Here is a 121,896-nt window from a genome sequence, read left to right as displayed (position 1 = left end):
AAAGTTAGAAGCACTTTAATGAGGGAACAGCAACTCTCGCTGATCCTATTGACAAAAGTCTGCAGTACGACGTCATCAAACATGCTTCATGTACTAACAGGGATGTTGCTCCTCGATCTGTAAGTCTAAATAAGAGGAATGATCCGCCTCCTCTCGAGGTGGATCAACTTCTGAGCACCTTAGTCTACAAGATAACCGGTGAGGCATGGCAGTTGAAGTGGTTGGCATCCACCAAGTGGAAACAACCACCAGACATGTTCAGTATTATAAAAAAAAACACATTTATTGCGTGTATATATTTTAATAACAATATTGTATTTATTTCTTTTTTTTCATACAAAAAATATCGGAATAAAAAAAGTTATTAATATACAATCAACACCATCTTTGAATTCTTTCTGGTGACATAATTTTTATTGATTTAAAGACTGTACAATAGATGGCAACGTCGGTCCATATTTTTAATACCATAAAACTAAATAATTCATCAAATTTGATTGCATCTCTTATGTTTATTTTTTACATTATTAACATCTAAATTTCAAAGCATTATATGTAGGTATTTAGAAAAGGCACAATAGGTGCAAAGTCATGAAAAAAATATTATATTCAAGCATACAAATAAAGGTTTTGTATATCTGATAATAGTAATGAAAAATAAAATATAATCTGCTACGTACACAAACTTTATGAAGTATACTTATACCAGCTAACTATTCAATTAGTATAATTATTAACTGATTGATATACACATCATTTTCAGTACAAGAAAATAACAGTTGGATGACATTTCACCAATGACATTAATATGGACGAAGCATCTGGAAAATAAAATGACACTCACTTTGTGTCGGGTCTGCCGGATGGCGAAATTCATATTTTAATATCGGTATCCTACGCTCAAATGAACATTCTGCTTGCAAGCGGTCTAGCGACACCGCTGGGTCTGCCCATACAAAATTTCTGACTGTCAGGTTTCGACTCCGCCGTTATTATTGTGTTACAAAATGCCAATGTGCCTAGTTAAAAATTGTAAAAAAAATCTACTAAACACTCCAAGAAAGATGGGATAACACTTTTCATGTGTTAGTATTATTTATTATTGATAAAATACCATTTTAAGATACATATTGATGAATGTTTATTCAATGCATTTTAATGACAGAAACCATTGGACAGACGCCTGTGATGCGCTGGGCTCACTTGCGTCTAATCTCCGAGAAGTCGTAAGTAACCTAGAATCTGTTTCTAACGTAATGAGTAATGACACTAATGCGCCATTACAATAAAGGTTATATTACTATAAATTCTCGAAGCTTGTATCGCATAATGGAAATGGATACGTCATATGGTCACGTGACGTCTACCTATACATCTGTGAATGACTTTCATGCACAATTTCTCGTGCGCACCGATATGAAGCGAGATGTCCATTTAATATTGCATTGCATTTCACCATAATATGGCCCTCTTGAAATAAATAATCCCATCTCCATAATGAAGATTAAGAGATAAATAGCTTTAAAGTTTAATAATATATTGATAAAGTGAAAGATGGAGCAAGACATAATACATAGTACTTCATATAATTTAACATTTTCTATGGCTCACGATATTATGGCAATATCTGACAGACCGCAAATTTTAATGACACACATTGAACGTAAAGCGAAGCTCTTACTAAAATCGCTGTAATACCAATAATTAGTGTCTTAGTATTTCATAATTATTCAAACAGATGTCACTGTGTTTAATTTTTTACATTATGCAAATCAATCGGCAGTGGCTAGTAATTTGAGTTTAAAGTCGGACGAGATAACTCGCGTAATTTGTATATGCGGCCTGTCCAATCACGGCATATCATAGAGCAAGAACACTCGCTGAAGGCATAGAACCGGTTAACAATGGTCAGAATCGGCATAAGTTTAGAAGGACATGAATGTTATGTGTCCTGATCATACCTAGTATAAATATTTTTGGTAACCAGCATTGATGGTAAAATTATAAGAAACAAACAAGTCAATTTTGACAAGAAATGTAAATTAAGGCTGTTTATTTAATGAGGCCAATATTATTGACCAATTAGTGTCAGTTTTAAAAATTGTGATTTCAATGAAACATTTAAGCAATCTATGTAATGGCATTTGGATATTATATTAATTGATTGATGTATATATTATGCGATCCAATTACGTATCGATATTCATAATATAAAATGACTATTAATTATGATTTTCGATTAAGCAGAAATATTTTCTGCAAATGGCGTTATATTTTATGGTTGCATTTACTACTTAGATACCATCTTCGATACGGTGCCAGCGTTGAAAATTTCAATCCAATAGCCGTCAGGGTCCTTGATGAAAGCCAGCCCTTTCATCTTACCATCTTGAGGCTTCTTCACGAATTCCACACCAAACTTTTCAAATCTAAAATGAAAATGGTAACATTAAATAAACTGCTTGCATAGAACATAAATACTTATGATGAATTTTGTATTGGGATGTTTACAGCTGTATGTTTTCATTGTGCATTTATAGGTATCAATGGTGATGACATGATACCAAACGATTATATCACATCAGGGCTCGAAATTACCAGAGCGCGCCGTTCTGGTTCGTGGAATCCTCAAAATTATCGCTCCGTCCAGTGAAAAAAATAATTTGAACGTCTGAGGTAGATAGGACAAATAAAAATCTAGCACACTTCTTTTTTACAATATAAATTAGGATATATAACCTAAACATTAAGCACACGTGTCCCATCGATGTGAAATTTATTTTAATATGATTTGCAAGAGTGAATTTTCATAATTATTTTGGGAAACTCGGGAACATTTAGGTACTGAGTCGCACAAACTGATGCATATTAAGGAATTAGAGACATTTCGGAATTAACCACTTCCCAGTTATATTTTGGTGAGAAAGAGTGTCTAAAAATTGTCAGATATTTTTTTAAACAATTTATTAAAAATTTTATTTTTACGTTTGTTTTACTTTTTTTCACATTAAATTAACACTTTTTTACAATATTTAAAATTTTATGAAAAATGTCAAATTTTTTGAATGTTTTTCTACATTTTATCACAACAGATATGTAGGTTTATGTTTTAAATTTTACGGAAATTTTTGGTATGGTAAATTTTTAAAAATTCAATACACAACCCTACATCACAATCTCGTCTCCTTCCGTATTCGTTTGTCGTTTTCATTCATATGGGAGCAGCATACTTTGCACGTCTAGTAGGCCTTTCTTTATTCGCCGTAGATGGTATTGGTTGGTAACTAAAATGAAGCTAATAAGTATAAATAATATATACTTATTTTTTACGAACTTACTTCTAAAATGTGCTCAAAAATAACAAAAGTAACTAAATTCAAATAACAATAACATGCGACATACCTAACACAAAAATAACTATGAATGAACAATGAAGTCATTGACTAATCAGGCACGCTCTGCCCAGCAGTAAATAAAGCTTTTATTATGTCATATGGCTCATATATCACTCAAATACCAGTCAAAACAAATAATAAACTGTGTGACAAGTTGAAATACGATCTTCCCAAATGTAGCTCGTGATAAACATTCCTGTCAAGTTGATAAAAAAAACGTCCGACTGAGACTCAAGCTAGTCAATGTGCGAAGTAAACGCGTGCCCGAGTCACACTCGGGATAAACAGTCAAGTGGTTAAGTAAATACCCGGGACTGCAAAGCCTGGTGCCTATTAGCTGAAATCGGCACTTGGAACTGTGGTGTGACTATACCTACCGTTAATGTAGAATGCAATACATAATATGTAGAAGTAATGTTTAAATTGACTGGGTATCTTCTTAAAATACTTAAGGAGGTTTAAACATAACTATTAATTGTCAAACAAGAACTTCTTGTCCACATGTTAAAATTGTGAATTAACAATCCCCTTCAGTGCAGCTGATCATACTTCCGTTTTCAATGAGAAATGCCCCCAAATTTATCATTACATTTTACACTCCCGTGGTGTACGGATCTATCAATTTATTTAATTTGAAGCTTTTTATAATAAAAATATGTCTAAAACGATCAGGAGTGATGTTAGAATTATTATTAGTAAACTTTTGGTTTATTGCGAAGAAGAAAAGGAGTCCCATCAAAAAAGAGAGCCGATCCATTATTTAAATACGCCTCCTGTGCGCGCGTTGCTGCCTTGACAGGTACGTCACTAAGAAGTCGTCTATATGCGACTACAGCAACTCACCGATTTCTTGTTGTCGGACTATATGTGGTTGAATTTCACTGTCATGTAAGTCCTGCTTCATTTATTCAAAAGATATATTAAATAATCGTCAAGATGTATGACTGTTTAATAAAAATATAATAGGTACCTACCTATCACAAGCTGCTTGTACGTCGGGCACCATTAAACCAATATGGCCGAATCCTCTTGGGTCAGAATTACCAGTGTGGTAAGTAGTGTCATCATTCTCCGTGCCCCAATTACTGAAAAAGTATTACCTTAGTAAGTCGATTTTTTTAACAATATAACTTCATTTTTTATCAAAATTATATTAAGATGGATCGTTCACCCCATGAATATTATTTTCCTTTCACTATTTCCACTTTCTAATCTTAAAATTTCTTACAATATAGAAACATTGAACTGATATTTGGTGCTCTATTTAATATCTATAATACCATGAAGAAGGTGGAATTCTTGGAATGGAGGAGGGCATGCCATTAATCACTGTGCGCTTATATCAAGCACCTCTTCTCTTGATATCGGAATCACTAAACACAAATAATACCTGAAGGGCCATTCTAAATAGTTAATATGGTAACACATTTCCATTATTTTTCTTGTTCCAAAATAACATGGATATCACTCAGAGCAATTCGGTACAATAATTATTGACAATTGGTAACACAGTGATAAGTGGGCCAAGATACATGGCACTGCAATTCGAGCTCGTCGGCGCAAGTATTTCTTGATGCATTTGGAATCAAGTATGACGTCTTTAAAAAATATATTGCACTACTCAACAACTCAACAGCTCGCGGTAACTATATGTTGAGGCGGCTTGCGGGCCGTGATGCTAGTGTCAGAATGTTATTATTAATTTTCAAAATCGCTGCATCTCAATTCACGATATGTAATTGTAGTACCCTAAAACAGTTAGCACGGTCAATTTTTTAAATTGATTTTTGAGTTAAGTGTTATTTTAGAATAGATCTCCTGCAGACACGGTACCTGACACATTTCCGTTATTTTATACTCGGAGCAATTCCATAAATAATGGATGGATAATAAAAAGTCCAATTGGAGATTCTAATTGGGAATTTGGAATCAAGAAGACGTGTTAACTGTGTTACTCAACGGCATGTCAGCTCGCGGTTAACGAAGTCATGGGCGGCCGTGTTAAAAAATATCACGCCTGACAGTTCAACTTCCCGGGATAATTAACTGCCTGAATAAAACATAACATGTTTATCAATATATTGGTATAGCCTTGCTAACATACATAACAGTGTTATTCAGTGGCGCACCCAGGATTTAATATTGGGGGGGGCCCAAGGAGGAGACTATAAATTAGTCCCTCTTTTTCATCTTCACAGCCTAATTTCTCATTTATCGGTCTTTTGTCTGTTGCACTCGGTGTACCTACACCATGGTCCCCACATCCTGAAACGGGCCCTCAGACTAGGATATTTGGCGGGCCCCCTACATACCACTAAGATTAAAGGCAGTGTGAAACACTACATTAACGTTTTTCAAATTGTGTTTTAGTTCAAATTAAGGGTACTTATACAGTGAATTATTGGCGATTTTTAATACATCTACTTTAATAATGGAGCTGTTGAGTATCGACACATAATAATCAAAAAATATATTGCACAATTATGTAATTGAAAATGTTCATGGCCATGAAGTGTAATAGCACTATTAAAGCTAATTTATGATGTGTGTTTATCCCACTTATCTGGTCAACCTGACACGCCGAGCCCCCAGGCTAGAACCCTGTCAGCCCTCCCCAGCCATGACCGACGCCACTCCGGAATTCGGGTGGACACCTAGATTTTTTTGACAGTTCCATTAGCGATTGGGTTTCTAAAAAAACCTGACATTAGTGTTTGTGTTAGAAATTAAAATCTAAGAAATTTTTCTAAAAAGGGTGCTGGAGAATTACAAATCATTTTTTTGCTGTGTTTTTATTTGTCTAAGCCCAAAGGTATAGTTTATTGGCTTTCAGTTTCAATGTTTAAAATCATTCTGATAATTTTCATGTTTGGGGGGTGCCAGGGCCCATGCCCCCCCCCCCCCCATGGGTGCGCTACTGGTGTTATTTAAATGTGGGACTTTCGAAAATACTATGTACCTATGACACCAGCTCCAACAATTTTAAAACGTTAATAAAGAAATAATGTGTATGCATGTATTTACTAGCATTCTTTTGAAAGATTTTGTTGACCTGTGATTCTATTGATGTTAGCCGCTTGCTCAACCTATTACATCCATACTGTAGGTCTAAGCCAGAGAACAGATTAATAAATAGAATTCCGATAGGCTATACCCCAATACACTACATTTTGACACAGGGTTTTGAATGTGTGAGTGTTCTACGAAAATGTAACATATTATAGACGTGCAATAGTGTGTTGCAACCTTCAAATACACTGATAACAGATGAAGGTCTCCCACAAGAGACCACCTCAAAGGGCGGACTGAACTATCAACTTTCCCAAAACACCATAGCCTACGTCCACTCTTCGCACCCCCACTGAAATTTCCCACTTTAAAATTCGTCTGCACCCCGCCAAAATTCAAACAGACTGACACAAGCTACCGAAAACGGCCGCTCGAAACAGCACCGCCACGAGACAAAGAGGTTCGCGACCGACAATCCACAACAGCGCCATGACACCGCGTATCCCACACTTTGATGCGCGCGGAATGCTCTCTCTCGCCTCGGACGTCGAACAGCCAGCACTCCAGCCAGAAAAAAAACCGCATCGGCAGCCCACCAAGCCGCAAGCATTTTCAGCCAGAAAAACCGCGTCTACAACCCGCCTAAACGACAATACCCTGCATAACGACAATATAATAAACTCCTGCCAATCGACAACGTGCGTTTCTCTCAATTCCACCCCGCTTTTGGCCTGCTAGTGATACGGTCTTCACCATTCTCTTTGACAGAGAAAGGCCGGTATCAACACCAATATTGAATGAGCGTCAGTGAATAAACCGAGAGCAGTTGTCAGAACGAAGGACAAGCGTATTCTCGACACGTGTTTAAGTTTATCCCAAATTCTTCCACACTCGAGATCGATTGTCCGTTACTCTACACCCGTTAGATATTTCAGTTCTCATTATTTCCATGGTGCACACATTCAAAAACATGTGAAAATTTCACCAGACCCAGAATTCGAATCTGGGACCGACGACATTACAGGCCGACACGTGATCAGTTTGGCTAATGTAGGTGTTTAAATTAGTTAATTCATGGCTGTTGTTAAATACACCATAGCCAAACACTTGCAATAATTTCACATAATATTATGAAATTATAGTGGTACTTTTGCCTGTAGGCAAATAGTCAATAATATGTTGGACTTCACTACAATCATTATTCTGCGAAAAACTAATTTAATTAACCATTGAAAGAATCTGCAATGAATGCGGCCGACTTATCTGCCGCTCTATCACCGTCACAATCAGCAATCACTATCAGCAAAAACAGTTTTGAGATAATAAAATACTCTTTAAAAATTTAGAGACGTATGAAAAATCAAGTTTTTGAGATGTTTATTCTGCAATTGGTTGGGTTCAGTATTTTGTTCGATTTAGTGACCTTGGCCAGTATATTACACTACGTATCTTGAGCATTCTGACAACGTGAGGTTATTAGTTTCAATGTCATTAACCTCCATATTCCGCCATTTTGAGATAATCGCAAAAAATAGCCAAGGACATTTAGAATTGCAAACAAAATAGTTTCTTTTTGCGAACATATTAGTAAACAACTGGAAAAAGCCAAAATACCAAAATAAATGTCGTTAAGGTCATTAAAATTAATAAAGAAATCTAGTAAAAAAAGTTAATTGTAGAATATATGAGATGATGGAATCGCTGGAGAAACATTCAACTCGATACGGAGTGTCTGGGAGTCAACTATGACTATACACGGCTAAAACCAAATGCCGCCTCCCTTGGATTCTGTCAGTACTGCTTTACGATAATGAGTCATGGCACTTTACGAAGGCTCAGAGCAACCATATACTGAGCTTCGAGAACAGATGTTTGCGATGAATACTGCGGTGTGCGGTGGTGGTATGGTTTGAAATAAGCAGCCTCCCATCACACTGAGAAGAATCAATTTCTAACCTGAAGAGAATTTCAACCTGGCTTGTCTGTTCAAGCCAACCGGCCAATAAATACCATCTACAGCAGGCGTTGGTTTGGGGGGGCACAATTTGGAAAAAAAATTGTTTCAGGTGACGCATTGAAATATTAAAGCAAACATTGGATGTCTCAGATAGTTGCACCAATTTAAGAGTGCCACGGGTCTTCCAGTCACCACAGGTCTCGCGTGTCGTAGAATGCCGAAAAGAGTGGGACCACCACTTTGAGAAGACTGTTAAACAGCCAAATCATCCGGGTCACAATCCTCAGTCATGAGGTCCTGACAGAGATTTAACAGAAGTAATATTCCATTTACCTAAATAATTTGTATTCCAATTTTAATAAAAAAAATTCTGGGGGGGGTCCAGACCCAAAAACCCCACCCTTGTTTGTGCACCTGATCTACAGAGTATATACAGCGGAGCTACGGTATACTGGCATAACCTGGAATGACGCAAGACTGACAAGCGACGGATTCTTGAAAGTGTCATGTGGTGCGTATATGCACCAACTAAGGGGTGGATATGTTAAAGAAGAAAAGGATGAATATAAATGACTTTGTAATTAAACTTCGGTTTAAATCTATTTAATTAACAAACAGAGCTGGATTTGATATTTTATGAATACACCGATTCAAGAAAAATATTAAATCAATGTTACCGATTTTCAAACTAGTTTTTTTTTTAAACCACGTCCGATCATAATAAGATCATATGGGCTGAGCAGCTTAAGTGTCGTCCTATAACGTCATGGGTCCCATGTTCGAATCCTGGGTCTGACAAATACACATTTTTTTCAATTTGTGTTTGAGTCAAAGTACGGACCTAATAGGTTGAGCAAGTGGTCAACATCCATTTCTCGTAAATCAGAAACTAATAGCCTTGTAATAATATGTCCTATTTAATATTTTTGCCAATATAATATTGTATCTAACATTACTTAGTAGCACCTCTATTATCCGATTAATTGAGGATGAAGATAGTTTGGATAATGAAAAATCGAAGGAAAAAAACTAATGCTTACTAACAATATATTTGAAATTATACCTTTACCTTATAACGGTACGATGCTAATAATCTTAAAGAAATCCGGATCATTGAGGCCCAGGTAACTGAGGTTGTATTGAATATAGCAAATAAAAGGTATGTTTTAGTTGCTCAATAGTATCCCTACAAGCAAAAGTCACCGCACACCACTGTACAGATGTTATATGAAGAATCAAGATCATAAAATATTTATTACTGTGTCAATTCCAAAGTGGCTTTCCTACTCATTGCCCAGGAGGTCCGCTCCTGCTCATCAGTTGGTATATCTTTGGCGTCCTCGAATCCCATGAAATACAGAGAGAAGTTCATCTCGGGGAAGTCTAGCTTTTTTAAGAGGCGCATGCCCAGCACCTCCGTGTAAAATGGAAGGCTCTTCCTTGGATCTTTTATGCGGTACATTGTTTGTTGAAAGATGAAATCCTGCACATGGAAACAAACACTTAACACAATGCATGATATTCCTTCGTACATGATAATAAAATTCTGTTTAGATACCACCACGATCCATAATATTCTCCATTTTGGGTGAATCAAATCAAATCAAATTTATTTATTTTACATATAATGAACATAACAAATTTATTATAAATTCAAAGCGTTCACGACATGACATAAAATAAGTGTTAATACTTTTTAAAAATAAAAATACAGAGAAATGTGAGTTAATAATACAATACGTAATAAAATAAGAAAAGAAATAAAATAAAATAACAAAAATAAAAGTAGATGGAAGCACAGAGTGAACTTTGATAGACCCTATCTTAAAAACTTATAAAACAACGTCCACTTAAATTCACCCTCACGTAAGTGGAATATATCAATATCCGAAGCGATTTCATTAAACATGGTTATTGCCCTCCCAATTGGCATTACCAATGGCAGGTTAGTTCTGCACCTTGGGAGAACAAACAACGTGAAGCAACATTCAACTTGATGCGGAGCGTCTGGGACTCACAACTGTATCGGTCTATTCGACGCTTGCGTTCTGACTGTGTTGCTTTACAGTAGCAAGTCATGATACCTTATGAACCGTATACTGAGCTTCGAGAACAGATGTTAGTGAAAAATACTGTGTGAGATAAGAGAGCGGAAAAAGCAGCCTCTCATCACGCTGAGACTGAAGAAGCAACGTTGGACCTGACTCGGCTACGCGCTGCAGATTCCTAAAGATAATTACAACTGGCTTGCCTATTCTTCATGCCATCCGGATTCTGGCGTCCTGGAAGGCAGTTAAAGACTAACTACAGAGTGTATACGGCGGAGCTACGGGATGCAGGCATGACCTAGAATGACGCAAGAAGACTGACGAGCGAAAGGGATTCTTGGAAGCTCCGTGTGATGTCTATATCGTCGGCCTACTATGTCTGTTTTATGTAAATGTTCAGGAGAGAGTTAAAACATATTATTTAATACATTTCTTTTATAAATAAAAAAGTTTTAAATTTATGATACGAGGGTGGGTCAATAATTCCTTAGAAAAAAGCATTAAAACAGTTTTTATTTTTGTATTTTTTTTTTATTTCTCAACATAATCTCCTTGGAGCTCAATACACTTGGTTAGACGTTTCTCAATTTTTTTTAAACCGTCAGAAAAATAAGTTTTCGGAAGGTCCTCAAAATAAGCATTTGTCCGATCGATGACTTCTTCATTTGAAAAAAAACGTTGTCCACTTAGCCATTTTTTTAAGTTTGGGAAAAGGAAAAAGTCCTAAATCTGGCGAATACGGTGGGTGGTCGACCAATTCGAACTTCAATTCTTCAATTTTAGCCATTGATCGTAAATATGTGTGAATACGGGCATTGTCCTGATGAAAGAGGATTTTTTTCCTGTTTAAATGAGGCCGTTTTTCTTCAATTTTGTTTTTTAGCTGGTCCAATAAAGATGCATAATAATCCCCTGTTATTGTTTTTCCTTTTTCCAAATAGTCAACGAAAATAATTTCACGTGCATCCCAAAATACAGTAGCCATAACCTTACCAGCTGATTTTACGGTTTTTGCCTTCTTTGGACATGGTTCGCCTTTCGTAATCCACTGCTTTGACTGTTCTTTCGTCTCAGGAGTATAGTGGTGTATCCATGTTTCATCTACAGTCACAAAGCGACGAAAAAATTCATCCGGATTGCGTTGCATGAGCGACAACAGGGCTTTAGAGGCCACCACCCTATTGCGTTTATTGTCGACTGTGAGCAAACGCGGCACCCATCTTGTAGAAATATTTTTCATGCCCAATTTGTCATGTAAAATAGAAATGACGCTACCTTTTGAGATCCCTGTAACCTCAATTATCTCACTCAACTTTAATCTTCGGTCACTTAACACCATATCGTGGATTTGATTGATCATTTCTGGTGTAGTCACCTCTACAGGACGTCCTGAGCGTGGTTCATCCTTTGTTGATGTACGACCACGTTTAAATTCATTTAACCAGTTATAAATAGTTGCAAGTGAAGGAGCAGATATGCCGTGAACTAAATCCAACTCATTTTTTATTTCCTTTGCTGTTAACTCTTTTATATTAAAATGTTTAATAACAGCTCTAAACTCAATTTTCTCCATTTTCCATTTTTCCATTTTCCACAAGCAAATTTTTTTTTTAAATGTACGAGAAACACAACAACCCGACCAATCTGATTAAAACTTCGCAGCATACTGAATCGGTAGTGCCGCTGCATGAAAACAAACCGCTTACAGTACTAGTCGCGCCACCTGTCGGCTTTTCTAAGAACTTATTGACCCACCCTCGTAACATATCAAAAAAGAGTGAACTTTAAATAATATCGTAGAAAAAACTTTTTTATTTATAAAAGAAATGTATTAAATAATACATTTCAACTCTCTCCTGAACATTTACATAAAACAGACATAGAAGGTTTGCATAGTAAGACAACGATATGCTCCAACTGAGGGGCGGAGATGGCTAAAGAAGTAGATACATGATAATCATGTAGCCTTCACACAGCACAAGTATACATGAACGATGTCGGTCAATACTTGAACCATGTTTTTGAAATATGTGACTGGGTCACACTTGCACAAGTCCCTGGCACAAGTTTGGGTCGAAATCCCGAATGCTGAAATCCCGAAAAATAAAAAAATACAAACATCAATAATTGCGCAATTTTTACAGGAGAGACAAAAACCCATTTTTTGTGGAAAATTGGTTTTTGTCTCTTGTAAAATTTGCGCAATTCAAGATAAGTGTCAAGATTGCGCAATTTTTTTAGGAGAGACAAAAACCCATTTGTTCTACAAAAAATGGTTTTTTGTCTCTCTTGTAAAAATTGCGCAATTATTTGTGTTTGTATTTTTTTATTTTTCGGGATTTCGGCCTTCGGGATTTCGGCTTTCGGTCGGGATTTCGGCCATTCGGGATTTCGGCCGGCACCCCCCTGGCACACACATCCAATTATACCCACCCCACGCAAGTATGCACAAACATGTTTTTTTTTTGCCCGACCATGTCCAATCTAATAAGATCATAATATGGGCCTCCACAGTGTGGAGGTTTGTATCAACAGATTTTGTTTTACAAGACATGGATGTCAGCCACTTGCTCAACCTATTAGGTCCATACTCTGACTCATACACAAATTGAAAAACAATATGTGTACTTGCCAGACCCAGGATTTAAACCACGTGGACAACTCGTCGCAAACCAGACGTCGCTATAATCGAAGTGCGGTTAAAATGGGAGGAGCTTGTTAATTCACAGTTTTAACACGTAGCCAAGATCTTGTCGTACAGTACTAGCGCACAAAAAGTGTGCAAGAATTAATACCACTCAAGTGTGCAGTTGTCTGCTGCTGACTTTAGCTTAGCTGTGCCTGGGACAACTGCAGATATCTGTGAAGAAGACGAAAGCTCCATTTAAACTCTAGCGCCAATCAGTGTTGCCAACCGTACTATAATTATAATACAATACTATAATTTTGAATCGTGAAAAATGTAAAATACTATAATTTTAGCCATTATACCAAAAATACTATTATTTTGAAGGATTCGAGACGAAAAATGTTCCTGTACTATAGTTTTTTTCAGAAATACTATAATTTTTACCCTTTGGTACTATAATCAACATAGAAAAAGATGGCAACACTGGCGCCAATTAAGAAGATGATTTTAGTAGGTACTAAAGATTTATTATATTTCAAAAGCTTTTAATGTTAGGTTAATATATAAAAGAGATGAAAATGTGGTGTTGTAAGTTGATTATTTTATTTAAGCCAAGAAATTATTTGTGATGCAATTATTGATTTTATTATTTAATACCTTTGTGGATCCATCGGACTCTTTGCAGAGGGACTTAATATCTTTATCGGACAAGGCAGCCATATTTCTGAAACTGATAACAGCAATAAATAATGAGTCGCTGATTTAAATCTAAATTACCATTTACCATACAACAGACCAATTAACAACACAATACAGGATCTTTTTAAGAGATTCAACATTTACTTAGTTGTTATTGATAATAATAAACTCATAAAATGAAATCACTTTGTATTCAGTACATTATATAAAGATTTATTTACAGTACATGTTTCACTCAAATGGAGTAAGGTAAACGTACCAGTAGTTGACCATTTAAGAAAAAAATTCAACAAAAATAACGATTAACGTTTAGCATTACACCGAATGTTGGCAAAGCAAGTCTACTCATAATGGATCAAATGATTTAATTAATATGACAAGACAAAAATTAAGAAAGGGTCTGTTACAAAAAAATTGTGTTCAATTTTTCAAAACCATGTTTTTGTTCCAGTAGTTGACCATCCAAAAAATTGAAAGTTCCAGTAGTTGACCACTATATGTTTCAGTAGTTGACCATGTCTAATCAGGGGTTCCAGTAGTTGACCACTATATTTTTTAGTAGTTGACCATGTCTAATCAGAAGGCTTTATGGCAAATCTGTCATCAGAGTTGCCTCAGGGCTTCCTGTCAGACCACTCTAGCATATAGCTACTTGAATCAACTTGGTAGCAATGGGCGGTTCAGTAACAAGTTACATAGGAGAGGATTTTGTTTGACAGCCAATTATCAGCTTTGTTCGGGTAGCAAAAGGTGCAAAATTAGTTACTTCAAACTAAAAATACAAAAATATATTTATTTTAGCAACTAAGTACATACATACTACATAGTAACGCATAGGCTCAGTACTTACCAAAATAAAACTTAACATAAAAATTCTTAGATATTCCAAATAAAGTCCAATTCCGGAACTAAATAAACATTACGAGTTTTGCTTACTTGTGTCGGGTCATTTATGTGGGATACTACCGCCTTCCATTCATGGCTTAGTACATCGGGTCGCTCTGGACATTTCCATAGTCTCCGGCACTTTTGCATCGATGAAATAGTAGCTTTTACTTTAGAAATATGGACGATTTTCCCCGGGAAGTATTATAATATAATGTTCATTAATGACTTTCATAACGGGCAGCTATCGAGTTTTAGGCTTAAAGCTTTCATCACTAGACTTATGCCATTCACTCTCCGCTGAGTCTGAAATTTCAACACTTGGGTTAGAAGACTCAGAAGAAAAATGCATTTTCTTCTTGACTGCTTTCAATTCCCCCATTTTTTTTCTTCCTTTGCTTGCTTATTTAGTTCTTTCTTTCTTTGCCTCTCTGCAGCTCGTTCTTTTTTCAACCGTTCCATTTCTTTTTTCTTCCTCTTTTTGTTTAGGAAATACTCCTGGCAAGTGGGGTGGGGGTTTTTTCCCTTTTTTGCTTTCTTCTTGAATTTTTCTTCCCCTTCACCGGGGAAGAAAAAATGTCTCTTGAATGGACTACGAATATTTGATGGACCAGCCACGGGTTCACTGGCGATTGGAGACGAAGTATCATTACAAATCCTTATACCAGCCTTAGGTGCACTGGCGATTGGAGACGAATCACCATCACAAGTCGTTAGACCAGCCACAGGTGCCCTAGCGATTGGAGATGAAACATCATAATAATTCATAGTATTCCAGGCGGCCAAAGACATCATATTCCTCTTCTTGCAATGCCTCATCGATGAGTCTGACCGGGTCAGGTGGAGTGATATTTTCCAACTCATTTTTTACTTTTCATCACAGTGCGAACAGTGACTTATCATCTTTATCAGGTTCATTGTTTTTGCGGAATGATTCAAGATTTTCCTCATCAATGTTTTTACTCAGGAACTCTCTCTAAATACCGCTTGGGTTCCTCTGATGTAACCATTGAAGGCACACTTTACGATTCTCCTGGTACTGTTACAGCTTAAGGGCTCCATGGACAAAGTCCATATTTTCGGAAATGTCTTGAGGAATTCTTTTGTACTTGTAGAGGACTGTCGTTGGTGTGACAGCCCCACCGACACTCCCTGTTACTAAGACGGTTATGCATTCTTTATCGTCGGCATTTACCTGCTGGTACACTGTCTCGATTCATTTTTTGGCTAAGACCCTGCTCCCCTAGGGGTGGCAGGTTATATGAAAGTATGGTGAAGCAGGCAGGTTATATAAAAAAGTATGGTGAGGTAGGCTGATAAACAATTTGCGGCAAAACTAACGTTAACATTATTAATTATATGGGTACGTTATAATGACCAAAGTAAATCCTCCGTGATCCCCTGCATTTTTTTTATCGCGTCGCTATTTCTCGTAAGTTGGCTATAATTCAAGAAATTTTTGTTTTCCGAAGAAAAAATACACAAACCAAAAAAAAAAAATTGACGCCTAGGTCATCTACTGGACAGAACCACCCTAGACACTTCTAATTGATAAATAATCATCGTTCCATACTTATGAATGTAAAAATTGTTCAAAACTAAGTGAAATAATTTAATTTAATTTATCTAGTAGTTGACCACCCTGGTCAACTACTGAAAAAGTATTAAAAAAAGTTTGAGTAGTTGACCCCCCCCACAAACTTGCTTCCTTGTAAATATAACTTAAAAATTACAAATGATATTGATACTTCAATATTATGACTGCCCGTAATGCATTAACTTGATATTATGAAGTCAAAAACATTAAATTGCCATATGCTTACATCCACTGATATCCTTAACAATTTACTTAAGAAATTAAAAATAAAATGCTTACGGCGTGATGTGTTGTTTTCAAATAGCTGCTATGACGCTCCTATGACATATGGTGATGTGTTAGTTCCTCAATCCGACCACAGATGGCTTCACTTGTCTCAACTTTACAATTTAGAGCAATCCCGTGTCTACGTTTCTTATTTTGGGCATTTTATTGAAAAAAGGTCAACTACTGGTACATGGTCAACTACTGGTACATTTAACTTATTGCTGACAATATGAAATTTTTGTATGAAATTCAAATTCAAATTCAAAAAGTAGGGTTACTGCCAAAAGTTGGTAAGTCTCGAAATCATGTTATGGTTGAAGTTTGACATGCCCTCTAAAATCAGGCATACTGTCAACTTCATTGTGTTTTATGTGCATGTTCTATAATATCGGATGACCTTGTTTTTTCTTTCTAGCATACATATTTATATATAGACACATAATCCGTTAACTCTAAATACCTAAATTATCGACATAAAAACATATGGCAGCAACCCCATATATATTATTATAGTGAACATGACAAATTACAAATTCAAAGCATACACAACACGAATTAAAGATATGTGTTAAAAATATTTAAATAAAAGATTAAAATGATAAAATAGTACATCTAATGATACAGCGTGAACTGACCCTATTCAAAAATATATAAAACAACGTCAACCTAATGTCATCTCACATAAGTGGAATATGTAAATCAACATAGGAAGCGGTTTGAGTGAACAGAGTTATTATCTATTTCCCTATAAATAGACAGAGCGGGTTCTAGCGGTTCGATTGGAGCATGTGCACGTCCAGTGTCAGGTAATATTTGTAATATGTGATATTACAGCAAAATTCTTGGCCACTTTTATCCGCCTTGCAATATTTTTTTGTACTGCATCTCCCAAAATGCCGATGTGCTATCTCAATGTTTTACAATAAAATATTTGATTCAAAAGTTTTGGTTTCATTTTTCTTTCTTCATTCACCTAGTCACCTAAGGCTACGAATCCCCGTAGGGCCTGATTGGGCCTAATCGATACAACAGTCCTAAAATCAGGTCTGTAATTGGTTCCGTTGTCATGTGGTGTGACTTTCAATCGCAGTTTTAATGCATGCCGGCAGATGATATGACGTGTAAATATATATTTTTTTAGTTTTATTTATATTTAACCATGTCGATCGTAATAAGATCAAATTTTATTAACATTTCTGTTAATACGTACGTATTAACATACTTGTTTTTATGAGAAATGGATGTTGGCCACTTGCTCAGCCTATTAGGTCTATAATACTCTTGATTCCAAACACAAATTGAAAAACAATGTGTATTTGCCAGACCCAGGATTCGAACCTGGCACCCACGACATTATAAGCCGAGACGCATACAAAGTTATATTACTGCAAAGATTATAAGTACCTACCTGTTACTTTTATTTTATGTAGAAAAATAATTCGGTTCTTGTCGTTTTAATGAAAGGCAGCGGCAAATTTTGAAAATAGCCGATATACTGGATTATTGAAATATATAAAAATATTTGATTATATGAAATTTAGCGCGGTTCCCGCCTGGCTTTCCGTAAACTGACTTGTACCAATAATTCTGTTTAGTTTGTTAATAAAATGTTTTCATATTTTATATTGTTTTGTTTTTCAAACCCGTTGATAGCGATATTTCGCTTATAGCGGCTGTGTTCAAAACGTATCCCCCCATGGTCAACGGGGGGGTTTACCTGTACCTACTTATAAGCTGGAAAAAATATAAACTTTTTATGTCTATTACAAAAATTAAAAAAAATAATATGAAAATAGTTTCAATAATGCATACTTTTTATTTTATTATTAGGTATGTGACATACAACACACATATCTACATAATAATATAACCTATTCACAATATTATGCCGTACACTGGTGTGGGTGTAATATCGTAAAAGTTATAATAACATCATTATAATATAGGTGCCCATATTATAAAAAAATTAGCAAGCACTATAGATAGGTATGTACCTACCTAATTTAAATTAATATTTCTAGAAAAGTCTAATTTTAGCTTATTTTGTTAATACTCAAACGTTTATCGTACCGTTTCCTTATCGGGTAACAGAAGACAATGAATGTCGCTTTCAAAATAATAAATTATACTAAATAATAAAGAATAAATTGTACGAAAAAAAGTACAATGTACCAATACCGGTCCCAAGTACTTTCAATAACAGCTCATCACACGTGTTCATAAAATGACCATTATTTGGGAAACGTCAGAATAAAATATTTATGAAGCCCCGTCGACACAGGCTAGTATACCTGATCAAGTAATAGAATGGGATTGTGAATTCAATACGGTAATGTTTTTTGAGAAGGCATTTAAAATATAGGCAAACTAAATCTAACTTTATTATCGATAGGTACTGTTGATATATTCTATGAATATCACGATTTTTATCAGTGAACACTAAAATGGTAATGTGTCCGTGATTAGTCGTCATTAGCCGTAAATCAAAGCTAACTTCAAAGTTGTGGCCTATGGCGACTGACTTTCGAATTTCTGCCTGATTAATCTGTTCTGTGATAATATGTGTGGCGTTTACAGTGTTGTTCGATTTATTGCTCATGTGTTTGAAACCTTAGTCGCATTTTTATTCAAAAGTATAGCGTTTTAAATCAAAATGTGCAAGATTAACCTGTTATGTAGCGAAAAACAGTCGTTTATTTGCGGAATGTTCATTCTATCTATATGAGTGACAGCACAGTAATAATACGTTACATAGAAAGATGACTAGATAATTATAATATAATAAAAAAAAAACAATTTTACTTGGCCTCCGCACGGCGATTAATAATAATTTATAGTTATATTATTATAATATATTAGCAAGAGCCTTATTATGTCTGGTGTAATCAAAGACCTCTTTGGGTTTTATACATTTGATCGTGTTCCTTCTGTAAACAATATGAAGCCAATAAAAAACATGATCAATAATTATTTTATTTACAACTTTACTAGGTACCTAGCTTGTACTAGCAGGTATGTAAGATATTTTGCGCAAGACCGGTATAAACGCTACTGAAGCTATTTTTCGATTAAATATTTTTCTGATTTTGATAATAGAGAATACATTTTTTTTGAATTTGTGTTATTTGACACTGAAATAATTTTTATCTTAGCTGTTGAATAGTACAGAAAATAATGTCTAAAAATATATTAATAAAAACTCATGGATTTTATTACCTCTGTAATATGTAAAAATTGGAATTATCATTATGTTATTTGACAACACTGATTACGTTTTCCTCGGATAGTGTTCGTAAAAGCAATCATATACGAGAACGCGCAGAACAAACATTACAGGCTTGTTCATAACAGTTCATACGTTGGCGATAGAGATTTGTTACGCCGACACTCTTTGGCGCGAGCGGATTTTTAGGACTGTTTTGATATCAAAATTCTACAAAAACACCATTTTAAGTTTATTAAACAATAGCATTTTGACAAGGTAAGCGATTTACAACCATTCGCATCAATATTCACTGACGAACAATGGCAATTGCGACGTTGAATCGCCCCGCTGAAGGGGCCATCGAAGTGCATAAAGCATTTTGTCATTTCAAACAACATAACCTCACACGCTGGCAGTGTTTGTCACCCAAAAGCCGCTTTCAGTTTTCCCGCTCATAAAACCTTACAAGTTTAAAGCCTTCCAGTGCCCTAGCAGGGCTTGAAATAGCGATAATAATTGGATCAGCTACCCTGCAATCTGTTAATATTGCACCGATTCGCAGTTTGTCAACTGCATTCGCTGACATTTGTGTTGTGCTAGTGATAAAAACAAGTTAACTCAACTACTTATTATAGAAAAAAGGGTGAGTTCACAGTAAATCAGGGACTACACTGGTTGTATACAGCTCGCAAATCACACGAAAAATCATGTAATATACTTTAAGTTGCAAATATTTCTGATTATAAAATTGTCATATATTAAGGTATTGTATGAAACTACAGGGTTTTAAACTATCTCGAGTAGGTAATAACACTTTTTTAAAAATCAGTATGTTCATTTTTTCAGGTTGTCAAAAGATAGAACCAATTATTAGACAAAATTTTAACTACAATAAGGTATATTTTATACACATATGGGTCTTTTGGAAACATTTTTGGATTAATAATTATATGCTTTAATGTAAATTGTTGACATTTAGCTAGTAGATATAGCGTAGGTCCGTGAATTGAGTCCAGTAGTGGCTATCACAAACTGTACTAAACTGACTCATTTAAATGTAATGTTTTAAATTTGTAAACAATATGCCATGATAATGAAATTACTGTCAAATAATGTGACATGAGAATAGAGCGTGTTATTAATAATGTTTTATTTTTAGAATAAAATGCCGGCGGCGAGGGGTTTAAAACGCACTGCTTCCAAAGCTGAAAGCAAGCCGACTGCGGGGGCATCCAAGATCAAGAAGAAACCTGGTAAATATATAAAAACTAGACATTTTTACAACAACTTTACCACTGAGAAGTGTGCAGATGCGATTTCTCCCTTTGACCCGAAAGTAGGCGGGGCGGGGCTAATGTGTTTATTGTCTATGATCGTTCTCGACGACTCTGTTTAGCTCATACCGTGCTCATACCGTGCTATTGCCTTGTCATTCCTATCATTTTGTTATCCTCATGATTCAATATGTTAATAATACTGATTATGGTAAAACTAAATGGTTTAATTGGACACATTAAAACTGAGCACTCGACTGCGAATTTGCTGCCTATTATAACTAGAGAGCGGATTTATATGCAACAAAAAACATGATTATATGCACATAAAATCATTAAAATATGCACTAAAACCAAAGAAATATGCAGTTAAAAGTTTACATTTTTTATGGAAAAAATTGGAAATACCCACTTTACCCAATATTACTGATAAAAAATCGAATAACAAATTAACAATCATAATCAATATAATACTATAACAAAAAAACACAATTAATCAATTACAATTTTTAAAATGGGTAGTTTGTTTACAAGTACAAATAATTGAATAAGAAATGCAATGTAAACTATACACAACTTTAAAAAACAAAAACGACACACTTAACTATTCGTAAATACTATTTAAGTACTGTTTTTTTCGTCCGAAAAAAGGTTACAATATTTTTTTTTTCAATATTGTGCTCTGGCATTAAATTTTTCCGCATATCTGTCAGTATCTGTTGTTTATATGCGGAAAACGACCTCTCAAAGTCCACAAAGGTGATTGTGCAAAATTTAAATAACTTTTTCACTTTTTCTGATAAATCCACAGTTAGGGGATGCCATTAAAAATACAAGTGCATCTAAACTATCCTTCTACCTAATTTAGTTATATTTCGATAAAATAATTTAAAAAAACTAAAATTATATAAATAATGCATAATGCCTAAAATATGCATTTATTTATGAAATATGCACCAATGTCTCAAATATGCTCTAACGTCTGAAATATGCGTTTATATGCACAATAAAATTTTATTTTTGGATTCTGCGTCTTTCAAAACGGATTTCTGTGCAACTCTCATAGCTGTGCATACACCCTAACAAAACATGCACTAGCATATAAATCCGGTGCCTAGTTATAACCCCTCCATCACCCTAGCAACCTAACAAAAGGAGTAAATTGATTGACACTTTAACTATGTCTTCTATAAATTGTGAGTCAATTTTTCGTTGAGTAGAGCTCCTAGCACCAAACCCCTCCGGAATTACATTGTGGGGTCCAACCTGCATACGCTGTACTGCCCTGCTAAGTAAAAAGACGGTTAAATAGACACGTCTGTTTAGAGATTATCTCAAAATAATTCAATAGTTTTACATAATATAAGAGAAAATGTAGTTTAAAAATTGAGTTCTCTGACTTCTCTACAACCAAAACACCGTCTTTTTACTTAGCAGGTCAGTGTAGACTGACATGCATAAATGAGGATTAAAGACTTGTGAGTGGAAAAATCACTGAACATTATTTTATGCCATCTACCGAAGGCGTGTGTTGCTATTTATGCCTCTAGTGAAATATTTAAAAACTTTTTAATATTCAGCTGTGAACATAATCATATTATTATATTTTTTAGTTTATCATGATTTTATATTTACCTTCGTGTGTGTTTTGAATTTTAGCAACTCCAGTGGTGGTGGAAGAACTTACCGCCCTTACTAAGTTGGGACAAGTTTTTACTTGCGGCTCGGGGGATGTCGGCCAATTGGGATTGGGCGAAGACTTCCCTGAGAAATGCAGGTCAGGAAAACTAATTTTCACTTGTTAAAGCCGCATTTAGACCAAGCAAGAGAATGTTCGTTCTTCCCCCACTCCAGGGAAATTCTCTTGACGTGAACGCTTTTTGTTGAGCGAGCATAAGAATATCACTGGAGTGCGGGAAGAACAAACATTCGCTCACTTGGTATAAATGTGGCTCAACATTCAAGTATACTGAAAATTTTATCAAACTGTATGTAAAATGGTCGTTTGATATATGAGGCGTCTAATTCCAAAAAGTGATTAGTCCACATTTGGTCAAAATCGAGAAAAAAATACGCACATATTCTTTGTATAATTTTACACAATATGTATTGATCTATAAATTCCAAAACGCGACAAAACCCTACGAAAAAAAATATTTTATGTCTCGATTTATTACAAAAAGTGCTAAGTCCATGTTTCATACTATTTAAAGCTTAGTTGATTTCGCGCGTGTTTAAGTCAACCAATAAGGGAACGTTCAATATTGAAAAGGCCGTCTCCCATGCTGTAGCATCTGATAAACTCATGACAGTGCCACGGAAATATGTGCCTTATGCGGAATAAATTAAAAAGTGAGGTACAAGTAGCGCCACGTCCAATTTTATTTGGCCTATATTTATTATATTTAAGAGTTTATTGGCTGAAACAAATTGCCATTTGGTTCTAATTTCGACATAGAATACAACGGAAAAAATAATCTCACGTTAAAACAAATAATTGAAGCTTGAAACATAAAAACGTTGTTTCCCGAAAATATTGAATTGTGGACTTATCGCTTTTCGTAATTAGACGCCTCATATCGTAATCGGGATAGGTTGCCAGTATTTGACTAAATATAGTACAAACAACTAGAAGAAGAATCTTGATTTATAACATACCAGAGGTCAGGTGTTGTATCTGACAAACTTCGGTTTATGTGCGTTTCAGCATCAGGTTTATAATTTTGTCGAATGGTTTAATAGAATTATAAAAGTAATTAATAATATGGATAACTCATGTTTACTGTCATTTCTTTACAACGGCTTTATAGGCTTAACGGTGTATTTGATAATGGTTGTTTTCTTCCAATAACCTATTGGATGATTTCTACAATTTATTTGATAATTATATGTTTAATTACACGATAAAAACAATTTGCATGCTGCCAGTTTGATACGCCTTACTGAACATGTTATAAGGCCAAGGTGCGTAGAATGTTAAGTTACATTGAACCAAATTATGTCAAAATGCTATAAATACATAAATCAATTTAGAATGACTGCTGTGAAAGTAGTGAGTAGTAAGTGTATGTAATTTTAGTTGCTTTTTTTAAATTTCAATTGCCCGATAATTATTAAAAATGTCTTAATTGTCTTGCAATGATAAACAATTATATTGAGTCAGTGGCTAATATCGAGTTCTCAAAAAAAAAACCATCCTGCAGGCCTATTCTAACATATCACTTAACATAAAAAAGATCTAATTGTGATAAATATATCACATCTATCACTTTACGTATTCCGGCGGTTAATTATGTAATAAAGTTAAGGCGATGTCTTCGGCCTAAATAACACATATAATGTGACTTTTACGCCATCTATTTATATTTAAAGGCATCTACCATGAATTTCTAAAAATCTGTTACTAAAAACTTTGGTCAGTTTCAATCAGATGGCAGTGAGTTACCATAACTAATTTTAAAAGTAAATTAAAGTTGCCAATGGAATGGAATTCTAGATGAATAAAATTGCTAGACAAAAATTCATTTACATATTATTATTTAAGAATATAATAATATATTCTAATATAACCACTTGAGACCCGAGGGAGAACCAGCCATCAAAAAAAATATTTCTTTGATTTTATGGAAGAGAAGTATTAGTCTATTGACAAAAAATTTTTTTTTACGTTTTTTTTATTTTGTAAAGTAAAATATACTATATGCACATACCAGGTAACACTGCAGATGAATATTACCTACTCTATAAACTTAGGGAAGGTAAAGAAAACAACTTGTCATAGGAATGGTCAATTTTAATAGAACATTACACAATAAAAACAATACAAAAACATTATAAATAGGATAATTAAATATATTTACACTTAAAATTAGTTAAAATTATGAAATAAAACCCTAAATATCGTCGTTGAAACTAGAAAATTGTGTAACTCCGTTTTAATCGAAAATTGACTTTGAATGCCATCTAGTGGCCGTTGATAATATCTATCCGTCTTGCAAATTTTGTAATTCCAGAAAAATTGTATCATTGTTAAATCATGGATGATTTCACTCCAAAACCATACATTTGTATAGGAAACCATAATGTTTTTTGTCTCTCCTGTAAAGTAGTGTTTTTGGAGTTACACAATTTTCTAGTTTCAACGACGATATGTACTTTAAAATTGCTTTGAGCTGCATCCTATACTGTGTGATACAGCTCAAAGCAAAATTTTGTGCACACGTATATATTGCATTTTATGCAAATATACCTGGTGCGGGACTTGCATCCAGGGTATCTGCACACGGATGCTGAATGGTGGCCAACGCTGTCCAAACGTACCTCAGCGATCGGTTGGGGGAAAACCGTTCTCCTGCGAGCTGGTGGCTCTGTGTCTACCTGCGATGTCGACATGTTTCTTGGCCGACCTCGTGCTGGCAGTGTTAAAATGTTGGCTACCCGATCTTCATACCGAATCATAGCTTTCGCTAATCTGATTCAGTATGACAACAGTCTCATAATATCCTTTCGGGGTACATTTTCTAGTTTTCAATTCCGCATATACATTAGCCAACAGTTTACTACCGCCAAGTCCACAAAGTGGTTAAAAACCCTCACAGGCCATTTGCATGTCTTCATCGCAGTCCTGTAATAAGCAATTATCCGATCGCCGACATGCCCTCTCGCCAACAAATCTTCCTCCAATTCCGGACCAGCATTCGGCATACTGAAACAATAGGAAAAAAATATTATTACAAAATCCATATTTCCTCATTAATTCAAGTATTTAGCAGTAAAAATACAAATAATGATGGGTAATAATATGTTTTGATTGAAGTTTACTATTCAAACCATCAACTCCTCATTCGAGACAATCGCTACATCATGTGTACAAGATGTAATGAATTCTTGTTTTTATGCCAAGCATGTAATGAAAATGAATCTAGTGTATGACCGGATGGTATATAAAACCAATAAATATATTAAGAAAATTGTAAACCTACCATTTTGTGAGCCAGGGAAGCACCCTGGATTGTGATGTCGAAGGTTGTAAATGTCGAATGTAAATGTCGTCGCTGTTGTCGGACTCGTAACCGTCGCCGACTTCGCAGTCTGTCGTCCAATATTTCGTCGAGTTCATCAGTATTAAAAGATTTATCTATATGTAAACAAAAAAACATAACCTAATTACATTCATATACTCGTGTCAAACTTATCACTGTAGCATTGTGAATAATTATAATGATGATTATGCGATACATTTTCGAGACAAGTTTCAGTAATTTTGAATGAAATTAAAATTTTATTTTATTAAATTCGGTTCTACAATCATAATATGCGAATGAAAGAAATTCACTATCTATTAGATAATTTACAAAACGTACAAGATGGGCTCGATGACATTTGTCATAAACATAACCTCAAACTAACGTAAAGTATTTATAATTTTACGAAAACGATGAGTCTACGCCTAAAATAATATATATTGATGATAAATGCATGATGGTGATTGAAAATACAGTATATGTAACTCTTTTCAATAATTTTTGAATGTTTGTTTGACAATCAAAACTGCGTGACATAGTTTGTCATTTTGATGTACGATAATAATATTATTTATTATACACTGAAAAGTTTACTTACTTGACAAAAATGTTACTGATGAGTCGATTCCTTCCTGTTTTCAAACAATATACCTAATAATGGCCAAATAAAAAAGAATTGTCATAAATCCGATATTAGATCGAGAGCACGAATGCTACCATAGACTAATGCTACCATATGTTAAAATGCGAGATTTGTTTATTTTGTTGATTATTTTTATCATAAATAATGATAAAAAAACAGTTGTAATTTAAGCAAATACTAATTGCAAATAATTCGCAGTTTCAAATTTTGAATATAGGCAGGTTTATACGTAAATTAAGTTAATATTGTAATTTCAATTATTAAGTTATTTTTATTCATATGGCAATTTCGCCTCAAACTGATAAACTGATTTTTGTCAAAATGCAGAGAAATGTTATTTTGTCTTGTCTATGTGTGAGTTTCATTTTCAACGTCATGTTATGGTATGTGTGTTTTGTATGGAGATATTTTGTTTCCAAATAATTCCACAACGGCAGCACCATACAGACAAACATGTTGCCAATTTGAGCAATTATTATGGTTTCGATTTCTATCGATTCGTTAATATACAAAAATACAAGATTAAATTTAAATAACTGCCGTAAAAATTAATAAATAATATTTTTAATAGAAACGCTAAGCGTTATTCGCGATAAATTGCGTGTAAGCCGAGATTTTTCGATTTTAATTGCGTGCTTTCTAACCTCTAAATCGATGTTTTTTAAATTTGAAAAAAGAGATATAAGGATATAATAAATTCCAATTTTCGCTTAGCGTTTCCCTGGGTAATAGATTTACGTACATTTTTATCGTAATTTTGATAATAAATCTTATGTCATTCATTCTTACCACCCGATAGAAATGTACCGAATTTGACACTTATTTTTGGTATATAGAACTCCATGATACTTCTTAATTTTTTATTTTATTTTTCTCATTACTTTTGAATATATATTTACCGATTAATAAACTTTTCTAGCTATTTTTCGATAACAACTTTACCTAGAGACATCACCTTAACCGTCTGAGATGTCAAAAGGTTTGAGAACGAGATAGAGTATGTCAATTTTACATGTTGAGAATTGAAACGAAAGATCCGACTGTTTTGCTGCAATCGCAATGACATGACTAAGAAAATTGTAGGTTATGTTGATATGTCGGACGTGTCAATACAAAATTCTTGTGTTCGGCTCATTACCGACTAAATGGCGCTCGTTCGGCTTTATCCGCTTGTGTTCGGTCTTATACGCTTGGGTTCGGCATTATGAACATATCCGAATTTGACCGACATGTCTACCAATCTAAATTTTCGCCGTATTATGAATTAGAGATATTGGCCGATAACTGTTTTGTTTATAGAATGCCTTCTGTGCTAATTTTGACCAATGAAAATAACGAAAACATGCTAAAGTGATATCCGTTAAGAATAGACCTGCTGAAACGCATTCGGAAGGATTTTCAATTGATGTGTTAGTCCCACGAAGGCCGCGCGGCTTAAGCGTTGGCCTATAGTGTCGTCGGTTCCAGGTTCGAATCCTGGGTCTGGCAATTACACATATTGTTTGTCAATTTGTGTATGAGTCAGAGTTTGGACCTAATAGGTTGAGCAAGTGGCTGACATCCATTTCTCATAAAAACAAAATCTGTTAATACAAACTTCCACTTTGTGGAGGCCCATATGATCATATTAGGATCGGACATGGTTAAAAAAAAAAAATGGTTAAGTATTAAATCTGCACAATATAAATTGAATAATTATAAATGAACAGGTATTATATATGTACTTTAATGGTGGTTTTTATCAGTAAGTGGTTAGCATAAATTGATGCAGTATACCGACATAATATGGATATTTTTATTGACATGGCAATGAAATTACGAAGTGGTCTGATGTGTGGATATTATAATAAATATGTAGGTTGTATTTAATACTGCTAGTTTTCCTGTTTGTGTATGTATATAATCGATAGGTACCTACTTATAATAATTTTTCTTTATCGGAAACATTCAAAACAATTTATTTAATTTCTCGTAACTGTCATATTCAAATTCAACTGTGTGTTGAATGACAGTTAAAAGTCAATTTATAAGTGGGAAGCACACTCCTCGGCGAGAGTGTGTCACAAAGTGTTATTGAGTCAGGTGTTATGTGGTCTTTGTCCAAAAAGTTTAAAAATACAGTACGCGATTTTTGCTAAATAGCAGTACTCTTCCCAGATTATCCCACAATTTTTAAACACCTTTTGGAGGTCTCTTCTTATTGGTCATTCCCTCATAGCTGGGGATCGTGACCACTTTGAAATTCTGTATATTTTGAGGAACCGTTACTATGGAGGTAAAGCGAACAATTAATATTTCAAACACTATTAGTGGAGATGAGTATACCGGGCTGAAAATATCTGAAATATTCATTTACAAATAAGCGAATGACTTAATAAGACAATGGCAAGATTTCATTTTCAGTTCGGTCTTCAGGTCTAGATTAATGGTGTGTCAGTACATATCGTCGGCTTAACTAGAAAACTGCTTATCTACGTATTTGGTCGAAAAAAAGTTGAGAACGCCATTTTGTAGAGAATTTTATACGTCATCGAACTGCAAACTACGTATAATTAAAAAAAATATGGCATTTGCACAATCTTCGCTTTAGAAAAATGCGTAACTTCTAACATCATATTAGTGACAAGAAAAGTGCGTATCTGCTTTCATTCGCTCTAAGTTTGGCGAGCAGCGAGCAACGTTCCTGTTCAGACTAGTTCAATTGCTCAAATTTGGTGTTTTTAAACGAATCTTCACATTATTCGAGGTATGTTATGTCATTATAATATCATTAAATATTAAGTTTATATGAAAAAGTGCTGTTTACATGTTTAAAATGAACTTTAAATTCACTGTGGTAGATACCTACTTTTCTCATAAGAGTGTGTCAGTAGATACGCAGTTTGCGGGCGTTTGTAATACGATTAATATGATATTATTATTTTTGTTGATCCCATTTCTTGTACTAAAACTTAATTACTGACACTACAAAAGTATAGAAAATAATTTACAGTTTGATAATAAATATTATTATGGTTATTTACTTGTTTTATTAAAATTCACGGAAGGGGTTAGTGACACATTGAATTTTTATGTTACAGAAATCAACCATGTCGTCGTTAAGAGCCCATAAAATTATGAATGCCCTTAAAAATTACGTCGTCAATGATGATGGTAGTCTCACAAAGAAAATTGAGCCAGTGGAGACAAGGACTGTAAATACAATTATTGATTCAAACAATCTTGAATTAGGTGAAATTTGCATTTCGGTAGCACAGGTGGAAAATGGTTATGAAGAAAAGACAACTCATTGTTTGCGCAAGCGGAGACTCAAAACTATATCCAAATGGAGTCAAATAACATTTTAGAGACAACTCATTGTTTGATTGAGCAAGTGGAGACTCAAAACTACATCCAAATGGATTCGAATAACAATTCGCTAGACGATGTGTTAGTCTTTGCAGAGCAGGTGGAAGGAATACATACAAAAAAGGAGGTACAGATTAATGCTAGTCTGTCAACTGAAGATAACACAGTTGATAAACGAAGATCTCAAACGGGTCAGATGGATAAAAACCAATGGGCAATCGCAAAAAAGAGAGAAAAGGGTGAATCTTACAAAGGAAAAAAGAAAATAAATGGAAAATGGAAGTATGGCATCGGCAAAGAGAAAAGAACACTGAAAGAAAGGTTTAATTGCAGTTCCTCAAAGAAAGATCGCTCTGTTATAAAATATCAGTCGATATCAGAAGAGAGGAGAGTTATGTTTAATGATTTTTTGGAAGTTATCTTGGGCAGAAAAGAAAGTGTTGGTTAATACGCTTGTAACAGTTAATGCAACAAATAGAAAAACCAGTACGAAAAAAGCATCAAGAAGATCAACTTCCACTGTGCTATCCTTAAAATGCAGAAATAGATATGTCAGAGTGTGCAAGAAACTATTTTTGTAAAAATTTTATATGTTAACATTTTAATAAAATATTATTCTTCCATAAGTTAATAGTTCAAACTTATTTTCCTATGATTATACTTGGTAGGAGAAAAGCTTGCTATGTAGGTACTTCTTTCAGCTTGTTATATCATGCTGTTACATTCATTGTGTGTTGATAATTGGGTAATATTAGTATTTTTTTTTTTTTTTTCCGACCATGTCCGATCCTAATAGGATCATATGGGCCTCCACAGAGTAGAGGTTTGAATTAACAGATTTTGTTTTTACGAGAAATGGATGTCAGCCACTTGCTCAACCTATTAGGTCCATACCCTGACTCACACACATATTGAAAAACAATATGTGTACTTGCCAGACCCAGGATTCGAACCTGGGACCCACGGCATGATAGTCCAAAGCTTATGCCGCGCGGCCACCGTGGGTGTGATATTAGTATTAGTATCCTCACACTAAATTTGCATACTTAAAATAAGTTACGCAAACTGCGTATCTCCAAATTTTATGTTGGTAAGGAAAAGAGAATAATACGTATCTGCATTTTTTGTGTTTTTTGGGAGACAGGTTAAAATTTTTCTTAATATTTGAATGCCAAATCAACAAAAATTATTATTTACGTAACATATGTAAAATTCACAACATGATATTGGTTACAACTGATTTTATTCAGTTTTTATGCTCTCCTGAACATTTTGCTAAACTGTAGATAAGCAGTTTTCTAGTTAAGCCGACGATATGTATTGTGTTTATTTGATAGAATTTTCAGTGGTTTTTTTAAATTCTAGGTTTACGCATGTGGGAACACTGCCGAGCGACATTGTGGACATATGCGCTGGTGGTATGCATACCGTAGCCATCGATAAGAGCGGACATGTAAGTTAATATATATATTTAATCACAACCAGTAATATCACGTAGATCTTGAAACTATGTTTTCTCATATCTATCAGAATGTTGCCACTGGATCATGTTTTTGATAACTATCGCAGACCTCGAAGATTTGAATGATATTAATACACAGTAAAGCCACGTTAATACGAACATAGTTGATTCAAAATTTTCAAATTTAAAAATAGGGTTTACTGAAATCATTTCGAGAGGTTGCCAAGATCCACACCGGATTGTAGATTCATTTTAAGAAAAATATAAGACCATACTTTTGGAATAAATAAATGTGTCATTTGTAGGTGTGGACGTTTGGGTGTAATGATGAAGGCGCTCTAGGGAGAGATACTGATTCGGGTTCAGCATCCGGCAGTGAGTGGAATCCTGCGAAAGTGGTGTTGCCGGGTAAAGCGGTTCGGGTGTCGGCTGGCGACAGTCACACTGCCGCTCTGCTCAACACCTCACAAGTTTTTGCCTGGGGATCCTTCCGGGTTAGTATCATTGCCACTTCTGCCTCGTACTTGGTGCAGAGACTATTCCTACTACACCAAGATTATAGTATGTGATTATGAAATTTGTTTGAATTCGAATTGAATTCCTCCAAGACTCATACGAAATTCTACCGTTATTTTGGAATTATTTTTAACTTATATCAAAGAGAAATTAAATTATCCATTCTGTTAACATTTTAATTGTTTTAAGTTTTGAATTAACGAACATTTACTGTACCTACAATAACAATAATTTGTGAATAATTATTTCAGTGATACATAACCTGTTTTTATAAAGACACTGTTTTAGTTTTGTATTGAACACTTAAAACATGTTGACACACCTCCATTACAAGAATTAATCTATTTGACTTAAATTCATTTTAGATAATGACTAACTTTTTGTATTGATACACAGCTTGAACTTGTTTTGTATATTATGCTTATAAACTTGTGATGTTATGTTGGTTCTATCAGGACATCCACGGACCCATGGGACTGACGCTGAAGGGCAACGAGCGGAAGCCGGTGGAGATGCTGCCCGGACACCGGGTAGTGCAGATTGCGTCTGGTGGAGACCATCTTGTCATGTTAACAGACCACGGACAGGTAAGAAAGCTTTTTTGCTGAAAGTTTTTGTATGATTTGCCATAATTTGTTGCTTTAAACCAGTGGTGCACAACCTATTTGAAAGAAGAGCCGATTTATCCATTTTTTCGCATTGAATAAAAGTGTTGAAAAATAATGATATATTATACTAAACGAGACATATATTTTATTATTTTAAATTATATGTTCTGTCAGTAATAATTCAGATTATATTCCTTTGCTACTGCATAATTTTTACACATCAAACATAGAATTTTGTTGTATTCAATGTAAAGTTTGATGATGAAGTACTTGTTATTTTGGGCCGCGATTTGTGCATCACTGCTTTAAACACATTACCTAAGTGTAATCTGTTCGGACCATAAGTCACTTCGCATCAGCAGACTGATGTGACACGAGTGAATTTGTTTTTGCACATTGCTTAATTACATACTCTCTGGTACCACACATGCAGTAATTTAAAAGTTGAGATTAATTGTGTTTTGTAAAAATTTTATCTCGTGTATCCGCTGCAAGCAAATCACCCCATGTGCCAGTGATTTTCAACCGGTATTTGTGGGAATCTGCAAAACTATATGAAAAATATTTGACATATTAATAAACCAATGATGTATTTTAAAAGTTAAACTTAGATATATATGGCAATGCGCTGGACATGTCACTTGGCGAGTGAGCAACCGCTGGACAAATACCGTCATACAGTGGTATCCAAGGGGCACTAAACACCCATACAGACACTCTAAAATCCACTGGATTAATGAACTCATAAAGTTCGGTGAATGTTCGGTGAATTTGTGGCAGCGAACTGAAGATCGAGAAGAGTGGAGGGAGCTAGGGGAGATCTTCGTCCAGTAGTGGATCAACCCCGGCTGATAATGATATATTAGCATAATGCATGTACCTAATTATCTTTAAAATACCAAGTATATTGACATAAAATCATTACAAAACAAAATGATATAGAGATGTTTGTTCCTAGTAAACCCAGACATGGGATGTTAATGTCGTTAATCTAATTTTCACCCTTGTCGAAACTAATATTTGTCAGACAGCTCTAGGATTCTTCAGGATTTTATAAAATATTTCAAGGGTTCCTCAAACCAAAAATGTTGGGAATGACTGCAGTGATGAGGAATATTCAATTGAAGAAGTCACCGAAAAAGCCGACACGCTGTGTTCTGCTGATTGATCCGTAGAATCTAAATATTTATGAGTTGTAAATGTAATGTTGATTACTGATTTACCAGAAATATAGTTATAGTAAATGGCAAGTTTTAATTATCCACAATAATTATTTGACATTTTAAATTTGTTTCTTTTTTCAGATTTTCACTTGCGGGTGTGGTGAACAAGGACAGCTGGGAAGGGTGACTGCCCGCTCCTGTGATCGTCACAGCCGGCTGGGATTGAGTAATGTCTTCACTATTTATTATAATATGTATAACCGTGCTCATAATATTGTTTGTCTTCTTATTGCATTATTCACGGCCTGCCGCATAATAGAGAGAAAGAGATGATTCGAAACCACGCATTTTGTCACACAGTAGGCTCTTTGGACAGTGGGAGAATAGTTGGACGATGAGTTCAATAAGTGCCCAAAAAAAGACCAAAATGTATAATTGTCACGGCTAATAATTTGTAACGCCTCAGTCTCAACCAAATTTAATACATTTGTTCGAGTTGAAGAATGACAATATGATAGTGTTAAATCACTGTCAATTTTGATACTGGATCGTAGATCACAACCTACTTGAAGCTTTAAAGATGTGTATTGAGAGGACAGGCAATAAAGAACAAGTAGGTACAAATAGCAGGATTTTACTATATTTCGGCATTTATATATCTTCAAAATTGTGTTGAATACCTTAAAACTTAGATTATATGTATGTCACAGGGTGGAAGGGGGGTGCACAGCAGAATACTCCACATTGATACAATATTCCTGTAACGATTACAGTACATAATATGTAGATTGTTACCCTATATGTGATCAATTGTATCATTGCAGATGGTCTTTTGATCCCGGCTCCCCTGCAGTTCTCGAAAGACAAAGCAGACTTTGATGCAGTGTGGGCGGGGACGCACTGCACCTATGCGAGGAAAGCTGGCAAAGGAGATATCTTCGTGTGGGGCCTCAATAACTATCAGCAGATCGGTATATTTTTTTTAATTTCTTTATTTAATTTATAATCGATATATTTCTTTGCCCGTGTAATCTTCTAAAATGTTTAAAGTAGGGTTCAGCGGTTTATTATAGTCTGCATATCCGTCAAAGGTCTGAGCCATTGTAAAAAGTATAATATTACATGAAATAAAATTATGGATGCAAACCGGAAAATCAGTAAATTAAATGACTGGTCATTAGTAGAGGTCAAATGAATAGTCTTAGGACATCGGCCATTATTGGGTTTTCAGGAGGTCGATTTCTGAACGAAGTACTACGGACCCGTTGCGCAAGCCTACTTCAGTTAAAGTACGAGAAATTATTATACGAATTTAAGTACATATGCTTTGATGGCAGAGCCGCTCGCAATCGTCAGTTTGACAAATGTAAACGTCAGATGTTTAATGTCGTACGTAATATTGTAGAAGGCTGTTCATCTATTGTCTTTTACATAACTATTACTGTTGAAAGTGTTATTTTGTGTTTAAATTCTCATTTAAGAATTTATTGTGATTTTGTAATACATAATCACACATGTTTAGTAGTAAAATACGTAGTAAATTCCGTTCAGATTCTTGTATTGAATATTGTAATATTGGAGACGTAACTAGCTTCTAAGGATTAATTAGCTATGTACTTTAATCCTTGCACACCTGTTGTGCCCTCATTGATTGGCTATTCGATATAATTAGCATGTTATTTAAATGTGGTAATTAAATGCTCCGCGGTTAACAAGTTAACAATCAATTGTTTAATAATGCAACGTTAATGGGTAAGTACTGATTAAATATGAAGTCATTACCAAAATGGATAAAAATGTTATTTAATTTCCATGAAACCGACACAAAAATTCCGTGTTGATTTGTTTCTTCCGTAAAAATTCTATCTTACTCTAACGCATAGAGCGGAGGAGGTATAAGCATGCCGAATGCTTACTCACTCGCACTTATAGTTAATTTTTATTCATGGCTAGATGCCATTCAATGCTGTATATGCACAATATTTCCTATAAATTTCCCATACTTCAGTCATGTATTAGTCGAAGTAGCCGCGCAGCGGGTTTTGTAGTGCTTTGTTGATAAATCGGGCTGCAGCAATCTTCGGCATTGCCCTAAAGTTTGTGAATTTAGCATATCAACGTACACAGCTGAGTGTCATAAGTAAAAATCACTGGTCTAGTCAATTAGTGAATACATGTAATGAATATCTAACGGCTTCTGATGAACATTCTGCAAACTAGGACTCATTGATAGAAAAATATGTCTTTTTGATATTATGTTGCAGGAGTCCGCAAAGGTGCTCCGCAGACCGTGTTCACGCCGGTGCTGAGTGAAGCCTTTTCGGCGGCCAACATTTCTTCCAGTTGGGCTCAAATTGTAGGAGGACCGCACCACACTTTGGCCCTCGATGGAGATGGAGTCTGCTATGTTCTCGGCAGAAAAGAGTATGGCAGGTAGGCCATTTACCATTTGGAATATGCTATCTGTAATTTTACTATACATCAAGTAATATGTTTAGATTCTAACTTGAATCTAGACCACCTCAAAACTCATCTTACAGTAAGTTGGAACTCGGGTGACAAATTGTTATTCATTGCCTTCAGAATATTTGCAGACTAGGGAAAAATCTGATCCACTAATGAATCAAGATTGATTTATATGAAATATAAATTCTCTGGTTTCATGGTAACAGTGCTTAAGTCAGTTTGGTTGCAGCCGAGATAATCGGTTTTGAAATAAATCAGTTTCCAAAATACTCTTGCTTTGAAGTTAATTGGTTTTTTTTTTTTTTTTTTTAATTTTACATTATGTATGAGGCGTCTAATTACAAAAAGCGACAACTCCACAATTCAATATTTTCGGGAAACAACGTTTTTATGTTTCAAGCTTCAATTATCTGTTTTAACGTGAGATTATTTTTTCCATTGTATTCTATGTCGAAATTAGAACCAAATGGTAATTTGTTTCAGCCGATAAACTCTTAAATGTAATAAATATAGGCAAAATAAAATTGGACGTAGCGCTATTTGTAGCTCACTTTTTAATTTACTCCGCATAAGGCACATATTTCCGTGGCATTGTCATGAGTTTACCAGATGCTACAGCATGGGAGACGCCACAGAATTGTTTATTGTGCAAGCTATATCAATTATATGTGCGGTATTGTCTCCTTTAGTGAATTACACTTTATTAGTTATTAATGGTTTTATGTTTATGTTAATTTTCAGGCTGGGTCTGGGCGAAGGTTGCGATGATGCAACAGAGCTGACACCCGTTTCTTCCCTGTCCGGAAAGAAATGCGTCCAGATCGCGTGTGGGTTGTCCGCTTCTTTTGCAGTCACTGATGATGGTAATTAATGATTCTCTTTATCTTGTTTAAACTTGCAAACAAACAGAACCATTGTTTATCTTAGTTGGCCAGAAGAGTGTCTAGTGGCAGAATGTCTGGTTCTGCAACCATGGGTCGCAGACCTAACGTGTTGAACTTAACCTCCACTGCAATAAGCCAATTAAAAAATATGTAATAATATATATTGTCTGCAGTTCTGTTCCAAGTAGTCGATTCCATAACATTTTTTCGTTTCATGTGGAACAAATTCTGTATACTAAGCAGTTATCTAATTTGCGAGTTTTAAACCTGTCAAAATGAAAATATTCTGCTATTTCAGTGAATTTTCACTAGAACGGTGGTGCGCAATACCACTAACGTTTCTTATTTTGTTTAACCCAAAGAATTGTCAACTAGAATTATATATACCCAATATGTAATAATTGTTGCATTATAATATCATGTTTATAATATAGTGTCACATTTGCTTTGTATATGTACAGTAAAACCTCGTTAAAGGAAAGGAAGAAAATCGAAAAAAAATTGAAATATGAAATGTATGTGGAAAAATATAAAAATTTTGAAAAAAAAATAATTTTTGATTTTCATTAATTTCGTTTACGAACATAGATTTGCCTACCAAATTTCCGATACCATTATTTCAAATTAAAATTAAAATCTGTGCAAATACCATGTGTCATTATTCTGTTAATTGAAGTTACCTAGTAATGTAGGTAGGTATTTACGTGACGTGTTGAGCTAGAATTATAAAAAAATATGAAATATTTCTTATTTTTCCAATTCGTCAACACAATTGTTTGGCATTGCTTCTCCAGTAAAACTATGTGGAAATCCAATAAACAATAAATACCTACAGCCCTGAAACATGTGAGTTATTGTTTTTCCTTTGACTGTAGTGCAGTTGTGCCTCTGATGACATACCGCTGTGTGTGTTAAGTCATTGGACGCTGAAGGCGCACCTAGTGCGTAACGATCAGGCGACCGACCAATCGATGTAATTAGCATGCATTTTAAATGTGATAATTTAAAAGTAATTATCTACTCAGCAGTCAATGTGTTAATGGGTCATAAAATGTCAGGGTTATTTTTATTACTTTCATAAAATAAGTAATATATGATGTTTTAAGAAAAGTTTTCAATAATTGGCTCGTGAAATAGTGTACTTAAGTACGATTTATTGAACATTTTTATATGCCAGGACTCGGGTATTTCGAATTACGAAATTCGACGAATGGTGGTTTTATATGAAAATAATGTTCAAGGGACTTTTTTTTCGCAAAAATTTTGAATTATCAGTGTTCTTATTAACGAGGTTTTGCTGTATTATTATGTTGTAAATTTGCCTTTGCAATTTGTTGATAATATTTCACTTGATCAATTTGATGGTTGTGAGAGTGAAAACTATAACTTGAGGTGTGGCGTGGCGCTAGTGTTGCGAGGTAAATATCACTGCACGTCAAGTTGTACAATTGTTGTCCTGTATCTCGCTCTATCTAGTTGGCGTGACTGGTGGGTTAAGAAACATTACTTTTGACAGTTCAAACCTACTTTGAGATAGTTAAATCTTGGAATGCGTTTTCATAACTATCTTTAATGATTTTCTTATGTTAGGCAGAAGAGTTTTTCTCCATCGGTTTTGATTTACTTGTGAATATTTTTTATTTAACCCTCGTACCCTATCGGCGCCAAATTGGCGCCGGTGTTACAGGATGCAGGACATGATGAAAATCAAACAATTTTAATCATATTTTGATTTTTTTAAAAGTTGAAATTACTTAATAATATATGTAGCTATCATTGTATGATGTTAGTTATATACAGTCCAATATATTTTTTAAGAAATATTTGATTTATAAAATCTATTTTTATTTAAATTTGTAAAAATAATGATCAGTTCGCTAGATATGAGGTGTTGAGACGGTAAAAAACATAAAATGGCCCCTCATCTTCTAACTATCTTGAAGAGTATTATATTTAGCTCCAGTTTTAGTATATCTTCCTTTTATTATTTACTTCTATCATGGACTTTTTATCTATGTCATTTTGTATAAAAAAAGGCTAAAAAAACCCAAAAAACTATATTTGACATGTTTTTTTCAATTTACTTACTTATACACGTTAACTTAAAACGTAAATACTTAATAGAAAAATTCAATACCTATAAATATTTAAAAGATTTATTTGAATTGAATGAATAATAGATGAGTTATATCAATTTTAGTAATCAGTGTGCCTTTTTAAGTGATCCTGAAAAATTAATTCTGTCTGCAATGTGTTAAATGAGTAAATAATAAATCACTTCAATAATTATTACATATATTTATATATTTCAGGTGAGATATATTCTTGGGGCATGGGCTCATCAGGTCAGCTGGGAACGGGTGCAGAAGATGATGAGTGGTTGCCGAAAGTTCTTCAAACGAAACAACTGGAAGGGAGGTCGGCCATTTCTGTCAGGGGGGGCGGACAGCACACAGTTCTGCTTATTGTGAGTCATTTCATCTTGTCTGTGTGGCACTTTTTATGTCAATAATGTCAATATGTCAATAAGAAGTGTCTGGCTTATCAGTCTCATTTCTATTATCTTTTGTTATTTGTTTCATTATTTCAATTCATGCAACAATGTCATTATATAATTTCAAATTGAAAAAATGAAAGATCAAGTATAATAATATTCTTGTTTAAAGACGTTCCTTAAAAAAAATTCCACTTTTTCATTTGTAATATGGAAAAGATTACAGTAAATCACCACTAATATGTACATCTGTGATTCCCAATCGTTTTTGTTTGGCAGAACCCTCGAGGAATTTTTTCAAATATTGCAGAACCCCTACTTGGCTGACACATGGAAGTCCAGGGTGATAAATTACAAAATTACTGCTAAGCAGTAAGCAGTGGGTCGACCGTAAGCCTACTCAAAACGCTACTCTTAATATTTTTGTCTCAAATGCTATCGAAATTCATTACCTACTGCGATTTATGTGTTACTATCTTAAACATTTTTTATTTTTTTTGACCATGTCCGATCCTAAGAAGATTATATGGGCCTCCACCGAGTGGAGGTTTGTATTAAGGTGACGCATCAGTGAAACGCCAAATAATTTTCAACTGTACGCGCGACGAAATTTTGTACTCGCTTCGCATTCATTGAGAGAACGTCGAGTCAGACATACGTCACTTTGCTGCGTGATGGCGACGGGCCAATTAATTCTAAAATCGTGTAAAGATGACTAAAAACGTTACCCATTTACTTTAAAAAGAAAACATGTCAATGAATATATTATTATTGTTACTAATAGAATAATAAACAGAACATAAAATGGACGTATGTTGGATTTATATGAGAAATAATATTTCGTTTGACAGGCGTCTTTTGCACCCGCAATCCGCACATCGCCTAGCAACGATCTTTTTAGACTGCCTCAACTAATGCATGGCCTTAACGATTTTTTTTTGTTTTTACGAGAAATGGATGGAACACACTTATGGTTGACGCACAACCTACCTACCAATACGGTATGTCACTACCGGTAGGGTTGGGAAACAATAGTTAGTAGGTACCCATTCCTCAATTTTTGTTCCTTCATATAACTGTTGTAGAATTCGCTCTGGTTCAATAATAAATGTTGCGATATAAATTTCCAAATATGTACTCCATTTCTGTTCTGCGGGTCATGTTACACCTTATTATTACCGTATTAAAAATGTTGTCTGTGGTCTGTTATTTTCTGTCATGAAGTTTGTGGACTTCATGATAGCCAATAACAGCTCAAGTTAACATGTAAACAGGAAAATAACCTGAAATATGGTAATGAGATTATCATATTTTATTAGTAACAGTTATAGTGGCATTTAATAGTAGCATTCTTGAAGAACGTAGCCGATTTATCCTTAAAAAAGCTGCTTACGTCAATTATTTACCTCATATGTACCTAATATTGATATTACAATGGTAAATACGAGAATGTAAACAGAACTCCCGATATATTTTACAAACCTAATATTAATAAAATATGTACGTACCCATATTACGAAATAACAATAAATACTTTTATAAGAATTTAAATATAAATTGGACATAGCTATGCAGAAAGTAGCCAGTCCACAAAAAATAAAAAATGAGATATGATATAGATCAGATGCGAGAAGGTTTTCTCTACGTTCTGCTGAAAATCGCTAAGCAGCAAAAAAAATATTCTTGAAATAAAATACTATTTGCAATTTTACATACAATTTTAATATCATGTTGTTGCTAAAGTGCCATTATCTCAGCTCGACATCATTGTGGACTGGCTACATTCTGCATAACTACGTTCAATTAACACTTCCAACTATAATATTTAAAAGCCCAAAAATAATAAATAACAGAGCCCTACGATGTTACGTTACTACACACAATCTGTTTTTGATCTGTCAAATTGAAAAGAGAAGACTGCCAGCGGCAAACTAACGCCTCTACAGGGGAAGCTTGTGAAACTTAAAAGCCTCTGCAATTTTTAGTTGCAAATGTATAAATTATTAAAGTGGAAATAAAATTTCTCATATAAAATAAAGTAATGTGCTTGAATAGCTTAGATAATGCTTCTTTCATAAATCGGGCTCCCAAGGTTCTGCGGCCTAGTTGGGAATCACTGACGTACACAGTTGACAAAATACTGTCTTGATATTATAATTTTCATTTCGGTACCTACTTTTAATGATTTTAAAATTAAATGTTTTTGACAGATTTTTCGGGTTATGAACCGATCTTCAGAACGATTCTTGTTTAACTACATAAATATCAAAACTGGACTAGTACAACTCCCGAGACTTAACAAAAAGGGAGCATGCGCCATTTTAATCCGTGTTCTTTCTTTCATCGAATAGTGGCATAGTTTCATTTATTTTGTTTATTTATTTTTATTATAATACTAGAAAGATTTAGTTCTACGGACTTGAAATGTCTGGGTATTTATGTGAGATTTTTTTAAACAGAGGACTATTAAATACGTTCACATCTACACTGACAATTAGATGCGTTATCTCTGGACTTTTTGCGACGTATATAAATATGTACATACTTATAATTTAAAATTCCAAATATGAATAATTTAGGAATCACGCCATACTAAAATATTCGATAAATCTAAATAAGTTAACACATATTAATAGACAGTCTTTGATGAAAGAACGTTTTACATTTCGTAGATTGAAATTTATTTTGAGCTTCGGTCCCGTCCATTTTGAATCAATGGGGTAGTGCATTTTTTATTTCTTTATTTTAGGCGTCATTAGCTGAACATCTTGATAAAATAGCTGCATCAGAAAAGGCCAGTACGGCACCCTCAATCAAATCCAAGAGCACAAAAGGTAAACCTGAATCAGAGGAAGCCGAGGATAAAGAAGATAAGAAAGAGGTAGAAGATGAAGACGAAAAGGCTTCGGAAGAAGAATCAGAAGAACCGAAAGCAAAAACTAAAAAAACAGAAGGCGCAGCAGATAAAAAGAAAGGAAAGAAAAAAGACGCCGATGAAGATGAAGAGATGAAGGACGTCGATAAGAAATCTGACACAGACGCCGAATCCAAAATGGACGTTGATGAGACTCCGGCTGTTCAGGTACTTGAAGTCACTGTTTATGTCGGTGAAGGCTGTAGGTGTACTATTGTAATAGAATTGATTGGACAGAGGGTTTGAGCTGATTTGATAAATTTACATAGATGGAAATATATACTATATTATCCACATTGTTAGTTCCTGACCATCAGATTTAGTTCAAAATACAATAAAACCTCATTGTAACAGACCAATTCAGGCAATGGTGTCTGTTCAAGACGAAAGTCCGTTATATAATATAGCAGGTATTCCGAATGCGTAGGCATATTGAAAAATTGACTTAAGTTAGTTAGTACATATACTTATTTTTATTTATATGAATTCAACTCACTTTTAACTAGTTTATTTAGTATTTAGTGTGATTGTGCTTTTAAATCCTGAAGATTTGAATCTTAGTAAATTGTAGAGAAAAACAACACAAGCGAGTGATCTTATCAATATTTTGTTTGCAGGAATCAAGTAAAGATGAGCAGAAGGAAAAGGAAAAAGAAAAGGCTCCTGTAAAGAAAACTGCAGCCAAGAGAGGGAGGAAAGGTTCAACCGCATCCACAGACTCAAACTCAAAGAAAAACATTAACGTAACTAACTATGTATAGATGAGTTTGATATTTTTATGCTTTCACGTAGATTGCACTTTTTGACCCGCCTTTCTGCATCTAATATATGAAAATAGTAATATGCAATTTGTAAACATTAAAGCCAGACATTACAGATATCATAAGCTTAACGCTTCGTTGATTTAAATTAAACTGAATTATGGTTTGGTTAGGCAGGGTTTAATTGAATTTTAAAAACCGTCTGCAATTTGTATTTCTAGTTCGATGAAAACAAATAAGTATGACTGACAAAGCTTAGTGTCCACTATTTGTGTCAGATCTCCACAGCCTACCTCTACCCTTCACCACTGCTATGCATAGTAATACTTATATAAATTGGAGTTGTGCAGCTGATTTTCAGCTGCATAAACTAACACATAAGGAGTAGTGAAATTGAAACAAAAGTTGCAGCTGTCTAATAAATATGTCTTGAACAGAAATCAAGTAAATTTTGAATGTTGTATACTTCTTTCTGTCAAACCGAAATTGTATTGAATATTAATTATCTACGCGGACACAAAAGATTATCAGTATTAAAAATGTCGTATTATGTTATTCAAATGATGTTTGTTAATTGAAAATTGATGATCGAACATGTTTGGTAATGTCAGTTTGACATTTTTTGTAGGTACACATGCATCAACTGACTTGGTGTTGGAGTTCAAGTGATATTTTCCAAATACTAGGATCACTGGTCTCTTGGTCCTAAGCCCACCGCCTAGCCGTTGCGTCGAGTCGCAACGGCTTGCTGTCATACTGGCCAGAGGCTCATAACACAAAGTAATTTATTTTTATAAATTTTAATAGATGGTGTTTCAAACGTCTTTCCATTGTGTGGTTTCAGAAACAAAACGGTGGTCTGGATATCGCGGAGGATATAAGCGAGGAAAGTGAACCAAAAACTGATTCAAAAATATCAAAGGATTCCAACGACCGTATGTATGTTTCGAATAAAGGCTTGCTTTTTATTTATTTATTTATTTATTCCTTATTATTTATCTTTCTCTTTCATGGACTTGTAGCAAAAGTTTAAAGACTTCTCCAGTCGTGTTATCTGTAAAATTCATTATTCGTATGCTTACCATTTCTTTTTCAAACCGGGACAAAATACAAAAGATATCAAAGATAACAAAAAATTTGACAACCTTGTTTTTTGCACTGTTTGGCAATAATTGACATCAAAAACAAGAATGCACACAATTGTGTAATAATGATATGACACCATTTATAAAAATATATGTACATAATAATCTTGGCTAAATATTATGTATTTACTCTACATAGTTTTTAAAAAAAAATACAATTAATGGTGTTTCTGAAAGATGCACATCGGATCAGAACCCAATGTAAAAATATATATTTTCTTAATGGTGTCAAAATAGTATAAAAATTAAAATCATCAAATCACAAAATTATGTTTTTGCAAATTCAATTTAGTTTACGTAGGAGTCATTGAAATATTTTTCTTTTTATATGTTACAATAATTCATATATTATCTTTGATGTTATAAAGTCATTAGTTCGTAACATTGACTTGACTTGTAAGAGCACTGCAGTCAAAAAGCATCGCATGTGTCATCAGCGTTCAATTATTGTCTTTTGCTACAATGTCCAAATTATTGTATTCTATTTTATGCATTTCTTTGCTTTTACGCATGTGGTGTATATTTATTTGTGTGGGTTGTAAGAAATACCATGTAATTAATTACATTATGCTTATAATCTCCTTTTTTTAATATTATATTATACCAGCAAATTATATGCAATTTTTCGTAACAATAATAGTATTATTATATATACATAAATAAATTACAAAGATATTATTATTTTTATCATAGATAACAACTTATTAAATTTATTATTCTCTTGCATGATATTTTTACAAATGGAATTTATTTTATTTAAATTGTAAATTCGACAATCTAAAAATGTATTTTAATTTTTTTTTGGTGTGATTTTTATTGTCGATTGAAAATTTTTGTAAATCCAACATGATTAGAAATTATTGTTGACTATTTTAATTCTCCAGAGTGAGGAGAAGTGAATGAATGAATTATTACTACACGGACTGTTCCGTTATTTTATGTTTGCAGAAAGCAGCAACGTCCCGTCAAGCGAAAACCGAGAGCCAACGCCAACAAAACAGACTGAAAATTGTGCATACGAGCCGCCGTCCAAGCGTATCAAGATGACACCGCCCGAGGCGGGCTCGGCCACAGTGCCTGACACGGAACCCGCAGTTCCTCGAGACTCCCAAACGCCCGCCGACACCGCCCCTCCGCAGTCCTCTGCCGTCGAGGCCGCCCTCCCAGACGCCTGCCCCCTCCCTCTGCAAAAGACAGGTGACATCAAGGAGGCGAGGAAGATGTCCAATGGAAGCATCGGCGACGTTCAAGCCGAAGACCCTGTCATCAAAGACAATATCCCGGCCGTCGCCGATGTGGAGATGAAGTCAGCAGCAGCGGTGGATACCCCGGCCGTGACTGAAAAGCAATCCATGGACGTTGTGGAGTCTTCCAGAACGGAAGCGGCTTCCTCCTCATGAATTGTTTGAAATAGTTTCCGAGATCGTTGTGCATGCGAAGATTCTATTGTAGTGTTGTGACGGTGACGATGCTGTAGTTTGTGCGCTCCGCGGCGGAATGTGCTTTTCTTTCGACAGTTGGACTCTTGGCCGTCGGGGAAAATTAGGACAGTACCGATCGACACGATTCGTCAGGTGTGTTTATATTTAATGCCGTTTGGATTTCAACATGTAATTAAATTTATTGTTAGATTTACTATAATTTCTATTGATTCGCCCTAATTGTAAAACTTACATAAATATTGACCGCTGGTTGACTGCACTATGCTAGTTTTCGACGACGAATGACTGATTCCTGTCTGCCCCTAATAATAAATTAGAGAATGATCAGGCGTTTTGATGATGTTCATGTGTGGATAAGTGTCTATAATGAATAAATAAATGAAGTGAAATATTTAGAATTATATTTCAGATCAATTCATTTGATTTATTTAGATCAGTGCTATTTTTTCTAGAAAAGTTGGTTCCAGAACGGTGGCATCTTGAGCTATCTTGCATGTCTACAAAGAATAAATGCGTAAATATTCAAAAATACAAACACAATATTTTATTGATACAATTTGGAAAATTAAACACGAACGATGCAATAAAAATAGTACTGTAACCTAACAAAATATTCCAGAACGCCATTACTGGATGTATAAATAGGGCTTGTAGAACACGGTTCCGGTACATTCCGGCTAGAAAATGACACTGAATAATATTTTTTTTTGTTATTATGTACTGCAGAACTAAATACTTACGCATGCAAAAGGAAAATACGTCTAAAATCACTGCCATTCGGAGAGCCAAAATTTGTTTTATGGGAACATCTATGTTTCTGTGTGAAATTTATTAATTCAGCAGATTCAATTTTACACATTTTTTTTCCTCTTTTAAGTATGTGGTAGCCTGAAACATTGACAGGTTTGGAGGTCCGTTTGTGAATATTTTGTCTATGCGATAAATCACCTTACAGATAATAAACATGTTGCCATGATTTTTTTACACTTGATTGATAATTTTTAACCCTCAATTTGTGGAAATACTCATCTTTTCAATATTTTTATTCTTTCTGATGAAGCGACCGCTTCTGCTTCCCGGAAAACCGCCACTTTTACGGATGATTAATTTGGAATAGTTTATTAAAAAAAATTGTTACATACCGTTTACTCACTATAACAGTACAAAACTATAATAAATTGTGTATTGACAACCACCTTGCTACACCACAGATGACATGTAATAAAGCAAATTGTTAAGAATGCTATGTGTAGATGAAGGCGAAATGACATAAGCAAAACAGAGACCGAAGTGCCATATTGCTATGACCTCCTGTAGATTATTAAAATATTTTTTTAATCCAAACAAAGTTAATAGTATGATAACTAAATTGAATAAACGTGCACACCGCGATGAAGTATTCCCAGCATTATTTTCATTTATTAATGTAATGGCAACACGCTCTCCCCCTTTAAAATAATTAATTATTCAGAAAATTCTCCGATTTTATTCATTAATTTTTGGTCAGTCTTGCTTTATCTGAGGTTAAATTTACTATTAACGAAATGTAATTATTTGTTAGCAGCTGTCAGTTTTGTTTCAATGTTTCATCGCCACCTACAGTGCCATCTGTCTATTGTTATGCATTGGTTCTTATATCTTATTTATCCGAAAATTGCAGACTTATTTAAATAAGTACTACGTATGCATATGGTCCTTAGTTTATTTGTTTGCACTTTGTCCAAAATGGTAAATATTCTGTAAACCTGAGCTGACACGTGATTATCGAACAGCGCTACAAAGTATTTGTAGTAGAATAAAGAAATGTTTTACCGTTAGACTATAAATATTATTGTTGATTATTTTATGCTTGTGAAATTTGTGTTACAAACAACATTGTATGTTATGTCGTATTTGTCAGTGAAATATTTCAAATGCTGTATGTTACATTTTAGGTGATTGGTTATTATTTTTAATGTGTTGTCACCGTAGTTAATAATATTGTACCATACTCTCTAGGAGTACGGTTTCTTGCGGCCAGTGGATCAGCAATTGAATTAATATTGATGTAAGACATTATAATGAAGGGGCCCAATCATTTAAACTACTCTTTCTGTGTTTGTGGCGATTATTATGAATATATATTATATTGTCCTTCTCATAACAACTGTAATATACACACAAAAAACTGCATTGTTTAGAATAATTTCTATAAAAACATATTGAATAAAATTACTTATTTTGAATTTATGTCTGGGTTTTATTCTTTCCCGTCCTGACTTCTTTCTGTCCATAGCTGGAACGTATGGACTCTGCTATCTGCAACCATCAGTGGTAAAAGAAGCCCCTACCAGGGATGTAGGCGATGTGTAATCAAAAAAAAAGTCCTAGGCAGTGATACTTGGCGGGACATGGAAATTGAATTTTGTTTCATCTTCAGTATTTTACGGATCATAGAAATATTATACTATACTTTTTTTTAAATTCAGCAAAACCTTGTCTGAATTAATTGGGGATGATAGTAAGTCGACTTGAATGGTGAATCACTGTTGAATCAAAAAAAGTAGAAAGGACCTCGACTTAGTTCAATTCAACATAAAAGTTGATCAATTTTGTTGAAATATCGTTCCCGCTTATCATTCAACATACAGTTGAACAACAAAAATTGCTACGTGAAAATGTAGAATTAGGGTAGTGTAAAATAAGATTTTTTTTGTGGTAACCCAGTACTGTTTTATTAGACAGAATATTTGAAAAATACAATCTTGCAAAATGTTAATATTATTTTTTATTTGCTTACATTATAATTTATGAAGTAACATTACTTTATTACAGTATACAAAATTAATCAATTCTAAAAGTAAAACTAAGGTTGCAGCCACTGGTATTTGAGTGTACCTACCGGTGGCTACCACGAGTCAGCTGCAATCCAGGTGTTCACTGCTCATCTCACGGCGATGACTGTTAAGCAGTAGGTATGTGGTCCGGTAGAAGATCGGTTGGCGATTGGATCAATAATTTAAAAAATAAAATGAATGTATTTCAATATAAAATGTTCTTTTTGATTGTTATTACATACTAAAGAATATTATTTGTAAAACTCATTGGCCATACACCGGTTAAAATCGAGAAATCTTTTCCACTGTCACTGTGAATGGCAGTCATATGAGATAAAGACTTAACATATATCGTGGACTGCAATCATAATATATGCCATGGACATATTACCTGATGTGTATATAACATACAAAAGTGGGGATTATATCGAACCTCCTTTGTGCAATCACAGTCCAGAGGATATCCAACCGGGTACCCTGTACCGCTTAACAATTCTAGAATTTGGACCAGAAACTATATAATATAAAACCAAAATACATTTTGACAGTTTTAAGAAATTACATGAGATTTTTGGGAGTAGGTACAAAATATTATAATAATTTAAGGTGTCCCTCAAAAAGTGGTCATCATCCATCGCGGTAATTGACAAAAGCTATGTCTACATTATTTGATCACTTCATCCTCCACTGCACCTTTAATTTAAGTGGAAATCATGTTACGCACTGCGTCAACTGTCTACACTTATATGTAAAATAATTTTCATTTTTCACAGGATGCAGTTGACATATTTTTGAAATGCTGATTTTAATATAAAAAATATATTATGAAAAAACTATAGAACATTTTTCATTTTGAATTTTTCAAAATTATAGTATATTTGGTGTAAAATTATAGTCAAACATTTTCCGCAGAATCATTCCGTTAACAAGATGTCCATGGTTGATGGATCTACGTGCGCTAGCACTTTCATCACGAACAATGGCCATATGGAAATCAGTTTGAGGCAAGCTACGCATGCCTGTGATGCGTTCATTCAGCGAATGAAAAAATGCTCAAATGTAGACAGGGCAGGGCGGCTATGGACCCCTTTTCGAGGGTTGAACACACCTTCAAATGTTTACAGAACTAAATAAATCAAAACCTAAATGTTATTTCTACACTATCAGTCATCGGCAAACTGGTCTGGGTCATGCTCCATTTCTTCAATACCTGCGAAATTTAAAAAGAAAGGTGAATGTTGACATGCAGGGAAAGAGCAATACATTCAGAGTTTACGTGGGGATACTTAATTGTGTGTGGGAAATGTAAAGGATGAAAAGTTTGTAAAATTGAAAGTTCAATTGAAAAATATGCCAAATTAACTATAAAGCATATTAAGTTTGTATGCATAAAGAAAAAGAACGAGTTGAATCAACCCTGCTTAATTAGTTAATTTTACATATAAACATAGAAATTCAAATAACATAGTAACAATATTATTGTTACTGCTAAAAGTTAGTAAGTCTCGAAATCATGTTATGGAGTGGTAATTATTGCAATTTGACATGCCCAATAAACTCAGGCATAATGCTAATTTTTATGTGCACATTCTATATATTGGATAACCTTGATTTTTTTCTCTAGCATACATATTTATATATAGACATATAATCCGTTGTTAACTCTAAATACCTAAATTTTCGACTTACCAACTTTTGTCCAAAACTCAATCCGAAAAGTAGTAATTTCTTGACTGACCTCCTTTTTCCATTTGCATACAGAATTTATGATCAATGACAAATTGAAACACAACACAATGTCACATTCTTAACATAAACATGCCCAAGCGAATCGAGTCTATGTTGCGATGGGGATTTAAACATATACTAAATTAATTGAAATCAATGTTTTTATTTGACATGCTCAAAAGAAATAAAGGTTTGATCGACCCATGCATAAATTTCTTGAACCGATGTCGCTGTACGAGACAAGTAAAAAATCCTAATTAAAATCGATAAGCCATGAGTAATACACGATAAAGTATATGAAAATAGACTTGACCCAGAACAGGTCATGGCTGCTCTGCGACGACGTAGGTAATTGACAGGTACATATAAATTCAAATTATTTTAGGAAGCCAGAATCGGAAAGCGTGTCTTGTAGAAAGGCAGTTTGAAAATAATCGTTTCACGAATTATCGAAAGTAAAATACAAAGGCAATGAAGGGAGCCCTACATCTGTACTGAATACACGCATACCTGTGCTGATTTTGTAGAAGTGCAAACTCACAAAAACCAAAGACGGATTAAACTCAATGCATATTAAATAAATTGAATTTATTATTTTATTTTAGAATTTCTTATTCTCCTGCCTATTTATTGTATAGAAATAGATTTTAAAGAAAAAAATTCATTGTTGAATTCGCTTAATTGGGCCAAAATGTCCTAGTCTCGGTGTGTCTCAATTAAGCGGAATCAACTGTATAATATTATGTAATGTCAAATTAATATAATTGTAAGTATAATCAAAAACAAGAGTTACCTTCTCCTGGCGAGTCTTCGGTGTTGTGTCCATTGTTTACGCCTATGTGTAATCCTTGCATATATTCTTCAGCCTGGGAAACAATAAATTAATGTTAACGGGGAATATTTACTTTATCGCCTCCACAATTCCTCGGCAGAAGAACCACATGGTACGATTTCAACTTGCGGGGATGAATGTATAGCGTATGAGGTAATTATAGTATATTGTGCTGTGTTAATGGCTTCAGGGATATGTGTTTGGCTAGTTGAAAGTGTTAGGTTTTTGATATTCGGTGGTAATTAGGGAATGAAAGATAGGGCTTATTAACTAGCTAGAATTGGGTCTCTACGTTACGTAAATGCACAATAAATATCAAAAATTAAACACGGAATATCCTACGATTTTTATTCGATATACCTAGGTGGCAGGCTGTATATTGTTCATAACAGTGAGACCACTTCTGAATTCGGTTTGCTTTCTTGGATGTCTTTCGTTAATGTTAATTTCAATTGGGAAGAAGTTGGGAAAATCGATTCCAGGTTTCCCGAATGGAAATTTTGTAGGTACATCCTGTTCGCGATTAATCCGCAGCCTGGTCAACATGACTCCAGTAAATCGAGAATCAATCATATGAACGGATAACGCAGGTTAATGTGAACTGATAATAAAAGTGTTTTCTTACGTTTTGCAGTGGCGGTTCAAATAAATCATCGTCCAACATTACTGAGGCTGGATCATATTCATCAGAATCTGAAATAAAATTATCAATCAATAAAAATAAAACAATACACTACAACTAGTCCAAAAATTCTGTGCACACCACTGCTAAATGTTACAATCAAGACCCGAACAAAAACGAAGCATTCGGCACGCTTATATCTCCGCAATATGCGTAAGAGTAAGATAGAGTTTATACGGCTGAATTAAATATTTTTTGTAAACTTCACCAGTAAATGTTAATTTGAATGACTACATTCATTTAAAAACTGCCAGCATGTGTTGTTGAAATTATTTTTTTTTGTGTTAAATATAAAGATAGTTTGTATGTAATTATTTTCAGTTAATTTAGTAGAAAATAATATTATGATTATGTTGTGTTTAAATTTGGTAGCCGTACTGAGAAGCAACATGATGGTATAACGTTTCATAGTTAAGTTAATAATAATGAAATTGAGGTTCTACTGTGCGTATACGCAAGAAACGGCTTCATTTTGCCAAACAATAGCCACTCTCGTTATATTATTATCTGAGGTTGCAATGTAAAATTTTAATATACCTTCAACTTCATCATTGGGATCGGGATGCAGAGCCTGGCATTCGCTCATGGCGGAGAACATTCTTTGCAGCATGTCCTGGTCGTCAGGGGCAAACATCAGCTCCGTCAGTTCGTGATCGTCTTCATTTTCTTCATCGTCAGATGACGGCTCGTCTATTTGTTGAGTTGTGTCCTCAGCTGGGATAAGTCCTTCTATTGGTGACAAATTTAAACACTATTATGCAGGCTGCAGACGATGGAATTGAATGATATAAAACATAAACATCCTCAGAGAAAGATGTGAAGTAAAATAACGATAGCTAATATTTTTTAAGAATCTAATATTCTTTATTGAACATTCATAACTTGAAAACACCTCAGATATATGCCTACTAGAAAATATCTTTGAAAAAAAAATACGACTAGCACTCAAACCAATATCCACTGGATTTGCACCAATGTGATTCAATTTACTAATTGAGTAACGCGCGTCCTATCTAATTACGACGAAATTAGCCAGTAGTTTATACAACTGAAGCGTATAAGAAATAAATTTTTGGCAATCGGCTTTTGTAGTTTGAATCAAGGTACCAATGTGCTTACCTTGATTGCTAAGCCGATGTCTGGATCTCTCCAAGTTTTAGTCTTAGCGCATTTGCACTTGCTACTAATTTATTAAAATATTTATTTTATTCAACGAATAATTCACAAGATTTGAAAATGTGTCCTGTCGAGTGTCATACTTGTTTTTACAAAGATTTTTTCTAAGTCTGAGGTGTTTTCAAATTATGTATGATAGCTAATATGACATTCTATTCCTGTACACCGTTAAGAATAAATTAATTACCTGGCAATTGAAGTTTGTAATCCAACATCACATATAGTGACGGATACGGCTCTCTCCGGACGGCGTGCAGGCAGATGTTTGGGTAACGCATTGAGAATCCCACGCATTTTAATAAATCGCACCACGAAAGTTGACTGCAATAAAAATAAGCGACAAGTATCAGCATAGATATAAATGTTTTTAGTTCAATTCAATCAGCCCATGTCTTGGATTTTTGCCTAAACATAATTTGTCACGATAACAAAGTCACGATAAATAACTTCAAACTGAAAATACCAGTGGCGAAGGGTGGAGGTAGGCTGTTAAGATTTGACATAAATAGTGCACACTAAAATTTGTCAGTCATATTTATTTGTTTTTATTGAACTAATAATACAATTTGTAGATAGTGTTGGTTAGTTTTTAAAATTCAATTAAACCTTGCCTAAACCAAACCATTAAAATTTAGGTATGTTATGGGCGATTCGACTAAAATAGTGTACACTTTTTCAGGCATACTTATTTGTTTTTGTTGAATTAAGAATAAATACGAGGGTGGGTCAATAAGTCCTTAGAAAAGCCGACAGGTGGCGCGACTAGTACTGTAAGCGGTTTGTTTTCATGCAGCGGCACTACCGATTCAGTATGCTGCGAAGTTTCAATCAGATTGGTCGGGTTGTTGTTTTTTATTTTCGTACATTTAAAAAAAAAATTTGCTTGTTTACAAAAATGGAGAAAATTGACTTTAGAGCTGTTATTAAACATTTTAATATAAAAGGGTTAACAGCAAAGGAAATAAAAAATGAGTTGGATTTAGTTCACGGCATATCTGCTCCTTCACTTGCAACTATTTATAACTGGTTAAATGAATTTAAACGTGGTCGTACATCAACAAAGGATGAACCACGCTCAGGACGTCCTGTAGAGGTGACTACACCAGAAATGATCAATAAAATCCACGATATGGTGTTAAGTGACCGAAAATTAAAGTTGAGTGAGATAATTGAGGTTACAGTGATCTCAAAAGGTAGCGTCATTTCTATTTTACATGACAAATTGGGCATGAAAAAAGTTTCTGCAAGATGGGTGCCGCGTTTGCTCACAGTCGACAATAAACGCAATAGGGTGGTGGCCTCTAAAGCCCTGTTGTCGCTCATGCAACGCAATCCGGATGAATTTTTTCGTCGCTTTGTGACTGTAGATGAAACATGGATACACCATTATACTCCCGAGACGAAAGAACAGTCAAAGCAGTGGATTGCGAAAGGCGAACCGTGTCCAAAGAAGGCGAAAACCGTAAAATCAGCTGGTAAGGTTATGGCTACTGTATTTTGGGATGCACGTGGAATTATTTTCGTTGACTATTTGGAAAAAGGAAAAACAATAACAGGGGATTATTATGCATCTTTATTGGACCAGCTAAAAAACAAAATTGAAGAAAAACGGCTTCATTTAAACAGGAAAAAAATCCTCTTTCATCAGGACAATGCCCGTGTTCACACATGTTTACGATCAATGGCTAAAATTGAAGAATTGAAGTTCGAATTGGTCGACCACCCACCGTATTCGCCAGATTTAGCCCCCAGTGACTTTTTCCTTTTCCCAAACTTAAAAAAATGGCTAAGTGGACAACGTTTTTTTTCAAATGAAGAAGTCATCGATCGGACAAATGCTTATTTTGAGGACCTTCCGAAAACTTATTTTTCTGACGGTTTAAAAAAAATTGAGAAACGTCTAACCAAGTGTATTGAGCTCCAAGGAGATTATGTTGAGAAATAAAAAAAAAATACAAAAATAAAAACTGTTTTAATGCTTTTTTCTAAGGAATTATTGACCCACCCTCGTAATTAATTACAGATGGTGTTGGTTAGTTTTTTTAATTGATTAAGCCCTGCCTATCCAAGCCATAATTGATAAGAAATATTGTTCTATCTATAAAACATCTAAATTTATGTATGGTTTAATGTTATAATTTTAGATAATTTAAAAATAAACGATTATTTTGACTATTATCTACTATGACTTATGACTTTGAAGAAATATAAGAAATACTATCTACACAGTAATCAATGAAAACAAATACGTATGACTGACAGAGTTTAATGTGCACTATTTATGTCGGATACTAAAAGCCTACCTCCACCCTTCGCCACCGGAAAATACATCAAATCAGATAAATATAAGAAAATTTAGATTTCAGTTACCATCTTGTTTTATATTATGCCATCGAGTTTTAATTTAAAACTAGGATCTGTGCAGAAACCCATGAACTTTTTTTTATATAAATTGCAGATGGTGGTGGTTAGTTCTTAAAATTCAATTAAACTCTACCTGAATCAAACCATCATAGTGTAGGTAGGCAGTCGAGATCTGACAAAAATACTGTACACTTTGTCAGTCACACTTAATTATTTTGATTAAATTAAGAGTACAAATTGCAGATGGTGTTGGTTTGTTTTTTTATTTACCACGTTTTTATTAGCTTGTATTCTTGTTTGTCCAGTACTAAATTTTTTTTGTGTGTCCAGTACATTTTTTTTCTTGTTTGTCCAAGATTTGTATTGGACGATTGAAGATTTTTAACTAACTTCCCGACTAGCTAGACATTTGAAACTTTTAGAATATATCAGAACACGACGACAATGCATTCTTTTAATACTTTTAGCCATTTTTAAGCAGAATTGAATTCATTTTCAGTTAATTCTGTATTGTATGGAAAGTTATAATTGTTGGTTGCTAAGGTGGTCCTAGCAACTAAATTATTAATATATACGTGCATTACTATGGAAATCGATATGAAATGTCAAAATGACATTTCAGTATTCTATATTTATTCAGTATTTCTATCAAGTACAATAAAAAGTTTTTATTAATACATATAATTGTCAAGTTTATATGATTCAACAGAAAATTTAAAAACGTGGTATATAAAAAGTTCTTTTTATCTTGTAATTATTTCAAATTCATGTTACCCTTACTGAAACCAAACCACCAAACCACAATAGATAAAAATTTTTCATCTATCTATAAAATACTTATCTAAAATTATGTATGATTTAATGACACAATTTAATAACACATTCGTGGACAAGACGTCTATACACGTCGCATTTTGTGAGATGTGATATGACAGGACGTCCATTGACGTTCTATACTGTGGAACGGAATATGACACGATGTTTATAGATGGCATATTTTGGATTAAAACAATATGTTCCCTGCTACCTGTGTCACGGTACGAACATATTTCCATTACGACTGTGTTTAGGAAAAAGGGCGTAACCTTTGATTTTTCGAAAAGTGCTTTTATTAGATATTAACAATGTATACAACTAAATACACGTTCTATAAAAAAGGAAGTAAGCCGCAAATGCCGAATTATTATCTAAATTCAGGTTTTAATTGAGATTAATTAAGTTTTAATTTAAGGAAAAAAGCATTTACCCTCAATTTTAATGATTTTTCTGTAATAACTTCTTTAATTATTATTAGATAGAAAATATATTACAAATCATCAATCATCATGCACCCAATGTCTGTGCCTATTTTAAAAAAAATATTAAACTAAAATCATTCAAAAAACGTTTTTTGCCCCTCCTGTAAAATTTTTTCAGTGAGGGTTACGCCCTTTTTCCTAAACACGGTCGATTAGATAGTGTCGTATCTTAACTTAACTCATTTCTATATATCTATATCGAAAAAGTAAAAGATAAAAATTTAAATATGTGTCATACCTAACCTAACCTAACCTAACATGTGTCCGCGAATGTGTAAAGATATTTTATAGACAAATATTTTTTGACTATTATTCATCATGGCTTGGTTTACACAGGGTTTAATTGAATTTTAAAAACTAACCAATACTATCTGGAATTTGTAGTCTTAGTTCAATGAAATCAAATATGTATGACTGACAAAGTTTACTGTGCACTATTTATTATGTCGGATCTTAACACCCCATCACCACCCTTCGCCACTGATAAATATATAAATTATTTAAGATGCTGAGAATGATACAGTTAATAAGGATAGAAATACGAAAGCCAGTTGCCATAGACCAAGACTTTGATGGTAATTTTGACTTATGACTCCTGATGCGAAGTTGTATGTGTCTAAAGAAACCACTGTGGCATAATATGCGACTCCATTATATAACCATTAGTTACTATAAGATGCCAACTGTGCGGGAGCAATATGTATATGACAGTGAATTATATTTGGTTTTTACCATATTTGATGTATACAATTTGTATTGATTTTCTTCGAAAAGTCAAAGATCTTCAAAAAAAACCTTCTTCTACAGAGATAGTGTCTTTATATAAACGAATGCGAGGCTGACAATAATGTTTCAACAGTTAATGATTAAATAATTGAAAGTCATTTGGTATTGCAGGTTAATTTCTAGCAAACATCACACTTCTGCCTTGAGATATATTTTCCAGGCCGCACTGAAATAGGGACATTGCATTACTGCTAAAGCCTAAAAGACACTTTTATAAAATTCATTCGTATTTAGATAAAAAAAATTATGAAAAAATGCAAATCTACATAAGTAAGCAACAAAGCGCTAACAGCAAGCTGCCATTTGCATTCAAGGCTGGCAAGACTGAAAATATAAACTTTACTGTAGCTACCGAATTCAACCAGACGAAAAACGTTCTAGAATCACCATTAAATATAGAGTTCACTCTATCGTGGTCCAACCTAAGAAGGTTTAGGTATAATTTGGTCACTGCCGCTTATGGGCAAAAATTGTACGGAGCTCATTATCAGTTTTGACAACCTGTTATGAAATTGGTTGCACAATAACAATATTATACTTTATTAGCTACACACCGCCACGTACCAATGGGCCGACAAATAAACAGCCCTTATTGCCTCACAGGAAACGTCAAAGACATTCTTCAATATCAAACTATGAATGCATAACCCCGGTCGCACATACAAACTCGTCTCGACTGCAATACTTGTCATTCTATGATTTTGTTGGCATTCACAAAACATACGTAACTTCATGTACCACTGCAGAGAGCGTCAATGCAACATTTTTGGTTGAAAAGAACATATAATGCTGTTGCATGCAACTAAATCAGCTCGACGTGGTCAGCTATTCGTTTCGGCTCAAGATACATAGACATAACGTGGTTTGGCTAGCCGTGTGACATCATTATCCCAACTTTCTACACTAAAGAGAGTTGCATCATTGATGACAGATTTGATTTACGGCAATGTTGCAGTCGAGATGATTTTGTTTGTGTGGCCGGGTTATAACATATGCGACATTTAATGAAAATCGTCTCCAATATATCGAATTGGTTCAAACTCTGCATAAAATGATGATTTTCTGCAAAATCAATGAACATTACTTATTACGATAATAATGGTAAAATTCTCTGTGGTTGGTTGTGTCCAAGGAACACAAAATTAATGGGAATTATTACTGTGGTATGGCAGGCTACGAATCTCGAGTGTGGAAAAATATGGGATAAACTTAAACACGTGTAAACACATAAAGAATATGTTATTTTTAATTAATAGTTACATCTATATCATAATATATGTTTAATAATAATAATAATTGTTTTATGGCCTGAACGTCATAAAATGCCCTGCTTCAAAACCTCGGTCCATGGCGATGGCTTTTACATTTCTATCTTATTAATCTGTTCTGTGGTGGTGTCATATTTGCAGTGCTTTTATTATTTGGCAGATAAGCGGTCTTTGCCATATTATACACCATGAGAGATGAACCACAACATGTTGCACGGAATTATATATTCAAATGTCTATCGGAGACGTCAAGAGCTGCAGCATACGAATTCATTTGCGAAGTTGTGTTCTGTGGTGATAAATGACTGAAACCACTTTCCTGTAACTATTAGGTTTACAATTTTTATTAAAAATAAGGTAATCTATGATATTTACGATTCTGTGATGTATAATGTGCCGGTGCCAATTTCCCGCTCGTTCACGTACAGTTTGGTGGACGTTTGTTGATGTACGATACCCTCTGCCGGCGCCGTGAATGTGTTCACAACTACCATCTTTAATGATAAAATTAATCTATCGTAACTTAATTTGATTGTTAATATGCGGTATCTCGATAAAGATTACTAAACTTCAAATTAAAATAATATTAACAACTTTTTGACATGTGAACTCAAACATGCCGCCTGCGTTTTTGACATTAGATGTTTATGCTTCTTCTTCTTTTAAACACATAAATACAACAAGGATACTTTATCAAAGGAAAACAACATTATTACCAAAGAGATTAATACTGTGGCACAGTGCAATGTCTTATTATCAAAGAGAGATTGAAGAGGATTGATTATTACAATAATTAAATAAATAACACTTAGCCGTATGTAGTAATTATTAAAAAAATCTTTTCATGTTACTTGTACCTATTTCATTAAATCGCGACCCGAGAACTACAAGGTTCTAAGTGACGATTTTTGGCCAAACTAAAGTAATAATGAGGCAGTCTTCCAAGTCACATTATCTACATACTGTATCAATATGAGGTCAATATTTCTTATATTTTTTCATTAAACCCCAATACTACCGAGTTCTATGTGCACTTTACAAAATATCTGTGGTACTACAGAGTTCTATCATAATATAAAAAGATCCTTCGCTCTACAAAGTTCTATGTGCTTTGACATTTCGTGGTTGTGAATACATTTAATGTTGTTAAAATGGTTTAAATTGCAATATGAAGAGTAAAATCTTGTTGTTTTGTATTTAAATTTATTATTAAGTCTTCATGCAGTGTATTTAACAATAAACCACGAGTATTTACATAAAATACTATAGCTTTGAGATACATAACCTCAAAAAATGTTTCGTGATATTTGATATTATTGGCAGTAAATTGTGAACTCACTAAGAGATGAATTATAATATTATGAAACGTAAGTAAGATTTAATTATATCATCGACATTTTTTAAATTTCGTTACAAACGACGCTACAGTTACATATTATTCACAAACCGTAAATTTCAATACCTACAGAATTGATTATTTTAATATGGTGAATGTCGAACGAACATTGTATTTACCTTTTGTTAATAATAATGTCTAAATATTGAGTATTTTAAGGCTATTTCATTCATTGATTCAATTTTTTAGGTTTAAAGTCTTCCTGGAAGTGATATACATATTTGAGATGTTTCAAATCTCAGTAGATGGGGTGAAGAAATGGTTATATTGTATTCTAAAATCCCTATTCCTGAGAATTCCCACACTATAGAGATTAAGTATATTAATTTTACAATTATGATGTGATGATGGATCTGAAAGATATGCCTCTTGCTGGCTTGAAGATTATTCTAAAACTGAGGCGAATAATTTAATAGCAGAATTTTTTCACACCATTCCCTCAGCCATTAGTAACAACAATCGTGTATACACAATTACAATAAATGTATCTGATGTAGATGAAGACAAGAAGCCAGTTGAAATTGAACAATAAACATTGGGCTTGTTGCATCAACAATAGTTTCGTATTTTTATTAAATTATATTTTCAACATAATTTTCATTTTAAAATGGTATTAAACAAAAATTACAAAAAATATATTTACGTTTTTCCGAATTTCCCATTTCCCAACAATTTCCATACATTTTCTCCGGAAAAAAATATGATATTAGATAACTTTCAAGAATTTTATTTATTTTAACATGAAAAGTGAAACTATGTGTCTTGAATCATCAGGATTTCCATACAAATTTCAGTTAGAACCTTGTAGTAAAGGCGATTTGTTTGAGTTTCAGGTGGACAAAGTTCTAACTGAATTTATGATATATAAAATTAACCATTAAAAACTAGTTTTAACGTAGTTTTATTGATAGTTACAACATAGCAGTACCATCATTGATATATTCAATCAAAAAAATAATTGAAAACATTCACAATTAACAAAATACAAGCTTTCAAAACTTCAACAGCCCATAACTTTTTTGCTGCAGTTGTTCACTTAGAACCCTGTAGTTCTCGGGTCGCGAAATGTCTTAAATAAATTCTTTCTAAAAATTAACGTTCCTACCTTCTCGAATTATTACATTTTTACAACGTTTTCCTTAGCTCGTATTTTTATTTTGTTCGGTGGTTGTTTGTCCGGTAGAAATCTTGCAATCGATTTTTAACTAACTTCCTGACTAGCTAGACATTTGAAACTTTTAGAATACCTATATCAGACACGATGCCAATGCATTTTAAAATACTTTTAGCCATCTTTAAGTAGAATTGATTTCATTTTCAGTTAATTCTGTTTGATATGAAAAGTTATTTCGGAAGAAATCCGTAAAAAGCAAAACTATTATTGGTTGCTAAGTGGGTCATAGCAACTAAATTATTAATATATACGTGCGTTACTATGGAAATCAATTATATGAAGTGTCAAAATGACATTTCAGTATTTGAGTCGCTTAGAGTCATAACTCACATATTGCATTTTTGTCGTTTTTTAGTTAAATATGCTAAGTGATTCTAAATGAATTAATCTATATACAGAAAAATAGTGGAGTATCAAAAGTCAATTTAAACCATGTGAAAATCGTTGACAAAGTTCATTGTTGGTGTAATATCTCGCATATTTCAAAGAATAGAGTTTTGTCACCAACGCCTTCCTAACCAATCGGGGAGCTCTATTTCTCATAGTATGCTGTATGTCTGAAATGTTAGGAGTATTAGGTATATATATTTAAAAAAAAAAGTTATTCGACTCTCTCACTCATTAATATTCAAGGGAGTTCAATACTGTTCTTCTAATTACAAAAAATAGTGCTCTGTTGGTTTTTTGCGATTATCTCAAAACTTGATTTTTGAAATATGTGAGTTATGATTCTAAGCGACTCATTTATGTATTCACTATTTCTATCAAGTACAAATTTTAAGCTAGTCAAGTCAAGTTTATATGATTCAATAGAAAATTTAAAAACGTACTTACTTACCTATATAAGAAGTTCTTTTTATCTTGTAATTATTATTGATTCAATATCAAAGAGATTGAATCATATTTCAATATCTTCTTTCAATAATAGGTACCTATCATCATTGTTCATTATAGATAAATCAGATAATTTCTATTTTATTTTATACTTACGAGTGGTTTTATTTTTTATTACTTATAATTATTGGCAAGAATTTTATTATTTGCTTGCCGCCATATTTAAATTATAATAATATTATCTGCCTCTAAAATAGTCTAAATAGGTACGACAAGCGTACCCTGCGTAAAGCCTCAATTACATTGAGCTTCTTTACGAGCTGTTTATTGGCGAATTTACAATCTGCCTGTAAAGTCGCCCAGTGTAATCATCGAATAAGCTAATAAGCAGGTTGTAAACACTCTACCAAAAATAGTTGAAAGCCGGCCAACTTTACACGCTACATGCCGGCTACCAACCTCCCGGTAAAAAAACGAACTACGTTCCGTCAAAATAGTCGCTGGCTTGTGGCTTCTCAGCGAATGGAAAGTTTTGTGTGTAATCATCAAATCGCAGTAGCTGAATCGCCCGCTTTTAAATTCGCCAATAAACAGCTCGTAAAGAAGCTCAATGTAATTGAGGCTTAATGCGTCAATGACATTGAACTACTTTACAAGCTGTTTGTTGGCGAATTTAAAAGCGGGCGGTTCAGCTACTGCGATTGTGATGATGACACACAAAACTTTTCATTCGCTGAGAAGCCAACAAACTAGCGACTATTTTGACAGAACGTAGTTCGTTTTTTTTACCGGGAGGTCGCTACTAGGCTCTACTGCGAAGACGCAGAAGACCCACACGCCGGCGTGTAGCGTGTAAAGTTGACCGGCTTTCAACTTTTCTCGGTAGATTGTTTAAAATCCGCTTGTTAACTTATTCGATGATGACACTGAGCGACTTTACAGGCATATTGTAAATTCGCCAATAAACAGCTCGTAAAGAAGCTCAATGTACTTGAGGCTTTACGCAGAGTAAGCTTGTCGTACCTATTTAGACAGGCAGATTGTCAACATTGGCCAACAAGCGGCTTGTAAAGTAGCTCAATGTCATTGACGCTTAAAGCGCAAACCGGCTTGTATCGGGAAGCCCGTGTGCATGGACGGGAAAACTGTACGCGAAAACCGAAAAGCGCCGTAAAAGTGTTCCATATTTTTATACCGCGCAAGCAAATCGCTGCCGTCTAGCCGGCGCATACATCAAACATGTCATTATATTGTCGTCTGTACCCTGGGTTTCGCGATATTTTTAATTTGGACCCTGGGGTCTAATTAGACCACTTCTTGGACTGCTTGGAGCATAGGCTTGGGGACAGTGGTAGACATCGGTCGTCGGTTAGTAGAAAAAAAGAGGTAAGTGCTCCACAACTATCCGCGAGACAGTAAATAGGTACAAGGTACGCGTAGAAATCCTAGGTATGTACCTATTTATTATTTTATAAGCGGTCCCTGTTTTGAGTACACGTCTTGATGCATCCAAGTGACTGAAGGAGATATTTTACATAGGTAGGTACTAAGAAGTAAGAAGGGATAGGTACATAGAATATGACACCAGTTTCTCGCCGCAAACATTGCAAATAGTTCGATATTGTTGTAGGTACATCGTTACACATTCGGAGACATATAATTAATTACTTCCTTTGGAAGATGTACGTACTTTGATGTATTTTTTCAAAAAAATAAATATAACCTAATATAGCTGGTATATTATCATATGTTTTCAATCCATCGATGATTGCTTGACAGACTTCCGGGACAATTTAGTGCTGGTAGAATATGCAAGATACTGCAAACTTGTAAAAATCCCCAGTAGCCAGTCCATTTTCTCGACATATTGCGAACATTATAATATTTTTAGGATCAAGAAATATCGAGATGATAAGCATTCTTCGGCATTTATCTATATATCGGGTGGAGAGATATTTATATTTTTGACATCCGTAGGAGTTCAGTAGAATTAGGTACCTATATTATAGCTTAGTAATCAATACCTATTATTCATAAGTAACCACATTTTTTTTTTGACCATGTCCGATCCTAATAAGATCATATCATGGGCCCCCACAGGGTGGAGGTTCGTACCTATAAACAGATTTTGTTTTTGCGAGAAATGGATGTCAGCCACTTGCTGTTAGATCCAGTGGCGCACCCAGGGGGGGGGGGGGGCAGGGGGCCCTGGCACCCCCCAAAAACATTGAAAGTCAATAGCTTAGACAAATAAAAACACGGCAGAAAAATGATTTCAAATTCACCAGCTCTTTAGAAAAATTTCTTAGATTTTAATTTCTAACACAAAAATTTCGAAACACTAGTCGGGTTTTTTTAAGAAACCCAATCTCTAATGGAAATGTCAAAAAATTCTCGGTGTCCACCCGAATTCCGGAGTGGTGTACACCAAGTGCAATAGAAAAAAGTCCGATAAACGAGAAATTAGGCTATGTCCTGATGGGTAGGTTTGTGTATAAGTTAAATGCAATACTTTTTTTCCATTTTAATTTAATATTTTGGAACTTCACTATTAAAAAATCCAAAATCGACGATAAAAATTCGGCGAAAAGAACGACTACACCTACCACGATGGCCCATGACTGACATGGCCACCATGGGCTGCCAGGGCTACAGCCTGGGGGCCCGGGCTTAAGAGGGTCCGACGTGGCGGATCGTCCAATTGTGAGATAAACACACCAGTGGCGCACCCAGGAAATATTATTGGAGGGGGCCCAAGGAGGAGAATGTAAATTAGTCCCATAGGCTCTTTTTCTTCTTCATATAAATATTTTTACATATTTTCACAATACATGGCGATATGTTGCATATGCAACTAGTTGAAAATGTCCCTCTGAGGCGGACGAAACCGGTCCTAATCTATTTAATAAAAGTGGAATAAGTACTAAAAAAAATGCGTTTTATTAAATTAAAACAACAATACAATATTTATTTCGAATTGCACCGAAAAAAATGTTCTTTTGATTTACACCACCACCGTAGTGGGTGTAGTCGTTCTTTTCGCAGAATGTTTATCGCAGATTTTTGGTTTTTTAGTATTGAGGTTCCAACATATTAATTGAATTGAAAATGGACAAAAAAAGTATTATTGCATTTAAATTATACACAACCTACTCAATACAACACAGCCTTATATCTCGTTTATCGGTATTTTGTCTATTGCACTCGGTGTACCTACACCATGGCCCCCACATCCTGAAACGGGCCCTCAGGCTAGGGCAGTGGTCGGCAAACTGCGGCTCTTTGGCCCCTTGAGTGCGGCTCTGCCACAGATGCTCTCTGTCATATTTGACATGGCTACAAAGAAGAAGCAAAGAAAATGGAAGAGGATAACCGTAAATGTAATGTTAAATAGACGACTTCGCGTTTATTCAAAACTTAAATGGCTTCCCGACCTGTATTTATGTGTCGGGAAAAATTGGCGCATTCAAATTTAGAGAGCTACTACAACTAAAAACTCGTAATTTTGCGCTAAATATTCTGTCGATGATGCAAGGAAGAAAGCAGCTGAGGAGAAGAGTCAAGAAAAATAAAGTTCGTATTTAATTAGGTACTGAATAAAATCTTTCAACAATGTTAATATTGCAAGTTTCGTGGTTAGTAAAAAGATTTCCAAGAGAGGAAATCAAGAGTAAATTGAGAAATCGATTTATTGATGAGAACCTGGAATCTTTAAATGGAACCTGGAAGCTTAAAATTAAATCAACAACATACGAACCTGACTTACCCAAACTTTACAAGGAGATGCAAGGCCATTATTCACATTGAGTATGTCAGTCATTGTCATGATTCAATTTTATGGATACCTTACTTACAATTTAATTTTTATTAATAAATAAGATCATTATTACGTATGGTATTCAGTTTTATTCAGTGTACCTACCTATAATTTAATTAGGACTTTAACTAAAGTTTATTAAGTAAATTAGCAGTGTACCTACTTACTACCTAAGTATATAATTTAAGTTTAAGAAATTTGGCTCTCAAAAGAAATCTCAACCGTTGTACTGTTGATATTTGGCTCTATTGACTAATGAGTTTGCCGACCACTGGGCTAGGGTATTTGACGGGCCCCCTATCCACCGCTTAGATTAAAGGCAGTGTGAAACACTACATTAACGTTTTTCAAATTGTGTTTTAGTTCAAATTGAGGGTACTTATACAGTGAATTATTGGCGATTTTCAATACATCTACTTTAATAATGGAGCTGTCGAGTATCGACACATAATAATCAGAAAATATATTGGACATTTATATAAATTAAAATGTTCATAGTCATGAAGTATAATAGCGCCGCAGCCGATTTTTTTTACTATCAAAGCTAATTTATGATGTGTGTTTATCTCACTTATCTGGTCAACCTGACACGCCGGGCCCCCCACAGCCCGGGCCCCCAGGCTAGAGCCCTGTCAACCCTCCCCAGCCATGACCTATACCACTCCGGAATTCGGGTGGACACCGAGAATTTCATTAGGGAACGGGTTTCTAAAAAAACCTGACATTAGTGTTTCGAAATTTTTGTATTAGAAATTAAAATCTAAGAAATATTACTAAAAAGGGTGCTGGAGAATTACAAATCATTTTTTGCCGTGTTGTTTGTCTAAGCCCAAGGTATAGTTTATTGGCTTTCGATTCAATATGTAAAATCATTCTGATGATTTTCATATTTTGGGGGGGGGGGCCAAGGCCTCTTCCCCCCCCCCCCCTGGGTGCGCCACTGAAACACACACCAGAAATTTGTTATATTATAAAAAAAATCGCATGTGGCGCTATACTACTTCATAAAAATTAACATAAAAAATATGTAGTATGATGAAAATATAATATACGTAACTACATGATAATTCTCGTGTATCATTTTATATTACAATTATTTTTAGTGTTTCTAGAAAAATAAAAATGGTTATTTTATCCAATATCGAAGGGTCGAATGCTACTTGGCTACCACAAGAGGGAGTCGCGACCAGTGGTTCATAGTATGATAACGATCGATAATATGATGAGGTCGGATAAATCAATAATTCAAGGGGATTATTTAAAAATATAGGTAAATCCACGGAATACCATTTGGGAACACTACTGTAGAACATCACATTGCCCTTAACCCTGGTGATAGGTAAGGGGGCCCGCCAAACATCCTGGCCTAAGGGCCCAATTCATGATGTGGGGGGCATGCCCACCACAGTTGGTGGTGGTGTAAATTAAAAAAACATTTTTTTCGGTGGAATTTGGCATAAATATTGTAGCTCTAGACCAGTGGTTCTTAATTAACCGGTGCACCGCTGCCATGTTGAAAGTGCACCGCGAAAATAATGATAAAAGCAGAAAAATCCGCGAAATAGTGAAAACCGAAAAAGTTCTTCGTGAAATTATGAAAGACGATGAAAGATCTAATCATCTAATGTGATTTCGATGTTGCCGAATCGATCACACGCATTTTCCGTTGGCCTCACAGGTTTTCGTTTCATAAATAAAAACAAAATAGTGAATCAATATCTATGTTGCAAAAAACTCACCGAGCGTACGACATGACAAGATGTTTTTGATTCTATTTCTTCATATTTAGAACAATTTAAATTATCATGGAGGAATTTGTATGGATGGTGCTCCGTCAATGGTAGGCTCATTTAAAGGATTTTTTACACTCGCAAAGACAATAAACCCTAATATTATATCTACGCACTGTTTTTTTTTACACAGGGAATATATAGTTTCGAAAACATTACCGCAGCACTAAAACCTGTACTAGACCAATTTCATCAAATCCAGACCTTTAAAAACAGGCATTTTTATGTTTGCTTTTTCACACTGAAGTGAGATGGTTATCTAGGGGTAAAATTTTATGCCAATTCATAAACTTTCAGCACTCGAAATGGAAAAGTTTACGAACCGGAGCGCTCGACAGTTTTCTGATGAACAATACATAGTTATCATAGTTAGAAGACATAGTTATCAAATTCTATGTGTTTTCATAAAAATAAGTGTGTTAGATTTTCTATTATAAATGGCCTATCTAGCTCAGACGGTCAAATTATTTTTTCCACGAGACAGAGCGATAATTTTACCGATTTCACGAACAGGAACGGCGCTCCGGTGCGCTCCGGTCCATTTCGAGCCCTGTAAACTTTAGAATGAATTGTTAATCTTTTTCCAAAATTAAGGATGGATAACAAAGTATGGATGATTTTGTAAAACGTCTTCAGAATGATGATGATTGGTGTGCTAAAATGGCATATTTAGCAGATACTTTTAAATAAGTACTTACATAACATTAACACAAGCATTCAATGAAAAGACGATTTTTTTTAAAATCTACTGACAAATTGATAGGATTTCGAAAAAATAACTCCTTGGAAAAATCGAATAATAGGGAAAAATAAAGTAGATATGTTTCCTTCACTGGACGAAAACATTGCCGTGGGAATTATTCCTGCCATAACAGAACATTTCACTTTATTGAAAGAAAAGATTGCATATTATTTTCCTTCCTTAAATATAGAAAATTATGACTGAATACGAAATCCATTTGCTACGATTGATACATCGAGTTTTGAATTTTCGTACCAAGAGAAGATGAAGAATTGGTCACCTTGTCAACGGATCGTACTCGAATCAATCGATCGAAAATAATTTTTGTGAAATAACTATGAAGGAACTTTGGATTTCTGCCCAAGATGTATATCCAGGTCTCTACAGGGGGGCACTGAAAATCTTGCTACAGTTTTAAACATCTTATTTGTGATCGGTTTCTCAACAATAACTAATGGAAAAACTAAAAAACGAGAAAGTTCTAATCATTCTGAAATCTGTAAAATCCGACAAGCTCAGGTATCACATTAATTGTATTGACTTTCACATCAAATACATTCCATTTTGTTAAGGGTAATTTAGTTACAGTTTTTCCATATATGTATATATCTTCTCTTTAATATTTTTTTTCTGACAGTTATGTAATCTGTTTAATTTGTAATAAAAGTTATTTCCGCATATTTTTCTTTGTTTTCTGACCGTTTGATTTTGGTAGTGGATCAAAGGCAATTGATAAGTGCCAATTTGCGTGTCAAATGCGTCAATATTTCGACGATGCTGTCCAAGAGAAAACACGGTTTTCAAGGGGATTCATAAACGCCTTTTTTTGAAACTGCACCCTGCTGCGAGAGTATTTATCTTTCATTACAGTGGCGTACAAGGGTAAATAAATCAATATAAAATCAGTACATAATATTGCATTATACCTACATTTATTTTCCCACTATTGCTTCTTTTGGAGCTGGACTGTTTTATATCGAAAGCGTTTTGAAAATTACCTATTGTTGAGCCTATTATATACCATCATCATCAATACTATCGACCGAGGGTACTTGATGGAGTTTGAATTTAAATTCTAATTGATTTAAGTTTTGTACTATTATTATTTATTAATAAAATAAAAAAGATTATAAGTTAATACACGAAGAAAGGGTAAAAACCTTATTACCTAGATACCTACTAAGTAAAGGATTAAGTACAAAAACATAATATTTTGAATAATTTGAATATTTGCAGTATTTCTAAAAACCTGTTGTAAATACTATTAAATACATTCGGTAGGTAAGCAGTTTTACAAAATATAATAAAAAGTTGTGACACAGCACAGCTATGAGAAGAAGTATTTCACGAGAAGAAAGGCTCGCCATATCTTTACGTTAAACTAAACTATTATTATTTATTTTGTAGTATGTACTTATTTAATTAATTTTTTTATTAGTTGACACTGTCATCTTCTATAGATACACTAAAATGGAAACGGGTACTAATAATAATATATTGAAGTGAGAATAATGAATACCTACCTACTACTATTGATTAGTACTACTACTAACACGAAATTACCTGATATAGTCTCATTACAATAGCTATCTTTTTAATGTGTAGCTATTGAATTCTAAGCAATAATATTCTATTGGAAATATGAACAGATTTTAAGGGGAGATATTTCAAATGTTTATGAATAATATGTTTTAAATGTTTATTTAATAAAAGATACAATAGGTATAATAATATATTACATTGCTCTAACAAATTATATATAAAAAACCTATAAAATATTTTAATTAAATTATATCTGTTTTCCCCATTGCATTAACGCCACTGTGAAATTCTTGATGACACTAATTAAGAAAGAAGGAAGATTTTTTTAATTTTTTCGGACTTAAGTAATAAATTATGTCATACAATATGTGCCTTATTGTGTTCGACAAACAAGAATTTATTTATTGCACTATCCGAAGAATTAAAAAAAAACTTTTTTTTGTCGCCAGTGGCGAACTAAGAAAAATAAAATATAAAAATATAATATGTAAACATTACCTACATAATTATTAAGTATTTCTTTTTTACCATTTTATCTATATTTATTTTTTCCACTATTGCTTGATTTGGAATAGAATTCTGTTATATTATATCGAAAGCGTTTTTTAATTTGATGATATTTTCATAGTGTAGAAATTATTTTTAATGACTTTCATGCGGATTTTTGTTAGCTATACGCAAATGCAGACATAGTCCAAATAAGCATTAAGCATTCAAGTGAATCTTTCTGGTTGCAAACAATTCATCATGACTTCGACAACAATAACAATACAGAACATGATAAAACAGAACAGCCAGGTTTTCTCCAGGTGTTCTGTTTTGTCACTGTCCTGTTTTGTCATGGAACCATTTTTTTAATGAAAAATACCCACTCATCCGGTCATGAGTTTGTCATTGGTAAATAAAATTTATTAGGCCTTTCTGAACATAATTATGTGGTTAATCAGTAATATTTCTTAATACGCGCCCCCATAAATTTCAGCTTTCAAAAGTTCGGTCCTGGCAGATTTCTTGAAACGGCTTTGTTTTAAAAAAATACCAAATACCTACCATTTTTGTTTTTTCGCTAACCCTTTTATAGAAAGTTCTTTTACTTAAACTAAATAACAATTAGTTTAGTTCAGACTACGTTGTGATTAAGACGTTATGGATTGTGACACGAATTCATTTATTGTGGCGATCAAAAACCACCCATGTCTTTGGAACTATAAGTGTGCAGACTATAGCAATAAAATAATTAAACAAAATGCGTGGGTGAGTTTGTGTAAAGAAATTATACAGGATTTCGAGGAGAAGGAAAAAAAAGAGAAAACTGCAAAGACATGGGTGGTTTTTGATCGCCACAATAAATGAATCCGTGTCACAATCCATAACGTCTTAATCACAACGTAGTCTGAACTAAACTAATTGTTATTTAGTTTAAGTAAAAGAACTTTCTATAAAAGGGTTAGCGAAAAAACAAAAATGGTAGGTATTTGGTATTTTTTTAAAACAAAGCCGTTTCAAGAAATCTGCCAGGACCGAACTTTTGAAAGCTGAAATTTATGGGGGCGCGTATTAAGAAATATTACTGATTAACCACATAATTATGTTCAGAAAGGCCTAATAAATTTTATTTACCAATGACAAACTCATGACCGGATGAGTGGGTATTTTTCATTAAAAAAATGGTTCCATGACAAAACAGGACAGTGACAAAACAGAACACCTGGAGAAAACCTGGCTGTTCTGTTTTATCATGTTCTGTATTGTTATTGTTGTCGAAGTCATGATGAATTGTTTGCAACCAGAAAGATTCACTTGAATGCTTAATGCTTATTTGGACTATGTCTGCATTTGCGTATAGCTAACAAAAATCCGCATGAAAGTCATTAAAAATAATTTCTACACTATGAAAATATCATCAAATTAAAAAAACGTTTTCGATATAATATAACAGAATTCTATTCCAAATCAAGCAATAGTGGAAAAAATAAATATAGGTAAAATGGTAAAAAAGAAATACTTAATAATTATGTAGGTAATGTTTACATATTATATTTTTATATTTTATTTTTCTTAGTTCGCCACTGGCGACAAAAAAAAGTTTTTTTTAAATTCTTCGGATAGTGCAATAAATAAATTCTTGTTTGTCGAACACAATAAGGCACATATTGTATGACATAATTTATTACTTTAGTCCGAAAAAATTAAAAAAATCTCCCTTCTTTCTTAATTAGTGTCATCAAGAATTTCACAGTGGCGTTAATGCAATGGGGAAAACAGATATAATTTAATTAAAATATTTTATAGGTTTTTTGTATATAATTTGTTAGAACAATGTAATATATTATTATACCTATTGTATCTTTTATTAAATAAACATTTAAAACATATTATTCATAAACATTTGAAATATCTCCCCTTAAAATCTGTTCATATTTCCAATAGAATATTATTGCTTAGAATTCAATAGCTACATATTAAAAAGATAGCTATTGTAATGAGACTATATCAGGTAATTTCGTGTTAGTAGTAGTACTAATCAATAGTAGTAGGTAGGTATTCATTATTCTCACTTCAATATATTATTATTAGTACCCGTTTCCATTTTAGTGTATCTATAGAAGATGACAGTGTCAACTAATAAAAAAATTAATTAAATAAGTACATACTACAAAATAAATAATAATAGTTTAGTTTAACGTAAAGATATGGCGAGCCTTTCTTCTCGTGAAATACTTCTTCTCATAGCTGTGCTGTGTCACAACTTTTTATTATATTTTGTAAAACTGCTTACCTACCGAATGTATTTAATAGTATTTACAACAGGTTTTTAGAAATACTGCAAATATTCAAATTATTCAAAATATTATGTTTTTGTACTTAATCCTTTACTTAGTAGGTATCTAGGTAATAAGGTTTTTAACCTTTCTTCGTGTATTAACTTATAATCTTTTTTATTTTATTAATAAATAATAATAGTACAAAACTTAAATCAATTAGAATTTAAATTCAAACTCCATCAAGTACCCTCGGTCGATAGTATTGATGATGATGGTATATAATAGGCTCAACAATAGGTAATTTTCAAAACGCTTTCGATATAAAACAGTCCAGCTCCAAAAGAAGCAATAGTGGGAAAATAAATGTAGGTATAATGCAATATTATGTACTGATTTTATATTGATTTATTTACCCTTGTACGCCACTGTAATGAAAGATAAATACTCTCGCAGCAGGGTGCAGTTTCAAAAAAAGGCGTTTATGAATCCCCTTGAAAACCGTGTTTTCTCTTGGACAGCATCGTCGAAATATTGACGCATTTGACACGCATTAAAACGCAATCAGCTCGCAAACAAAACGCAAACGTCGTTTGGCGGATGAATCCGAAACTTCGCTTTGCCGTGTGCACGCAGCCTAAGCGGGAAGTTTAATGGTGTCCAATCTCATATATCCGCCATATATCCACAAGTTTTATATGTTCATTGTGCATCACACAGTTTGAATTTGGCAATTGCGATGAAGCGTGTGCAAAAAAGCCAATAACGTTGAAATAAAAAAGCGGCGAACTACATCGAAACAATCATTGAGGTGTAATGTTCCAGCTGATTCAGTAGAAGAGTATTTCAAAAGAACTGTCTTTGTTCCATTTATTAACCAAATATTAAATCAGCTCAATGAACGTTTCATGCGACATCGCGAAGTATTGAAGCAGTTTATAGCTCTTCTACCAAACGGAAAAGATGCTCCAACCAACCGAAAGTGCATTTCAAGAATTTCGTGAGCTGTGCGAATTTTATGACCGTGATATGCCTTCTACAAATCCTGCAATTTTAAATGCCGAATTGAAATTATGGTATAAAAAGTTCGATAATATTCAAATGCAGTCACTCCATGCAGAAATGCTGTTGATGCCATATCAAAATGCGACAAAACGATTTACCCCAACATCTTTTAAAATATTTATGAAACACTTCCTGTCACAACATGCGTTAGAGAAAGATCATTTTTAACCTTACGCCTTTTAAAAACATACAAAATATATACATAAAAACATACATAAAACAAACATTGTAAGGTGTACATGTTACCACATTTAAATAACATGCTAATTATATCGAATGACCACCTTAATCGTTACGCGCTGGGCGCGTCTTTAGCGTTCAATGGATTAAAGTAACCACGGCCGAAGTAATTCAAGAGCTTTGTAAAAAGAAAAGGAAACTTGATTTTGTTCTGTAAATAAATTTTTCAAATCCTACTAAATGTTTTTTTTTCATTTGCATGAAAACTATATTTAACCCTCCTACTTGCCCCCTCCCAATAATAAATCCTGGGTGCGCCACTGGTTAGATCCATACTCTGACTCAAACACAAATTTAAAAACAATATGTGTACTTTTCAGACCAAGGATTCGAACCTGGGACGCACGACGCTATAGGGCATAGGCCGACGCAGCCATATTTTCTATGCAAAGAGTTAGATTAAATTTAATATCATACTTATTTAAGTATTTATTATTTATTATTATTTAATATTTATTTAAGTATTTTTTTGTAAATATATATTTAAAAAAATATTATAGGTAGGTAGGTATTTTTATCTTCAAAATAAAACATTCGCGTGCCATAGGATCGCCACCACTGACATATGTATTCAATGTCTAATAATTATTACACAAAATCTACTATCTGGGTACCTATCTAGTTGATATAATTTTTCTTTGAGTAAAGAAGGTAGATACACCGATCTAAAAAAAATGTCTTTGGTAAACAAGTTTGCTGCACATAAAATATGTAGGTGTATTATCAAGAAAATGTTGAAAATAACTAATCATTTTTTAAATTTTTTTGTGTGGATAGAGATTATTATGGAAAGGTATATAATAATATAAACCATTCAGTGCTCGAAATGGACAGGAACGCACCGGAGCGCAGCTCCGGTTCGTGACATCATCAAAACATCCGCTCCGTCTCGTGGACAAGTAAAAAATGGCGTTCCGGTTCGGGAATTATTATGAAAATCATTACCTACATTAATTTACATTTTTTAATAGAGTTTAATAAGAAACTTAACATTTCGTATACTCCTATTTCTACAAAACAACAATAATATTTTGTATTGTTTTGTTACGACGTTTTCAGGAGATCTAAATATAACAAAAAATCTGCATAATAAGATTTGTGTACCATTCCATAAAATTTGGATTTAGTGTTCTGGGATTCACCTTCCAACATTTTCAATGTCTCTTGGATATTGTATGATATTACTACTTGAACTAATTATTGAGCGATAGAGATAATACATTACATTTTATAAGCACAAAGCAGTGATGCTACGCGGAGGTAGACAAACCATGCACTGCCTATATGCAGAAGATAAGAGAAGAATAGATTATAATACTTAATATTATTTTTAAAAAAACTACCTTTTTTCGCCTGCGCCTTTTAACAAATGTTTAAAGATTGTTTTAGAATTTGACTAAGATAGGTAGGTAGGTAGGTTTCACACACTTAAAATATTTTAGGAAAATTATCGAGCGCTCCGGTTCATAAAATTTTCTATTTCGAGCGCTGAAATCATTTCAATAACCTTTCCATTATAAATAAAATATAATATTCTCCTGACATGGTAGTGGGGCACTTGCCCCATCCTATCTAATCTGTGCTTAAATATTTGTTTTATTATAATTATAAATTTTAACGTTTTTTATTTTATTTACTTACTTTTACCTATATAATAATATGTGAGTATGCGAAAATATAATTTAAAAAAAAAACATGAAATGCAGAAAAAAATAAGGGATCGGAAACTAGACGCCCATTTCAGATAAAACTATATTCTCTAAGAATCTCAGCTGTCAAAGTCAGTCTCAGCACATATGAAAATAAAAAAATATTGTAAGAACCATTAGTTAAAATTCGTCGCAATTAGATAAGATACCTATAGTTTAGTAGCCACTAGCCAGTGCACATGGGCCCGAATCCCGTGAGAGGCAGGGTGGTATCCAGGGAACTCAGAAATAATGGGAACTGAAATACACAACGGGTAAGGCGATATCAGGTAACCGACTCGAGTAAGGATGAATCCGTGTTAAACTTACACACGTGTCTATAATACGTTTAACGTCGAATACTGAAAACTGCTCTCGGTTTATGCATTTACGCTCCTTTAATGTTGGTGTATTACACACACTATTGCACGTGCATAATGCGTGCTTCATTTTCGTAGGACACTCACACATTCAAAAGCCTGCTTCACCATGCGGCGTATTGAATATAGCCTATTGGTATTCTTTTTATTATCTGTTCTGTGGTGGTATCCAACTGGGTGATTTTTTCAATTGGTTATAATATATTTTCTCTATAAGTGTTTTCAAATTATGTAGCTATGTTTAATAGAGATCTTTCAAAGAAGGTACCTAGTCGAGTATGTTTTTCGATTTTCTTGCTATTTCCATCCAAAAAATACGGCATGGATTTTATCAAGCAATAATCATTATTTATTTATCTATTCCTTAAAAACATATTGAGTAGGTAACATAACAAATTATTAATTCAAGACCTTCACAACATGACATGTAGAATGAAAAGAACAAATAGGTAGGTAAGTAAATCATGTTAGTAGAAAACAAGCCGAAAAATGATAACGCATCGACTTATAATGTTGTGGGTCCCAGGCTCGAATCCTGGTCTGGTAGAAACCAACGTCTTGTGCAATAGCACCTGTCCTGATCCAGATTTCCCTCTGATTAGCGATGGACAAAACATCGAGAGCGTCGACAGCTTCAAGTACCTGGGGGTGCACATCACGGGAGATGGCATTTTGCAGAAAAAGCTCGCTATCCGAATGGGAATGGCTAGAGCAACATTCCACTCGATGCAAAATGTCTGGGACTCACGATTGTACTCGGTCAAAACCAAATGCCGCCTATTCGACGCTTGCATTCTGACAGTGCTGCTTTACGGTAGCGGATCATGGCACCTTACGAAGGCTCTGAGCAACCGTATACTGAGCTTCGAAAACAGATGTTTGCGACGAATACTGGGTGTGCGGTGGTATGATTTTAGGAGCAACGAGGAGATAAGAGAACGCACCAAGCAACCTCTCATCACGCTGAAAGTGAAGAGGCGACGTTGGACCTGGCTTGGCCACGTGCTGCGGATGCCAGAAGATAACTTTAACCTGGCTTGCCTGTTCTTCAAGCCGACCGGATTCCGGCAACCTGGAAGGCCGCTAAATACAATCTACAGAGTGTATACGGCGGAGCTACGGGATGCTGGTTTGACCTGGAACGAAGCAAGAAGACTGGCGAGCGACAGGGATTCTTGGAGGCGCCGCGTGGTGTCCATATGCTCCAGCTAAGGGGCGGATATGGCCAAAGAAGAAGAAAAATGTCTACGTCTCTAGGGAGTGCATTCACCAGCCGCATAGCCCTCGCTATTTGTGCCTGATAAGCCTGACACGAGGAAACAATTTTCATCCAAAATACGTATAATGGCTGTGACCACGCTTGTAATTATTGACGAGTGCATATCGCGGTGCAGTGCATAAGGCGCTGGCTTTTCATCCGGGAGTTCCGGGTTCGATTCCCAGTGAGGACACAATATATTTATGAGATTTTCGCAAAGCCTGGGTGTTTGTGATTGTTTCACTTCTATTACGAAATACACTACTGTTATCGGACCTCTAGACCTATAATAATGTTAAAAAGAATATATAATGTACTTATGTATATTTTTATATTATATATATAATATTTTTCTTTCTAAGATCATCTGTTATCACATTATAATAACGATCCTACTTAAAACATGATTATTTATATGTTTAGTTTTCTGTCCAGGGGCAGGGCTCGAAATAGACCAGTACGCACCGGAGCACAGCTCCGGTTCATGAAATCCCCGAGACTGTCGTTCCGTCTCGTAGGAACAATAATTTGACCATCTGAGAAATTTAGGCAAAATAACAAAAAATCTAACACACTTAGTTTTATAAAATACACATACATAAAATTAGATAAATAATATGTCAATATTTTCGGAAAATTATCGAGCGCTCCGGTTCATAAAATTGTCCATTTCAAACACTGATCAAAATAAATTTCTGGAATAACGTCCCTATGGCGTACGCTTAAAGCTTCGATTAGATTTCAAAATGGCCTATACAAATACTGATAATAATATACTTTAACGAACAGTTGCGTACAAACTTTCCTAGTATAATATCAGACTATATTAAAATATGGTCGTCAGTAAGAATATAATATTATAAGTTAACTCTTATATTAAAAACTATATAGTGCATTGATCTACAGAAACATTAAAATGCTGGTGAAGCTAGTGATTTTATTCGTATTTACATATGTATATTTTACAGGTGAGTCCAGGGATTAGAGAACATAAAAATAATGGGACGTGAATTGCCTTCTGGGTGAGATTCTAACAAGGAATTCTCGATGGTGTAAACTAAGTGGGCTAAACTTAAACATGTGTCAAAGAATAATATATTTTATTGTATTAATCGTCAATTCATGGTGCGACTGCATTGTATTATTGATTAATTTAATAAAACGCAAAATTTTTAGTACTTATTCCACTTTTATTATTTAATGAATTTCAAAAGGACATTTTTAAGGCGGACGAAACCGGTCCAAATTTATTAAATAATAAAAGTGGAATAAGTACCTACTAAAATTTTTGCGTTTTATTAAATTAATCAATAAAGAATAATATGTTATTGTCAATCAATAGTTACATCTGTATCCATAATATTATGATGTATCAAAATTTATCATGTAAACGAAACAAGAATTCAGTATTGGTAATATTTGAGGTCGCTTGGCTTACTTTGTGTTTTTTGCGATTTAGTGCTTGACCGCCATAAAGTAATTGATTTAATTATGCTTCAAAACCTTGGTCCATGGCGACGGGTGTTCGCATTTATATGTTATTAATCTGTTCTGTTGTTGTTGTGGGTGTTTGAACATTTCAGACAATATATATAATATTATATTATATATAATTATTGTAATACAATATACCTACCTATCGTCGGCCTACTATGCAAACCTACTATGTCAGTTTTATGTAATTAATGTTCAGGAGAGAGTTAAAACGTATTATTTAATACTTACATTTCTTTTATAGATAAAAAAAGTTTTTTCTACGATATTGTTTAAAGTACACTCTTTTTTGATAGTAGGTAGGTACCTATATCATAAATTTAAAACTTTTTTATTTTCAATGAAATGTAATAAATATCTAAATATCTCCAGAACGTTTACATAAAACAGACATAGAAGGTTGGCATTGTAGGACGACGCTATACATATTATGTATAAATCTTTCATTTTCTTTTGAGCATGTCCGATCCTAATATGATCATATTATAGGTCTCCGCAGAGTGGAGGTTTGTATTCAGATCTTTGCTTTTTACGAGAAATGGATGTTAGCAATTATTATTATATATTAAGTCCGTACTCTGACTCAAACACAAATTGAAAAACAATACGTGTATTTGCCAGACCCATGATTTGAACTTGGGACCCACGATGTTATAGGCCGACGCTTAAGCCGCGCGGCCATCGTGAGCGTATATTATCTATAAATTGTCACCTATCAGTAACCAGTAAAGTTGTATGGGTTTATTGACCGCCAACGTATTTTCACATATTATTCAAAAGCCTCCTTTTTCGCTATCATATTATTGTTATTACTTATCAGTTAGTTTCACTATCAATAAAAAAATAACCGTTATAGGTACTGGTATATAAAGTACGCTCGAAATAGAAAATTTTACGAACCGGAACGCTCGATAATTTTCTGAAAATATCTATTACTTAATCATATTTTTATAGTTTATGTATATTTTATGAAAATAAATGTGTTGATTTTATGTAACATGGCCTACTTAGCTCAGATGATCAAATTATTTTTTCAACGAGACGGAGCGGTAATTTCGGGATTTTATGAACCGGAACTGCGCTGCGGTCCTGACTCCTGAGTATCCAGCATGGCTAACTTCATACGTAAACACTGTTGTGTACCAAAACTCCGTTGGCCAATTTCGTGTCTATCAAACTCAATTGATTGAAAATAGATAATTTAATATTTTGTTGTGTCATTTTTTTTTTTTTTGTATAACCCTTCGTGAAAATAGGAATAACTACGAACTATAATATAGAAGAAATTTTCAAAATTTTCAAAATTCAATAGAATGAAATATCTAAGTTTATTATTTTATTCATATTTTTTTCCTTGCTCACGTAAAACCGCAGTTAAGCTTTGTTTTTGTTCATACTTTTATTTCTCGGCTTGCCAAATTTTGCCTTATTATGAAATTATGGTATCGTAGGTACTTTGCACCAAATTATTGCACTGAAATACCTACCTACATTTGGTGTATTTTTCCGAAATTAAAAATTATTGTATTTTGGCCGTACCTATATACTTTTTTAATTAAGTAGATTATCTGTTTCATTAAATATATAATTGAACATACATAATTCTGAAAACACTCATGAGAAAATATAGCCAATATAATTTTTTTTTTTTTTCGAAAAATGTAAGACACCCGGGAGGAATCGAATCTGCGTCTCTTGGGTATCGCGCCCTGTGCATTGCCACTATGCGACTGCCATGCTTAATTGCGACAAATTTTAACTATTGGCCTTTTTAATACCTGTAATAAGCGCTCTCTAAATTGAGTTACGGTAGGTGATCGATTTTTGTATTCTAAATTAAAGTATTTATTACTTTTATTATTAACCGACGTCACGGATCACTCCAGTGGGTTTATTCTATGCTTATCGACCGCTAAAGTGATAAAGTGAAAAATATTATCAAACTTAGGGTAGGTTTGTATCAAAATATTAGCACTTATTGTAACAATTACACGAAGCCGGTTTTTATTGTTGCAATAAGTGCTATATTTTAACAGCACCTATCTTGCTGCTGTTAAAATATCGCACTTATTGCAACAATAAAAACCGGCTTCGTGTAATTGTTACAATAAGTGCTAATATTTTGATACAAACCTACCCTAAGTTTGATACTATTTATCAATTTAGTGTTCAATAAGTATAGAATAGACCCACAGGTGTCTTACTTTTTTCGAAAAAAGATTTTTTCTGTTGGCTATATTATTTTCTCATGAGTGTTTTCAGAATTACGTATGTTCAATAATTAGAATGGTACATTCTTAAATCTTGTGAATTATTCGTTGAATAAAATAAATAGTTAATTAAAAATATATAATTTTATTCATATTTTTCTTGTTTACCGTAGATAAGTGTTGTTTTTGTTCATATTTCAGACAGTATAAACCCCCCTGCCGATTTAATGACTACGCGAGTACGTCATGCGCTTTATCCAAATCAGCCCATTCAATGCCCCAGTGGTTTCAAGATGGAAAATGATATCTGTATATTCGGTGCTACCTGTAAAAATGGAAAGGATTGCTCGGATGTTGATAATTCTGTGTGCTATCCATTGGAATCTACAGACAGGACGTGTAGGTGTCGAAATGGATACAAGTTCCAGCATAATTCATGCATATTAGACGCATGTGAGTCTTTTATTTTTTTATCATTTGACCAATGTACCTTTGAATTGGGGTGTTGGGGGGTGCGCAGCTCCCGGGTGGCAGGTTTCGGGAGGGGGGGGGCGGTAAAAACTCTCCGAAAAAATAGTTTTTCATAATATTATTAAGTACAAAAAATATATTACGTTCAATTACTTCATTTGAATCTTGTGTCAAATATATGAAGTACCTATCTACGTTCCGGGGGACGCAGGTTACTTGGTTACTACAGACAGGGGTCGCGACACGTAAAGGTTGGGAACCAGTGCCATTTAATGCTGAGTGTCGATAACTCAATAATTTCGAGTGGATTCGAAGCGATGACATTATGAATGGACAACGCACTCAGTACAGTAGCTAGCTTGTAAATTAGCGCATATAGACATTCGCACATGTATATGTAGACGTCACGCAATTTCCATTATGCGATATCACGCATCGGGAATTTATAGGAATATCACCTTTATTGTAATGGTGTTAGAACAGTGTTTCTAGTGTCAATGTTCATTTGAGCGAACCCGTTCGAACCGAACCATTCGGAAGATCCAACAGAAAGCATCGGGAATTTATAGCAATATCACCTTTATTGTAAATGGCGTTAGAACCGATTATGCCATTCGGCAGACCCGACAAAAAAGTTAGTGTCATTTTTTTTCCAGATGCTTCGTCCATATTAATGTCATTGATTCGAAGTCGCTAAAAATAGACGGAACCCCTCTATTCACTTTTCATTTTTATTGATTTACAGATAGGAATACTTACATTTTCTTGGAAATTTTGCATGCCCTACATTGGGCCTACAATGTTGGGTACTTTATAATAATTTGTAGTGTGTCGTGATAAAATTGATTGGTTAATCACAGAAACATGGTTGGTTAAAAAAATATCCATAATAATTTTTTATTGATTTAAGGCGGCGGGGTTAACAAAATGTATTAGGTGCCTAATCAATCCCGCATACCTATATCCCGCCTACCACTTATACCTTCTTATCGCTTCAATCGTGGACCACCTCCAACGGTATGTTCCGGGTAGATTCCCCATACGCAGACACACCGTACTTTGAGTCTGATGGTGATACAGACCTGGCCTGTAGCTACAACTACTGGTGATCACCATGAGATGATTGCGACTTGTCGCACCCACGAGTGGTTATCAAATAGGTGTTAGGTAAAACTTATTAAAATCGTTACAGTGGATCAACTAAACCTTGAAATTGCGCAGATTGCGATTTCTTCTACTGCGCACAATGGATTTAAGTTTTGTACTTACTATTCCATTTGAGTCGTTTTTTGCGACCCGGGTGTCGCCTATCGGCATATATTATTGCCAATATTGCATATATAATATATATAATATGCCGAATGGCGAAACTAGGGTCGCAAAAACGACTCAAATGGAATAGTACTTAAAAAATTTAAATCCATTAGAATTTAAATTCAAATTCCATCAAGTACCTTTGGCCGATGGTATTAATAATACATTGGGTAAATTTAATTATTGTTACGGTTTTTATTTCCAATTAAACCAATTGCATTGTTTTCTCTCCCTACGTCATATTTTCTGACAAAACTATCTAACTTCACGATAATGTGGTATGTTTATAGTGTCCGTTTGTGTCATCCACGCTGTCTTGTCTTTTATAGATGCCGTGTCAAAATATAAAACTTTAGCATTTTATGTATGACAAGTTAATCATAATATCCTTTCCTTAGTAACTGTTGACCATCTTTTAACATTTATTTTGTTTATTGGAATTGGTTGTCAGTGTTTTTATCTCCCATCTGCCCACACATTTCAGAGGATAACAAAAATAACCAATGAGGCGAAGCAGTGCAACTTTAATACCCACGGCCCTTATGAAACTAAGATAAATAATATGACTATTGATTATCAGCCAGCTATAGTGGTTGAAATAAACTGTGTATGTACCTAAGGTATCAATAATTATAGCCATTATAGGTATATTTTTATTCCAGTTCCTGGTAACCCATGTAAGCCTCTCAACTATAACGATTGCATGAACGGGGGTGTCTGCGAGGAAAATGTTTGCAATTGTACATCACCCTTTTACAAATCAGAAGACAAATGTATTTTTGGATCGACATGCACCACTAATGATGATTGCACAAAAGTCAAGGATGCCATTTGCAATTCTGACAAAAAGTGCTCGTGCCCAAATAAATCCTACACTGTATACGGAACACAATGTATTATATCTCAAGACTATAATAATATTACGATGCTCGGAGGTAAGTTAAGAAATCTTATTATAAAATAATATGTTGAATATATGACGTGGATCGTTGGGCAGTTTTGAATTATATGCCCACAGAGTTGGAATTACGTTTGATAGGACCCTGTCTGGTTACCTATCTGCTTATTCAGTGACGTCCTTTATGCAGATTATATTGTCCCCTTTTATGTTTAGTTTCAAATTATCTGCAAATAATTCGTTAGATACCCACTTTCCTATTTTATTACTATTTATTTTCTATCATCTTAAACAAACAAATTTAATATACCAAAACTTTAAATTGACATGCACATATACTGAGAATTAGACCATTCCCACGAAACTTACCCTCAAACAGTGGTGGTTTTAGGTATGTGGAGGTTTTCGGCAATACCTTTAACGCTATAGCAGGCCTAGAGGCCCAATGACAGTAGTGCAGTTAAACAGTGGTGTATTCAGTAATAAAAGTGAAACAATGACAAACACCCAGGCTTAGAGAAAATCGCATAAATATATTGTATCCACACCGGAATCGAACCCGGAGCTCCCGGTTGACCTTTATGTAGGTCCTTTTACAGTTTAATTTACTTAGGTCTTCACACAACTTTAGTCTTCTATGTGCATGGTGATTTAATCTGAGGCTAAATTTGGCAGGAATCTATAGCCCTTAACTTCCTTAATGACAAAAATGTCCTCGGGATCCTTTCATGGGGCGGTTCAGGTCCTTATTAAGATGTTTAAAAAATCTTACCTGAAAAAAAATTAATTAATTAAATAAATAATTAACTAAAATTCTACCTTGAGTTGGGTTTCGGGAATTTACCGACGGGAATTCTCTAGAATTTTTCGAGATTTTCCATCCCGAATCTCAAGAATTGAAATTTTTAACGTTTCGGAAAATCCCGGATCTCGAGAATCTTTTCTCGGGATTCGGAATTTCTTTATTATCAAAAATATTACTTGAAAAAACGATTTTCCATATGAGAAAAGTGGACAGAAACACAAGACGTTCAAAGAAATATCGGGGCATTTAACACAATTAAGCCAACGTCAAAATGAGCGCAATTTTTGCAACTCAGAGAATTTTGTGTTTCAAAAGTGTACGCGATTGTCAGACGCAGAGATTGATAGTCTGTGTTTTTTAAATTCTATTGTAATAAGTAATGTTTTGAATTATTTTTGTTTTCCTACTTGTGTTTTGTTTGTCTTCTTACATAATTTAAAAAAAATCATATTTTTTTGAAATTTGTCTGTTTTTACACTGATTTTAGGATTTTTACAGGTTTTTTTTAAATTTCCCGATATCTCGAGGATTCTCGAGAATTCTTTTCTGGATGTTGGATGTTGGATGTTGGATGTTGGATGTTGTATGTTGGATGATATATGTTGGATGTTGGATGTTGAATTTTGTTTGTTGTATGTTGTATGATATATGTTGGATGATATATGTAGGCTGTTGTATGTTGGATGTTTGATGTTGGATGTTAGATGTTGGATGTTTTATGTTGTACGTTGTATGTTGGATGATATATGTTGGATGTTGGATGTTGGATGTTGGACGTTGGATGTTGTATGTTGTATGTTGTATGTTGTATGTTGTATGTTGTATGTTGTATGTTGTATGTTGGATGTTTTATGTTGTATGTTGGATGTTGTATGTTGGATGTTGGATGTTGGATGTTGGATGTTGTATGATATATGTTGGATGATATATGTAGGCTGTTGTATGTTGTATGTTTGATGTTGGATGTTGGATGTTGGACGTTGGATGTTGTATGTTGGATGTTGTATGTTGTATGTTGTATGTTGGATGTTGGATGTTGGATGTTGTATGTTGGATGTTGGATGTTTTATGTTGTATGTTGGATGTTGGATGATATATGTAGGTTGTTGGATGTTGTATGTAATATGTTGTATGTTGGATGTTGGATGTTGTATGTTGTATGTTGGATGATATATATTGTATGTAATATGTTGTATGTTGGATGTTGTATTTTGGATGTTGGATGTTGGATGTTGTATGTTGGATGTTTAATGTTGTTTTTTGGATGTTGTATGTTGTATGTTGGATGTTTTATGTTGTATGTTAGATGTTGTATGTTGGATATTATATTTTGGATGTTGAATGTTGAATTTTGTATGGTGTATGATGTATGTGGGATGATATATGTTAGATGTTGGATGTTGGATGTTTGATGTTGGATGTTGGGTGTTGGGTGTTGGATATTGGATATTGGATGTTGTATGTTGTATGTTGTACGTTGTATGTTGGATGATATATGTTGGATGTTGTATGTTGGATGTTGGATTATATATGTAGGATGTTGTATGTTGGATGTTTTATGTTGGATGTTGGATGCTGGATGTTGGATGCTGGATGTTGGATGTTGGTTGTTGGATGTTGGATTTTGGATGATATATGTTGGATGTTGGACGTTGTACGTTGTATGTTGTATGTTGGATGTTGGATGATATATGTAGGTTGTTGGATGTTGTATGTTGTATGTTGTATGTAATATGTTGTATGTTGGATGTTGGATGTTGGATGTTGGATGTTGGATGTTGGATGTTGGATGTTGGATGTTGGATGTTGGATGTTGGATGTTGTATGTTGTATGTTGGATGTTGGATGTTTGATGTTTGATGTTGGATGTTGGATGTTGGATGTTGGATGATATATGTAGGATGTTGGATGTTGGTTGTTGTAATTCGAGGGCTTAGTGTCAAACAACACTATCTACAAAAGTGCAACTTTACAGGTGAGCCAAAAATCGTTATTTTAGATTCTTGTAACTCAACAAGGGAAATGTTTATTTAAAACCTAATGTTAATATTTTAAAATTTATTGTGTATTGTATATTTATCTTGCTTATGATGATGTTAAAATTTATAGGGATAGTTTTTAAAAAATATGAAAACAAGGGTAACTTATGTAGTTAGCGTTAAACTTTACTGACGATTTATTAAGAAATTAGAAAAGATTGACATAACGTTGTTTTACTATCACGTAGCCATAAATGTAAAATAACGTTATCTCAAAAAAAAAAAACACTTTTTTGTAGATAACGTTGTCTGACTTTAAGCACTCGCTATGTTGTATGTAATATGTTGTATGTTGTATGTTAGATGTTGTATGTTGGATGTTGTATGATATACGTAGGATGTTGGATGTCGTATGTAATATGTTGGATGTTGGATGTTGTATGTTGGATGTTTTATGTTGTATTTTGGATGTCGGATGTTGTATGTTGGATGTGTTGGATGATATATGTTGGATGTTGGATGTTGGATGTTGGATGTTGGATGTTGGATGTTGTATGTTGGATGTTTAATGTTGTTTTTTGGATGTTGTATGTTATATGTTGGATGTTTTATGTTGTATGTTAGATGTTGTATGTTGGATATTATATTTTGGATGTTGAATGTTGAATTTTGTATGGTGTATGATGTATGTGGGATGATATATGTTAGATGTTGTATGTTGTACGTTGTATGTTGGATGATATATGTTGGATGTTGTATGTTGGATTATATATGTAGGATGTTGTATGTTGGATGTTTTATGTTGGATGTTGGATGCTGGATGTTGGATGCTGGATGTTGGATGTTGGTTGTTGGATGTTGGATTTTGGATGATATATGTTGGATGTTGGACGTTGTACGTTGTACGTTGTATGTTGGATGTTGGATGTCGGATGTTGGATGTTTTATGTTGGATGTTGGATGATATATGTAGGTTGTTGGATGTTGTATGTTGTATGTAATATGTAATATGTTGTATGTTGGATGTTGGATGTTGGATGTTGTATGTTGGATGTTGTATGTTGTATGTTGGATATTTTATGTTGTATGTTGGATGTTGTATGTTGGATGATATATGTTGGATGTTGAATGTTGAATTTTGTATGTTGTATGATGTATGTTGGATGATATATGTTGGATGTTGGATGTTTGATGTTGGATGTTGGGTGTTGGATGTTGGATGTTGTATGTTGTACGTTGTATGTTGGATGATATTGGTTGGATGTTGTATGTTGAATGTTGTGTGTTGTATGTTGGATGATATATGTTGGATGTTGGACGTTGTACGTTGTATGTTGGATGTTGGATGATATATGTAGCATGTTGGATGTTGGATGTTGTATGCTGTATGTAATATGTTGTATGTAACATGTTCACAGCCTCAATTGTAGAATGGACACTATCGCAAAAATACATGTTTATTTGGATTAAATTTTACTTTTAACATAAAAATTAAACATTATATGTATTTTTATTTCATTATAAAATTGATTCTTCTGTCTTTTTTCCTTGAAAAAGTGTCAATTACCTTTTCGTTGCTCTCGACAGTTATCGCGCTATATACATGTTACTATCTTATCAGTTATCAGTATCTTGAACACCAACGTATTTTCACGTAAAAAAAAAATATGAACTCTACTTATATCCACTATTAGTAGATAGTGGATATAAATATCACATTGTTATATCTATCAATAAAAAATAACCGTTATAGAGCACGCACGGCTAACTTCATACGTAAACAAAAATTTGAAAACTATTTGGCCTATTTCATGTACAGTGTTGTCAAAAGTCATTTACAAAAATAGGGTAAGAAAATAAGGAACCTATAATATGACAGAAAAAAATGCTAGAGATATTTACTCATTATTGTGTTAGTAACATTAATTTTATTTAAAAAAATATAGGGTAAAAAGACTAACGTGTTGATTTTCATGCAAGTCTAGTATAATATTCTAGCTTTATTTTAAGCTATTTGCGGGGAGGAAAAAGATTAGATTTAACACCATACGCCAGATGCAAATTTTCAAGCTAGACACTTATTCAAAAATGCTAGATCTCGCAATAAAAACGCTAAGTTGGCAACGCTGTTCATGTCTATCAAATTCAAAATGTTCATAACTTCGATTACCAAGATCAGAATAGATTACAACTACGAATTTAATTATAATCAGTGTTGACAATAAAATATTCAAAATCTATATTAGAATATATTATTTTGTTCATATTTTTCCTCACCGACGATAATATTTCATTTTGTTTATATTTCAGAGAGTATTGGAAACCCTCCTCCCGATTTAATGACCATGCGAGTACTTCGAGCGCTTCATCCAAAATCGACCCCACTATGCCTCAATGCTTTCAAGATGGAAAATGATACGTGTATATTCGGTGCTAATTGTGCAAATGGAAAGGATTGCTCGGATGTTGAAAATTCACTGTGTTATCCAATGGAATCGACAAACAGGACGTGTAGGTGTCGAAATGGATACAAGTTCCAGCATAATTCATGCATATTAGACGCATGTGAGTCTTTTATTTTTTATCATTTGAGCAATGTACCTTTGAATTGGGGTGTTGGAGGTTGCGCAGCTCCCGGGTAGCAGGTTTCGGGGGGCGGTAAAAACTCTCCGAAAAAATAGTTTTTCATAATATTGTTACAAAAAATATATTACGTTCAATTACTTCATTTGAATCGTGTGGTCAATAATATATGAAGTATATCTACGTTCCGGGGGACGTAGGTTACTTGGTTACTACAGAAAGGAGTCACGACACGTAAGCGATCGGGAACCAGCCGATAACTCAATAATTCGAGTGGATTCGAAGTCGCTAAAAATAGACGGAACCCTTTATGTATCTATAGTCTAAGACGGAACCCCTTTATTTAGTTTTCATTTTTATTGATTTACAGATAGGAATATTTACATTTTCTTGGAAATTTTGAATGCCCTACAATGTTGGGTACTTTATAATAACTTGTAGTGTGTCGTGATAAAATTGATTGGTTAATCACAGAAACATGGTTGGTTAAAAAAATATCCATAATAATTTATAATTGATTTAAGGCGGCGGGGTTAACAAAATGTATTAGAATATTAAAAAATTAAATCCATTAGAATTTAAATTCAAATTCCATCAAGTATCCGTTTGTGTCATCCACGCTGTCTTGTCTTTCATACATGCCGTGTCAGAATATAAAACTTTAGCATTAATTTCGACTACCATTTTATGTATGGTACGTAAATCATAATATCCTTTCCTTAGTAACTGTTGACCAAGTTTTAACATTTATTTTGTTTATTGGAATTGGTTGTCAGTGTTTTTATCAGCCATCTGCCCACACATTTCAGAGGATAACAAAAATTGCCAATGAGGCGAAGCAGTGCAACTTTAATACCCACGGCCTTTATCAAACTAGGATAAATATGACTATTGATTATCAGCCAGCTATGGTGGTTGAAATAAACTGTATGTACCTATTGTATCAATAATTATAGGTATATTTTTATTCCAGTTCCTGGTAACCCATGTAAGCCTCTCAACTATGACGATTGCATGAACGGGGGTGTCTGTGAGGAAAATGTTTGCAATTGTACATCACCCTTTTACAAATCAGAAGAAAAATGTATTTTTGGATCGACATGCACCACTAATGATGATTGCACAAAAGTCAAAGATGCCATTTGCAATTCCGACAAAAGGTGCTCGTGCCCAAATAAATCCTACACTGTACACGGAACACAATGTATTATATCTCAAGACTATAATAATATAACGATGCTCGGAGGTAAGTTAAGAAATCTTATTATAAAATATGTTGAATATATGACGTGGATCGTTGGGCAGTTTTGAATTATATGCCCACAGAGTTGTAATTACGTTTGATGGGACCCTGTCTTTGGTTACCTACCTTTTTATTCAGTGACGTCCTTATGCAGATTGTATTGTCCCCTTTTATGTTTAGTTTCAAATTGTCTGCAAATAATTCGTTAGGTACTGTTACACCCCCGAATGGTCCCCATTTGGGGATGTCTCTATGAATCTGGAGAGGCCCGAATCGATACCAAATCGACAAATAGTAAGGGTTGATTACGAAAATAAATAATTAATAAAACTGACAATAGTATTGTAATATGTAATTTAATAAGAGTGTCAACACACCATTTTTGCGCATTGCTTTCTGCGCCGGATTTTGGCACGCATGCGCAGAAGAGAAAAAAAGGGTTTTGATAGTAAAATAAAAAAACACGTTTATTCGAGCTCCGCATATAAAAGAAATTGTAGCTGTGAAAAAATGTAACCATTAGATAATATTAAACGTAAATACATCTCGCCGTTTCCAACACAATTCCGGTGTGTTATTTGTTCACCTCCAAGTCCCGAATCCAGACGAAAAACCACAAAGAATAAAAGTGACAGCGTGCTTTTCACTTTCTAAAATGGAGGGAGATGACAGTACCCACTTTCCTATTTTATTTTCCGTCATCTTAAACAAACAAATGTAATATACCAAAACTTTAAATTGACATGCACATATACTGAGAATTAGACCATTCCCACGAAACTTACCCTCAAACAGTGGTGGTTTTAGGTATGTGGAGGTTTTCGGCAATACCTTTAACACTGTAGCAGGCCTAGAGACCCAATGACAGTAGTGCAGTTAAACAGTGGTGTATTCAGTAATAGAAGTGAAACAATGACAAACAACCAGGCTTTGAGAAAATCACATAAATATATTGTATCCACACCGGAATCGAGCCCGGAGCTCCCGGTTGACCTTACTTTATGTAGGTCCTTTTACACTTTAATTTACTTTGGTCTTCACACAACTTTAGTCTTCTATGTGCATGGTGATTTAATCTGAGGCTAAATTTGGCAGGAATGTAGCCCTTAGCCTCCTTATTGACAAAAAAAGTCCTCGGTATCCTTTCTTGGGGCAGTTCAGGTCCTTATTTAGATGTTTAAGAAATCTTACCTGGCTCGGCTTCTACCTATCCTATACCTACTAACAGTGATGTCCCTAGACAAAGTCTTGCCCTTAGGTATACTTAGAAAGCCACTCCCTTTCATTTTTACCACGTTTTTCTTAGCTCTTATTCTTGTTTGTCCAGTATAGATTTTTTCTTCTGTGTCCAGTACATTTTTTTTCTTGTTTGATATATAGATTTACTGCAGATAGTGAGTAATTCAGAAGCTTCCGAACTTTTTTGATTCATGCACGCAATCTTGCCAACTGCAGGATAATACATGTTTACACGTATATTATTGTCTTGTTATGGCCGCGATATACGCACTATTGCTGGCACTGCAGTGGCGCACCCAGGATTTAATATTGGGGGGGCCAAGGAGGAGAATTTAAATTAGTCCCATAGGCTCTTTTTCTTCTTCATATAATTATTTTTACTTATTTTCACAATACACGACGGTATATATGTACAGTTTCTCCTAGTTTTTATTAAATTGGAGGCATAACGGCGGTAACCGTTGAGCGTGTCATCAGCGACTGGCGAATTGGAAGTGACTATCAGCGACCATGCTGGACATGTGCGCCTAGTATGCTAAAACATTACTCAAATATTATCGGCTGTGCTACCCGCTTGGTCTAGAGAGCTACAATATTATGCCGAATTCCACTGAACAAAAATGGGTACTGTTCGGTTAAAGCGGATACAGCGGAAAACGCATTTTGAAAATAGCCGATAAACTGGATTATTTGTTAGTTTGGGTTAGTTTAGGTTAGGTTAGGTTGGGTTAGGTTAGGTTAGGTTAGGTTAACCTAACAAATAATCCAGTTTATTGGCTATTTTCAAAATGCGTATTCCGCTGTATCCGCTTTAACCGAACAGTACCAAAAAATGTTCTTTTGACTTACACTACCACCAGTGGGTGTAGTCGTTCCTTTCGCCAAATGTTTATTGTCGATTTTTGGTTTTTTAATATTGAGTTTCCAAAATATTAATTGAAAATGGACAAAAAAGTATTAGGGCATTTAAGTTATACACAAACCTACTCACCACAACAGTCTAATTTCTCGTTAATCGGTCTTTTGTATATTGCACTCGGTGTACCTACACTATGGTCCCCACATCGTGAAACGGGCCCTCAGGCTAGGATATTTGGTGGGCCCCCTACCTACCGCTAAGATTAAAGGCAGTGTGAAATACTATATTAACGTTTTTCAAATTGTGTTTTAGTTCAAATTAAGGGTACTTGTACAGTGAATTATTGGCGATTTTTAATACATCTACTTTAATAATTGAGCTGTCAAGTATCAACACATAATAATCAGAAAATATATTGTATAATTATATAATCTAAAATGTTGATTGCTATGAAGTATAATAGCGCCGAAGGCGACTTTTTTTACTATAAAAGCTAATTTATGATGTGCGTTTATCTCACTTATCTGGTCAAACCGACACGTCGGGCCCCCCACAGCCCGAGCCCCCAGGCTAGAGCCCTGTCAGCCCTCCCCAGCCATGACCTACACCACTCCGGAATTAGAGTGTATACCGAGATTTTTTTGACTCACCAAAGTTTCATCGCAATCGGATGAATGGTATAGGAACGCATACGGGACAGATAGACAGACAGACAGACAGCCATTCATTTTTATATATAGGATATAGCTCATAATCTTCGCGCAAGTGCAATCAATAAGTTGACAAAGTTTTATCGCAATCGGATGAACGGTATGGCAGCGCATAAAATACGAACAAACAAATATTGATTTTTATATATTAGATAAAAATCGACATATTTTTTTTTCATTTTTTTCACGAAAACGGTAGGTTATTCTAAACAAGAAGACAGGATAAAGAGATTCATAAGCAAAAACACAACATTGATTGAAAATATACTGGTTTTTGTTTATACCAAGGTAGTAAGCTGAAATTTGGTACTATTTAGTTTTTGACCTCCTTAATTATGAAAAATAAATACTTATCCATTGTGACCCAGGTGTGCACGAAATCGATTATTTTTAAGGTGCGGTCCTGTTCCTTCTTCTTCTTCTTCTTCCACGGCGCTACATCCCGGGGTGGGATTTGGCCTCCTCCACAACCGCTCTCCACTCACTCCGGTCTCTCGCCACACTTCTCCAGTTACCGGGTCTTCCTATATGAAGCCAGTCCACTTCTACGGCGTCAGCCCATCTCCTTCTTGGATGGCCTCTGGGTCTCTTCCGTTGGGGTAGCCACTTCGTCATGATCCTTGGCGCTCTAACTTCAGGCATTCTCTCCACATGTCCCGCCCATCGTAGTCTTTGGGACTTACAGTATCTTATGATTTTTTGCTGTTCAATCAGCTCTTCCAACTCGTGGTTCATTTTTATTCTGTAGTTCCCATTTTCCAACGTGGGTCCAAAGATTTTGCGGAGTATTTTGCGCTCGAAGACAGCTAATTTGTTTTCCTCGTTTTGAGTCAAGCACCAAGTCTCACAGCCATAAGTGACCACTGGCCTTTATTAACAATTATTTGTTTTATAAATTAGAAGTTTACTTCTTCGGCCTAGAATTTTCGACCCCACCAGTCGCTTGCAGGCATGCCAGCATTTATTCCCGGAGATAAGGCGGATTTTTATCTCCTCTGCTGTCTTATTTTGGGTATTTAGGCTGGATCCGAGATACATGAACTTGTCCACCCCTTCATATGCATGCTGTCCTATGTATATATTCTGCAGCGGTACCTGATCGCGTGTGCTGACCATATATTTAGTTTTTGACTGGTTTATTTGCAGCCCAGCGTTTTCTGCTTTTATTTTCATAGTGTCACCATGGTCGATCATCCTCTTGTTTGGATCTGCTTGTAATCACTATGTCGTCAGCATAAGCGCACATCTGCGTTGTACTGTTATCTACCCATCCTCTTATGTTGGTTTCACGAACTATGGATTCCACCACAAGGTCCTGTTCCACACTTTGGTTATTAGGTACTTATTACGTATTCTTCTTTCTACCACGAATGTTTTGGGTGATGATGATTTTTTGTATCATACTACGGTGGGTTCTGTTCAATCTTTATGGTTCTGTTACACAAATTTGTCCAGAGTAAACATTTCTTCTTGAATAACCCTTGAACAATGAACATGAATTATGAGCCAGCTGCAGCGCTCGAAATTGACCAGAACGCACCGGAGCGCAGCTTATGTTTGTGGAATCCCCGAGATTATCGCTGTCTCGTGGAAAAATTGAATATTGCATTACCGTTCGTGAATCATTAAAAATTATTAAAATACGAAACTTGTCGGAATCGTAGTAAAAAGATAATATTTATGACGTGACGTAAGCATCCATATTTGTCAGCGTCGCCGACATTATGCCCTAATCTTGCATGCCACAAGTTTAAAGTTACTCCATTTGAAGGGTCTGAGCTTGGCATTTCTATATAATACATACTTAAATATGTAAATATTTTCGGAAAATTGTCGAGCGCTCCGGTTCGTAAAATCTTCCATTTCGAGCACTGGAGCTGTGTTTAAAAATTAATCGTCTCAATGTATTTGTTATTCCAGTGCTCGATGACCGATGTGATCCTGACAACGAATGCAAGAACGGTATTTGTCACGAAAATGTGTGTAAATGTTTATCGCCATTTTATGAGTCTCAAGACGAATGCCATTTTGGATCGAAATGCACCACCAGCGAAGATTGCATGAATGTCAAAGATGCCATTTGCAACAATGACAAAAACTGCTCATGCCCGGATGATTACAAACGAGATAGAACACAATGTATCAGAATTAATGTATCTCTAATCGGTAAGTTTTAAAGTCTTTGATTATTTGGTCTAGGGTCTAGGTATGATGCTTCTGAAATATCTGCTATGAGATCTTATTAGTTATTGGTGGTTTTGAGTTATGACATCGACGAATAAGCCATTTTTATCTAGGTACCTACCTACATCCATTTATAGCCTCCCGCCGCCTGTTGAGGTCAGTGTGATACTATTATGTGTGACAAATAAAACCCAAGGACCGATCTATGCAATTAAAATTAAACGCAATGCTTATTCTTGAATAGTATTTGTCTGTATAATGCGATCTGTCATTTTTATGCTTGAACTTAGTCGTTTCCGTTTGCTCATCGATTGGTAAATATCATTAGAAACCGAATAAAATACGCATGACTATATCGTCGTTATTTTTTTAATGTTATATAAGCAATATATTTATATCTATTTGTAAAACTTCTTTCTAAAAAAATATGTTTAAAATTATTTTATCTACTTATTTTTTTCTCTTCAACATAAAACATTAGCGTGCCATAGATTCGCCATCACTGGCCTATGCCCTACATGTACGCCCGGGTGCCAACCCAAAATGGCTTCCTCCCTTCCCAAATACATATTTTTAATGGAACTACCTATAAGAGAAATCAAAAATAGTTTAAGTAATTAATTTATTCCCATCAAAATCTTTATCATATAACAAAAATTATGCACAAGTGTCCCTTTTTAATAAATGCTGTTTAATATAATGGTAAATAATATATGCCCGTGATGGCCGAGCGGCTAACGTGTCGGCTTATAATGTCGTGGGTACCAGGCTCGACTCTTGGGTCTGGAAAATACACATACTGTCTTTCAATGTGAGTTTGGAATATGGACCTAACAGGTTGAGCAAGTGGCTATCATTCATTTCTCGTAAAAACAAAAATCTGTCAATTTAATACGATAATATAATGGCAGAAAATTGAGCCGCAGGTGTGAAAACTTTAAAAAACATTGATTTTTATAAAAATATAAATGTGTATACTTAAGGGGGAGAGGCATGCCAGCAGAGAACCTAGCGGAAAAATACGAAGCTTGCAATTTGAGATTTTCTTTTGATAATTTACAATTTCAACTGTATTAATTAATAAATATGTATCTGAAAACATTAAAAAGATTTTTTATTTATTTTTTAATTTAAAAATAAACTTACAATTGTAAAAAAATGTAATAAAATTTGAATTCGTTGCAGGGTCACATCTTATTATTATATTATATTTTATGGTCATATTTATTATTAAAATTTAGTTTATTAAGTTTTCAATTTTTCATTGTTTAGATTTTTGACTAATTCATCGTTTTAATATTTTTTATATTTATTTTAAAAAACATCTATTTTTATAAAAATATAAATGTGTATAACTTGAAATCCTTTTTATTTATATCAAATTTTATTTTAGGTATGGTCCCAATATAGAAGCTCGATTGAACTTGCTCAAACGCGTGTTTGAACATGTACCTAACCGATTTTTTTTTTAAACGGTACATATTCAAACACGCGCGTAACTATGATCTTACTCCCTACATCATTTATCGTTTGTCAATTTATGGCTACAACCGTATGTTGTAGCTTAGCCGCTGGGAAATGCCAATAGAAATGGCGTATTTCAAAAAAATACTACCTTATTCTTAGGTCAATAATTATTACAAAGCAAACATTATTCGTAGAATGTTTATCACATTGGTCAAAGACAGCTTATAATCAGTATCTTTAAAAGTATGTGTAAATCTTGCCCATTTTTTGAATAATAAAATGCCTAATTCTTGTCAAATTTGGGATCACAGAGATTATCAATATAATTTTTTATTGTAAATATTTCACTATAATAATGTCGACATTAATAAATATAAAAAATCTTAACATCACTTCACATGGACGTACTGAAATATGACTAAGTACATAATTATATTCTAAAACATTAGAGCGAGAGGTTTAAAGGAATATTATTTTATGTAATAAAAATACTTTATGCAGTCATCAAATGTTTAAAATAAATATAAAGGATAATAAGGCTTCAAAATTATGTAAATAGCTGATTATCTACAACGTTTAAGGAATGTCCAGGATCATGCTTTGAAAATAGCATAAAAGCTCCATTTTGACGTACGCTGAGCATGTACCCCTTAAAATATAAAATATTTTTCTTTTTAATGTTTTCAGTTACATATTTATTAATTAATACAGTTGAAATTGTAAATTATCAAAAAAAATGTGAACTAGCAAGCTTCGTATTTTTCCGCAAGGTGCCTCTGTTAGGTAAAATTTCAGAAAATGACACTAATTTATACGTGGCCAAAAACACTTTGTATTCCCAGTCTAATCTATTCAGTCAGTTTCTTTTCAACTCTCCCGAACACTCGATATTAATATAATAAATAATAAACATAATTCAAAATTTTAAAATCATTGTTTTTTGGTGTAAATTTGGTGTTCTTCATCCATTCATTAGCTGTGTGTCACATTATTATTTGTATGCATCTTGTATATTGTAAAATGTGATGAATTTAAAAATATATGGTACCTATCTAGTTACAGTTAGGAAAATCGTACGTAACATTTTAGTATGAATAAGGCAAACTTATAATTAGTTGTTAAATGATAATATGAATTTAGATTTCACTGTTAAATCATGTTAAAATCATTGACATCCCATGGGACTAAGAAGGCTATGCGCTGCTTTGGGACAGAAAATTAAGGCAGATAGTTGCAATATTAAATTATACATTCAAATTTATTTAATTTTACATACAGTGAATATTATAAATTATAAATTTAAGACATTCAGAATGTGACATTGGCAAATAAATTGTATTAAAACAGTGTAAAGAAGATAATATAAATATAATATTATGCAGTAACACAGTATAAAAAGTAAATACATACAAAAATTGTAGCATAGAAGCACAGGGAATGAGCTAAGTGGATCATATTTTAAAGATTTATAAAACAATGTCCACCTATATACTCATCCTCACGTAGGTGGAATATATCAACATCCGAAGCGATCATTTTTCACAGTAGATTGCTTGAACGTGAATGTTTTTTCCATGCTGCGACCTGCTTTATTTGTGAAAGTGTACATCGATGGTCTAATGTCAATACCCAATATCTGACCTATATGACGAAAATGACTTTTTGATGTAGGTATGTACTAAAAACAACAAAAGTACTGCCCATCGACTGCGAAATTCCCATATCTGTAGTTATTTTAACAAAAATGATGCAGCCATTTTAGTATTTTCCCATATCTGAACATTACAGAAATAAACCTGTAATAACCAGTATCTTGCCACTAAGCTGTCTAGTGTGTTGCATGACGTGTGTTGAATTCAGCTTCAAAATGTTACTTTCGAATTATTTGAAAGATAAAATAGTAAGTAATAATATAACAAATTTGGATGTTTTTGTTTACATAATTATGTCACATTTTATTGGATGTCATCATTATATTAGGCGTTATGAACTTTACTTTACTACTTTTTATATTACGGGTTATTGGCATGCTATGTAGTTACAACATGTGTGAACTATTAACTGTCAGATACGGGATATTAAATATTTAGTTTTTTTAGCTTCCTGCACAATTTGTAAAAAGTTACTTACGGGATATTGACATGAAGCCATCGATATATAGTTATATTAAAGATTTTGTGTAAGGTAAATATAATATGTATCTTGTATAATTTATACAAAATAAAAAAAAAAGTTTGAACGCATGGATTTATTTAGGGCAAAATTAAAATTGGGTTGTTCGTGTTTTATCATATGGGGCCTCAACATCAGTTATTGCGTAGGGCTTCTACGTCACTAAGCGCACCACTACCTTTAGCAAGTGCCACCCTAGATATATTTCAGTTTATATTATTTAATTTAATAATATAATATGTTTAATAATAAGTATTTATTAGATATTAAAAATGCGTTTTCCGGGTACTTTGTCGCTCTCTAAATCCTGCCGTCCAGATCCTGCACACTACAACGCCCCTGTTTGGTGTGTCCCTATCTACATGTTTGAAATCGCCGTAAATACAAAAAAAAAAAAGAAAAAAACGAAAACCACCTCGTAATGAAATATAAAAAAAATCTCTTTTCATTCTTCTAATGAAAAATGATTACCTGTCCTACCCACTTAATTAATTTGGATTGGACGGATTACATTAATTTATTTGTTTTTTTTTCCAGAAAGAAAATTTCGCACAAATCACAATGGTTCTCCAAGATTCACTAATGTAGACTTCGCTGTCTTAGCAACTATAGGTATTGTTAATTTTTTTCAAACACTGGTTTCTGCTTAAACAATAGATACGGTTTAATGTAGGTATCAGCGAACATCGTCTGTTTGGCTAAAATTCTATTGGGAACCATCCTTATTACCACAAAGGTAGAGCCGAGCCGTCCATGGCTAATTCAAAACAATTGGGTTGAACAAAACTTTAAACAAATATGTAGGTACCCAATAGGTAATTGAAAAAACTGACCCTTCAGCTTTTCACATGATATGATTATAATAAATATCGTCGCTAATTTTCTACAAACACGTATCTCAATTTTTGTCAGTTTTGAGTTGTTTGATGTAATGAATTCAGAATTTGAATACACACATATTCCACTAACACGTATCTCAAAACATGCTTTACAACATAATAATATATTTAAGCAATAACAAAAACTCTTGTCACAATAAAAGACTTTTATAAATATTATAAACTCGTATCTTGAGTTAAGTGTTTGTAAGTATGCAGAATACTAAACTCCAAACTTCGACAGATGATTGTACTGAAGCTCTTTCTCGTAAGTCAAGATACGTGTTTGCTGCAGTAATATTCACAGTAAAGTTGCAACGCATTCTCGTATCTCCGACAATATGACTGATCGATCGAAAGTATAGTGCGATAAATTGAAGAAACATAACATATTTTTCATGAAAATATGTGTAACTATACTAAATGGATATTTCATAGAAGAAAATTTGTTTCTAAATTAAAAACTGAGAGAATAAAGTTGTTATTTGCCTCTCCTGAAAAGTTGTGTTTTTTGACGATATGTAACATTAACTCATACACTGAATAGATATTTCGGAAAATAATATAGCTAATATTAGTTTCATTCTCGAATCTAGAATCTTGTAGGTACATTGTATTACCTCCCAGAGTATCAGCCTCTGCTGATGCTCACCATAGAGCACTAGGTGATGACATGCTTCTGGACTTCCCGTCTTCAATGGGAAGCCGGAATAAAGTTTTGTAAGCCTGAAAGTGAAGCTCTTGGCCACTTAGTTAATTTAACGTTAAGTTAAGTTAACAGGAAAGACTTATGACGTATCACTTGGCTATCTGGATAAAAAAGTAAATGTTTGATTTAGAATACTAATTATAATAATATATGTACCTAGATGTAAACATTCAAACCAATAGCTTTAAGTATAATATTAAGTTTTATATCATTAACATTCTAAATAATTTTGTACGTAGAACATTGTAACAGTAATAGCTTGTAAGTTTCTATAGGATTTTTTAATGAGTATGAAGGAGATGGATGTAAAAGTTGCATCACGCGAGGAAGAGAGATAGCATGAGATTTCTTTTGCATAACTTTACTCACGGGATTATCGTGCTGCCACAGTGATGCCAACCGTACTATAATTATAGTACAATGCTATAATTTTAATTCCGCGAAAAATGTAAAATACTATAATTTTACGCGAAATATACCAAAATACTATAATTTTAAATGATTCAAGACGAAAAATGTTCCTGTACTATATATTTTTTAGAAATACTATAATTTTTACGCCTTCGTACTATAAACAGCATAGAAAAAAATTGGAACACTGTGCGGCCATTAAAATCAGTAGACAAAAGACGTAATCGTAGAAAGACGTGCTAATTAAGCTCACGAATTCCCGCACATAAAACTTACCCATTAAACGCATGTCAGCAACTATAATAATTAATTATAATATAAATATAGGATATAATTATCCTTAGGAAACTAACAATAAGAATAAATTTGTGTACTGTTTAACATAAGTTCCTTTTGTAAAAATAACCGTTGAAAATATATAGCCACATGCTCAACAAAGAAAGACTTTTCATTTATTATTTAATTTTATGAATCCTGGGTTCTACCAACATGTTGAGCTAGTCACAGAACTCGGGATATCTCAGTGACCGAACCATAGTCTCATAATATACTGTGCCATCTAAATAAAATATAAAACCATATTGATCTCAGTGTCACCCCTTAGCACTCCGCTAGAACATTAGTCGGCCGAACCATCAACCTCAGGCCATAATATCTGTTTCAATTAATGACATTTATATGGACGAATCATGTGGAAAATAAAATGACACTCACTTTGTGTCGGGTCTGCCGGATGGCGAAATTCATATTTTAATATCGGTATCCTTCGCTCAAATGAACATTCCGCTTGCAAGCGGTCTGGCGACACCGCTGGGTCTGCCCATACAAAATATCGATGCAATTCAATGACAGAACAATTTGACAGAAATGGCCGAACATTTTTACGCAGGCAGCGATGATTTCTCCGTTCCTATAAGGGCTCAACGCACAAATGGTGATTTATAAATTTGGTCCGTATTGTAATGACAGTAAGGTATATATTCGTTCAATTTTTCAAATATGGTAGTACTGTTTGCACCGTACTTCAGCTAATTGATTTGCATGAACGGACAGGTAATATTATTTTCAATTTATTATATGTAATTAAAAATATTTTTTGACATCGTTTGTTTAATTTAAAATACTTTTTGTCGCGAAATCGATAAATGTATTGTGAAGTATATATTTTTATAATTGAATCGCTACAAATTAAAAAGTGAAATAATGAAGAAGGGAGAATAGTAGTATTATGTCAATGGATTTAGCGGTTTTATTGTCATTATTATCTCTCATTAAATTTTAGAGTTCCTCGCAAAGCAGAAAGGCGATTACATTGGACATATATACTTAGAGTATTAAGATGCGATCCATGTTGGACACCATCGGATGAATGTGTAATATGTTCTGATCATTTTGATAGAAAACATTTCATCACGACAAGGAATGGACTTCGTCGATTAACAAAAGATAATAATCTCATATCATGTGCTCCATTTACTTTTTATGAATATTTCTATTTACTTTCTGTTGTTTTCTCTGTTTGCTTGCTCTCTGAATTATTAAAACATGCACCTATAATATAACGTTAATCGTGTATTTTTTATAACTTCATTCTTGATTTTATTGTCATTTCTTGTTGTGATTCTATAATATTTAAATAAATAGTAATAGAATTGTTATCATTTTCATGCTGAAATAATATTTTCTCCAATAAACTGATACTGGTTTTGTCATTAAAACATTTTCAACGGATCAATTTTCAGTTTCAAAATATTCTTATTAAACGCCGCTTCAAATTATACCAAATTATTATATTGCAATTCAATAACCATCATAATATGTTATTGTTTAATCTCAAACATCTTAAGCAAAGCAATATGATCAAAACGTGAAAATCTAATTACATATTCGTTGATATTTATTTGTACACTGTATGGTTTGTTAGCGCCGTAGCAAAGAATATTTTGTTTAGACAAACAACTTTTCTCAAAACTACGTAATATTCGTATTTCTTCCATAATTTGCCGCCCCTCATAATGTGGCGCCCCTAAGCAACGTTTGGTCTGCTTATCGTGTATTTTTTATAACTTGTTTCTTGATATTTTTTGTTTTCATTGTTTATGTCATAATAATTAAATTAACAATACCATTGTTATCATTACCATGATTTGATAATATACGGGTATCGTTGTTATAACATTTTCCACGGATCAACTTTCAGTTGAAAATGTCGTAATGATGAAACTGGTATCGCCTGTTTGAAAATAAATGTACGAAGATACATACGTCAAACATACAATAATAATATATTTTTATAACTTGTTTTTATCTCGAATAAATGGCGTTCAATAAAAATTTAATTGTGTTTGACTATTTTTTTTTGTTATATTTATCTACCTCCGTTCTCTTGTATTATTATCATAGGTACCTACTTTCTTCTGTATTCATACTTCGAAACTGTGTTATTAATTGATAAAAGGCATGTATTTATTATACACACAACAAAAAGAATAATAATAAAAATAACGAGTTACAAAAATATTTAAAGTTATTAATTAAGGGCAGAATTCCCAGTTTGCGTCTGGAATCGTTTCGCTGAATGCCTGGAAGCGTTTCGCTGAATCTCCGGAAGACGTAAGTAACCCGAGAATTCTAACGCGATGACATTAATACGCCGTTACAATAAAGGCTATATTACTCTAAATTCTCGAAGCTTGATATCGTATAATGGAAATGCAACGTCATATGATCACGTGATGTCCACCTATACATCTGTGAATAAGTTTCGTGCACTATTTCTCGTGCTCGCCGATATGAAATGAGTTGTCCATTTAATACGTCATTGGTTTCAATGCACTCCCTAGAGATGTAGACATTTTTAGTGATGTGCTATGTATTTTGTTTCTAAAATTCTTTTAATTTGTATGCAGTATCTTCAACTACCTATTGTTGTTTTTTTTTTGTTTTATTTCTTTTGCTATAAAAATATTTTTTGGTTTGTTTTCTTCTCTAATAATTTGATTTACCTGTACTTTTTGTCACCCCATTTCATGATACAAAAAAATTGTTAATTTTTTTTTTTTTAATTGAATGCAAATTTTATCGTACCGATTCCACTTTTATTAAATATAACTGTATCAGTTTTATTTAGTCCATCTTAGCGCATCTATTCGATACATAAGGCTGCTTTCGAGGGTAGTTTATCATATTTATGTATTGAGGCGGTTAATTGTTACAGTAAGCAGAATAAATAATATAAGAAAGGCACTTAAATTACAAGTGTCCGGGCCACAATATATTATAAGTTCACCTTTATTACAATTATATCTGTGAATTATTACAGAACCGCTAAATTTTGTATTCTGATTCGGTATAAAAATATCTTTTATGATTGTAACATTATTATATTTTATGATAATGATTATAACATCGATTCACCATAAAGCTCGGTTCAGACACAGCAAATGCAAACCATGTGGTCTGATATTCATGGTGCCAATTTCTTGCATCTACATATTCGTTCACACTAAACTTGTCTGCATGGAACAGCAATCTGCTAATCAACCGCCAAAAAATAGATCCCGCTCGGAATCCATGCGGCTGTTTCTATGAAATGAAATCCGGACGTGTTGTGATAATAGAGCGCTTGGACACGGAATTGTTTATTGATGAAGTGGAGAAAACAATTCTAACACAACTAATTCGTCGAATGATTTTTTTCACGGAATAATTAAATAATTTTTGTTTTAATTTTCTCAATTTGGGGTAAGTACTTTGACTCCCACGATGGCCGCACGTTTTAAGCGCCGTGGGTCCCAGGTTCGAATATTGGGTCTGGCAAATACACTCATATTGTTTTTCAATTTGTGTATGAGTTAGAGTATGTACCTAATAGGTTGAGCAAGTGGCTGACATCCGTTTCTCGTGAAAACAAAAATCTGTTAATACAAACCTCCACTTCGACTTCCATTTTTTTGGCTTTTAACTAAATTCGCATTAGTATGCAGTCAAACTTGATAATAGGTCAGTAAGATTTTTGCGTATATGGGAATTTCCACGATGCAGCAAAATAAAATCAAACCTCATTAAATTGTACTGCTCAACTGTAAATAAATGAAACACAAACATATTGCAAAATAAAATATATTTTATTAATAAAAATATTCGAATAGCCAACTACAACATTCTGTGAAACAATAGGAACAGTGGGTCTATTCTATGCTTATCGACCGCTAAAGTGATAAAGTGAAAAATATTATCAAACTTAGGGTAGGTTTGTATCAAAATATTAGCACTTATTGTAACAATTACACGAAGCCGGTTTTTATTGTAGCAATAAGTGCTATATTTTAACAGCACCTATCTTGCTGCTGTTAAAATATCGCACTTATTGCAACAATAAAAACCGGCTTCGTGTAATTGTTACAATAAGTGCTAATATTTTGATACAAACCTACCCTAAGTTTGATACTATTTATCAATTTAGTGTTCGATAAGTATAGAATAGACCCACAGGACGTTAATATATTAGTTTAACGAAAATGTTCCATAAACTGTCAACAACCGGAAACAACGTATAAAAAATAGTTATGTAGGTACCATCTAGTTGTAAGAGAAAAACTTTAAACATACAAAAACAAGCTGTATATTATTATATTACTACTTTGATGGGTTTTGAAATCAGGCCCAACAATTAATTAACTGTTCGTCAAAAACAATGCTTAATCTATGAATTAATGTATAACGCAGTCCTCAGCCATGTGTAATAATCATGGCCCCCACATCTTGAAGCGGGCCCCCAGGCCAGGATCTTGCCCCCCCACCCTACCTATCGCTATGGTTAAAGGCAGTCTGACTTTTTTACTATTAGAGCAAATTTAAGATATTTATCTGGTCGACTCGTCACGCCGGACCACCCTTGAGCCCGGGCCCCTAGGCTAGAGCCCTGTCAGCCCCCCAGCCAGCCCTTGTGGGGACCATGGTAATAATATTATGCTGTGTCAAGTAAAAGCATTTCATAATTTTTATTCTTAACTCCAGTGTAAAGCTTAGTTGCAGAATAATGCATTATTTCAAGCAGATTGTTACTTTAATCCGGATTACAGTTTTCATCTATTTTTTAAATATTAATGTAGCCATCTTATGTGTATATATAATATAGTAAAAATAGCAAATAAATTCTTTGTATAAGTAATACTTATGTATATACAATATGAAAAAAATTCATTAAAAATACAATTTTAAAATCTCACATCAATTTAAAGCACATCATATTATTGTATCAGAGTAAAGCACTGGTTACTAAAAGTATTTTTAACCCAATGCTTACGGGCCGCACAAAATTGTGTTTTTGCTAATTGCTTTTCAAATGCAAATTAACATGTTAATTAAAAAATTAATTAAAAGAGCCCGTAAACATAGGGTTAATATTATTATTAAAAAAAACAAATGTTTCCCTCATTTCGCCTTCATAGTTAGGTATTATGTAATTATCACAGTCTCGTTTAAGAGGTTCAATTAAAAAAAATGTTACTGACACAAAATATATCCCGAGCTTAATAGCCATTAATCACAAAAGGCATCACATAATTGAAAACCATACAGAAAAAACTCCACCATACGACAACTCCAAGCAAATCCAAGGGATTTTAATAAATAATTTTCTTGGGTAAGTATCACAAATGATTAAAAATTCAAATAATTTATTATCAGGACAATTAAATTTCTAGTTGCCAATATCTCACTATCAATATATGCAGTTTGTTTGAAAATGTAACCACTTGCATATTTTTTATTGACCGTTCAGTAGTGCAAGTATTTACGAACAAATTAACATAATATCTTATATTTACTAATATGCATAATATATTACTAAAATAAATGCATTCACAATTTTATTTACAGAAAGTCCTCGACTTATGTGATTAATTCGTTCCGAAGATTTTCGTGTAAGTCGAAAAATCGCTAAGTTGAATAAAACTTAAAATCATGCATTTTTTTTTTAAATAATATGCACTAGTTTCAAAGGATAAGTGAAAATAAAATGGATCTACAAAGATACATTTAAGAACACATTATTGATTGATGAAGTGGTTTGTCTTTTCAATCCCCAGCAGCATTCCCACCAAGTAAAAGGGTTAGCCTATCTTCAGACACAGTGAAACCTGGCATAGATGTTTCTAGTTGGGAATTATTATAATATCACTGATCTGGAATTTTTTCCTATAAGCCCAGTTCGTCAACATTAAAAAATTTGTTGTGGTGGCAGGTAATCCTCAATTGATGTCTGCTAGACCCTTGATAAAATTCATAGCTTCCTCTGTATCTGCATAGCTCGGTGGCCTCACCTGTTACTTTGATGTTGTGTAGTTTATTGTAGTCTTCAAAACGACTCGAGGCTTTATCCTGTATAAGGCTTACTGGAATTCGTTGTTGCTGCACATCTTCCATCCATATAACCAATATTTCCATTTCTTCTATTAATATTCCTCATTTACTACTAATTTTTTTACATGATCCATAATTATTATTATATAACATAATATTCCTTGTAAACACAAGTGCAGAGAAACAAACTGCAGCAAAAAAAGCATTTTTAAAAAATCGCATAAGTCAAGGACATACTGTATTGTGAAAACAACCATTCTATTATTAATTAGATTAAGAGAAAGAACATTTTTATAGGTGAATGTTAATATTGCTGATGAAAGAGAACTCACAGAGCTGCTACAACCGGGTAGAGGAAGAGAGTCGCAAATACGGCCTCCTTATTAATATGAATAAGACCAAATTAATGGTTGTTGATCGAGCCAACCTCTACCAATACCAAATACACTCCAAAACCTCGAAACAGTCGACGAGTTTGTATATCTTGGATCGACCATCAGTGGAAAGGGCGGATGCGAAGCGGAAATAAGAAGGCGCACACAGATTGCAAAAAATGCGATGACACACTGATTCAGGCCTCATGGCCTTGGATCCTCTGAGGATGCCATGGTTTAGGCGGTATCAAGCGACCTCTCTGGGAAAGGCCCTGAACCGTAATTGGGCTGATTAAGATCGACCACGATACAAAGTTTTTAGCGTGTGTAACTGGACAAGGCGGCCGCTTGATATGTGGGTGGTTGCATCTCCTGCGTTAAAGGATCGAAGCCCCTCCGAACCGTCGGTGGCCGGTCAAACTGGTAATACAGCACTTTGACGCCTCGCGGTCAGTGGTTCCACAGTTTTCCGGACCTAACATAAGGATGCTGAGAGAGGAGGGCGTCGCGCCCAACCTCTCTTCACGCCGGTCCGAAGATCGAACGACACTTCACCTAGATGCATACCACGCGACCACTTTTTGATTACTTGCCATGCCTCCAGTTACACACACTGACAGGCAATTTTACATGAAAAAAAAAACTATGCTAACAAGTAATTGACACACAGGCTAAAGCTTTTTTTTTACACAGGCTTAGGTTACTAGGTATAAACTGACGCTAAAATGTTGTATATTTAAACTGACTTTACACCACGTTCAAACACAAACACTATTTGAAACTACCTAACCTATGACGCTATGCTACGGCTGGTTGAGGATGCTGCTAGGCTGCTCGCTTTGCTGCTGGAGGCTGCTTTTCTCTGCTGAAGAAGGCTGCTTGACTCTTCCGAAGTGTGGTAGATGACGCGCCGGTGGCGTCGACTACGCACTTTGGTGTTGCATGTCTGGGCCAGGGCTGATTCCAAGGCGCGCAGACAGTTGGAGCCAGGAACTTCCTCGACGTATCCGTCCGTGGGCCAAGGTCGACTGATGATGCAGCTGGTCGGGGAAACATCGAGAGTCCTTGGTTTTGCAACTGGTCTGGCGTGCTGTTATTCGGCAGCATCCTCGTGCATGATTACTGATAATGCGCGATGAGTCGGCCGGCGATAGTTTCCCAACTGCGGCGGATCCATGACAGGCGGCATCTTGAAGGCTTGATGATTCTGCTTGCTTGCAAGTTGAGCGCCACCAGAGGTCAAGCCTCTGGACGCTGTACTATTTCACACAATTCCACACGCCGCTCTCTCTTCCGGTTGCCAATCAATCGCTTCTCAGGGCTTGGATTCGGGCGAAAAAATATCCGCCTACCTCCTAATCGCAGACGATCACGATCAGAAGGCGTATGCCCCACGTTGGGCGCCAAATGTCACCTCCGAAAGGGGGGGGGGGGTAGGTAAGAGCGCTGGACCCCCCGTGATGATGAAGGTCAGGTCACGGTGATATCGTCTGCTGGCTTCTTTCGGGGACATGCTTATGTTGATTGACAACCCGGAATTATAGGCGAAAACAGGGCGTTTTATTGTTCGGAATACAGTTAGGTACAAAGTACTACAGCGTAGGAAATATTCAAAAATATTTAAAAAAAAAAAAAAAAAAAAATTAAAATGGCGGTGACGCCGGGAGCGCGGCGCCACAGCCGACGTCCGCAGAGACCAAAAACCGAATGAATCAACCTTTTTGGAGAGCAGGTCAACTCTGGCAAGAATTAAATTACTTCTACTGAAAATGACAAAAGGACAGCCTTTACACCCTATGTACCTGGCTGGTAGGTACATTGGGTGTCATATTTCTGAGAATTTTTGCTAACCACAGAAATATTCAACCAGACCTTTTCCAGGTACATGCTTTGAAAGGGACTGCATTTGCTGGGATTAACATTACTGCACTAAATTACAGCTTGCTTGTATGTTTAAAATTGAATAATTATAAAATTTATAATTACGCTAGGTTTTACTTTGCTTGCTTCTAGAATTAATGTAGGTATAAAGAAAATGCAGGATTTTACATACAATGATTTCATTAAATTTTGTAGAACTTGCAAAAGGGTGACTATAAATTTTCATACATCTAAGCTTACGGGCTAGAAATTTGCCTCGCAGTCGATCTGTTCATGTTTGCATGAATCAGCCCAATGATGATTCAGGCCTCATGGCCTTGGATCCTCTGAGGATGCCATGGTTTAGGCGGTATCAACACCTTACCACTATATGGAAGGATCGGGGAATTTCGATTGCCACAAAAATGATGCTTGTACAAACATTAGTGTTCTCGATATTTCTATACGGAGTCGAGTCGTGGACCCTGAAGGCAAGAGAACGGAAGGCAATTGATACTTTTGAGATGTGGTGTTGGCACCGAATGCTTCGCATTTCTTGGACGGAGCACAGGACGAACCAGTCAATCATCCAGAGACTGAAGATAAAGGAACGGCTCTCGACGATATGTCTGAGAAGAATTCTGCAGTTTTTTGGACATATTGTCAGGCGCAGACCGGACAACCTGGAGAGACTGGTAGTTTTGGGTAGCCTCCAGGGAAGTCGAAGCAGAGGAAGTAAGAGCGTCTGCGCGATTGAGCGACCAAGTGAAAGAGCTGACTGGGGGCACCATCCATTCTGCTCTGAGAGAAGCGGAAGATCGAGAAGGATGGAAAGTCTTGGACGCTCAAAGGATGGCGAAATTTAAATGTGGTCACGATCCTCAGCCATGAGTGCACGACCAAGAAGAGAAGAGAGATGTTAATATTCTGTACCTAATCCCTAATTTAATATGAGGCATTTAGTTATTAAGTGCATCGGCGAGTATCGTTACTTTTGGCCGAACAATTCGACTGAGGACATTTCATACTTGGAATTCAAAATCATTTTCACAATATCATCTCCCTTGTCAATGACAATCTTCAAGATTGCATTGTAACGATCAATTTTGATGTTGTCTGTGTTAATAACACTGGGCAGAAGATCGATCGCGAAAATCAAATTCTCAACAGATTTTTCTTTTGCCAATATGCTCTCAATGAATGGTATCATCAATTCCAGGTCGTCACCGCGGTGGCTGAAGTAGATGTCGCTAAACTCCTGGAAACATAAATGACAGAAAATGCAAATGATTTAGACAATACTATGTAATGATCTCTGTATAATATGATCATTTATACCAATCACCGTATGACACTATTGATGTTTCCAGTGTATTTGAGAGTTGTGCCTTGTTTATTACAGTTATTTTACAATAATTAACTAGGTAGGTAGGTATAGGTAAATCGTTTTACAGTGGCACCGTACCCATGCAAATGCGGCTTGCAGTTGTAGTGGTATTGTTTGCTATCATTGAAAAAGGCATTGTCGCGAGCAATTCAATACACGCGCGAATCGCTTATGGTGCCACTGTAGAATGATTTATCTATACCATAATATTTTGAAGAACGCAGAATGTTTCCAATTGTATATTTTAATGCCAGATACAGCAGTAGGTACATATTCTTGCGGTGGTTTAGCGGAGATATTTTATCGTAATCTTACGTAAGTCCATCTTATGTCTCCATGAGAAATATTGCAAGCAAAATAGGTACGAGGCATTTTATCAATTAGCTACTATCTAGATTATAGACTAGGGATCAAAATTATATGTATTTTGTAAACAGCACGACTAGGGACTGTTTTTAAAGTTCGCAAATGTTTTACAGAATCTACAAAACGAACAAGGGCCTCAACCAAACATTTGTTGCAATGAATGCAAAATTAGAATGACATTTGAAAGTGACAGCTGAGGCAGCTATTTTTAATGGCGCGTGACGTCAGATCGCTTACGTCGCAAACAGTGTTATAAGCTATTCGATGGAAAATCGGTTAAATAGCTTATAAAGAATTTGGGAATCTCATACATACGGCCCTAATATACTACTTGTCTACAATCTATGTACGTATATGATTGACACCATAGATAAGGCCTACAAACTTATTTGGAGAATGGCCAAAAATGAAACTACTAACTACCATAGGACGCCATTTTGAAAATTTCATTCGAATTTCAGATTTTGTCCAGTTACGAGTCTTGATTGGGCAGTTTTCGACAGTGGCTCCCCCATCCCATTCTTCAGATAAGTTTGTAGGTCCGTACATCCCGTTTTTAGGAAGCTATCCCGTTGTCCCGAAACACAGATTCAGGATACCTGCCGAAATCTTCTCATTTTCAGAAAGAAAGCAACCCACGGCAATAGTTTCAAAAAAAAGCGCGAAAAATCAAAAAATCGTTAGAAAGGCACCGGTAAAAAGGGTCTTTTCTCTTATTAAAGAAAAAACACAGTTGCAAGTTGCAGTTCACAATTAATTGCACTTAGCAATGTTAATTACCTGAATTGAGCTCGTAAGTCCTGCTAAGAATTTCATTCCTATTTGAAATCAAAACCAAATATACTTTGTTCTTCAGAAAAATATAAGACCACATAAGTAAATTATCTATTTTCATATGTAAATTCCTGTTCTTTTCATTAATAAATAAAAACTATGACGAAATATGTGTTTTCTTGAATACACATACTATTAGGTAGATACCTAAAAATTAGTAATGTCCTGCTATGAGGAAAAAATAAATGGTCATGTTAAGTAGGTATGCGGTCCCAAAAATTATAGTAGGTATTTTATCAAAATTATATTACGCATTCATTGCCTTTGGTTTAAAATGTATACATTTTTTATTCATCACAAAAGTAATACTTTTTTTACCGCCTGTGGGTCTATGGTAATTGATAAATATTATCAAACTTACGGTAGGTTTATATCAAAGTATTGGCACTTATTGTAACAATTACAATAAGTTGCAATTGTTGCAATAAGTGCAATATTTTAACAGCACCTCTCTTGCTGGCTTACTACTAATTCTTTGATAAGAACCTAACCTAAGTTTGATAATATTTATCACTTTAGAGGTCGATAAGTATGACCCACTGGTGTATTTTTTAAAATGTAGAAATGAAATCTAGTATGTATTTAAAATGTACGTAAAATTATAGTATTTTAAGCGTGCTACATCTTTTTTATATCATACATAGTACGCGTCCAAAATGATAGTACAAATTAGTATAGAGTACGGTTAAGGTGCTATTAAACAATTAGTCTCCATTTCGGTCGAGCTGTCTGTTAAACTGATGTGTAAATCCAATACTGAAGCGACCAACTGAAACAGGATGGTTTTTCCATCAGTTATCGTATCCGTTTGTAGTGTTGCCAGTTAAAGGTAAAACCTCATTAAATCATACTGCTCGAGGATGTCAATAAATGAAACACAAACATATTGCAAAATAAAATATATTTTATTAATAAAAATATTTGAGTAGACAACTACAACATTCTGTGAAACAATAGGAAAATGACGTTATTATATTAGTTTAACGAAAATGTTCCATAAATTGTCAACAACCGGAAACAACATAATATAAAAAATAGTTATGTATCATCTTTTGAAATCAGGCCCAACAATTAATTATCTGTTTGTCAAAAACAATGCTTAATCTATGAATTAATGTATAAGGCAGTCCACACCCATGTGTAATATTATACTGTGTCAAGTAAAAGCCTTTCATAATTTTTTTCTTAATTCTAGTGCAAAGGTTAGTTGCAGAATAATGTATTATTTCATGCAATATTAATGTAGCCATCTTATGTATATATAGTAAAAATAGTAAATACATTCTTTGTGTAATTAATACTTATGTATATAGAATATGAAAAAAATCTCATCGAAAATACAATTTTAAAATCTCACAACAATGTAAAGCATGTCATATTATTTTATTATCAGAGTAAAGCACTGGTTACTAAACTAATTTTAAATATTATTATTAAAAAAAAAACAAATGTTTCCCTCATATCGCCTTCATAGTTAGGTATTATGTAATTATCACAGTCTCGGCTAAGAGGTTCGATTAAAAAAAATTTTACCGACAAAATATATCCCGAGTTTAGTAGTCCCATGTGATCTTATTAGGATCGGACATGGTCGAAAAAAAAAATCACAAAAGGCATCACATAATTGAAAACCATAGAGCAACTCCAAGCGACTTTAATAGATAATTTTCTTCGGTAGGTATCACAAATGATTAAAAATTCAAATAATTTATTACATATCAGGACAATCAAAATTCTAGTATGTATTCTTGTAATTATTATAGTTAAAAAAGTTTGCCAATATCTCACTATCAATTAATTTGCAGTTTGTTTGAAAATGTAACCACTTACATATTTTTTATTGATAGTAAGTACAGTTAGTAGTGCAAGTATTTACGAACAAACCAACATATTATCTTATATTCATTAATATGCATAATAATATATTACTGAAATAAATGCATTCACAATTTATTGTGAAAACTACCATTCTATGATTAATACATTGAATGCTGACCAGTTAATTACTTTTTAAATTTAAATATCTTGTTAATTAGATCTAATGGCATACTACCGTAAACGGGCCAGTCGCGGTGTTAGCACTAAATGAGTTAAAAGAAAGAACATTTTTATAGCTGTATGTTAATATTCTGTGACCCCTAATTTAATATAAGATTTATTAAGTGCATCGGCGAGTATTGTTACTTTTGGCCGAACAATTCGACTGAGGACATTTCATACTTGGAATTCAAGATCATTTTTACAATATCGTCTCCCTTGTCAATGACAATCTTCAAGATTGCATTGTAACGATCAATGTTGATGTTGTCCGTGTTAATAATACTGGGCAGAAGATCGATTGCGAAAATCAAATTCTCAACAGATTTTTCTTTTGCCAATATGCTCTCAATGAATGGTATCATCAACAATTCCAGGTCGTCACCGCGGTGGCTGAAGTAGATGTCGCTAAACTCCTGGAAACATTGGGTGAAAACTCTGGAAGTATTAGGTCCGTATTTCTCAAACAGAGATTTCATATACGCTGTTATATTAATGCCCAGTTGAGACGCATACTCACGGGCAAGGGCGCTGTCATCAAAGGTATTCAAACATATGTCTACAAAACCAGGATGGTCCGACAGCTTCTTATAGATGATGGATAATTCAATTAATACGTTTGAATCGAAAGCCGCTTCATACGGCAAGATAGATTTCAACATATCACCGACGCCAACGAGGAGGTTAACTGGGTTTATATCGTGATTCCCTCTCGCTTGGGTGCAGCATTCACTGATGAAAAGTTTTAAACTTTTCCTGTAAACAAACACTCCGTCTTTCTTGATGTTCCAATTATCCGTGATGTACTTTTCAAAGACCTTGCGCATGCTGGCAATGTGCTTTTCTTGTGCTTCGATACTACGGACTTTGACCAGGCAGCACACGAAGAACTTTAGAAGATACGATGAGCTATCTTCGTCATTGTGGACCGAACCGAGGTACTCTTGTATTATGGTCTCGCAAAAATCGTCACTCAGCAGATGGATGACAGATTCCAAATTGCTGGTGAGCCTGGCGAATTCTAGTGACATGTCCAGTTTTGCCGCTTTCAGCATTTTTAAAGTATTCCATGACACCTGGCAGTAGTCGTCCACGATTTCGGGTCGAATATCATCAATCTTAACGAGGTACTCGAAGATATCTTTGTCTTTTTCTTCCAAGACAGCGAAGAAGGACTTCAAAATTTGCCATATTTCTTTATATTTTGTGAGATCGGGTTCAGCTAGCATGAACTTAAATGTCCATTTGAAGATGACTTGCCTCATGGAGCTGTTTTTCTCTCCTTGCCACATGGTTTTGTAGAAGTCTAGAAGACATTCTTTCGGGTAAATGAAGTAAGCCAGTCGGACAGCGTGCTTCTTGGCGGATACCGGTTGTTTGGCGAGATCCTTTACGAACTGGATACTTTCATTCGAAGACTTCTTATATGGAATGGAGAGGACCGACGGCAGTATGAATTTGAGGTAATCATCTTTGGCCAAACGGGACAAGAAATTTAATGATATCGGTGGATTGACATACTTTAACATACCGCAGATGACTTCTGTCGTTTCATATTCGCCAATATCATCTGGTGAAATATTGGCTTGTGACAAGTCAATTTTGGTTTTTTTCGGCATGTATCCGTCAATTAATTTTTCAAAATCTTTAATATCCAATAGAAAAGCTAACGCCATGACGACTGCCGCTTTATCTTTGTTGCGTTCAGGTTTACTTTCCAACTCTTTAATTTTACTCTCTAACAAATCCCCCATCGGTTTCTGCATGTAAGCTCGGATTTGATGAAACAATCGCACATAACTATGGAGGGAATAAGGTTTCACTGTGCGTTGGACAAGTATATCGATGTTATTCAATAAAACTGCAGCATCATGTTTGAAAAGATTGTCAGTAAACTTATCGGAGCTGCTGGCCTTGAATATTTCATCTGCAAATATTTTCCGAGTATCGAGATCTTCTTGCAGTGTGTGTATGATTGAACTGCGTGATTTTTTATCTTGGGTTGTTTCATTCATCCACTTATTCAAAACTTCCATCAACCAAGAACATTCAGTGACCGATTGTCTGTTACCTTTATGCTTGGAATTCCATGAGCGGTACGATTCTAACAAAATTATGACATTTGCCTCGAGGACATGGTCAAAAGGTTTTCCTTCAATCAGAATTCTGTAACGTTCGAAAAACACATCCATGATCTTGCGCTCGTATTCAATGTTGTCAGACAGCAAATTAAGAGTATTTAATTTATATTTCATCATGACGTCAACCACAGATTCAATCTCCATCTTATTGTCGAGACGGTATCGGAGAGATTCTGTCAATATGCTGCGCAAGAAGTGTTGCAGATAATTTTTCTCTATTTCATTGTTGAAGTACATTATTTGCAACATTTCGTTGATGACTTCCCAATGCTCTGCGGAAAGTATATGCAATTTGAAAGATGAGTAAACCTGGTTCATAAAACTTTGGCGCAAATCTACTGCATCATTTCTATGCCTCTTGGCAACATACTTCAACAGATTCAATAAAGCCGCATGGTCATTATTTATTTTGCAGCAGAGCACCATTTTCTCGAGCAGGGATAACCTCTGAGGAACCGTAGACACACTATAGCACAAGTCTGTGTAACGAGGAATAGCTTTGGCGCAGGGGAGATACTTCAAATAATAGTCCTCCTTGAAATGGTCAGCGGCTTTAACATTTGCAATTTTCTTCTCCGCCCACGGGATGCGATCCTCAGGATTCAGGTGCTCCGCCATGTTCATGTCAAGAAATTTATCCGTGTCCAAAAAGGAAGCTCCTTTATAAGCCGCTGCGTACATCTTAATGATATAATAAAGTTGATATTTTGGCTTCATGCGTGCCAGAAACTGCATAATTTGATAGTAGTTGAAGTCCTCTTTTTTGGGCTCCATCATCGTCATAAGCACCTTGTCTAAATTTTCACCCTTCACCACATCTAGGATGGCCTCAGTGTTGAGGATACGGATGAATTTATTTTCCATGATGGCTTTCAGGTTGCATTTGAGTAATGAAACGCTGTTCCGGTAGCCAAACTTTACAGAAAATTTTGTACCATACAGCGTATAGATCCGAATAAATTCCTCAGGAGAATCTTGCACCAATATAAACCAAAAGGCTTCATAATCGATAGAAGTGTACTTCCTCGAAAGCGGGAAAAATATTTCTCGGTTCATAGCATAATACTTATCGATATATTCGACCACGAGTTTAGGATCTCTCTTGTAGATCTTTATTAAAGGTTGACATTGAATTCCATAATCGGGTATGGTCAATAATATGTCCTTAATGAAGGTTAGAGAACACGCAGGCAAGATCTTCTCAGCCGTTTCCCTGCCGTAAACATCACACGTTTTCTTGTAGAATTCTTCAGCCATGCTTTCGTCTTTGAGGAAGATGCCGAGGCGAGAGATTATCTTCGATCGGACGCGATAGGAAGTGTTCGGAAAGATTTCACCGAACACGTATTCGGTATTCATGAACTCTGTCTTTCTCTCAAAGAACCACTTGTACTTTAAGACTTTCTTTGTTGTCATTTCGTTACCCGATTTGAGGATTTGCCATACGACCTGCGAGTTCTTGAATCGATCGGCGAGGACTGCCATGTAAATCTGTTCAGCTTGACTTTTTGTTGTCAGCTTGGAAACATTTTCTGGAGATAACTCTTCAGCGGTTCCGGCAGATACTAAACTATTAAACGCTTTTCGCCTCTCTCCCATCGACGAGCCGGTCAGTTTTTCATCAATCATTTTGAAGTAGGGAATCTGTTGGAATAAAAATGATTGGTTGATTCAAATATACATTTTTGAAATAATATATGCATCACAGTACAGGTAAATGCAGACAGACCTCAATGGAAACTATGTAAAATATTTAAATTAAATTGCTTCTGAAACTTCATGATGACTAATCGATGGTCAATATTGGGTAAGAAAAAAATATATTGTGCAATGTCTGCTGATGAATTATTGTTTGGGGGATAATGAATATAAAAAGGCATTTATTTTTTGTTATGTTTTAGAAAATACCAAAACGAGTTAGAAGGAGTAAACGTAGTACATTACTTGAAAAATTCCTCAGGTTTTGTGCAGCGCAACTATACGTTGTATATAAAAAAAAAGGTGTTTGCCGGCTGGTTTAACAGCGGAAATGATTATGGAAATGCTAGTTTATTGGTAAAGAAAAGAATAAAATATACATAATAAAACTTACCTAACAGAGTGATCAAATATTATAGAATAGCAATATTCGCAAACAAAAATTAATTGACGACAAAGACACCGTAGATAACAATATACAACCACGGATTCTAAATTATATTAATTTCATGGATACAGTCATAGACTAATATACTTTTGATACAGTCATAGACTAATAGACTAATATACTTTTGATACAGTGTTGCCATAGCCCATATTTTCAAAGTGTAATAATAGTACAGAGCCTCCAAAATAATAAATTATAGTATTTCGGCAAAAAATTTAGTATGCGTTGAATGACCAAAACCTTTTTGCATGCTCAAAAAAATACGCGGAAAGTAATTAAGGTCTCTCTTTTTTAGACAAAAATTCAAATGGAAAGTGATTAATGTCGCTGATTTTTTAGATAAAAATTCGCAGGCAAAGAAATTAACGTTTGGATTTTTTAGACAATTCAAAAGTTAAGTGCAAGAACGTAGTGGTCGCGCGGGGGCGGCGCGGTGGCGTCTTGCGAAACTCAAACGTATAACCGTGTGTAAATTGTTTGTAGACAGTGTGTTTTTTGGGGCATAATACACACGGTTATACGTTTGAGTTTCGCAAGACGCCGCCGCGCCGCGCCCGCCAAATGACTACGGACGATAAGTATTTTAGTTCTCCCGAACAGCTCTAGCGCTATTTTTTTATCCATTGCCAATATTTTTTCCGAATTTTCGAAATTATAGTATTTTGGGCGTTATACGTCTTTTTTTCTTTTGGTGTATTTGGCGTGTAGGGCACCGGGGCTCTGCCCCATATTCCTTTCATCTGTGCTGTTGGCGTGTGATGGAAGTCTGCTCCCTTGTGGGATTTCTGTTGTGTCTACGTATTGGCTTATTTGGTTTAAAAAAAAAGGTGCGTATTTGTCTTTTTCTTCGTTCTTCTTTCTTCTCTCTTGTCGGCGTTCGTTCGTTTCAGTCTGGTCTTCGGTGTGGATCTAGGTCCCTTTGTTTGTCAGTCTAGTAATGAGTTCGTTGGCGGTTTCGATGGCGTTCTTGAGTGCCATCAGCGCTTCATTAATTTGATCGGGTTCAGTGGTTCTTGTGGTGGTATTCATACATGCTGATCTGAATGAGTGTTGCGGTACATCGCGTTGTCTGGACAGTTGTTTATCAGCGTCTGTATACGCATATCTAGCGTGTTTGGGGTGCCTTGGGCAGCCTCTGTAATTGGCCGGATGTGGGCCACCACAGTTGGCGCATTTGGCGGGATCGGTCGTGTACGGCTTTTTGCAGTCCGTCGTGAGGTGGTCACCAGCACATCGGACGCACATCGGAGTTGCGTGGCAGCAGGAGGCGGAGTGGCCAAAGCCTTGGCAGCGATGACATTGCCCGTCCGCCGTTCTTCTGCGTAGCGGCTCCACTTGGATGGATAGTCCAAAGATGGAGGTAAGTTTAAACATATTCTTGGACTCGCTGCTCTTCTCGACGTCGAGCAGGATCAGCGGAATCTGTCTTTTTTGACTCCCCTGGGTCATCCTGAAGGCATTCTTGATCGGGTATCCCAGTGCAATGGGTTCACTGCGAGTTTCGTCAGCAGTCATCTCCTCAGGGATACCTCTGATTACAATCTTCAATGGCTTTTCCTCGTGGAGGTTGTATGAGTGATATTCGGTCTTGTCTTCATCCATCATCTGGACTGCTAGCCTGTAGGAGGCTATGTCTGGTAGAGTGAGGATGATTCCAGCCTTGATATTTTTGGCATCAGAGATCATGACTCCAGCGTCTTTCAGCTTGGCCATAGTTCTCCTGAATACCTTTTTATCGTGTAGAACAATCGGTGGGATTTTTGGCGGTCTGTCTACTTTTGCCTGCTTCGAAGGTGCTGTCACTTTGAGGATTGGCATGTCTGACTTTTTCTGTGATGCGGGTTTTTTTGGCAATGTTGAGATCATGGCTGTCGGTAGCTAGACGTTTGGTTGCTCTCTTTATCTTTTTTCTTTCTATCTCTTCATCCTCTTCGCGGTCGAAGCGGTCATTGACGGCCTTTAATTTTTTATAGTACTCTTCATCACTCTGTTTCTTGGTCTTGGCTGCGACTGCGTACGTTTGCATTATACGTCCTGTTTTATAAATATACTTAAGTATATATATTGGACAGATAACGCTGATCTGCCAATCCGCTGGAATAGTGTGAAACACTACATTAACGTTTTTCAAATTGTGTTTAAGTTCAAATTGAGGGTACTTAATACTTATACAGTGATTTTTATTATTAGTGATTTTTAATAAATTTACTTTAAAATGGAGCTGTCGAGTATCGACATAATAATCAGAAAATATATTGCATAATTATATAACTTAAAATGTTCATGTGAAATATAATAGCGCCGCAGGCGACTTTTTTACTATTAAAGTTAATTTATGATGTGTGTTTATCTCACTTATCTGTTCAACCCGACACGCCGGGTCCTCAGGCTAGAGCCCTGTCAGCCCTCCCCAGCCATGACCTACACCACTCCGGAATTCGGATGGACACCGAGATTTTTTTAACCCGACATTAGTGTTTCTCGTTTCTCTTGTGAAAATCTAAGAAATTTTTCTAAAATGAGTGCTGGAGAATTACAAATCATTTTTTAGCCGTGCTTTTATTTGTCTAAGCATAAGTTATAGTTTATTGGCTTTCAATTTCAATGTTTAAAATCATTCTGATAATTTTTATGTTTGGGGGGTGCCAGGTGACAAAAAGCTGATGACTGGGAGGCACTCTGGGAGGACTCCAATCTCTTTGGTCAAACTACCTCGACCCATATATTAGTGCTCGTCCGTGGTGGTTTGGCGGGCGCGGGGCGGCGGCGGGGAGGGCAACTCAAACGTATGAACACGTCTCGACGTGTCCGTAGACAATGCGCGGGGACGGGTGTTCGCGCGTGTTGTTTTGGCGCGTGTAGCTTGGCGCAGACAAGATCGTACATGCGGCGGGCTCTTCCCATACTGCGCGAATAGTGATGTCCGCACTGAATGGACGGGCGCCAACGCGGGAAACGAGCGAGCAGCGGGTGTCTCAAACCATCATGAGCTTACCGCGCGCGTCAGGTGCATTTGTGGTATTATCTTCGCAAAGCATAGATAGTGCGAAGTGATGTAAAATAGGTATATTATAATTTTGCACTTTTTACTATATAAATAATATAAAGTATATGTAAAAATAATATGTTTAAATTTCAATAATTCTTAACACACATACTTATAATATTGTATACTTATATTTATAAAGGTTTGTGTATATATATACTTATATTTATAAATGTTTTTTTTTGTATATAATTATTCAATATTCTTTCTCATTTATCTCTTTATCTAATTTCTCTGTAT

The 121,896-nt window shown here is 34.5% G+C and overlaps 4 protein-coding genes across 6 annotated transcripts; 1 reads left to right on the top strand and 3 right to left on the bottom strand.

The window, feature by feature from the left end:
* Nucleotides 1-281: 281 nt before the first annotated feature.
* Nucleotides 282-18,684, bottom strand: Glo1 (Glyoxalase 1). 3 transcript variants are annotated; one of them, XM_085954989.1, is made up of 6 exons: nt 18,659-18,684; nt 16,499-16,819; nt 13,696-13,768; nt 9,621-9,844; nt 4,370-4,480; nt 282-2,429 (listed from the first exon to the last, which is right to left on the bottom strand). In XM_085954989.1, the coding sequence occupies exons 3-6, from the start codon at nt 13,756-13,758 to the stop codon at nt 2,291-2,293; spliced, it is 537 nt and encodes a 178-aa protein (XP_085811115.1). In that variant the 5' UTR covers nt 13,759-13,768; nt 16,499-16,819; nt 18,659-18,684; the 3' UTR covers nt 282-2,290. The 3 variants fall into 3 exon arrangements, with proteins under 3 accessions (XP_085811115.1, XP_085811114.1, XP_085811116.1); XM_085954988.1 differs by lacking the exon at nt 16,499-16,819 and having other exon boundaries at nt 18,557-18,684; XM_085954990.1 differs by lacking the exon at nt 16,499-16,819.
* Nucleotides 18,685-19,830: 1,146 nt separating this feature from the next.
* Rcc1 (Regulator of chromosome condensation 1) lies at nt 19,831-48,064 on the top strand. Its single transcript, XM_085954575.1, has 15 exons — nt 19,831-19,967; nt 20,851-20,944; nt 22,625-22,742; nt 31,346-31,433; nt 31,748-31,936; nt 32,414-32,545; nt 33,871-33,955; nt 34,554-34,700; nt 35,994-36,162; nt 36,937-37,058; nt 39,392-39,546; nt 42,323-42,655; nt 43,105-43,230; nt 44,093-44,183; nt 45,342-48,064. Exons 2-15 carry the CDS (start codon nt 20,857-20,859, stop codon nt 45,791-45,793), a joined length of 2,295 nt encoding a protein of 764 aa, XP_085810701.1. The 5' UTR covers nt 19,831-19,967; nt 20,851-20,856; the 3' UTR covers nt 45,794-48,064.
* A 464-nt stretch (nt 48,065-48,528) lies between these two features.
* Nucleotides 48,529-59,421, bottom strand: icln (chloride nucleotide-sensitive channel icln). The gene is made up of 6 exons (XM_085954600.1): nt 59,161-59,421; nt 53,257-53,390; nt 52,431-52,622; nt 51,837-51,904; nt 51,173-51,245; nt 48,529-49,861 (listed from the first exon to the last, which is right to left on the bottom strand). Exons 1-6 carry the CDS (start codon nt 59,277-59,279, stop codon nt 49,815-49,817), a joined length of 633 nt encoding a protein of 210 aa, XP_085810726.1. The 5' UTR covers nt 59,280-59,421; the 3' UTR covers nt 48,529-49,814.
* Nucleotides 59,422-113,170: 53,749 nt separating this feature from the next.
* Nucleotides 113,171-118,729, bottom strand: LOC147066963 (uncharacterized). Its single transcript, XM_085954437.1, has 2 exons — nt 118,557-118,729; nt 113,171-118,108 (listed from the first exon to the last, which is right to left on the bottom strand). Exon 2 carries the CDS (start codon nt 118,091-118,093, stop codon nt 114,467-114,469), a length of 3,627 nt encoding a protein of 1,208 aa, XP_085810563.1. The 5' UTR covers nt 118,094-118,108; nt 118,557-118,729; the 3' UTR covers nt 113,171-114,466.
* Nucleotides 118,730-121,896: the final 3,167 nt, after the last annotated feature.

Source organism: Rhyacophila brunnea, unplaced genomic scaffold (assembly GCF_057557595.1).
Source record: "Rhyacophila brunnea isolate RB1 unplaced genomic scaffold, BYU_Rbru_1.0 scaffold_4, whole genome shotgun sequence".
NCBI lineage: Eukaryota > Metazoa > Arthropoda > Insecta > Trichoptera > Rhyacophilidae > Rhyacophila > Rhyacophila brunnea.
The sequence above is the reverse complement of the archived record's forward strand: the minus strand, read 5'-3'. Positions and strand labels throughout refer to the sequence as shown.

What these genes read in the sequence shown, in the direction of transcription:
- Glo1 (XM_085954988.1), bottom strand. Translation starts at nt 13,758, where the DNA reads ATGGCTGCCTTGTCCGATAAAGATATTAAGTCCCTCTGCAAAGAGTCC. An exon ending in AGTCCGATGGATCCACAAAG is followed by an intron (nt 9,845 to 13,695) that starts GTATTAAATAAT and finishes TTCCATGTGCAG; the next exon opens with GATTTCATCTTTCAACAAAC. An exon ending in GTACAAGCAGCTTGTGATAG is followed by an intron (nt 2,430 to 4,369) that starts GTAGGTACCTAT and finishes TTTTCATTTTAG; the next exon opens with ATTTGAAAAGTTTGGTGTGG.
- Rcc1 (XM_085954575.1), top strand. Translation starts at nt 20,857, where the DNA reads ATGCCGGCGGCGAGGGGTTTAAAACGCACTGCTTCCAAAGCTGAAAGC. An exon ending in TTTTGCAGTCACTGATGATG is followed by an intron (nt 37,059 to 39,391) that starts GTAATTAATGAT and finishes TATATATTTCAG; the next exon opens with GTGAGATATATTCTTGGGGC. An exon ending in ATGAGACTCCGGCTGTTCAG is followed by an intron (nt 42,656 to 43,104) that starts GTACTTGAAGTC and finishes TTTTGTTTGCAG; the next exon opens with GAATCAAGTAAAGATGAGCA.
- icln (XM_085954600.1), bottom strand. Translation starts at nt 59,279, where the DNA reads ATGGTAGTTGTGAACACATTCACGGCGCCGGCAGAGGGTATCGTACAT. An exon ending in TCCCAATGATGAAGTTGAAG is followed by an intron (nt 51,905 to 52,430) that starts GTATATTAAAAT and finishes ATTTTATTTCAG; the next exon opens with ATTCTGATGAATATGATCCA. An exon ending in TTGAACCGCCACTGCAAAAC is followed by an intron (nt 51,246 to 51,836) that starts GTAAGAAAACAC and finishes ATTGTTTCCCAG; the next exon opens with GCTGAAGAATATATGCAAGG.
- LOC147066963 (XM_085954437.1), bottom strand. Translation starts at nt 118,093, where the DNA reads ATGATTGATGAAAAACTGACCGGCTCGTCGATGGGAGAGAGGCGAAAA.